Source organism: Oncorhynchus gorbuscha, linkage group LG21, assembly GCF_021184085.1.
Source record: "Oncorhynchus gorbuscha isolate QuinsamMale2020 ecotype Even-year linkage group LG21, OgorEven_v1.0, whole genome shotgun sequence".
Lineage (NCBI taxonomy): Eukaryota > Metazoa > Chordata > Actinopteri > Salmoniformes > Salmonidae > Oncorhynchus > Oncorhynchus gorbuscha.
In genome coordinates, this window is record NC_060193.1 from 1,864,325 (window position 1) to 1,975,110 (window position 110,786).

General features: G+C 45.9%; 2 protein-coding genes across 2 annotated transcripts in view; both read left to right on the forward strand.

Moving 5' to 3' along the window:
- The first annotated feature begins 13,554 nt into the window (after positions 1-13,554).
- LOC124008828 (coiled-coil domain-containing protein 171-like) lies at positions 13,555-93,338 on the forward strand. Its single transcript, XM_046320398.1, has 23 exons — positions 13,555-13,584; positions 14,139-14,285; positions 17,000-17,092; positions 20,348-20,446; positions 21,309-21,370; positions 23,397-23,535; positions 24,687-24,789; positions 28,352-28,458; positions 30,098-30,187; positions 35,950-36,228; positions 39,887-40,054; positions 40,310-40,498; positions 43,357-43,861; positions 45,024-45,146; positions 69,498-69,679; positions 73,704-73,844; positions 74,346-74,525; positions 75,044-75,189; positions 83,004-83,058; positions 87,166-87,297; positions 87,957-88,109; positions 91,468-91,701; positions 93,291-93,338. Exons 1-23 carry the CDS (start codon positions 13,555-13,557, stop codon positions 93,336-93,338), a joined length of 3,405 nt encoding a protein of 1,134 aa, XP_046176354.1.
- A 14,833-nt stretch (positions 93,339-108,171) lies between these two features.
- LOC124008829 (zinc finger protein basonuclin-2-like) overlaps positions 108,172-110,786 on the forward strand; it is a 15,768-nt gene continuing 13,153 nt past the window's right edge. Inside the window, exons 1-2 of the mRNA XM_046320400.1 lie at positions 108,172-108,307; positions 108,416-108,518. Of these exons, the coding sequence (XP_046176356.1) occupies positions 108,278-108,307; positions 108,416-108,518 (133 nt within the window). The 5' untranslated portion in view covers positions 108,172-108,277. The remainder of the gene's footprint in view (positions 108,308-108,415; positions 108,519-110,786) is intronic.

Below are 110,786 nucleotides of genomic sequence, written 5' to 3' on the forward strand. Positions count from 1 at the left end.
ACACAGAGTTACACATGGAGTAAACAATTAACAAGTCAATAACACAGTAGAAAAAAATTATGGCGGCCGTACCAGGAGGGGGACATACTTCCCAGTAGAAAGGACATAACGTTAACTATAAAACAAATGCATACCAGTTGAACATTTTAGCCAGAGCTGGAGATTAAATGAAACTTTACTCACTGAGTTTCTAAACCTAAACCAGCACCCACCCGTATCACGCGCTCCAGCAGGTAAATTTCAACGGTCACCCCCAAAGCAAACTCCTCCTTTGGTCGCCTTTCCTTCCAGTTCTCTGCTGCAAATGACTGGAACGAACTGCAAAAATCACTGCAGCTGGAGACTCATATCTCCCTCACTAGCTTTAAGCACCAGCTGTCAGAGAAGCTCACAGTTCACTGAACCTGTACATAGCCCATCTGTAAACAGCCCATTATCTACCTCATTCCCATACTGTTATTTATTTTGCTCCTTCTCACCCAAGTATCTCTACTTGCACATTCATCTTCTGCACATCTATCACTCCAGTGTTAAATTGCTAATTACTTCTCCACCATGGCCTATTTATTTGCCTTACCTCTCTTATCCTACCTCATTTGCACACACTGTATATATACTTTTTTCTATTGTGTTATTGACTGTATGTTTGTTTATTCCATGTGTAACTCTGTGTTGTTGTTTGTGTCGCACTGCTTTGCTTTATCTTGGCCAGGTCTCAGTTGTAAATGAGAACATGTTCTCAACTAGCCTACCTGGTTAAATAAGGTGTTCTCAACTAGCCTACCTGGTTAAATAAAGGTGTTCTTAACTAGCCTACCTGGTTAAATAAAGGTGTTCTCAACTAGCCTACCTGGTTAAATAAAGGTGTTCTTAACTAGCCTACCTGGTTAAATAAAGGTGAAATAAACATAAATAAACCATTGCTTCACTCATCCATGTCTCGATTCCCCCTTCATAATTATTATTTTTTATTCCAATTTCAAATTGCAACAAAATAACAAATAAATATAAGACATCAACTACAAATATATGTTCTTCTTATGAAACAAATAAACAAATAATAAATAAAACAAAAATAAAACATCGTCAACATTTTTATTGTTCACAAACCTCTTTCTTTAACGCGTCAGAGGGCCTGTTCGGCCAATCGGAGGGCTAGAAGGGAAGAGGGAAGTGACGTACGAAAACAAACGGCAAAAGATGGCGTCAAATTCACAACGGATAACGAGACAAACATCTGTAAGTTCCTCTTTAAACGTACTCTACTTGTTTGTAACGTCCAAAAAATAATGTAATATTATTAATAAAGTCCAAAAAAAATGATAGTCATTTCAGAAGTTCTTACATTTTTTGTTTGTCTAAAATGTACTTTATTTGAACCGATCTCGACTATCTCGACCGTCTTGTTTCGGGCAGAGCGGACTTGCTGGCAAGGCAACGTTAACTAAGCAACGTAACGTTCAACTCGGTTATCTCAAGGGTCTCTGGTCAAGCCAGAAACACTCGTTGGAGTTCATTTAAACCTTCCAATGACAGAAGAGTGTCTGTTAAACCTGGATCGTGATTGGTTGATTTGACTGGTAGCTCACAGTTGGGTTGACATGCAGCCCAAGTCATTTATTATATTGTTATTATGATAACCTGTCGTTGTTTTGGTGCAAAACCAAATGCTTTGTCTGACGTCTGTTCTTTGTATATGCATTCTTAAAAAAAAAATTAAACTTATACCTTAATTGCCTTTAAAAAATATAAAACATATTTTTAAAAAGGTCTCTGTCAAGCAGATAAACTATCAGTAGGTTTACTGTCAAGCCAGAGAGGGAGCTATCCGATATAGTTAGCCAACCAATGCCCAATCCTCTTTGCTTCAATACTTCGTATATTGTATATATATTTTTCGTTTACCTGCTAACTAGATATTCTCATACTAGTGTGATCTATTTAGTTAACGTTAACTAGCAAGTTAGTAGCTGGCTAGTTTAGCTCATCGCCTTCACTTGTAAGGTAAACAAAACATCATTGCGTTTCCAAGGTTACAAAATAGTCTTTTAGCTAATCAAATATTTGCATTATTGGCTGTGTCATATACACTCTCAGGGGACAACAGACTAGAATCTGTAAGTCTGGACCGAGTATCCTCTCTGACCTGACATTATGCCAACGGAAAGACCGGCGGCAGTCACTTCGGAGCGGCTCCGGTATCATGACCGACCCAGACGGAAGGACAGTGGGCAGTCCAAGCCCTCCCTGCGGGCCTCACACCCCCGATCGGCGGCTACTGCAGCCAAGTGCTGCGAGGATGAGATCAACAGGTACGGAGGAACCTTTTATCTACCGGTAGATCTAGCCTTTTAAAATTATCTAAGAGGACAAAATATGTTTTAAATGTAAATATAATAGTTATTGTTTTGAGATGATTGAAGACACAGATAGACAGTTGTGTAAAGTCAACACATATTTAATGTTCATAGTTACGGATGCGTGCCAATAACCTAGATGTTTACACGCAGATAAATGCAATTCTAACTGTAGTTTCTCTGTGTTTCAGACTGAAGGAGATAATCTGTGCTCTGCAGGCTGAGCGTCAGCAACAGCGCTCCAGGGAAGAGGAGGGGGACAGGCTGGGGGTTGTTGGACAGGAACCGCGGGGGCTCGAGGAGCTACGATGGAGGGTCAACCAGCTGGAGAGAGACAAGCTGGAACTGACCTCCAAACACAATGAACAGGTACTGTAGACCGACCCTTACATTTATAACACAATATCAATACTACTGTATAATAACTACACAATACAATATCAATACTACTGTATAATAACGACACAATACACTACAATATCAATACTACTGTATAATAACTACACAATACAACACCATTACACTGCTACGTACAGTACCAGTTAAACGTTTGGACATGTCAACTCATTCCAGGGTCTGTCTTTATTTTTCCTGTTTTATCTACATTGTAGAATAATAGTGAAGACATCAACACTATGAAACAACACATATGGAATCATGTAGTAACCAAAAAAGTGTTAAACAAATAAAAATCGATTTTAGATTCTTCAAAGTAGCCAACCTTTGCCTTGATGGTAGTGTTTCACACTCTTGGCATTCTCTCAACCAGCTTATAATATCAATACTACTTGGTTCCTCAACTACACAATACAATATAAGGCTGCTCAATAGCTCAGCTGTATAATAACGACCAATACAATTATTCAATACTACTGTACAAAACGTGTCTGGTGAAATAGGTGTTAATTTCAATACCCTGAGTGTATAATGATGGGACTCCAATACAACCTATAATTCAATACTACTTGTATAATAAAGCCAATGGGACAATATAATAGTCAATCACTACTGTTTCCTCCACCCTTCCAATACAGGTATCCTCTCTAGAGGGCCAGGTGGCCAGGCTGAGAGCAGCAGTGGAATAGGAATACACAGAGACAGACTCACGATATGATATAATAGTCAGGAAGGAGGCTGGAGTAGTATAATAACCTCCAGGAAAACATGGCTCAATACTACTGCAGTCAGAATGAACAACTACAATAAGGGTAATATCAATACTACTGTCTGGATAATCAGCTTGTTGTTAATATATATCTGGTCTGTGTATAATAACCTAACAGTGGATCCCTCTACTTGTTGTTAGATGGTATATCTGGTCTGTGTAATCTAACCTAACAATGGATCCCTCAATACTACTTGTTGTTAGATGGTATATCTGGTCTGTATCAATCTAATAACAATCCCTCTCTCTTGTTGTTAGATGGTATATCTGGTCTGTGTAATAACCTAACGGTGGATCCCTCTCTCTTGTTGTTAGATGGTATATCAATACTCTCTTGTTGTTAGATGGTATATCTGGTCTGTGTGTATCTAACCTAACAGTGGATCCCTAACTCTTGTTGTTAGATGGTAATATCAATACTCTGTATAATATCTAACCTAACAGTGGATCCCTCTCTCTTGTTGTTAGATGGTATATCTGGTCTGTACAATATCAATACTACTGTATAATAACAGTGGATCCCTCTCTCTTGTTGTTAGATGGTATATCTGGTCTGTGTGTATCTAACCTACAGTGGATCCCTCTCTCTTGTTGTTAGATGGTCAATCTGGTCTGTATAATCTAACCTAACAGTGGAATACAATCTCAATACTTGTTGTTAGATGGTAATCTGGTCTGTGTGTATCTAACCTAACAGTGGATCCCTCTACTACTTGTTGTAATAATCTGGTCAATATCTAACCTAACAGTGGATCCCTACTACTGTTAATAGATGGTATATCTGGTCTGTGTGTATCTAACCTAACAGTGGATCCCTCTCTCTTGTTTATAATGGTATATCTGGTCTGTATAATAACTAACACTAACAATATCCCTACTACTTGTATAATAATGGTATATCTATCTGTACTACTGTATCTAACCTAACAGTGGATCCCTCTCTCTTGTTGTTAGATGGTATATCTGGTCTGTATAATATCTAACCAACAGTGGATCCCTCTCTCTTGTTGTTAGATGGTATAATCAATGGATCAATACTACTGTTAATGGTACTGTATCTAACCTAACAGTGGATCCCTACTCTTGTTGTTAGATGGTATATCTGGTCTGTGTGTATCTAACCTAACAGATCCCTCTCTCTTGTTGTTAGATGGTATATCTGGTCTGTGTGTATCTAACCTAACATGGATCCCTCTCTTGTTGTTAGATGGTATATCTACAATCAATACTACTGTATAATAACTAACAATGGAACCCAATCTCTACTTGTTGTTAGATGGTATATCTGGTCTGTGTGTATCTAACCAATAACAGTGGATCCCTCTCTCTTGTTGTTAGATGGTATATCTGGTCTGTATAATATCTAACCTAACAATGGATCCCTCTCTCTGTTGTTAGATGGTATATCTGGTCTGTGTGTATCTAACCTAACAGTGGATCCCTACTACTGTTGTTAGATGGTATATCTGGTCTGTGTGTATCTAACCTAACAGTGGATCCCTCTCTACTGTTGTTAGATGGTATATCTGGTCAATACTGTATCTAACCTAACAGTGGATCCCTACTACTGTTGTTAGATGGTATATCTGGTCTGTGTGTATCTAACCTAACAATGGATCCCTCTCTCTTGTTGTTAGATGGTATATCTGGTCTGTATGTATCTAACCTAACAGTGGATCCCTCTCTCTTGTTGTTAGATGGTATATCTGGTCTGTATAATATCTAACCTAACAGTGGATCCCTATCTACTTGTTGTTAGATGGTATATCTGGTCTGTATATCTAACCTAACAGTGGATCCCTACTACTGTTGTTAGATAATCTGGTCTGTGTGTATCTAACCAACAGTGGATCCCTCTCTCTTGTTGTTAGATGGTATATCTGGTCTGTGTGTATCTAACCTAACAGTGGATCCCTCTCTCTTGTTGTTAGATGGTATATCTGGTCTGTGTGTATCTAACCTAACAGTGGATCCCAATCTCTACTTGTTGTTAGATGGTATATCTGGTCTGTGTGTATCTAACCAATAACAGTGGACTCTCTCTTGTTTTAGATGGTATATCTGGTCTGTGTAATATCTAACCTAACAGTGGATCCCTCTCTACTGTTGTTAGATGGTATATCTGGTCTGTATCAAACTACAGTGTATAATAACCTAACAGTGGATCCCTCTCTCTTGTTGTTAGATGGTATATCTGGTCTGTACAATATCTAACCTAACTGTATAATCCCTCTCTACTTGTTGTTAGATGGTATATCTGTATAATATCTAACCTAACAGTGGATCCCTCTCTCTTGTTGTTAGATGGTATATCTGGTCTGTGTGTATCAAACTAACTGTGGAATCCCTCTCTCTTGTTGTTAGATGGTATATCTGGTCTGTGTGTATCTAACCTAACAGTGGATCCCTCTCTCTTGTTGTTAGATGGTATATCTGGTCTGTATGTATCTAACCTAACAATCCCTCTCTCTTGTTGTTAGATGGTATATCTGGTCTGTGTGTATCTAACCTAACAGTGGATCCCTCTCAATTGTTAGATGGTATATCTGGTCTGTGTGTATCTAACCTAACAATGGATCCCTCTCTACTTGTTGTTAGATGGTATATCTGGTCTGTGTGTATCTAACCAAATCAGTGGATCTACTGTGTGTGTATCTAACTAACTGGATGTTGTTAGATGGTATATCTGGTCTGTGTGTATCTAACCTAACAGTGGATCCCTCTCTCTTGTTGTTAGATGGTATATCTGGTACAATATCAATCTAACCTAACAGTGGATCCCTCTCTTGTTGTTAGATGGTATATCTGGTCTGTGTGTATCTAACCTAACAGTGGATCCCTCTCAATACTTGTTGTTAGATATATCTGGTCTGTGTGTATCTAACCTAACAGTGGATCCTCTGTTGTTAGATGGTATATCTGGTCTGTATCTAACCTAACAGTGGATCCCTCTCTCTTGTTGTTAGATGGTATATCTGGTCTGTGTATCTAACCTAACAGTGGATCCCTCTCTCTTGTTGTTAATGGTATATACAATGGTACTACTGTATATCTAACTACACTAACAATGGACCCTCTCTACTACTGTTAGATGGTAATCTGGTCTGTGTGTATCTAACCTAACAGTGGATCCCTCTCTCTTGTTGTTAGATGGTATATCTGGTCTGTATAATAACTATCAAACAGTATCTAACCTAACAGTGGATCCCTCTCTACTTGTTGTTAGATGGTATATCTGGTCTGTGTGTATCTAACCTAACAGTGGATCCCTCTACTTGTTGTTAGATATATCTGGTCTGTGTGTATCAACACAATAAATACAGTGGATCCCTCTCTCTTGTTGTTAGATGGTATATCTGGTCTGTGTATATAACTAACCTAACAGTGGATCCCTCTCTCTTGTTAATTAGATGGTATATCTGGTCTGTGTGTATCTAACCTAACAGTGGATCCAATCTCTACTACTGTTAGATGGTATATCTGGTCTGTATGTATCTAACCTAACAGTGGATCCTCTCAACTTGTTGTTAGATGGTATATCTGGTCTGTATGTATCTAACCTAACAGTGGATCCCTCTCTCTGTTGTTAGATGGTAACTGGTCTGTGTATCTAACCTAACAGTGGATCCCTACTACTGATGGTATATAATAACTGTGTGTATCTAACCTAACAGTGGATCCCAATCTCTCTTGTTGTTAGATGGTATATCTGCTCTGTGTGTATCTAACCTAACAGTGGATCCCTCTCTCTTGTTGTTAGATGGTATATCTGGTCTGTGTATCTAACAACAGTGGATCCCTCTCTCTGTTGTTAGATGGTATATCTGGTCTGTGTATCTAACCTAACAGTGGATCCCTCTCTGTTGTTAGATGGTATATCAATCTGTGTGTATCTAACCTAACAGTGGATCCAATATCAATACTACTGTATAATAACTACACAATTAGATGGTATATCTGGTCTGTATGTATCTAACCTAACAGTGGATCCAATCTCAATACTGTTGTTAGATGGTATATCTGGTCTGTATGTATCTAACTAACAGGGGTAATAATCCATCCAGAGATCTGTATATAATGACAAGATGCTATGTAACCCCTACACAATATCCCAAAATAAGCCCATAGAAACACATTGGACAGATTTTGGATAGATTTTGGGGAGAGTAAACCTCTCAATGACAATACCTCTTCCTCTCTGATCTGTCTAGCAACACAAAAATACTGCCTCAATGGATTATGGTCAATGTAGTTAATTATCACGTTTTGGCGCTGGACTAGGTTGAATATTTGTTTGAAAATGTCAACTCCCTTCAGCCCGGGTCGTCTCACATTTCTGGACTTGATTTCTCTTGAGAATAATAGTTGAAGACATAAAACAAAACAGAGCGAAATGGAATCATGAGGTAATTGAACCAAAATGAGTTGTTTAAACAAAAAATAAAACATATGTCTTAGTCACTCAGCAAAGACAGATTGATGCCTGATGATGGTAGTATTGATTGATGACATGATGATGGTGTGAATGTCTCAATCAGCTGTGTGTGAGGTAGTCACCTTGTGTTGGTTCCTCAACTGTGTGTGGTGGTGTGTAGTGGCTGCTGGTGAGCTCAGCTGTGTGCAAATGACATGGCGTGTGTGTGTTTCTTTGTCTGTGTGTGTGTCATTTTCCAGACTAGTCCGTGTTATTCAGAGCTGCAGGAGAGAGTGTGTGAAATCCTTCAGAGGCCTGGAGTGTGTGCTGATGGGACTCGGGAAGAGGACCAGCATGCATTGCAACAGGAAGTGGAGGAGCCAACTGGGACTGGTGCTGACAGCTATATCACAGAGAATGATCCACCTTCCCCAGGAACAAACACTTACATTCGGGCCAGGTGGCCAGGCTGAGAGCAGCACACACAGACAGGAGAGGCACAGAGACAGACACACACACATATGGCTGTAGTCAGGAAGGAGGCTGCTATAGGTAAAGTACACACACACAGGAAAACATGGCATTCACACCATCATCATCGTCATCAATCCCTGCTGTAGGTAACACACACCCTGCTGGGTAACACACCCTGCTGTTAACACACACCCTGCTGTAGGTATCACACACCCTGCTGTAGGTAACACACACCCTGCTGTGGTAACACACACCCTGCTGTGGTAACACACCCTGCTGTGGAACACACCCTGCTGTAGGTGGTATATCCCTGCTGTGGTATCTAACCCCTAACAGTGGAACCACACTCTGTTGTTAGATGGTATATCTGGTCTGTGGTAACACACCCCTGCTGTGGTAACACACACCCTGCTGTTAGGTAACACATCCCTGCTGTGTGTAACTAACACCCTGCTGTGGTATCACACACCCTGTTGTTAGATGGTAATCACACCCTGCTGTGTATCTAACACACACCCTGCTGTTAGATGGTACACACCCTGCTGTGGTAACTAACCCTGCTGTAGGTAACACACACCCTGCTATGTTAGATGGTACATCTGCTGTGTGTATCACACCCTGCTGTGGATCCCTCACCCTGTTGTTAGATGGAACATCTGGTCTGTGTGGTCTAACCCTGCAGTGGATCCCTGCTGTAGGTAACACACACCTGCTATAGGTAACATGGTACCCTGCTGTGTGGTAACACGCACCCTGCTGTTGTTAACACACACCCTGGTCTGTGTGTATCTAACCCTGCTATAGGTAACACACCCTGCTGTTAGGTAACATATCCCTGCTATGGTATCTAACCCTGCTACAGTAATCCACCTTGCTGTTAGGTGGTACATCTGGTCTGTGTGGATCAACCCTGCAGTGGATCCCTCTCTTGTTGTTGATGGTATATCTGGTCACCCTGTGTATCTAACACACACCCTGCTAGGGATCACACCCTGTTGTTAGGTGGTACATCCCTGCTGTGTGTATCAACACCCTGCTAACAGTGGATCCCACCCTGTTGTTAGATGGTATATCTGGTCTGTAGGTATCTAACCCTGCTACAGTGGATCCCTGCTGTCTAACAGATGCTATAGGTAACACACACCCTGCTAACCTAACAGTGGATCCCACCCTGCTGTAGGTAACACACCCTGCTGTAGGTAACACACACCCTGCTGTAGGGAACACACACCCTGCTATAGGTAACACATACCCTGCTGTAGGTATCTAACCCTGCTACAGGGATCCACACCCTTGTTAGATGGTATATCTGCTGTGTGTAACATCAACCCTGCTAACAGTGGATCCACACCCTGTTAGATGGTAACATCTGCTGTAGGTATCTAACCTAACAGTGGATCCCCCTTGTTGTTAGATGGTATATCTGCCTCTGTAGGTATCTAACCCCTGCAGTGGATCCCTCCCTGCTTGTTAACACACCCTGCTGTATGTATCTAACCTGCTAGTGGTCCACCCTGTTGTTAGATGGTATATCTGGTCTGTAGGTATCTAACCCTGCTGTGGATCCACACCCTGTTGTTATGGTAACATCTGGTCTGTAGGTATCTAACCCTGCAGTGGTATCACACACCCTGCTGTGTTAGATGGTACACCTGCTGTAGGTAACACACACCCTGCTATAGGTGGTAACTGGTCTGTATGTACACCCTGCTGTTAGGTAACACTGGTCCTGCTATGTATCTAACACAACATCCCTGCTATAGGGTTAGATGGTACATCTGGTGTGGTATCTAACCCCTGCTGTATCCACACCCTTGTTGTTAGATGGTACATCTGGTCTGTAGGTATCTAACCCCAGTGGATCCACACCCTGTTGTTAGATGGAATATCCCTGCTGTAGGTAACTAACCCTGCAGGGAACACACACCCTGCTGTATGGAACACACCCTGCTGTTGTTAGATGGTATATCACACCCTGCTGTGGTAACAACCCTGCTGTGGATCCCCCTGTTGTTAGATGGTACACCCTGCTGTAGGTAACAACCCCTGCTACAGGGAACACACACCCTGCTATGGTAACATGCTGTATAACACACCCTGCTGTGTGTATCTAACCCTGCTGTGGATCCACACCCTGCTGTTGGTAACACACACCCTGCTATAGGTAACACACACCCTGCTATAGGTAACACACACCCTAACAGTGGATCCACACTTGTTGTTAGATGGTATATCTGGTCTGTGTGTATCTAACCCTGCTACAGGTATCCACACTCTGCTGTTAGATGAACACACCTGCTCTGGGTATCTAACCCCTGCAGTGGGTATCCACACCCTGCTTGTTGTTAGACACATCTGCTATGTGTATCTAACCTAACTAGTGGATCCCACCCTGCTTGTTAGACACATCTGCTGTATGGATCTAACCCTGCTGTGGATCACACACCCTGCTGTGGTAACACACCCTGTTAGATGGTATATCTGGTCTGTGTGTATCTAACCCTGCTATGGTATCCACACCCTGTTGTTAGATGGTAACATCCCTGGTCTGTAGGTAACAACCCCTGCTGTGGATCACTCCCTGCTGTTAGATGGTACACCTGGTCTGTAGGGAACACACCCTGCTGTGGATCACACACTCTGTTGTTAGATGGTAACACACCTGCTTGTTGTGTAGGTAACACACACCCTGCTATAGGTAACACACACCCTTGTTATTAGGTAACACACACCCTGCTGTATGTAACACACCCTGGGTAAAAGTGGATCCATCCAGAGAACACCCTGTATATAATGACAAGATGCTGTATGTCTCCCCCTGCTGGGAACACACCCTGCTGTATGGAACACACCCTGCTGTATGGAACACCCTGCTGTGGTAACACACCCTGCTTTGGTAACAGACCCTGCTGTAGAGTGAAACCTGCTGTAAGCCTCTTCACCCTGCTGTCTGTAACACACCCTGCTGTAGGTAACACACCCTGCTGTAAACACACCCTGCTGGATTATGGTCAATGCTGTTAATTATCACCCTGCTATAGGTAAATATTTGCTTAATGAAAACTACACCCTGCTTCAGCCCCTGCTGTCTAACACACACCTGCTTGAACACTCACCCTGCTGAAACGAGGTAACACACTCTGCTGTAGGTAACACACACCCTGCTAACGTAAAACACACCCTGCTATAGGTAACACACCCTGCTGTAGGTAACACACACCCTGCTGTAGGTAACACACCCTGCTGTAGGTATCACACCCTGAAAAGGTAAAACACACCCTGTCTTAGGTAACACACACCCTGCTATTGATGACACACATGGTGCTATTGGTTGATGACACCCTGATGATGGTGTGAATGTCACAACCCTGTGTATGTGGTAACACACACCCTGCTGTGGTAACACACCCTGCTATAGGTGTGTGTGTGTGTGCTGTGGTAACACACCCTGCTGTGGTAACACACCCTGCTGTGGTAACACACCCTGCTATAGGTAACACACCCATGTGGTAACAGAGCCTGCAGGAGAGACCCTGCTGTCCTTAACAGAACCCTGCTGGAGATAACACACACCCTGGAAGTAGGTAACCACACCCTGCATTGGTAACAGGAAGTGGTAGGAACACACACTGGTGCTGAGCGGTAACACACCCTGCTATAGGTAACACACACCCTGCTGTAGGTAACACACACCCTGCTATAGGTAACACACACCCTGCTGTAGGTAACACACCCTGCTATAGGTAACACACACCCTGCTATAGGTAACACACCCTGCTGTAGGTAACACACACCCTGCTATAGGTAACACACACCCTGCTATAGGTAACACACCACAGCATTGATAGGGAACATTCACACCATGCTATAGGTAACATCAATCCCTGCTATAGGGAACACACACCTGCTGTAGGTAACACGCACCCTGCTATAGGTAACACACACCACCCTGCTGTAGGTAACACACACCCTGCTGTAGGTAACACACCCTGCTGTAGGTAACACACCCTGCTGTAGGTAACACACACCCTGCTATAGGTAACACACACCCTGCTGTAGGTAACACACCCTGCTATAGGTAACACACCCTGCTGTAGGGAACACACCCCTGCTGTAGGTAACACACACCCTGCTGTAGGTAACACACACCCTGCTATAGGTAACACACACCCTGCTATAGGTAACACACACCCTGCTATAGGTAACACACACCCTGCTATAGGGAACACACACCCTGCTGTAGGTAACACACACCCTGCTATAGGTAACACACCCTGCTGTAGGTAACACACCCTGCTGTAGGTAACACACACCCTGCTGTAGGTAACACACACCCTGCTGTAGGTAACACACACCCTGCTGTAGGTAACACACACCCTGCTATAGGTAACACACACCCTGCTGTAGGTAACACACCCTGCTATAGGTAACACACCCTGCTGTAGGTAACACACACCCTGCTGTAGGTAACACACACCCTGCTGTAGGTAACACACCCTGCTGTAGGTAACACACCCTGCTGTAGGTAACACACCCTGCTGTAGGGAACACACCCTGCTGTAGGGAACACACCCTGCTGTAGGTAACACACCCTGCTGTAGGTAACACACACCCTGCTATAGGTAACACACCCTGCTGTAGGTAACACACACCCTGCTGTAGGTAACACACACCCTGCTGTAGGTAACACACCCTGCTGTAGGTAACACACACCCTGCTGTAGGTAACACACCCTGCTGTAGGGAACACACCCTGCTATAGGTAACACACCCTGCTGTAGGTAACACACACCCTGCTGTAGGTAACACACACCCTGCTGTAGGTAACACACACCCTGCTGTAGGTAACACACACCCTGCTCTAGGTAACACACACCCTGCTGTAGGTAACACACCCTGCTGTAGGTAACACACCCTGCTGTAGGGAACACACCCTGCTGTAGGTAACACACCCTGCTATAGGGAACACACCCTGCTGTAGGTAACACACCCTGCTGTAGGTAACACACCCTGCTGTAGGTAACACACCCTGCTGTAGGTAACACACACCCTGCTATAGGTAACACACCCTGCTGTAGGTAACACACCCTGCTATAGGTTTGGAGATGGTTTAAGCGACAGGTTTGCTGGTGTGGCATCACCGTAATGATTACCACATCGGTCACAGACATTCAGGTCAGTGACGACTCCTGGTAGTTCAGTGTTAAGATGCAGCTGGACTGCCCTCTAGTGGGCATTTAGGAGGCAAACAGGACACAGTGAAATACATTCATTTGGTGGCTTCCATCAAAACAGTCACAATGACAATTTGTTGTTGTTGTTGTTGTTGAATATTAACCCTTTGTTAACCCCCTCTGCCCACTTCTTCCTCCCCTCCCCTCTCCCTCCCTCACCCCCTCTCCCCCCTTCTCCCACTTCTCCCACTTCTTCCTCCCCTCTCCCTCCCTCACCCCCTCTCCCCCCTTCTCCCACTTCTTCCTCCCCTCCCCTGTCCCTCCCTCACCCCCTCTGCCCACATCTTCCTCCCCTCCCCTCTCCCTCCCTCACCCCCTCTGCCCACTTCTTCCTCCCCTCTCCCTCCCTCACCCCCTCTGCCCACTTCTTCCTCCCCTCCCCTCTCCCTCCCTCACCCCCTCTCCCCCCTTCTCCCACTTCTTCCTCCCCTCTCCCTCCCTCACCCCCCTTCTTCCACTTCTTCCTCCCCTCCCCTCTCCCTCCCTCACCCCCAGGATCAAGAGGAGACTCTGCAGGAGCTGAAGAGGAGGATGGGGGAGGTGCAGAGAGAGAGGGAGAGAGACGGGGAGGCACTACGACGTCAGACCAGCGAACTGGGCTACATCACAGAGAGAGAGGAGAGAATGAAGAAAGAACTAGAGGTGAGGGAGGAAGAAACCAACAGAACCATCCTAGAGAGAGTCAACACTCTAGAAACCAACATAGAACCATCCTAGAGAGAGTCAACACTCTAGAAACCAACATAGAACCATCCTAGAGAGAGTCAACACTCTAGAAACCAACATAGAACCATCCTAGAGAGAGTCAACACTCTAGAAACCAACAGAACCATCCTAGAGAGAGTCAACACTCTAGAAACCAACATAGAACCATCCTAGAGAGAGTCAACACTCTAGAAACCAACAGAACCATCCTAGAGAGAGTCAACACTCTAGAAACCAACATAGAACCATCCTAGAGAGAGTCAACACTCTAGAAACCAACATAGAACCATCCTAGAGAGAGTCAACACTCTAGAAACCAACATAGAACCATCCTAGAGAGAGTCAACACTCTAGAAACCAACAGAACCATCCTAGAGAGAGTCAACACTCTAGAAACCAACATAGAACCATCCTAGAGAGAGTCAACACTCTAGAAACCAACATAGAACCATCCTAGAGAGAGTCAACACTCTAGAAACCAACAGAACCATCCTAGAGAGAGTCAACACTCTAGAAACCAACATAGAACCATCCTAGAGAGAGTCAACACTCTAGAAACCAACATAGAACCATCCTAGAGAGAGTCAACACTCTAGAAACCAACATAGAACCATCCTAGAGAGAGTCAACACTCTAGAAACCAACAGAACCATCCTAGAGAGAGTCAACACTCTAGAAACCAACATAGAACCATCCTAGAGAGTCAACACTCTAGAAACCAACAGAACCATCCTAGAGAGAGTCAACACTCTAGAAACCAACATAGAACCATCCTAGAGAGAGTCAACACTCTAGAAACCAACATAGAACCATCCTAGAGAGAGTCAACACTCTAGAAACCAACATAGAACCATCCTAGAGAGAGTCAACACTCTAGAAACCAACATAGAACCATCCTAGAGAGAGTCAACACTCTAGAAACCAACATAGAACCATCCTAGAGAGAGTCAACACTCTAGAAACCAACATAGAACCACCCTACAGAGAGTCAACACTCTAGAAACCAACAGAACCATCCTAGAGAGAGTCAACACTCTAGAAACCAACATAGAACCATCCTAGAGAGAGTCAACACTCTAGAAACCAACATAGAACCACCCTACAGAGAGTCAACACTCTAGAAACCAACAGAACCATCCTAGAGAGAGTCAACACTCTAGAAACCAACATAGAACCACCCTACAGAGAGTCAACACTCTAGAAACCAACATAGAACCATCCTAGAGAGAGTCAACACTCTAGAAACCAACAGAACCATCCTAGAGAGAGTCAACACTCTAGAAACCAACAGAACCATCCTAGAGAGAGTCAACACTCTAGAAACCAACAGAACCATCCTAGAGAGAGTCAACACTCTAGAAACCAACAGAACCATCCTAGAGAGAGTCAACACTCTAGAAACCAACAGAACCATCCTAGAGAGAGTCAACACTCTAGAAACCAACATAGAACCATCCTAGAGAGAGTCAACACTCTAGAAACCAACATAGAACCATCCTAGAGAGAGTCAACACTCTAGAAACCAACATAGAACCATCCTAGAGAGAGTCAACACTCTAGAAACCAACATAGAACCATCCTAGAGAGAGTCAACACTCTAGAAACCAACATAGAACCATCCTAGAGAGAGTCAACACTCTAGAAACCAACATAGAACCATCCTAGAGAGTCAACACTCTAGAAACCAACAGAACCATCCCAGAGAGAGTCAACACTCTAGAAACCAACATAGAACCATCCTAGAGAGTCAACACTCTAGAAACCAACATAGAACCACCCTACAGAGAGTCAACACTCTAGAAACCAACATAGAACCATCCTAGAGAGTCAACACTCTAGAAACCAACATAGAACCATCCTAGAGAGTCAACACTCTAGAAACCAACATAGAACCACCCTACAGAGAGTCAACACTCTAGAAACCAACATAGAACCATCCTAGAGAGTCAACACTCTAGAAACCAACATAGAACCACCCTACAGAGAGTCAACACTCTAGAAACCAACATAGAACCATCCTAGAGAGAGTCAACACTCTAGAAACCAACATAGAACCATCCTAGAGAGAGTCAACACTCTAGAAACCAACATAGAACCATCCTAGAGAGAGTCAACACTCTATAAACCAACATAGAACCATCCTAGAGAGAGTCAACACTCTAGAAACCAACACAGAACCATCATAGAGAGAGTCAACACTCTAGAAACCAACATAGAACCATCCTAGAGAGTCAACACTCTAGAAACCAACATAGAACCACCCTAGAGAGAGTCAACACTCTAGAAACCAACATAGAACCACCCTAGAGAGAGTCAACACTCTAGAAACCAACATAGAACCATCCTAGAGAGTCAACACTCTAGAAACCAACATAGAACCACCCTAGAGAGAGTCAACACTCTAGAAACCAACATAGAACCATCCTAGAGGGACTCAACACTCTAGAAAACAACATAGAACCACCCTAGAGAGTCAACTCTCTAGAAACCAACACAGAACCATCCTAGAGAGAGTCAACACTCTAGAAACCAACACAGAACCATCCTAGAGAGAGTCAACACTCTAGAAACCAACAGAACCATCCTAGAGAGTCAACACTCTAGAAACCAACATAGAGATTTCAAATAGAGTGTGTTTGTGTGTTCCTCAGACCGCCCTACAGAGAGTCAAGACTCTAGAAACCAACATAGAGTCTGAGAGAGCTGCTCACCTGGAGTCTAAATTCAACTCTGAGATCATACAGGTAAAACACACACCTATTAAATGTGTAGTTGACCCCGTAGCTGTCCCTGTAGCTGTCCCTGTAGCTGACCCTGTAGCTGACCCTGTAGCTGGGCCTCTGACCCTGTAGCTGACCCTGGGCCTCTGACCCTGTAGCTGTCCCTGTAGCTGTCCCTTTAGCTGACCCTATAGCTGACCATGGGCCTCTGACCCTGTAGCTGACCCTGTAGCTGACCCTGTAGCTGACCCTGTAGCTGTCCCTGTAGCTGTCCCTGTAGCTGTCCATGTAGCTGACCCTGTAGCTGTCCCTGAAGCTGACGCTGTAGCTGTCCCTTTAGTTGACCCTGGGCCTCTGACCCTGTAGCTGACCCTGTAGTTGACCCTGGGCCTCTGACCCTGTAGCTGTCCCTGACCCATGTAGCTGACCCTGTAGCTGACCCTGTAGTTGACCCTGTAGTTGACCCTGGGCCTCTGACCCTGTAGCTGACCCTGTAGCTGACCCTGTAGCTGTCCCTGTAGCTGACCCTGTAGCTGTCCCTGTAGCTGACCCTGTAGCTGTCCCTGTAGCTGTCCCTTTAGTTGACCCCGTAGCTGACCCTGAAGCTGTCCCTGTAGCTGTCCCTGTAGCTGTCCCTGTAGCTGTCCCTGTAGCTGTCCCTGTAGCTGTCCCTTTAGTTGACCCTGGGCCTATGACCCTGTAGCTGACCCTGTAGCTGAACCCTGTAGTTGTCCCTGACCCTGTAGCTGACCCTGGGCCTCTGACCCTGTAGCTGTCCCTGTAGCTGTCCCTTTAGCTGACCCTGTAGCTGATCCTGGGCCTCTGACCCTGTAGCTGTCCCTGTAGCTGTCCCTTTAGCTGACCCTGTAGCTGACCCTGTAGCTGATCCTGGGCCTCTGACCCTGTAGCTGACCCTGTAGCTGTCCCTGTAGCTGTCCCTTTAGCTGACCCTGTAGCTGACCCTGTAGCTGACCCCGGGCCTCTGACCCTGTAGCTGACCCTGTAGTTGACCCTGGGCCTCTGACCCTGTAGCTGACCCTGTAGCTGACCCTGTAGTTGACCCTGTAGCTGACCCTGTAGTTGACCCTATAGCTGACCCTGTAGTTGACCCTGGGCCTCTGACCCTGTAGCTGACCCTGTATCTGACCCTGTAGCTGTCCCTGTAGCTGACCCTGTACCCTGCTGTCCCTGTAGCTGTCCATGTAGCTGACCCTGTAGCTGTCCCTGTAGCTGTCCCTGTAGCTGACCCTGTAGCTGTCCCTGTAGCTGTCCCTTTAGTTGACCCTGAAGTTGACCCTGGGCCTATGACCCTGTAGCTGACCCTGTAGCTGACCCTGGGCCTCTGACCCTGTAGCTGTCCCTGTAGCTGTCCCTTTAGCTGACCCTGTAGCTGATCCTGGGCCTCTGACCCTGTAGCTGACCCTGTAGCTGTCCCTGTAGCTGTCCCTTTAGCTGACCCTGTAGCTGACCCTGTAGCTGACCCCGGGCCTCTGACCCTGTAGCTGACCCTGTAGTTGACCCTGGGCCTCTGACCATGTAGATGACCCTGTAGCTGACCCTGTAGTTGACCCTGTTGTTGACCCTGTAGCTGACCCTGTAGTTGACCCTATAGCTGACCCTGTAGTTGACCCTATAGCTGACCCTGTAGTTGACCCTGGGCCTTTGACCCTGTAGCTGACCCTGTAGTTGACCCTGTAGTTGACCCTTTAGCTGTCCCTGTAGCTGTCCCTGTAGCTGTCCCTGTAGCTGTCCCTGTAGCATTCCCTTTAGCTGACCCTGTAGCTGACACTGTAGCTGACCCTGTAGCTGACCCTGTAGCTGGGCCTCTGACCCTGTAGCTGACCCTGGGCCTCTGACCCTGTAGCTGGCCCTGTAGCTGAACCCTGTAGCTGTCCCTGACCCTGTAGCTGACTCTGTAGCTGTCCCTGTAGCTGTCCATGTAGCTGACCCTGTAGCTGTCCCTTTAGCTGTCCCTGTAGCTGACCCTGTAGCTGTCCCTGTAGCTGCCCCTGTAGCTGTCCCTGTAGCTGACCCTGTAGCTGACCCTGTAGCTGACCCTGGGCCTATGACCCTGTAGTTGACCCTGTAGCTGAACCCTGTAGTTGTCCCTGACCCTGTAGCTGACCCTGGGCCTCTGACCCTGTAGCTGAACCCTGTAGTTGTCCCTGACCCTGTAGCTGACCCTGGGCCTCTGACCCTGTAGCTGACCCTGTAGCTGTCCCTGTAGCTGTCCCTTTAGCTGACCCTGTAGCTGTCCCTTTAGCTGACCCTGGGCCTCTGACCCTGTAGCTGACCCTGTAGTTGACCCTGGGCCTCTGACCCTGTAGCTGACCCTGTAGTTGACCCTGTAGCTGACCCTGTAGTTGACACTATAGCTGACCCTGTAGTTGACCCTATAGCTGACCCTGTAGTTGACCCTGGGCCTCTGACCCTGTAGATGACCCTGTAGCTGACCCTGTAGCTGACCCTGGGCTGACCCTGGGCCTTTGACCCTGTAGCTGACCCTGGGCCTCTGACCCTGTAGCTGACCCTGTAGTTGACCCTGTAGCTGACCCCTGGGCCTCTGACCCTGTAGTTGACCCTGTAGCTGACCCCTGGGCCTCTGACCCTGTAGCTGACCCTGTATCTGACCCTGGGCCTCTGACCCTGTAGCTGACACTGTATCTGACCCTGGGCCACTGACCCTGTAGCTGACCCTGGGTCCTCTGACCCTGTAGTTGACCCTGGGCCTCTGACCCTGTAGCTGTCCCTGTAGCTGTCCCTGTAGCTGACCCTGTAGCTGAACCCTGTAGCTGACCCTGTAGCTGAACCCTGTAGCTGACCCTGTAGCTGACCCTGGGCCTCTGACCCTGTAGCTGTCCCTGTAGCTGAACCCTGTAGTTGGGAAGAAGGCAGAAGACCAATTTCCGTTCTAAACAAATGAACAATAAACTATCTATTATCCCTCTCCCCTCTCTCTCTCTGTGTCTCTCTGCTAACTCTCTCTCTCTGTGTCTCTCTGCTAACTCTCTCTCTCTCTGCTAACTCTCTCTAACTCTCTCTCTCTCTGCTAACTCTCTCTATCTCTCTCTCTCGGTCTCTCTGCAAACTCTCTCTCTCTCTCTCTCTCTCTCTCTCTCTCTGTCTCTCTGCTAACTCTCTCTCTCTTCTCACTCCCTCCCTCTCTCTCTCTTTCCCTCCCTCCCTCTCTCTCTCTTTCCCTCCCTCCCTCTCTCTCTCTTTCCCTCCCTCCCTCCCTCCCTCCCTCTCCCCCCTCTCTCCGCCCTCTCTTTCCCCCAGCTGCGTATCCGTGACCTGGAGGCAGCTCTACAGGTGGAGAAGTGTAGCCAGGCTGAAGCCGTGTCCAGTCTGGACATGGTCAAACAACAGTTCAGAGAGGTGGGTAAACCCAGGCTAAGGAGATGGACCTTACTGTTGTCCTCTTGAGCAAGGCCCTTAACCCCACAACGTGCTCTCCCTCTCTCTCTTCTCACTCCCTGCCTCCCTCTTGAGCAAGGCCCTTAACCCCACAACGTGCTCTCCCTCTCTCTCTTCTCACTCCCTGCCTCCCTCTTGAGCAAGGCCTTTAACCCCTTCAACGTGCTCTCCCTCTCTCTCTTCTCACTCCCTGCCTCCCTCTTGAGCAAGGCCTTTAACCCCTTCAACGTGCTCTCCCTCTCTCTCTTCTCACTCCCTGCCTCCCTCTTGAGCAAGGCCCTTAACCCCTTCAACGTGCTCTCCCTGTCTCTCTTCTCACTCCCTGCCTCCCTCTTGAGCAAGGCCCTTAACCCCTTCAACGTGCTCTCCCTCGTTGTTCACTGTAAAGTGTCACGCCCTGACCTGAGTATTCTTTGTCTTCTTGATTGTTTTGGTTAGGTCACGGTGCGACATGGGTGACGTATGTGTTGTTGTACTGTCTAGGGGTTCTGTAGGTTTATGGGGTTGTTTATCATCTAGGTGTTTATTGTATGTCTATGGTTGCCTAGAATGGTTCTCAATTAGAGGCAGATGTTTATCGTTGTCTCTGATTGGGAACCATATTTAGGCAGACATCTTCTTTGGGTATTTGGTGGGTTATTGTCTATGTCTAGTTGCCTGTGTCTGCACTAGTATTATTATAGCTTCAGGTTTGGTTTGTTGTTTTTGTATAGTTTGTTAAGTGTTCTTTATTAAAAATATGTCAATCATTTTACGCTGGTCTCCTCCATACGACGAACGTGACATATAGACAATAAGGTTGTGTTGTTGTATTCTACTGTAGGTGGAGCGAGCCTACGGCATAGAGAGAGACAGGGCACGGGACTCTACTGGCAGACTGGCACAGTAAGTGGCACCCGATTATTTTTCTGGTGCAGTCTGGGTATACAGTCAGAAGTTTGGACACACCTACTCATTCATGGGTTTATCTTCATTTGTACTATTTATTGTAGAATAATAATGAAGACAATCAAAACTATGAATTATTTTAATGTAACCTTTATTTAACTAGGCAAGTCAGTTAAAGAATAAATTATTTTTTACAATGACGGCCTACACCGGCCAAACCCGGACGCGCTGGACCAATTGTGCGCATCAACTGTTCAGACGAGACTGCGTGAATCAGGCCTTCATTTAAAATTTTTATTTATCCATGACTGAGACGTTCTCATTTACAGCAATGACCTGGGGAATAGTTACAGGGGAGAGGAGGGGGATGAATGAGGCAATTGTAAACTGGGGATTAATAGGTGACCGTGATGATTTGAGGGATTAATTGGGAATTTAGGTCAAATTGCTGCTAAGAAACCACTACTAAAGGACACCAATAAGAAGATGAGACTTGTTTGGGCCAAGAAACACAAGTAATGGACATTAGACCGGTGGAAATCTGTCCTTTGTGTCCAAATTTGAGATTTTTGGTTCCAACAACCACCATGTCTTTGTGCGACACAGAGTAGGTGAACTGATGATCTCCATGTGTGGCTCCCACCGTGAAGCATGGAGGAGGAGGTGTGATGGTGCTTTGCTGGTGGCACTGTCTGTGATTTATTTAGAATTCAAGGCACACTTAACTAGCATGGCTACCACAGCATTCTGCAGTGATATCCCATCTGATCTGCTCTTAGTGGGACGATCATTTGTTTTTCAACAGGACAATGACCCAACACACCTCCAGGCTGTGTAAGGAGGTGTGTTGGGTCATTGTCCTGTTGAAAAACAAAGGAGAGTAATGGAGTGCTGCATCAGATGACCTGGCCCACACAATCACCCAACCTCAACCCAATTGAGATGGTTTGGGATGAGTTGGACAGCAGAGTGAAGGAAAAGCAGCCAACAAGTCCTCAGCATATGTGGGAACTCCTTCAAGACTGTTGGGAAAGCATTCCAGTTGAAGCTGGTTGAGAGAATGCCAAGAGTGTGCAAATCTGTCATCAAAGCAAAGGGTGGCTACTTTGAAAAATCTAAAATAAATTTGGATTTGTTTAACACTTTTTTGGTTACTACATGATTCCATATGTGTTATTTCATAGTGTTGATGTCTTCACTATTATTCTACAATATAGAAAATAGTAAAAATAAAGAGAAAAACCATTGAATGAGTAGGTGTTCTAAACCTTTGACTGGTACTGTTTATGGTAGTGATATCTGTGGATGAGGTTAACATTGTGTTGTGGTGTGTAGTCTGGAGAAAGACTACCTGAGTTGACTGGTACTGTTTATGGTAGTGATACCTGTGGATGAGGTTAACATTGTGTTGTGGTGTGTAGTCTGGAGAAAGACTACCTGAGTTGACTGGTACTGTTTATGGTAGTGATACCTGTGGATGAGGTTAACATTGTGTTGTGGTGTGTAGTCTGGAGAAAGACTACCTGAGTTGACTGGTACTGTTTATGGTAGTGATACCTGTGGATGAGGTTAACATTGTGTTGTGGTGTGTAGTCTGGAGAAAGACTACCTGAGTTGACTGGTACTGTTTATGGTAGTGATACCTGTGGATGAGGTTAACATTGTGTTGTGGTGTGTAGGCTGGAGAAAGACTACCTGAGTTGACTGGTACTGTTTATGGTAGTGATATCTGTGGATGAGGTTAACATTGTGTTGTGGTGTGTAGTCTGGAGAAAGACTACCTGAGTTGACTGGTACTGTTTATGGTAGTGATACCTGTGGATGAGGTTAACATTGTGTTGTGGTGTGTAGTCTGGAGAAAGACTACCTGAGTTGACTGGTACTGTTTATGGTAGTGATACCTGTGGATGAGGTTAACATTGTGTTGTGGTGTGTAGGCTGGAGAAAGACTACCTGAGTTGACTGGTACTGTTTATGGTAGTGATACCTGTGGATGAGGTTAACATTGTGTTGTGGTGTGTAGGCTGGAGAAGGACTACCTGAGTTCTAAGGCAGAGTTGAGTGCAGAGTTGGAGAAGGAGAGAAGAACTGCATCACAAGTCCGAGACCAACTACAGGAACTACACACGCTACATACACACAGCCTGACACAGCTGGACATGGTAGGAGGGTTCACACACACACACACACACACACACACACACACACACACACACACACACACACACACACACACACACACACACACACACACACACACACACACACACACACACACACACACACACACACACACACACACACACACACACACACACACACACACACACACACACACGGGGAGGGGAATGACAACTCAAAGAACCACAAGTGTGTCTGAAGGATTGTAAGTTTTTTTTCTCTGTCTCTCTGTCTGCCTCTCTCTATCTCTCTCTGTCTCTCTCTGTCTCTCTCTGTCTCTCTCTCTATCTCTGTCTGCCTCTCTATCTCTCTCTGTCTCTCTCTATCTCTCTGTCTCTATCTCTGTCTGCCTCTCTATCTCTCTCTGTCTCTCTCTATCTCTCTGTCTCTCGCTATCTCTCTCTGTCTCTCTCTATCTCTCTCTGTCTCTCTCTATCTGTCTCTGTCTCTATCTGTCTCTGTCTGTCTCTATCTGTCTCTGTCTCTCTCTATCTCTCTCTATCTCTCTCTGTCTCTCTCTATCTCTCTCTGTCTCTCTCTATCTCTCTCTGTCTCTCTGTCTCTCTCTATCTGTCTCTCTCTATCTCTCTCTGTCTCTCTCTATCTCTCTCTGTCTCTCTCTGTCTCTCTCTCTGTCTCTCTGTCTCTCTCTATCTCTCTCTGTCTCTCTCTATCTGTCTCTGTCTCTCTCTATCTCTCTCTGTCTCTCTCTATCTCTCTCTGTCTCTCTCTGTCTGTCTCTGTCTCTCTCTCTCTCTGTCTCTCTCTCTCTCTGTCTCTCTCTATCTCTCTCTGTCTCTCTCTGTCTGCCTCTCTATCTCTCTCTGTCTCTCTCTGTCTCTCTCTCTCTCTCTGTCTCTCTCTCTCTCTCTTTCTCTCTGTCTCTCTCTCTCTCTCTCTCTCTCTCTCTCTCTCTCTCTCTGTCTCTCTCTGTCTCTCTCTCTCTCTGTCTCTCTCTGTCTGCCTCTCTATCTCTCTCTGTCTCTCTGTCTCTCTCTGTCTCTGTCTGTCTGTCTCTCTCACTCTCTCTCTCTCTCTCTCTCTCTCTCTCTATGTCTCTCTCTGTCTCTGTCTCTCTCTGTCTCTCTCTCTCTGTCTCTGTCTCTGTCTCTCTCTGTCTCTCTGTGTTTAGGCTCGTAAGCGTCAGGTGTTGCTGGAGGAGGAATTTGAGAGCTATCTTAGAGATTTACAACAGCTACTGCAACTACACACCGCTGTAGGACAACTCACCACAGGTTAGTGTCAGTATGTGTGTTGTAGAAAAGCTAAAACATGGTGCAGAACTGACCAAAACCCTCACAGACCGGACCATAACCCTCACTGTACTGATCATAACCATAACCCTCACTGTACTGACCATAACCCTCACTGTACTGACCATAACCCTCACAGACCGGACCATAACCCTCACTGTACTGACCATCACCCTCACTGTACTGACCATAACCCTCACTGTACTGACCATAACCCTCACTGTACTGACCATCACCCTCACTGTACTGACCATAACCCTCACTGTACTGACCATCACCCTCACTGTACTGATCATAACCCTCACTGTACTGACCATAACCCTCACTGTACTGACCATCACCCTCACTGTACTGATCATAACCCTCACTGTACTGATCATAACCATAACCCTCACTGTACTGACCATAACCCTCACTGTACTGACCATCACCCTCACTGTACTGATCATAACCCTCACTGTACTGACCACAACCCTCACTGTACTGACCATAACCCTCACTGTACTGACCATAACCCTCACTGTACTGACCATAACCATAACCCTCACTGTACTGACCATAACCCTCACAGACCGGACCATAACCATAACCCTCACTGTACTGACCATAACCCTCACAGACCGACCATAACCCTCACTGTACTGACCATAACCCTCACTGTACTGACCATAACCCTCACTGTACTGACCATAACCCTCACTGTACTGACCATAACCATAACCCTCACTGTACTGACCATAACCCTCACTGTACTGACCACAACCCTCACTGTACTGACCATAACCCTCACTGTACTGACCATAACCCTCACTGTACTGACCATAACCCTCACTGTACTGACCATAACCCTCACTGTACTACCATAACCATAACCCTCACTGTACTGACCACAACCCTCACTGTACTGACCACAACCCTCACTGTACTGACCATAACCCTCACTGTACTGACCACAACCCTCACTGTACTGACCATAACCATAACCCTCACTGTACTGACCATCACCCTCACTGTACTGACCATAACCCTCACTGTACTGACCATAACCATAACCCTCACTGTACTGACCATAACCATAACCCTCACTGTACTGACCATAACCCTCACTGTACTGACTACAACCCTCACTGTACTGACCATAACCATAACCCTCACTGTACTGACCACAACCCTCACTGTACTGACCACAACCCTCACTGTACTGACCATAACCCTCACTGTACTGACCATAACCATAACCCTCACTGTACTGACCATAACCCTCACTGTACTGACCATAACCATAACCCTCACTGTACTGACCATAACCCTCACTGTACTGACCATAACCATAACCCTCACTGTACTGACCATAACCATAACCCTCACTGTACTGACCACAACCCTCACTGTACTGACCATAACCCTCACTGTACTGACCACAACCCTCACTGTACTGACCATAACCATAACCCTCACTGTACTGACCATAACCCTCACTGTACTGACCACAACCCTCACTGTACTGACCATAACCCTCACTGTACTGACCATAACCATAACCCTCACTGTACTGACCATAACCATAACCCTCACTGTACTGACCATAACCCTCACTGTACTGACCACAACCCTCACTGTACTGACCATAACCCTCACTGTACTGACCATAACCCTCACTGTACTGACCATAACCCTCACTGTACTGACCACAACCCTCACTGTACTGACCATAACCCTCACTGTACTGACCATAACCATAACCCTCACTGTACTGACCATAACCCTCACTGTACTGACCATAACCCTCACTGTACTGACCATAACCATAACCCTCACTGTACTGACCATAACCCTCACTGTACTGACCATAACCATAACCCTCACTGTACCGACCATAACCCTCACTGTACTGACCATAACCCTCACTGTACTGACCATAACCCTCACTGTACTGACCATAACCCTCACTGTACTGACCATAACCCTCACTGTACTGATCATAACCATAACCCTCACTGTACTGACCACAACCCTCACTGTACTGACCATAACCCTCACTGAACTGACCATAACCCTCACTGTACTGACCATAACCCTCACTGTACTGACCATCACCCTCACTGTACTGACCATCACCCTCACTGTACTGACCATAACCCTCACTGTACTGACCATAACCCTCACTGTACTGACCATAACCCTCACTGTACTGACCATAACCCTCACTGTACTGACCATAACCATAACCCTCACTGTACTGATCATAACCATAACCCTCACTGTACCGACCATAACCCTCACTGTACTGATCATAACCATAACCCTCACTGTACTGACCACAACCCTCACTGTACTGACCACAACCCTCACTGTACTGACCATAACCCTCACTGTACTGACCACAACCCTCACTGTACTGACCACAACCATAACCCTCACTGTACTGACCATAACCCTCACTGTACTGACCATAACCCTCACTGTACTGACCATAACCCTCACTGTACTGACCATAACCCTCACTGTACTGACCACAACCCTCACTGTACTGACCACAACCCTCACTGTACTGACCATAACCCTCACTGTACTGACCACAACCCTCACTGTACTGACCATAACCCTCACTGTACTGACCATAACCCTCACTGTACTGACCATAACCCTCACTGTACTGACCATAACAAACCCTCACTGTACTGACCACAACCCTCACTGTACTGACCATAACCCTCACTGTACTGACCATAACCCTCACTGTACTGACCATAACCCTCACTGTACTGACCACAACCCTCACTGTACTGACCATAACCCTCACTGACCATAACCCTCACTGTACTGACCACAACCCTCACTGTACTGACTACAACCCTCACTGTACTGACCATAACCCTCACTGTACTGACCACAACCCTCACTGTACTGACCATAACCCTCACTGTACTGACCATAACCCTCACTGTACTGACCATAACCCTCACTGTACTGACCACAACCCTCACTGTACTGACCACAACCCTCACTGTACTGACCACAACCCTCACTGTACTGACCACAACCCTCACTGTACTGACCACAACCCTCACTGTACTGACCACAACCCTCACTGTACTGACCATAACCCTCACTGTACTGACCATAACCCTCACTGTACTGACCATAACCCTCACTGTACTGACCATAACCCTCACTGTACTGACCATAACCCTCACTGTACTGACCATAACCATAACCCTCACTGTACTGACCACAACCCTCACTGTACTGACCATAACCCTCACTGAACTGACCATAACCCTCACTGTACTGACCACAACCCTCACTGTACTGACCATAACCCTCACTGTACTGACCATAACCATAACCCTCACTGTACTGACCATAACCCTCACTGTACTGACCATAACCCTCACTGTACTGACCATAACCCTCACTGTACTGACCACAACCCTCACTGTACTGACCATAACCCTCATGAAATCACACTGAGATTCTAATTTGGTTTCTGATATTTAGCTCTTTGCGGTATAAAACGATGTCCTTTCTCTCCTGTATGAAGAAGAGCCTGTTGGAGAGGGAAGAAAGCACAGCCCCTCTACTATCATGAACATGCTGGGGACAACCCTGACTACATACCAGACCACCCTGGACCAGACTACTACAGAGGTAACCCTGACTACATACCAGACCACCCTGGACCAGACTACTACAGAGGTAACCCTCCTAACCCTGACTACATACCAGACCACCCTGGACCAGACTACTACAGAGGTAACCCTCCTAACCCTGACTACATACCAGACCACCCTGGACCAGACTACTACAGAGGTAACCCTCCTAACCCTGACTACATACCAGACCACCCTGGACCAGACTACTACAGAGGTAACCCTCCTAACCCTGACTACATACCAGACCACCCTGGACCAGACTACTACAGAGGTAACCCTCCTAACCCTGACTACATACCAGACCACCCTGGACCAGACTACTACAGAGGTAACCCTCCTAACCCTGACTACATACCAGACCACCCTGGACCAGACTACTACAGAGGTAACCCTGACAACATACCAGACCACCCTGGACCAGACTACTACAGAGGTAACCCTCCTAACCCTGACTACATACCAGACCACCCTGGACCAGACTACTACAGAGGTAACCCTCCTAACCCTGACTACATACCAGACCACCCTGGACCAGACTACTACAGAGGTAACCCTGACAACATACCAGACCACCCTGGACCAGACTACTACAGAGGTAACCCTGACTACATACCAGACCACCCTGGACCAGACTACTACAGAGGTAACCCTGACTACATACCAGACCACCCTGGACCAGACTACTACAGAGGTAACCCTCCTAACCCTGACTACATACCAGACCACCCTGGACCAGACTACTACAGAGGTAACCCTCCTAACCCTGACTACATACCAGACCACCCTGGACCAGACTACTACAGAGGTAACCCTCCTAACCCTGACTACATACCAGACCACCCTGGACCAGACTACTACAGAGGTAACCCTCCTAACCCTGACTACATACCAGACCACCCTGGACCAGACTACTACAGAGGTAACCCTCCTAACCCTGACTACATACCAGACCACCCTGGACCAGACTACTACAGAGGTAACCCTGACAACATACCAGACCACCCTGGACCAGACTACTACAGAGGTAACCCTGACTACATACCAGACCACCCTGGACCAGACTACTACAGAGGTAACCCTGACTACATACCAGACCACCCTGGACCAGACTACTACAGAGGTAACCCTGACTACATACCAGACCACCCTGGACCAGACTACTACAGAGGTAACCCTCCTAACCCTGACTACATACCAGACCACCCTGGACCAGACTACTACAGAGGTAACCCTCCTAACCCTGACTACATACCAGACCACCCTGGACCAGACTACTACAGAGGTAACCCTCCTAACCCTGACTACATACCAGACCACCCTGGACCAGACTACTACAGAGGTAACCCTCCTAACCCTGACTACATACCAGACCACCCTGGACCAGACTACTACAGAGGTAACCCTCCTAACCCTGACTACATACCAGACCACCCTGGACCAGACTACTACAGAGGTAACCCTCCTAACCCTGACTACATACCAGACCACCCTGGACCAGACTACTACAGAGGTAACCCTCCTAACCCTGACTACATACCAGACCACCCTGGACCATCAACAGGTCCTGGATCAGCAGAAACAGTCAGAGAGGCTGGTCCAGGAGGTTCAGTGTTGTCATGTCATGTTATTAACAGGTCCTGGATCAGCAGAAACAGTCAGAGAGGCTGGTCCAGGAGGTTCAGTCCAACCAGCGACTGATGTCAGAACAGAAGAGTCACTTAGAGGTGAGTAGTACTGTAGTACTAAAGCTGTCGTCGCTGACTGTATTGGTTAGGGTGTAGAGGTGAGTAGTACTGTAGTACTAAAGCTGTCGTCGCTGACTGTATTGGTTAGGGTGTAGTGGTTAGAGTGTAGAGGTGAGTAGTACTGTAGTACTAAAGCTGTCGTCGCTGACTGTATTGGTTAGGGTGTAGTGGTTAGAGTGTAGGGGCGGCAGGGTAGCCTAGTGGTTAGAGTGTAGAGGTGGTATGGTAGCCTAGTGGTTAGAGTGTAGAGGTGGCAGGTAGCCTAGTGGTTAGAGTGTAGAGGTGAGTAGTACTGTAGGGTGGCCTAGTGGTTAGAGTGTAGGGGCGGCAGGGTAGCCTAGTGGTTAGAGTGTAGGGGCGGCAGGGTAGCCTAGTGGTTAGAGTGTAGAGGTGGTATGGTAGCCTAGTGGTTAGAGTGTAGAGGTGGCAGGGTAGCCTAGTGGTTAGAGTGTAGAGGTGGTATGGTAGCCTAGTGGTTAGAGTGTAGAGGCTGCAGGGTAGCCTAGTGGTTAGAGTGTAGAGGCGGCAGGGTAGCCTAGTGGTTAGAGTGTAGAGGCGGCAGGGTAGCCTAGTGGTTAGAGTGTAGAGGTGGTATGGTAGCCTAGTGGTTAGAGTGTAGAGGCTGCAGGGTAGCCTAGTGGTTAGAGTGTAGAGGCGGCAGGGTAGCCTAGTGGTTAGAGTGTAGAGGCGGCAGGGTAGCCTAGTGGTTAGAGTGTAGAGGCGGCAGGGTAGCCTAGTGGTTAGAGTGTAGAGGCGGCAGGGTAGCCTAGTGGTTAGAGTGTAGAGGCGGCAGGGTAGCCTAGTGGTTAGAGTGTAGAGGCGGCAGGGTAGCCTAGTGGTTAGAGTGTAGAGGCGGCAGGGTAGCCTAGTGGTTAGAGTGTAGAGGCGGCAGGGTAGCCTAGTGGTTAGAGTGTAGAGGCGGCAGGGTAGCCTAGTGGTTAGAGTGTAGAGGGGCAGGGTAGCCTAGTGGTTAGAGTGTAGAGGTGGCAGGGTAGCCTAGTGGTTAGAGTGTAGAGGCGGCAGGGTAGCCTAGTGGTTAGAGTGTAGAGGGGGCAGGGTAGCCTAGTGGTTAGAGTGTAGAGGCGGCAGGGTAGCCTAGTGGTTAGAGTGTAGAGGTGGCAGGGTAGCCTAGTGGTTAGAGTGTAGGGGCGGCAGGGTAGCCTAGTGGTTAGAGTGTAGAGGCGGCAGGGTAGCCTAGTGGTTAGAGTGTAGAGGTGGCAGGGTAGCCTAGTGGTTAGAGTGTAGAGGGGGCAGGGTAGCCTAGTGGTTAGAGTGTAGAGGTGGCAGGGTAGCCTAGTGGTTAGAGTGTAGAGGTGGTATGGTAGCCTAGTGGTTAGAGTGTAGGGTGGGTATGGTAGCCTAGTGGTTAGAGTGTAGGGGTGGCAGGGTAGCCTAGTGGTTAGAGTGTAGAGGCGGCAGGTAGCCTAGTGGTTAGAGTGTAGAGGCGGCAGGTAGCCTAGTGGTTAGAGTGTAGGGGTGGCAGGTAGCCTAGTGGTTAGAGTGTAGGGGAGGCAGGTAGCCTAGTGGTTAGAGTGTAGGGGAGGCAGGGTAGCCTAGTGGTTAGAGTGTAGAGGAGGCAGGTAGCCAAGTGGTTAGAGTGTAGGGGAGGCAGGGTAGCCTAGTGGTTAGAGTGTAGGGGTGGCAGGGTAGCCTAGTGGTTAGAGTGTAGAGGTGGCAGGGTAGCCTAGTGGTTAGAGTGTAGAGGCGGCAGGATAGCCTAGTGGTTAGAGTGTAGAGGCGGCAGGGTAGCCTAGTGGTTAGAGTGTAGAGGCAGCAGGGTAGCCTAGTGGTTAGAGTGTAGAGGTGGTATGGTAGCCTAGTGGTTAGAGTGTAGGGTGGGTATGGTAGCCTAGTGGTTAGAGTGTAGGGGTGGCAGGGTAGCCTAGTGGTTAGAGTGTAGAGGTGGTATGGTAGCCTAGTGGTTAGAGTGTAGGGTGGGTATGGTAGCCTAGTGGTTAGAGTGTAGGGGTGGCAGGGTAGCCTAGTGGTTAGAGTGTAGAGGCGGCAGGTAGCCTAGTGGTTAGAGTGTAGAGGCGGCAGGTAGCCTAGTGGTTAGAGTGTAGGGGTGGCAGGTAGCCTAGTGGTTAGAGTGTAGGGGAGGCAGGTAGCCTAGTGGTTAGAGTGTAGGGGAGGCAGGGTAGCCTAGTGGTTAGAGTGTAGAGGAGGCAGGTAGCCAAGTGGTTAGAGTGTAGGGGAGGCAGGGTAGCCTAGTGGTTAGAGTGTAGGGGTGGCAGGGTAGCCTAGTGGTTAGAGTGTAGAGGTGGCAGGGTAGCCTAGTGGTTAGAGTGTAGAGGCGGCAGGATAGCCTAGTGGTTAGAGTGTAGAGGCGGCAGGGTAGCCTAGTGGTTAGAGTGTAGAGGCGGTAGGGTGATGGAAATCTTTCTTCTTCTTCTTTCTTTTCTTTGTTTCCATTATAATCCCGTACAGATTATCATACTGTCATATTGATCCTCTCCACCAGCTCAGATTACCAGACTGTCATAGTGATGCTCTCCACCAGCTCAGATTACCAGACTGTCATAGTGATGCTCTCCACCAGCTCAGATTACCAGACTGTCATATTGATGCTCTCCACCAGCTCAGATTACCAGACTGTCATAGTGATGCTCTCCACCAGCTCAGATTACCAGACTGTCATAGTGATGCTCTCCACCAGCTCAGATTACCAGACTGTCATAGTGATGCTCTCCACCAGCTCAGATTACCAGACTGTCATATTGATGCTCTCCACCAGCTCAGATTACCAGACTGTCATAGTGATGCTCTCCACCAGCTCAGATTACCAGACTGTCATATTGATGCTCTCCACCAGCTCAGATTACCAGACTGTCATATTGATGCTCTCCACCAGCTCAGATTACCAGACTGTCATATTGATGCTCTCCACCAGCTCAGATTACCAGACTGTCATATTGATGCTCTCCACCAGCTCAGATTACCAGACTGTCATATTGATGCTCTCCACCAGCTCAGATTACCAGACTGTCATAGTGATGCTCTCCACCAGCTCAGATTACCAGACTGTCATATTGATGCTCTCCACCAGCTCAGATTACCAGACTGTCATAGTGATGCTCTCCACCAGCTCAGATTACCAGACTGTCATAGTGATGCTCTCCACCAGCTCAGATTACCAGACTGTCATATTGATGCTCTCCACCAGCTCAGATTACCAGACTGTCATAGTGATGCTCTCCACCAGCTCAGATTACCAGACTGTCATATTGATGCTCTCCACCAGCTCAGATTACCAGACTGTCATAGTGATGCTCTCCACCAGCTCAGATTACCAGACTGTCATATTGATGCTCTCCACCAGCTCAGATTACCAGACTGTCATAGTGATGCTCTCCACCAGCTCAGATTACCAGACTGTCATATTGATGCTCTCCACCAACTCAGATTACCAGACTGTCATAGTGATGCTCTCCACCAGCTCAGATTACCAGACTGTCATAGTGATGCTCTCCACCAGCTCAGATTACCAGACTGTCATATTGATGCTCTCCACCAGCTCAGATTACCAGACTGTCATATTGATGCTCTCCACCAGCTCAGATTACCAGACTGTCATATTGGTGCTCTCCACCAGCTCAGATTACCAGACTGTCATATTGATGCTCTCCACCAGCTCAGATTATCAAATCAAATTGATTTATATAGCCATTCGTACATCAACTGATATCTCAAAGTGCTGTACAGAAAACCAGCCTAAAACCCCAAACAGCAAGCAATGCAGGTGTAGAAGCACGGTGGCTAGGAAAAACTCCCTAGAAAGGCCAAAACCGAGGAAGAAACCTAGAGAGGAACCAGTCTATGTGGGGTGGCCAGTCCTCTTCTGGCTGTGCCTGGTGGAGATTATAAACCTAGAGAGGAACCAGGCTATGTGGGGTGGCCAGTCCTCTTCTGGCTGTGCCTGGTGGAGATTATAACAGAACATGGCCAAGATGTTCAAATGTTCATAAATGACCAGCATGGTCGAATAAGGCAGAACAGTTGAAACTGGAGCAGCAGCATGGTCAGGTGGACTGGGGACAGCAAGGAGTCATCATGTCAGGTAGTCCTGGGGCACTGTCCTAGGGCTCAGGGTACCAGACTGACACAGAGACACTGGCAGTGGTGGACCTCTGCCCGTAAGGACCCTATGAGAACACAGAGGTCCACCACTGGTTACTGGCAGGGCCTTATGAGGACACAGAGGTCCACCACTGGTTACTGGCAGGGCCCTATGAGGACACAGAGGTACACCACTGGTTACTGGCAGGGCCCTATGAGAACACAGAGGTCCACCACTGGTTACTGGCAGGGCCCTGACTATGAGGACACATAGGTCTACCACTGGTTACTGACAGGGCCCTATGAGAACACAGAGGTCCACCACTGGTTACTGGCAGGGCCCTGACTATGAGGACACAGAGGTCCACCACTGGTTACTGGCAGGGCCCTATGAGGACACAGATGTCCACCACTGGGTACTGGCAGGGCCCTGACTATGAGAACACAGAGGTCTACCACTGGTTACTGGCAGGGCCCTATGAGAACACAGAGGTCCACCACTGGTTACTGGCAGGGCCCTGACTATGAGAACACAGAGGTCCACCACTGGTTACTGGCAGGGCCCTATGAGAACACAGAGGTCCACCACTGGTTACTGGCAGGGCCCTATGAGGACACAGAGGTCCACCACTGGTTACTGGCAGGGCCCTATGAGGACACAGAGGTCCACCACTGGTTACTGGCAGGGCCCTATGAGAACACAGAGGTCCACCACTGGTTACTGGCAGGGCCCTATGAGAACACAGAGGTCCACCACTGGTTACTGGCAGGGCCCTATGAGAACACAGAGGTCCACCACTGGTTACTGGCAGGGCCCTATGAGGACACAGAGGTCCACCACTGGTTACTGGCAGTGCCCTGACTATGAGGACACAGAGGTCCACCACTGGTTACTGGCAGGGCCCTATGAGAACACAGAGGTCCACCACTGGTTACTGGCAGGGCCTTATGAGGACACAGAGGTCCACCACTGGTTACTGGCAGGGCCCTATGAGGACACAGAGGTCCACCACTGGTTAATATATGCCATTTAGCAGACGCTTTTATCCAAAGCGACTTACAGTCATGTGTGCATACATTCTACGTATGGGTGGTCCCGGGGATCGAACCCACTACCCTGGCGTTACAAGCGCCATGCTCTACCAACTGAGCTACAGGCCCTGACTATGAGGACACAGAGGTCCACCACTGGTTACTGGCAGGGCCCTGACTATGAGGACACAGAGGTCCACCACTGGTTACTGGCAGGGCCCTATGAGAACACAGAGGTCCACCACTGGTTACTGGCAGGGCCCTATGAGGACACAGAGGTCCACCACTGGTTACTGGCAGGGCCCTGACTATGAGGACACAAAGGTCCACCACTGGTTACTGGCAGGGCCCTATGAGGACACAGAGGTCCACCACTGGTTACTGGCAGGGCCCTGACTATGAGGACACAAAGGTCCACCACTGGTTGCTGGCTAACATAGCTCTTTTTTTTTTCTCTCTCTCTCTGTCTGTCTCCTCTCTCTCTCTGTCTCTCTCTCTCTCTGTCTCTCTCTCTCTCTCTCTCTCTCTCTCTCTCTCTCTCTCTCTCTCTCGCTCTCTTTCTCTCTCTCTGTCTCTGTCTCTCTCTCTCCCTCTCTCCTCTCTCTCTGTCTCTGTCTCTCTGTCTCTCCCTCTCTCCTCTCTCTCTCGTGTAGGAGCTCCGTGCAGCGCTGTCTGACTGTAACGTAGAGTTACAGCGTCTGAGATCCCTGTGTTCTGAAAAGACGCTCCAGACCAACCGACTACAGACCGACCTACAGACGTCCCAGCAACACTGGGAGAGGGAGAGAGAAAGGGAGAAGCAGAGAGAAGGAGAGAGGGAGAAAACGAGGGAGAAGCAGAGGGAAGGAGAGAGGGAGAAGGAGAGAGAGAGGACCGTGGAGTTGCAGGCAGAGGTTCAGCGGATCAGACAACTCAATCAGAAAGATTCTCAGGTAAACAGTTTGGAGTTCAAGTCTCTGATTCTTCCTATTCATTCTTCCACCCCGTCATGACAGTTGGTCTGTCACTGTGTTTTATAAAGCCCTGTTTATCCCTCTAGTAAACATGACAGTTGGTCTGTCACTGTGTTTTATAAAGCCCTGTTTATCCCTCTAGTAAACATGACAGTTGGTCTGTTACTGTGTTTTATAAAGCCCTGTTTATCCCTCTAGTAAACATGACAGTTGGTCTGTTACTGTGTTTTATAAAGCCCTGTTTATCCCTCTAGTAAACATGACAGTTGGTCTGTTACTGTGTTTTATAAAGCCCTGTTTATCCCTCTAGTAAACATGACAGTTGGTCTGTTACTGTGTTTTATAAAGCCCTGTTTATCCCTCTAGTAAACATGACAGTTGGTCTGTCACTGTGTTTTATAAAGCCCTGTTTATCCCTCTAGTAAACATGACAGTTGGTCTGTCACTGTGTTTTATAAAGCCCTGTTTATCCCTCTAGTAAACATGACAGTTGGTCTGTCACTGTGTTTTATAAAGCCCTGTTTATCCCTCTAGTAAACATGACAGTTGGTCTGTTACTGTGTTTCATAAAGCCCTGTTTATCCCTCTAGTAAACATGACAGTTGGTCTGTTACTGTGTTTTATAAAGCCCTGTTTATCCCTCTAGTAAACATGACAGTTGTTCTGGTCTGTCACTGTGTTTCATAAAGCCCTGTTTATCCCTCTAGTAAACATGACAGTTGTTCTGGTCTGTCACTGTGTTTCATAAAGCCCTGTTTACATCCCAAACTGTTGCAGAGTTGTGTGACATTAGTAGCCTGTCTTTGTGTGCCGTTGCCAATCAGCTGTCCTCTTCCAGGTCGTCCTGTTCCCGGTGTTTGACCAGGGTTCATACTAACCCCACTGGTCCATTATAACCCTAATGTAACGTCATTATAGACTGTGTTAGCAGCAAGCGGTTCAATTAACCTGTGTGTCTGTTACTGTTTGGCTCACCCAAGTGTCTGTGTCTCTGTTACTGTCTGGCTCACCCAAGTGTCTGTGTGTGTCTCTGTTACTGTTTGGCTGACCCAAGTGTCTGTGTGTGTGTGTCTCTGTTACTGTCTGGCTCACCCAAGTGTCTGTGTGTGTCTCTGTTACTGTCTGGCTCACCCAAGTGTCTGTCTGTGTGTCTCTGTTACTGTCTGGCTCACCCAAGTGTCTGTCTGTGTGTCTCTGTTACTGTCTGGCTCACCCAAGTGTCTGTGTGTGTGTGTCTCTGTTACTGTTTGGCTCACCCAAGTGTCTGTGTGTGTCTCTGTTACTGTCTGGCTCACCCAAGTGTCTGTCTGTGTGTCTCTGTTACTGTTTGGCTGACCCAAGTGTCTGTGTGTGTGTGTCTCTGTTACTGTTTGGCTCACCCAAGTGTCTGTCTGTGTCTCTGTTACTGTTTGGCTCACCCAAGTGTCTCTGTGTCTCTCTGTTACTGTTTGGCTCACCCAAGTGTCTGTGTGTGTCTCTGTTACTGTTTGGCTCACCCAAGTGTCTGTCTGTGTCTCTCTGTTACTGTGTGGCTCACCCAAGTGTCTGTGTGTGTCTCTGTTACTGTTTGGCTCACCCAAGTGTCTGTGTCTCTGTTACTGTTTGGCTCACCCAAGTGTCTGTGTGTGTGTCTGTTACTGTTTGGCTCACCCAAGTGTCTGTGTGTCTCTGTTACTGTGTGGCTCACCCAAGTGTCTGTGTGTGTGTCTGTTACTGTTTGGCTCACCCAAGTGTCTGTGTCTCTGTTACTGTTTGGCTCACCCAAGTGTCTGTGTGTGTCTCTGTTACTGTCTGGCTCACCCAAGTGTCTGTCTGTGTGTCTCTGTTACTGTTTGGCTGACCCAAGTGTCTGTGTGTGTGTGTCTCTGTTACTGTTTGGCTCACCCAAGTGTCTGTCTGTGTCTCTGTTACTGTTTGGCTCACCCAAGTGTCTCTGTGTCTCTCTGTTACTGTTTGGCTCACCCAAGTGTCTGTGTGTGTCTCTGTTACTGTTTGGCTCACCCAAGTGTCTGTCTGTGTCTCTCTGTTACTGTTCGGCTCACCCAAGTGTCTGTGTGTCTCTCTGTTACTGTTTGGCTCACCCAAGTGTCTCTGTGTCTCTCTGTTACTGTTTGGCTCACCCAAGTGTCTGTCTGTGTCTCTCTGTTACTGTGTGGCTCACCCAAGTGTCTGTGTGTGTCTCTGTTACTGTTTGGCTCACCCAAGTGTCTGTGTCTCTGTTACTGTTTGGCTCACCCAAGTGTCTGTGTGTCTCTGTTACTGTTTGGCTCACCCAAGTGTCTGTGTGTCTCTGTTACTGTTTGGCTCACCCAAGTGTCTGTGTGTCTCTGTTACTGTTTGGCTCACCCAAGTGTCTGTCTGTGTGTCTCTGTTACTGTTTGGCTCACCCAAGTGTCTGTGTGTGTCTCTGTTACTGTCTGGCTCACCCAAGTGTCTCTGTGTGTGTCTGTTACTGTCTGGCTGACCCAAGTGTCTGTGTGTGTCTCTGTTACTGTCTGGCTCACCCAAGTGTCTGTGTGTGTCTCTGTTACTGTTTGGCTGACCCAAGTGTCTGTGTGTCTGTTACTGTCTGGCTCACCCAAGTGTCTGTGTGTGTCTGTTACTGTCTGGCTCACCCAAGTGTCTGTGTGTCTGTTACTGTCTGGCTCACCCAAGTGTCTGTGTGTGTCTGTTACTGTTTGGCTCACCCAAGTGTCTGTGTGTCTGTTACTGTCTGGCTCACCCAAGTGTCTGTGTGTCTGTTACTGTCTGGCTCACCCAAGTGTCTGTGTGTGTGTGTCTCTGTTACTGTCTGGCTCACCCAAGTGTCTGTGTGTGTGTGTCTCTGTTACTGTCTGGCTCACCCAAGTGTCTGTGTGTGTGTGTCTCTGTTACTGTCTGGCTCACCCAAGTGTCTGTGTGTGTCTCTGTTACTGTCTGGCTCACCCAAGTGTCTGTGTGTCTCTGTTACTGTCTGGCTCACCCAAGTGTCTGTGTGTGTCTGTTACTGTCTGGCTCACCCAAGTGTCTGTGTCTCTGTTACTGTTTGGCTCACCCAAGTGTCTGTCTGTGTGTGTCTCTGTTACTGTCTGGCTCACCCAAGTGTCTGTGTGTGTCTGTTACTGTGTGGCTCACCCAAGTGTCTGTGTCTCTGTTACTGTCTGGCTCACCCAAGTGTCTGTCTGTGTGTCTCTGTTACTGTCTGGCTCACCCAAGTGTCTGTCTGTGTGTCTCTGTTACTGTTTGGCTCACCCAAGTGTCTGTGTGTCTCTGTTACTGTCTGGCTCACCCAAGTGTCTGTGTGTCTCTGTTACTGTCTGGCTCACCCAAGTGTCTGTGTGTGTCTCTGTTACGGTTTGGCTCACCCAAGTGTCTGTCTGTGTGTCTCTGTTACTGTTTGGCTCACCCAAGTGTCTGTGTGTCTCTGTTACTGTCTGGCTCACCCAAGTGTCTGTGTCTCTGTTACTGTCTGGCTCACCCAAGTGTCTGTCTGTGTGTCTCTGTTACTGTCTGGCTCACCCAAGTGTCTGTCTGTGTGTCTCTGTTACTGTCTGGCTCACCCAAGTGTCTGTGTGTCTCTGTTACTGTTTGGCTCACCCAAGTGTCTGTGTGTCTCTGTTACTGTTTGGCTCACCCAAGTGTCTCTGTGTCTCTGCAGGAGAAGTTGTCGTTCCTTCACGGTCTGTTCCAGCGTCTGTTGGCGGGCTGCGTCCTCGTCTCCCAGCCGCAATGCATCCTGGGTAGTTTCTCCTGGGCGGAGCTCTGTGATGTCATAACGGAACACGTCGACACTCTCACCTCTGACCTTACACGCGCCAACGAGAGGGTAGGGTGTGTGTGTGAGATGTGTGTGTGTGTGTGAGCGAGTGAGATACTATTTGTTTCTCTTACAATACAGCTTACAAATGTTAAACAGATATCACGCTCTCTCTCTCCTTTCTCTCTCACGCTCTCTCTCTCCTTTCTCTCTCACGCTCTCTCTCTCCTTTCTCTCTCACGCTCTCTCTCTACTTTCTCTCTCCTTTCTCTCTCTCTCTCTCTCTCTCTCTCTCTCTCTCTCTCTCTCTCTCTCTCTCTCTAGGTGTCCCACCTGCAGGCTGTGTGTGAGAGTAACAGTGTGTGTGTATCTCAGCTGCAGCAGAGCCAGGAAGGGGTGTTAGTGAGAATAGAGGAGACAGTGAAACAGAGAGAAGAGACCTGGACAGCACAGAGACATGAGATGGACCAACAACACACACACACTGTTACACTGTTACAGGGGAAGATACAGGTAACTAACACACTGCTACAGGGAAGATACAGGTAACTAACACACTGTTACAGGGGAAGATACAGGTAACTAACACACTGCTACAGGGAAGATACAGGTAACTAACACACTGTTACAGGGGAAGATACAGGTAACTAACACACTGTTACACTGTTACAGGGAAGATACAGGTAACTAACACACTGTTACACTGTTACAGGGAAGATACAGGTAACTAACACACTGTTACAGGGAAGATACAGGTAACTAACACACTGTTACAGGGAAGATACAGGTAACTAACACACTGCTACAGGGAAGATACAGGTAACTAACACACTGTTACAGGGAAGATACAGGTAACTAACACACTGTTACAGGGAAGATACAGGTAACTAACACACTGTTACACTGCTACAGGGAAGATACAGGTAACTAACACACTGCTACAGGGAAGATACAGGTAACTAACACACTGTTACACTGCTACAGGGAAGATACAGGTAACTAACACACTGTTACACTGCTACAGGGAAGATTCAGGTAACTAACACACTGTTACACTGCTACAGGGAAGATACAGGTAACTAACACACTGTTACACTGCTACAGGGAAGATACAGGTAACTAACACACTGTTACACTGCTACAGGGAAGATACAGGTAACTAACACACTGCTACAGGGAAGATACAGGTAACTAACACACTGTTACAGGGGAAGATACAGGTAACTAACACACTGCTACAGGGAAGATACAGGTAACTAACACACTGTTACAGGGGAAGATACAGGTAACTAACACACTGTTACAGGGAAGATACAGGTAACTAACACACTGTTACAGGGGAAGATACAGGTAACTAACACACTGCTACAGGGAAGATACAGGTAACTAACACACTGTTACAGGGGAAGATACAGGTAACTAACACACTGCTACAGGGAAGATACAGGTAACTAACACACTGTTACAGGGGAAGATACAGGTAACTAACACACTGCTACAGGGAAGATACAGGTAACTAACACACTGCTACAGGGAAGATACAGGTAACTAACACACTGTTACAGGGGAAGATACAGGTAACTAACACACTGTTACAGGGAAGATACAGGTAACTAACACACTGTTACAGGGAAGATACAGGTAACTAACACACTGCTACAGGGAAGATACAGGTAACTAACACACTGCTACAGGGAAGATACAGGTAACTAACACACTGTTACAGGGGAAGATACAGGTAACTAACACACTGTTACAGGGGAAGATACAGGTAACTAACACACTGCTACAGGGAAGATACAGGTAACTAACACACTGCTACAGGGAAGATACAGGTAACTAACACACTGTTACACTGTTACAGGGAAGATACAGGTAACTAACACACTGCTACACTGTTACAGGGAAGATACAGGTAACTAACACATTGTTACAGGGGAAGATACAGGTAACTAACACACTGTTACAGGAGAAGATACAGGTAACTAACACACTGTTACAGGGAAGATACAGGTAACTAACACACTGTTACAGGGAAGATACAGGTAACTAACACACTGTTACACTGTTACAGGGAAGATACAGGTAACTAACATACTGTTACAGGGAAGATACAGGTAACTAACACACTGCTACACTGTTACAGGGAAGATACAGGTAACTAACACACTGTTACACTGTTACAGGGAAGATACAGGTAACTAACATACTGTTACAGGGAAGATACAGGTAACTAACACACTGCTACACTGTTACAGGGAAGATACAGGTAACTAACACACTGCTACAGGGAAGATACAGGTAACTAACACACTGCTACAGGGAAGATACAGGTAACTAACACACTGTTACAGGGGAAGATACAGGTAACTAACACACTGTTACAGGGGAAGATACAGGTAACTAACACACTGCTACAGGGAAGATACAGGTAACTAACACACTGTTACAGGGGAAGATACAGGTAACTAACACACTGCTACAGGGAAGATACAGGTAACTAACACACTGTTACAGGGAAGATACAGGTAACTAACACACTGCTACACTGTTACAGGGAAGATACAGGTAACTAACACACTGTTACAGGGGAAGATACAGGTAACTAACACACTGCTACAGGGAAGATACAGGTAACTAACACACTGCTACAGGGAAGATACAGGTAACTAACACACTGTTACAGGGAAGATACAGGTAACTAACACACTGCTACACTGTTACAGGGAAGATACAGGTAACTAACACACTGTTACAGGGGAAGATACAGGTAACTAACACACTGTTACAGGGAAGATACAAGTAACTAACACACTGTTACAGGGAAGATACAGGTAACTAACACACTGCTACACTGTTACAGGGAAGATACAGGTAACTAACACACTGCTACACTGTTACAGGGAAGATACAGGTAATTAACACACTGCTACACTGTTACAGGGAAGATACAGGTAACTAACACACTGTTACAGGGAAGATACAGGTAACTAACACACTGTTACAGGGAAGATACAGGTAGCTAACACACTGCTACACTGTTACAGGGAAGATACAGGTAATTAACACACTGCTACACTGTTACAGGGAAGATACAGGTAACTAACACACTGCTACAGGGGAAGATACAGGTAACTAACACACTGCTACACTGCTACTCATACACACACAGAGACACATCCACACATAAAGCACAACCAATCCTGTGGTAAATGTTTTTCTTTTTCTCTCTCGTTCTCTCTCTCTCCTTCCCTCCCCCACCCGCCCCTCTCTCACCCTCCCTTTCTCTCTCCTTCCCTCCCCCACCTCTCTCCCTCCCCCTATCTCTCTCTTTCCCTCCACCTCCTCTCTCTCTCTCTCGCTCTCCCTAGATGTTCGGTGCTCAGCTTGAGGAGGCCCGTCAGAGACTATCCTCACTAGAGAAAGAACGCATCCAGCTGACCAATGACCTCGCCATGCTCCAGAAAACCCTAACCCAGTCTGACCTCCAGGGGTCAACCCTGCTCTCAGCCTGCACCCTACTGGCTGGGGCGCTCACACACCTCACACACGCCACACACACACTCCGCACACAGAAAACTCTCCTCGCACGCCGCTTGGCGGAGCGAGAGGGCCTAGAGATGGAGGTTAGAACGCTTGTACAAGCTCTAGGGGAGGGAAGAGGAGAGGGGGATGAGGAGAGGAAGGGAGGAGGGGTGAAGAGGTGGAGAAGGTGTGTGGTGTGTGTGATAGCTGTGAACAGGTTGTGTGTGTTGGGACGGGGGAGCAGACTGGTGTTTAGGGTGGGTGGGCAGAGGTACCCCTCTATAGGAGTTTGTGTTTCAGTCGTCCCTCCTCTGGAGGAGAGGGAGAAGGACTCAACACCGCCACCTAAAGGTGAGCAGGGCAATGACACAACTGCACTGTGAAATAATTATTCTGAAAATATTTGTGAATGTTTTTGACGAGTTGATATATACAAAGGCATTCCAACCCTCTTCCTGGAGATCTACTGTCCTGTAGGTTTTCAGCCCAACCCTCTTCCTGGAGATCTACTGTCCTGTAGGTTATCAGTCCAACCCTCTTCCTGGAGATCTACTGTCCTGTAGTTTATCAGTCCAACCCTTTTCCTGGAGATCTACTGTCCTGTAGGTTATCAGTCCAACCCTCTTCCTGGAGATCTACTGTCCTGTAGGTTTTCAGTCCAACCCTCTTCCTGGAGATCTACTGTCCTGTAGGTTTTCAGTCCAACCCTCTTCCTGGAGATCTACTGTCCTGTAGGTTTTCAGTCCAACCCTCTTCCTGGAGATCTACTGTCCTGTAGGTTTTCAGTCCAACCCTCTTCCTGGAGATCTACTGTCCTGTAGGTTTTCAGTCCAACCCTCTTCCTGGAGATCTACTGTCCTGTAGGTTATCAGTCCAACCCTCTTCCTGGAGATCTACTGTCCTGTAGGTTATCAGTCTAACCCTCTTCCTGGAGATCTACTGTCCTGTAGGTTTTCAGTCCAACCCTCTTCCTGGAGATCTACTGTCCTGTAGGTTTTCGGTCCAACCCTCTTCCTGGAGATCTACTGTCCTGTAGGTTTTCAGTCCAACCCTCTTCCTGGAGATCTACTGTCCTGTAGGGTATCAGTCCAACCCTCTTCCTGGAGATCTACTGTCCTGTAGGTTTTCAGCCCAACCCTCTTCCTGGAGATCTACTGTCCTGTATGTTTTCAGTCCAACCCTCTTCCTGGAGATCTACTGTCCTGTAGGTTTTCAGTCCAACCCTCTTCCTGGAGATCTACTGTCCTGTAGGTTTTCAGTCCAACCCTCTTCCTGGAGATCTACTGTCCTGTATGTTTTCAGTCCAACCCTTTTTGGACAACTGAAGCAAGGCACAGCATTCTTCTTTTGGAAAATAACAATTTCTGGTTAAAAAAATACATAATAATTGTTGACACAGAAATTTTGGATGAAAAGTACTAAGTTAAAAACAGCAAGATTTCTCTCGGGAATGAACTCTGAAACTATGAATGGGATAGCATCATATTAACCCCTTGCTCTCTGACTCTCTCAGGTGAAGAGGATAATAACGATGAAGGGAGAGGAGGACTGTGTGTGAGGTGGCTTCGTCGTAAAGATATCTCCTTCTTCATCATGTCTTCCATGGCTGAACTACAAGAGGCCTTAGAGCACACAGGTAACTCTCTCTCTCTCTCTCTCTCTCTCTCTCTCTCTCTCTCTCTCTCTCTCTCTCTCTCTCTCTCTCTCTCTCTCTCTCTCTCTCTCTCTCTCTCTCTCTCTCACACTCACACACACACACACACACACACACACACACACACACACACACACTGAGAGAGGGTTAGCTAGCGCAAACTGGTGGAGGAATCTGGAGGTAGTGAACCAGCAGTCGGAAGGGTACTTACTGTCTTCTGTTTCCCAGGTGTTATCTACCTGCTCCATGGTCTTCTTTTTCCCAGGTGTTATCTACCTGCTCCATGGTAACTGTATTCTATATCCCAGGTGTTATCTATTGTCTTCCATATCCCAGGTGTTATCTACTGTCTTCTATATCCCAGGTGTTATCTATTGTCTTCTATATCCCAGGTGTTATCTATTGTCTTCTATATCCCAGGTGTTATCTATTGTCTTCTATATCCCAGGTGTTATCTATTGTCTTCTATATCCCAGGTGTTATCTACCTGCTCCATGGTAACTGTCTTCTATATCCCAGGTGTTATCTACTGTCTTCTATATCCCAGGTGTTATCTATTGTCTTCTATATCCCAGGTGTTATCTATTGTCTTCTATATCCCAGGTGTTATCTATTGTCTTCTATATCCCAGGTGTTATCTACCTGCTCCATGGTAACTGTCTTCTATATCCCAGGTGTCATCTACCTGCTCCATGGTAACTGTCTTCTATATCCCAGGTGTTATCTATTGTCTTCTATATCCCAGGTGTTATCTACTGTCTTCTATATCCCAGGTGTTATCTACTGTCTTCTATATCCCAGGTGTTATCTACCTGCTCCATGGTAACTGTCTTCTATATCCCAGGTGTTATCTACCTGCTCCATGGTAACTGTCTTCTATATCCCAGGTGTTATCTACCTGCTCCATGGTAACTGTCTTCTATATCCCAGGTGTCATCTACCTGCTCCATGGTAACTGTCTTCTATATCCCAGGTGTTATCTACCTGCTCCATGGTAACTGTCTTCTATATCCCAGGTGTCATCTACCTGCTCCATGGTAACTGTCTTCTATATCCCAGGTGTTATCTATTGTCTTCTATATCCCAGGTGTTATCTATTGTCTTCTATATCCCAGGTGTTATCTATTGTCTTCTATATCCCAGGTGTTATCTACTGTCTTCTATATCCCAGGTGTTATCTATTGTCTTCTATATCCCAGGTGTTATCTACTGTCTTCTATATCCCAGGTGTTATCTATTGTCTTCTATATCCCAGGTGTTATCTATTGTCTTCTATATCCCAGGTGTTATCTACTGTCTTCTATATCCCAGGTGTTATCTACTGTCTTCTATATCCCAGGTGTTATCTATTGTCTTCTATATCCCAGGTGTTATCTATTGTCTTCTATATCCCAGGTGTTATCTACTGTCTTCTGTATCCCAGGTGTTATCTATTGTCTTCTATATCCCAGGTGTTATCTACCTGCTCCATGGTAACTGTCTTCTATATCCCAGGTGTTATCTACTGTCTTCTATATCCCAGGTGTTATCTATTGTCTTCTATATCCCAGGTGTTATCTACCTGCTCTGTATAGCTGTATCTGTATCTGTAGTGTCTGTATCTGTATCTCTGTAGCTGTATCTGAAGCTGTACCTGTAGTATCTGTAGCTGTGTCTGTATCTGTGTCTGTATCTGTAGTGTCTGTATCTGTATCTCTGTAGCTGTATCTGAAGCTGTACCTGTAGTATCTGTAGCTGTGTCTGTATCTGTATCTGTATCTGTAGTATCTGTATCTGTAGTGTCTGTATCTGTAGCTGTAGTGTCTGTATCTGTATCTGTGTCTGTATCTGTAGTGTCTGTATCTGTATCTGTGTCTGTATCTGTAGTATCTGTATCTGTAGTATCTGTATCTGTAGTGTCTGTATCTGTAGTGTCTGTATCTGTAGTGTCTGTATCTGTAGTGTCTGTATCTGTAGTGTCTGTATCTGTAGTGTCTGTATCTGTAGTGTCTGTATCTGTATCTGTAGTGTCTGTATCTGTAGTGTCTGTATCTGTAGTATCTGTATCTGTAGTATCTGTATCTGTAGTGTCTGTATCTGTAGTGTCTGTATCTGTAGTGTCTGTATCTGTATCTGTAGTGTCTGTATCTGTATCTGTAGTGTCTGTATCTGTAGTGTCTGTATCTGTAGTGTCTGTATCTGTATCTGTAGTATCTGTATCTGTAGCTGTGTCTGTATCTGTAGTGTCTGTATCTGTATCTGTAGTATCTGTATCTGTAGTGTCTGTATCTGTAGTGTCTGTATCTGTATCTGTAGTGTCTGTATCTGTAGTATCTGTATCTGTATCTGTAGTATCTGTATCTGTAGTATCTGTAGTATCTGTATCTGTAGTGTCTGTATCTGTAGTGTCTGTATCTGTAGTATCTGTATCTGTAGTGTCTGTATCTGTAGTGTCTGTATCTGTAGTGTCTGTATCTGTATCTGTAGTGTCTGTATCTGTATCTGTATCTGTATCTGTAGTATCTGTATCTGTAGTGTCTGTATCTGTAGTGTCTGTATCTGTAGTGTCTGTATCTGTAGTGTCTGTATCTGTAGTGTCTGTATCTGTATCTGTATCTGTAGTGTCTGTATCTGTAGTGTCTGTATCTGTAGTGTCTGTATCTGTAGTATCTGTATCTGTATCTGTGTCTGTATCTGTAGTGTCTGTATCTGTAGTGTCTGTATCTGTAGTATCTGTATCTGTATCTGTATCTGTATCTGTATCTGTGTCTGTATCTGTAGTGTCTGTATCTGTAGTGTCTGTATCTGTAGTGTCTGTATCTGTAGTATCTGTATCTGTAGTGTCTGTATCTGTAGTATCTGTATCTGTAGTGTCTGTATCTGTAGTGTCTGTATCTGTAGTATCTGTATCTGTAGTGTCTGTATCTGTAGTGTCTGTATCTGTATCTGTAGTGTCTGTATCTGTATCTGTAGTGTCTGTGTCTGTGTCTGTATCTGTAGTATCTGTATCTGTAGTATCTGTATCTGTAGTGTCTGTATCTGTAGTATCTGTATCTGTAGTGTCTGTATCTGTAGTGTCTGTATCTGTAGTATCTGTATCTGTAGTGTCTGTATCTGTAGTGTCTGTATCTGTATCTGTAGTGTCTGTGTCTGTGTCTGTATCTGTAGTATCTGTATCTGTAGTGTCTGTATCTGTAGTGTCTGTATCTGTATCTGTAGTGTCTGTATCTGTAGTGTCTGTATCTGTAGTATCTGTATCTGTAGTGTCTGTATCTGTAGTGTCTGTATCTGTAGTGTCTGTATCTGTAGTATCTGTATCTGTAGTGTCTGTATCTGTAGTGTCTGTATCTGTAGTGTCTGTATCTGTAGTGTCTGTATCTGTATCTGTAGTATCTGTATCTGTAGTGTCTGTATCTGTAGTGTCTGTATCTGTAGTGTCTGTATCTGTAGTGTCTGTATCTGTAGTATCTGTATCTGTAGTATCTGTACTGTATCTGTAGTGTCTGTATCTGTAGTGTCTGTATCTGTAGTATCTGTATCTGTATCTGTAGTGTCTGTATCTGTAGTGTCTGTATCTGTAGTGTCTGTATCTGTAGTGTCTGTATCTGTAGTGTCTGTGTCTGTATCTGTATCTGTAGTATCTGTATCTGTAGTGTCTGTATCTGTAGTGTCTGTGTCTGTAGTGTCTGTATCTGTAGTGTCTGTATCTGTATCTGTAGTATCTGTATCTGTAGTGTCTGTATCTGTAGTATCTGTATCTGTAGTGTCTGTATCTGTAGTGTCTGTATCTGTAGTGTCTGTATCTGTAGTGTCTGTATCTGTATCTGTAGTATCTGTATCTGTAGTATCTGTATCTGTAGTATCTGTATCTGTAGCTGTGTCTGTGTCTGTAGCTGTGTCTGTATCTGTGTCTGTATCTGTAGTGTCTGTATCTGTAGTGTCTGTATCTGTAGTATCTGTATCTGTAGTATCTGTATCTGTATCTGTGTCTGTGTCTGTAGCTGTGTCTGTATCTGTGTCTGTATCTGTAGTGTCTGTATCTGTAGTGTCTGTATCTGTAGTATCTGTATCTGTATCTGTAGTATCTGTATCTGTAGTATCTGTATCTGTAGTGTCTGTATCTGTAGTATCTGTATCTGTAGTGTCTGTATCTGTAGTGTCTGTATCTGTAGTGTCTGTATCTGTAGTGTCTGTATCTGTAGTGTCTGTATCTGTAGTGTCTGTATCTGTAGTATCTGTATCTGTAGTGTCTGTATCTGTAGTGTCTGTATCTGTAGTGTCTGTATCTGTAGTGTCTGTATCTGTAGTGTCTGTATCTGTAGTATCTGTATCTGTAGTGTCTGTATCTGTAGTGTCTGTATCTGTAGTGTCTGTATCTGTAGTGTCTGTATCTGTAGTATCTGTAGTGTCTGTATCTGTAGTGTCTGTATCTGTAGTGTCTGTATCTGTAGTGTCTGTATCTGTAGTGTCTGTATCTGTAGTGTCTGTATCTGTAGTGTCTGTGTCTGTATCTGTAGTGTCTGTATCTGTAGTGTCTGTATCTGTAGTGTCTGTATCTGTAGTGTCTGTATCTGTAGTGTCTGTATCTGTAGTGTCTGTATCTGTAGTGTCTGTATCTGTAGTGTCTGTATCTGTATCTGTAGTATCTGTATCTGTAGTATCTGTATCTGTAGTATCTGTATCTGTAGTATCTGTAGTGTCTGTATCTGTAGTGTCTGTATCTGTAGTGTCTGTATCTGTATCTGTAGTGTCTGTATCTGTATCTGTGTCTGTAGTGTCTGTATCTGTAGTGTCTGTATCTGTATCTGTAGTATCTCTATCTGTAGTGTCTGTATCTGTAGTATCTGTATCTGTAGTATCTGTAGTGTCTGTATCTGTAGTGTCTGTATCTGTAGTGTCTGTATCTGTAGTGTCTGTATCTGTAGTGTCTGTATCTGTAGTATCTGTATCTGTAGTATCTGTATCTGTATCTGTGTCTGTATCTGTAGTATCTGTATCTGTAGTGTCTGTATCTGTAGTGTCTGTATCTGTATCTGTAGTGTCTGTATCTGTAGTGTCTGTATCTGTATCTGTATCTGTATCTGTAGTGTCTGTATCTGTAGTATCCGTAGTGTCTGTATCTGTAGTGTCTGTATCTGTATCTGTAGTGTCTGTATCTGTAGTGTCTGTATCTGTAGTGTCTGTATCTGTAGTGTCTGTATCTGTAGTGTCTGTATCTGTAGTATCTGTAGTATCTGTATCTGTAGTGTCTGTATCTGTAGTGTCTGTATCTGTAGTATCTGTAGTATCTGTATCTGTAGTGTCTGTATCTGTAGTGTCTGTATCTGTAGTGTCTGTATCTGTAGTGTCTGTATCTGTAGTATCTGTAGTGTCTGTATCTGTAGTGTCTGTATCTGTAGTGTCTGTATCTGTAGTGTCTGTATCTGTAGTATCTGTAGTGTCTGTATCTGTGTCTGTATCTGTAGTATCTGTAGTGTCTGTATCTGTAGTATCTGTAGTATCTGTATCTGTAGTATCTGTAGTGTCTGTATCTGTGTCTGTATCTGTAGTATCTGTATCTGTAGTATCTGTAGTATCTGTATCTGTAGTGTCTGTATCTGTAGTATCTGTAGTATCTGTATCTGTAGTATCTGTAGTGTCTGTATCTGTAGTATCTGTAGTGTCTGTATCTGTAGTATCTGTATCTGTAGTGTCTGTATCTGTAGTATCTGTATCTGTAGTGTCTGTATCTGTAGTATCTGTAGTGTCTGTATCTGTAGTATCTGTAGTGTCTGTATCTGTAGTATCTGTAGTATCTGTATCTGTAGTATCTGTAGTGTCTGTATCTGTGTCTGTATCTGTAGTATCTGTATCTGTAGTATCTGTAGTATCTGTATCTGTAGTGTCTGTATCTGTAGTATCTGTAGTATCTGTATCTGTAGTATCTGTAGTATCTGTATCTGTAGTATCTGTAGTGTCTGTATCTGTAGTATCTGTAGTATCTGTATCTGTAGTATCTGTAGTGTCTGTATCTGTGTCTGTATCTGTAGTATCTGTATCTGTAGTATCTGTAGTATCTGTATCTGTAGTATCTGTAGTATCTGTATCTGTAGTATCTGTAGTGTCTGTATCTGTAGTATCTGTAGTATCTGTATCTGTAGTGTCTGTATCTGTAGTGTCTGTATCTGTATCTGTAGTATCTGTATCTGTAGTATCTGTAGTATCTGTATCTGTAGTATCTGTAGTGTCTGTATCTGTAGTATCTGTATCTGTAGTGTCTGTATCTGTAGTATCTGTAGTATCTGTATCTGTAGTATCTGTAGTGTCTGTATCTGTAGTATCTGTATCTGTAGTGTCTGTATCTGTAGTGTCTGTATCTGTAGTGTCTGTATCTGTAGTATCTGTAGTATCTGTAGTATCTGTATCTGTAGTATCTGTATCTGTAGTATCTGTAGTGTCTGTATCTGTAGTATCTGTAGTATCTGTATCTGTAGTGTCTGTATCTGTAGTATCTGTAGTATCTGTATCTGTAGTGTCTGTATCTGTAGTATCTGTATCTGTAGTATCTGTAGTGTCTGTATCTGTAGTGTCTGTATCTGTAGTGTCTGTATCTGTAGTATCTGTAGTGTCTGTATCTGTAGTATCTGTAGTATCTGTAGTATCTGTAGTATCTGTATCTGTAGTGTCTGTATCTGTAGTGTCTGTATCTGTAGTGTCTGTATCTGTAGTATCTGTAGTATCTGTAGTGTATGTATCTGTAGTATCTGTAGTATCTGTAGTGTCTGTATCTGTAGTATCTGTAGTATCTGTATCTGTAGTGTCTGTATCTGTAGTGTCTGTATCTGTAGTATCTGTATCTGTAGTGTCTGTATCTGTAGTATCTGTATCTGTAGTGTCTGTATCTGTAGTGTCTGTATCTGTAGTGTCTGTATCTGTAGTGTCTGTATCTGTAGTATCTGTATCTGTAGTGTCTGTATCTGTAGTGTCTGTATCTGTAGTGTCTGTATCTGTAGTATCTGTATCTGTAGTGTCTGTATCTGTAGTATCTGTAGTATCTGTATCTGTAGTATCTGTAGTATCTGTATCTGTATCTGTAGTATCTGTAGTGTCTGTATCTGTAGTGTCTGTATCTGTAGTGTCTGTATCTGTAGTATCTGTAGTATCTGTATCTGTATCTGTAGTATCTGTAGTGTCTGTATCTGTAGTATCTGTAGTATCTGTATCTGTAGTATCTGTAGTATCTGTATCTGTATCTGTAGTATCTGTAGTGTCTGTATCTGTAGTGTCTGTATCTGTAGTATCTGTATCTGTAGTGTCTGTAGTGTCTGTATCTGTAGTGTCTGTATCTGTAGTGTCTGTATCTGTAGTGTCTGTGTCTGTAGTGTCTGTATCTGTAGTGTCTGTGTCTGTAGTGTCTGTATCTGTAGTGTCTGTATCTGTAGTGTCTGTATCTGTAGTGTCTGTATCTGTAGTGTCTGTATCTGTAGTGTCTGTAGTGTCTGTATCTGTAGTGTCTGTATCTGTAGTGTCTGTAGTGTCTGTATCTGTAGTGTCTGTATCTGTAGTGTCTGTATCTGTAGTGTCTGTAGTGTCTGTATCTGTAGTGTCTGTATCTGTAGTGTCTGTATCTGTAGTGTCTGTGTCTGTAGTGTCTGTATCTGTAGTGTCTGTGTCTGTAGTGTCTGTGTCTGTAGTGTCTGTGTCTGTAGTGTCTGTATCTGTAGTGTCTGTATCTGTAGTATCTGTAGTGTCTGTATCTGTAGTATCTGTAGTATCTGTATCTGTAGTGTCTGTGTCTGTAGTGTCTGTATCTGTAGTGTCTGTATCTGTAGTGTCTGTGTCTGTAGTGTCTGTATCTGTAGTGTCTGTATCTGTAGTGTCTGTGTCTGTAGTGTCTGTATCTGTAGTGTCTGTATCTGTAGTATCTGTATCTGTAGTGTCTGTATCTGTAGTATCTGTAGTATCTGTATCTGTCTGTATCTGTCTGTATCTGTAGTGTCTGTATCTGTAGTGTCTGTGTCTGTAGTGTCTGTATCTGTAGTGTCTGTATCTGTAGTGTCTGTGTCTGTAGTGTCTGTATCTGTAGTATCTGTAGTGTCTGTGTCTGTAGTGTCTGTGTCTGTAGTGTCTGTATCTGTAGTGTCTGTGTCTGTAGTGTCTGTATCTGTAGTGTCTGTATCTGTATCTGTAGTGTCTGTATCTGTAGTGTCTGTATCTGTATCTGTATCTGTATCTGTAGTGTCTGTATCTGTAGTATCCGTAGTGTCTGTATCTGTAGTGTCTGTATCTGTATCTGTAGTGTCTGTATCTGTAGTGTCTGTATCTGTAGTGTCTGTATCTGTAGTGTCTGTATCTGTAGTGTCTGTATCTGTAGTATCTGTAGTATCTGTATCTGTAGTGTCTGTATCTGTAGTGTCTGTATCTGTAGTATCTGTAGTATCTGTATCTGTAGTGTCTGTATCTGTAGTGTCTGTATCTGTAGTATCTGTAGTGTCTGTATCTGTAGTGTCTGTATCTGTAGTATCTGTAGTGTCTGTATCTGTAGTGTCTGTATCTGTAGTGTCTGTATCTGTAGTGTCTGTATCTGTAGTATCTGTAGTGTCTGTATCTGTGTCTGTATCTGTAGTATCTGTAGTGTCTGTATCTGTAGTATCTGTAGTATCTGTATCTGTAGTATCTGTAGTGTCTGTATCTGTGTCTGTATCTGTAGTATCTGTATCTGTATATCTGTAGTATCTGTATCTGTAGTGTCTGTATCTGTAGTATCTGTAGTATCTGTATCTGTAGTATCTGTAGTGTCTGTATCTGTAGTATCTGTAGTGTCTGTATCTGTAGTATCTGTATCTGTAGTGTCTGTATCTGTAGTATCTGTATCTGTAGTGTCTGTATCTGTAGTATCTGTAGTGTCTGTATCTGTAGTATCTGTAGTGTCTGTATCTGTAGTATCTGTAGTATCTGTATCTGTAGTATCTGTAGTGTCTGTATCTGTGTCTGTATCTGTAGTATCTGTATCTGTAGTATCTGTAGTATCTGTATCTGTAGTGTCTGTATCTGTAGTATCTGTAGTATCTGTATCTGTAGTATCTGTAGTATCTGTATCTGTAGTATCTGTAGTGTCTGTATCTGTAGTATCTGTAGTATCTGTATCTGTAGTATCTGTAGTGTCTGTATCTGTGTCTGTATCTGTAGTATCTGTATCTGTAGTATCTGTAGTATCTGTATCTGTAGTATCTGTAGTATCTGTATCTGTAGTATCTGTAGTGTCTGTATCTGTAGTATCTGTAGTATCTGTATCTGTAGTGTCTGTATCTGTAGTGTCTGTATCTGTATCTGTAGTATCTGTATCTGTAGTATCTGTAGTATCTGTATCTGTAGTATCTGTAGTGTCTGTATCTGTAGTATCTGTATCTGTAGTGTCTGTATCTGTAGTATCTGTAGTATCTGTATCTGTAGTATCTGTAGTGTCTGTATCTGTAGTATCTGTATCTGTAGTGTCTGTATCTGTAGTGTCTGTATCTGTAGTGTCTGTATCTGTAGTATCTGTAGTATCTGTAGTATCTGTATCTGTAGTATCTGTATCTGTAGTATCTGTAGTGTCTGTATCTGTAGTATCTGTAGTATCTGTATCTGTAGTGTCTGTATCTGTAGTATCTGTAGTATCTGTATCTGTAGTGTCTGTATCTGTAGTATCTGTATCTGTAGTATCTGTAGTGTCTGTATCTGTAGTGTCTGTATCTGTAGTGTCTGTATCTGTAGTATCTGTAGTGTCTGTATCTGTAGTATCTGTAGTATCTGTAGTATCTGTAGTATCTGTATCTGTAGTGTCTGTATCTGTAGTGTCTGTATCTGTAGTGTCTGTATCTGTAGTATCTGTATCTGTAGTGTATGTATCTGTAGTATCTGTAGTGTCTGTATCTGTGTCTGTATCTGTAGTATCTGTAGTATCTGTAGTATCTGTATCTGTAGTGTCTGTATCTGTAGTGTCTGTATCTGTAGTATCTGTATCTGTAGTGTCTGTATCTGTAGTATCTGTATCTGTAGTGTCTGTATCTGTAGTGTCTGTATCTGTAGTGTCTGTATCTGTAGTGTCTGTATCTGTAGTATCTGTATCTGTAGTGTCTGTATCTGTAGTGTCTGTATCTGTAGTGTCTGTATCTGTAGTATCTGTATCTGTAGTGTCTGTATCTGTAGTATCTGTAGTATCTGTATCTGTAGTATCTGTAGTATCTGTATCTGTATCTGTAGTATCTGTAGTGTCTGTATCTGTAGTGTCTGTATCTGTAGTATCTGTAGTATCTGTATCTGTATCTGTAGTATCTGTAGTGTCTGTATCTGTAGTATCTGTAGTATCTGTATCTGTAGTATCTGTAGTATCTGTATCTGTATCTGTAGTATCTGTAGTGTCTGTATCTGTAGTGTCTGTATCTGTAGTATCTGTATCTGTAGTGTCTGTAGTGTCTGTATCTGTAGTGTCTGTATCTGTAGTGTCTGTATCTGTAGTGTCTGTGTCTGTAGTGTCTGTATCTGTAGTGTCTGTGTCTGTAGTGTCTGTATCTGTAGTGTCTGTATCTGTAGTGTCTGTATCTGTAGTGTCTGTATCTGTAGTGTCTGTATCTGTAGTGTCTGTATCTGTAGTGTCTGTAGTGTCTGTATCTGTAGTGTCTGTATCTGTAGTGTCTGTAGTGTCTGTATCTGTAGTGTCTGTATCTGTAGTGTCTGTATCTGTAGTGTCTGTAGTGTCTGTATCTGTAGTGTCTGTATCTGTAGTGTCTGTATCTGTAGTGTCTGTGTCTGTAGTGTCTGTATCTGTAGTGTCTGTGTCTGTAGTGTCTGTGTCTGTAGTGTCTGTGTCTGTAGTGTCTGTATCTGTAGTGTCTGTATCTGTAGTATCTGTAGTGTCTGTATCTGTAGTATCTGTAGTATCTGTATCTGTATCTGTAGTGTCTGTGTCTGTAGTGTCTGTATCTGTAGTGTCTGTATCTGTAGTGTCTGTGTCTGTAGTGTCTGTATCTGTAGTGTCTGTATCTGTAGTGTCTGTGTCTGTAGTGTCTGTATCTGTAGTGTCTGTATCTGTAGTATCTGTAGTGTCTGTGTCTGTAGTGTCTGTATCTGTAGTGTCTGTATCTGTAGTGTCTGTGTCTGTAGTGTCTGTATCTGTAGTGTCTGTATCTGTAGTGTCTGTGTCTGTAGTGTCTGTATCTGTAGTATCTGTAGTGTCTGTGTCTGTAGTGTCTGTGTCTGTAGTGTCTGTATCTGTAGTGTCTGTGTCTGTAGTGTCTGTATCTGTAGTGTCTGTATCTGTAGTGTCTGTATCTGTAGTATCTGTAGTGTCTGTGTCTGTAGTGTCTGTATCTGTATCTGTAGTGTCTGTATCTGTAGTGTCTGTAGTATCTGTATCTGTAGTGTCTGTATCTGTATCTGTATCTGTAGTGTCTGTATCTGTAGTATCTGTATCTGTAGTGTCTGTATCTGTAGTATCTGTGTCTGTAGTGTCTGTGTCTGTATCTGTATCTGTAGTGTCTGTATCTGTAGTGTCTGTATCTGTATCTGTAGTATCTGTATCTGTAGTGTCTGTATCTGTGTCTGTATCTGTAGTGTCTGTATCTGTAGTATCTGTATCTGTATCTGTAGTGTCTGTATCTGTAGTATCTGTAGTATCTGTATCTGTAGTGTCTGTATCTGTATCTGTATCTGTAGTGTCTGTATCTGTAGTATCTGTATCTGTAGTGTCTGTATCTGTAGTATCTGTGTCTGTAGTGTCTGTATCTGTAGTGTCTGTATCTGTGTCTGTATCTGTAGTGTCTGTATCTGTAGTATCTGTATCTGTAGTGTCTGTATCTGTAGTGTCTGTATCTGTAGTGTCTGTATCTGTATCTGTAGTGTCTGTATCTGTATCTGTAGTGTCTGTATCTGTAGTGTCTGTATCTGTAGTGTCTGTATCTGTATCTGTAGTGTCTGTATCTGTATCTGTATCTGTAGTGTCTGTATCTGTAGTGTCTGTATCTGTAGTGTCTGTATCTGTGTCTGTATCTGTAGTGTCTGTATCTGTAGTATCTGTATCTGTAGTGTCTGTATCTGTATCTGTAGTATCTGTAGTGTCTGTATCTGTATCTGTAGTATCTGTATCTGTAGTATCTGTATCTGTATCTGTAGTATCTGTAGTGTCTGTATCTGTAGTGTCTGTATCTGTAGTATCTGTAGTGTCTGTATCTGTAGTATCTGTAGTATCTGTATCTGTATCTGTAGTGTCTGTATCTGTAGTGTCTGTATCTGTAGTATCTGTATCTGTATCTGTAGTGTCTGTATCTGTAGTGTCTGTATCTGTAGTGTCTGTATCTGTGTCTGTATCTGTAGTGTCTGTATCTGTAGTATCTGTATCTGTAGTGTCTGTGTCTGTATCTGTAGTGTCTGTATCTGTAGTGTCTGTATCTGTAGTGTCTGTATCTGTAGTATCTGTATCTGTAGTGTCTGTATCTGTAGTGTCTGTATCTGTAGTGTCTGTATCTGTAGTATCTGTAGTGTCTGTATCTGTAGTGTCTGTATCTGTAGTGTCTGTATCTGTAGTGTCTGTATCTGTAGTGTCTGTATCTGTAGTATCTGTATCTGTATCTGTAGTGTCTGTATCTGTAGTGTCTGTATCTGTAGTGTCTGTATCTGTATCTGTATCTGTAGTGTCTGTATCTGTAGTGTCTGTATCTGTGTCTGTATCTGTAGTGTCTGTATCTGTAGTATCTGTATCTGTAGTATCTGTATCTGTAGTATCTGTAGTGTCTGTATCTGTATCTGTAGTGTCTGTATCTGTAGTGTCTGTATCTGTATCTGTAGTGTCTGTATCTGTAGTGTCTGTATCTGTAGTGTCTGTATCTGTATCTGTAGTATCTCTATCTGTAGTGTCTGTATCTGTAGTATCTGTATCTGTAGTATCTGTAGTGTCTGTATCTGTAGTGTCTGTATCTGTAGTGTCTGTATCTGTAGTGTCTGTATCTGTAGTGTCTGTATCTGTAGTATCTGTATCTGTAGTATCTGTATCTGTATCTGTGTCTGTATCTGTAGTATCTGTATCTGTAGTGTCTGTATCTGTAGTGTCTGTAGTGTCTGTATCTGTAGTGTCTGTATCTGTAGTATCTGTAGTGTCTGTATCTGTAGTATCTGTAGTATCTGTATCTGTATCTGTAGTGTCTGTATCTGTAGTGTCTGTATCTGTAGTATCTGTATCTGTATCTGTAGTGTCTGTATCTGTAGTGTCTGTATCTGTAGTGTCTGTATCTGTGTCTGTATCTGTAGTGTCTGTATCTGTAGTATCTGTATCTGTAGTGTCTGTGTCTGTATCTGTAGTGTCTGTATCTGTAGTGTCTGTATCTGTAGTGTCTGTATCTGTAGTATCTGTATCTGTAGTGTCTGTATCTGTAGTGTCTGTATCTGTAGTGTCTGTATCTGTAGTATCTGTAGTGTCTGTATCTGTAGTGTCTGTATCTGTAGTGTCTGTATCTGTAGTGTCTGTATCTGTAGTGTCTGTATCTGTAGTGTCTGTATCTGTATCTGTAGTGTCTGTATCTGTAGTGTCTGTATCTGTAGTGTCTGTATCTGTAGTATCTGTATCTGTAGTGTCTGTATCTGTAGTGTCTGTATCTGTAGTGTCTGTATCTGTAGTGTCTGTATCTGTAGTATCTGTATCTGTAGTATCTGTATCTGTAGTATCTGTAGTGTCTGTATCTGTATCTGTAGTGTCTGTATCTGTAGTGTCTGTATCTGTATCTGTAGTGTCTGTATCTGTATCTGTGTCTGTAGTGTCTGTATCTGTAGTGTCTGTATCTGTATCTGTAGTATCTCTATCTGTAGTGTCTGTATCTGTAGTATCTGTATCTGTAGTATCTGTAGTGTCTGTATCTGTAGTGTCTGTATCTGTAGTGTCTGTATCTGTAGTGTCTGTATCTGTAGTGTCTGTATCTGTAGTATCTGTATCTGTAGTATCTGTATCTGTATCTGTGTCTGTATCTGTAGTATCTGTATCTGTAGTGTCTGTATCTGTAGTGTCTGTATCTGTATCTGTAGTGTCTGTATCTGTAGTGTCTGTATCTGTATCTGTATCTGTATCTGTAGTATCTGTAGTGTCTGTATCTGTAGTGTCTGTATCTGTATCTGTAGTGTCTGTATCTGTAGTGTCTGTATCTGTAGTGTCTGTATCTGTAGTGTCTGTATCTGTAGTGTCTGTATCTGTAGTATCTGTAGTATCTGTATCTGTAGTGTCTGTATCTGTAGTGTCTGTATCTGTAGTATCTGTAGTATCTGTATCTGTAGTGTCTGTATCTGTAGTGTCTGTATCTGTAGTATCTGTAGTGTCTGTATCTGTAGTGTCTGTATCTGTAGTATCTGTAGTGTCTGTATCTGTAGTGTCTGTATCTGTAGTGTCTGTATCTGTAGTGTCTGTATCTGTAGTATCTGTAGTGTCTGTATCTGTGTCTGTATCTGTAGTATCTGTAGTGTCTGTATCTGTAGTATCTGTAGTATCTGTATCTGTAGTATCTGTAGTGTCTGTATCTGTGTCTGTATCTGTAGTATCTGTATCTGTAGTATCTGTAGTATCTGTATCTGTAGTGTCTGTATCTGTAGTATCTGTAGTATCTGTATCTGTAGTATCTGTAGTGTCTGTATCTGTAGTATCTGTAGTGTCTGTATCTGTAGTATCTGTATCTGTAGTGTCTGTATCTGTAGTATCTGTATCTGTAGTGTCTGTATCTGTAGTATCTGTAGTGTCTGTATCTGTAGTATCTGTAGTGTCTGTATCTGTAGTATCTGTAGTATCTGTATCTGTAGTATCTGTAGTGTCTGTATCTGTGTCTGTATCTGTAGTATCTGTATCTGTAGTATCTGTAGTATCTGTATCTGTAGTGTCTGTATCTGTAGTATCTGTAGTATCTGTATCTGTAGTATCTGTAGTATCTGTATCTGTAGTATCTGTAGTGTCTGTATCTGTAGTATCTGTAGTATCTGTATCTGTAGTATCTGTAGTGTCTGTATCTGTGTCTGTATCTGTAGTATCTGTATCTGTAGTATCTGTAGTATCTGTATCTGTAGTATCTGTAGTATCTGTATCTGTAGTATCTGTAGTGTCTGTATCTGTAGTATCTGTAGTATCTGTATCTGTAGTGTCTGTATCTGTAGTGTCTGTATCTGTATCTGTAGTATCTGTATCTGTAGTATCTGTAGTATCTGTATCTGTAGTATCTGTAGTGTCTGTATCTGTAGTATCTGTATCTGTAGTGTCTGTATCTGTAGTATCTGTAGTATCTGTATCTGTAGTATCTGTAGTGTCTGTATCTGTAGTATCTGTATCTGTAGTGTCTGTATCTGTAGTGTCTGTATCTGTAGTGTCTGTATCTGTAGTATCTGTAGTATCTGTAGTATCTGTATCTGTAGTATCTGTATCTGTAGTATCTGTAGTGTCTGTATCTGTAGTATCTGTAGTATCTGTATCTGTAGTGTCTGTATCTGTAGTATCTGTAGTATCTGTATCTGTAGTGTCTGTATCTGTAGTATCTGTATCTGTAGTATCTGTAGTGTCTGTATCTGTAGTGTCTGTATCTGTAGTGTCTGTATCTGTAGTATCTGTAGTGTCTGTATCTGTAGTATCTGTAGTATCTGTAGTATCTGTAGTATCTGTATCTGTAGTGTCTGTATCTGTAGTGTCTGTATCTGTAGTGTCTGTATCTGTAGTATCTGTATCTGTAGTATCTGTAGTGTCTGTATCTGTAGTATCTGTAGTATCTGTAGTGTCTGTATCTGTAGTATCTGTAGTATCTGTAGTATCTGTATCTGTAGTGTCTGTATCTGTAGTGTCTGTATCTGTAGTATCTGTATCTGTAGTGTCTGTATCTGTAGTATCTGTATCTGTAGTGTCTGTATCTGTAGTGTCTGTATCTGTAGTGTCTGTATCTGTAGTGTCTGTATCTGTAGTATCTGTATCTGTAGTGTCTGTATCTGTAGTGTCTGTATCTGTAGTGTCTGTATCTGTAGTATCTGTATCTGTAGTGTCTGTATCTGTAGTATCTGTAGTATCTGTATCTGTAGTATCTGTAGTATCTGTATCTGTATCTGTAGTATCTGTAGTGTCTGTATCTGTAGTGTCTGTATCTGTAGTGTCTGTATCTGTAGTATCTGTAGTATCTGTATCTGTATCTGTAGTATCTGTAGTGTCTGTATCTGTAGTATCTGTAGTATCTGTATCTGTAGTATCTGTAGTATCTGTATCTGTATCTGTAGTATCTGTAGTGTCTGTATCTGTAGTGTCTGTATCTGTAGTATCTGTATCTGTAGTGTCTGTAGTGTCTGTATCTGTAGTGTCTGTATCTGTAGTGTCTGTATCTGTAGTGTCTGTGTCTGTAGTGTCTGTATCTGTAGTGTCTGTGTCTGTAGTGTCTGTATCTGTAGTGTCTGTATCTGTAGTGTCTGTATCTGTAGTGTCTGTATCTGTAGTGTCTGTATCTGTAGTGTCTGTAGTGTCTGTATCTGTAGTGTCTGTATCTGTAGTGTCTGTAGTGTCTGTATCTGTAGTGTCTGTATCTGTAGTGTCTGTATCTGTAGTGTCTGTAGTGTCTGTATCTGTAGTGTCTGTATCTGTAGTGTCTGTATCTGTAGTGTCTGTGTCTGTAGTGTCTGTATCTGTAGTGTCTGTGTCTGTAGTGTCTGTGTCTGTAGTGTCTGTGTCTGTAGTGTCTGTATCTGTAGTGTCTGTATCTGTAGTATCTGTAGTGTCTGTATCTGTAGTATCTGTAGTATCTGTAGTATCTGTATCTGTATCTGTAGTGTCTGTGTCTGTAGTGTCTGTATCTGTAGTGTCTGTATCTGTAGTGTCTGTGTCTGTAGTGTCTGTATCTGTAGTGTCTGTATCTGTAGTGTCTGTGTCTGTAGTGTCTGTATCTGTAGTGTCTGTATCTGTAGTATCTGTAGTGTCTGTGTCTGTAGTGTCTGTATCTGTAGTGTCTGTATCTGTAGTGTCTGTGTCTGTAGTGTCTGTATCTGTAGTGTCTGTATCTGTAGTGTCTGTGTCTGTAGTGTCTGTATCTGTAGTGTCTGTATCTGTAGTATCTGTAGTGTCTGTGTCTGTAGTGTCTGTGTCTGTAGTGTCTGTATCTGTAGTGTCTGTGTCTGTAGTGTCTGTATCTGTAGTGTCTGTATCTGTAGTATCTGTAGTGTCTGTGTCTGTAGTGTCTGTATCTGTATCTGTAGTGTCTGTATCTGTAGTGTCTGTAGTATCTGTATCTGTAGTGTCTGTATCTGTATCTGTATCTGTAGTGTCTGTATCTGTAGTATCTGTATCTGTAGTGTCTGTATCTGTAGTATCTGTGTCTGTAGTGTCTGTGTCTGTATCTTTATCTGTAGTGTCTGTATCTGTAGTGTCTGTATCTGTATCTGTAGTATCTGTATCTGTAGTGTCTGTATCTGTGTCTGTATCTGTAGTGTCTGTATCTGTAGTATCTGTATCTGTATCTGTAGTGTCTGTATCTGTAGTATCTGTAGTATCTGTATCTGTAGTGTCTGTATCTGTATCTGTATCTGTAGTGTCTGTATCTGTAGTATCTGTATCTGTAGTGTCTGTATCTGTAGTATCTGTGTCTGTAGTGTCTGTATCTGTAGTGTCTGTATCTGTGTCTGTATCTGTAGTGTCTGTATCTGTAGTATCTGTATCTGTAGTGTCTGTATCTGTAGTGTCTGTATCTGTAGTATCTGTATCTGTAGTGTCTGTAGTGTCTGTATCTGTAGTGTCTGTATCTGTAGTGTCTGTATCTGTAGTGTCTGTAGTGTCTGTATCTGTAGTGTCTGTATCTGTAGTGTCTGTATCTGTAGTGTCTGTGTCTGTAGTGTCTGTATCTGTAGTGTCTGTGTCTGTAGTGTCTGTGTCTGTAGTGTCTGTGTCTGTAGTGTCTGTATCTGTAGTGTCTGTATCTGTAGTATCTGTAGTGTCTGTATCTGTAGTATCTGTAGTATCTGTAGTATCTGTATCTGTATCTGTATCTGTATCTGTAGTGTCTGTGTCTGTAGTGTCTGTATCTGTAGTGTCTGTATCTGTAGTGTCTGTGTCTGTAGTGTCTGTATCTGTAGTGTCTGTATCTGTAGTGTCTGTGTCTGTAGTGTCTGTATCTGTAGTGTCTGTATCTGTAGTATCTGTAGTGTCTGTGTCTGTAGTGTCTGTATCTGTAGTGTCTGTATCTGTAGTGTCTGTGTCTGTAGTGTCTGTATCTGTAGTGTCTGTATCTGTAGTGTCTGTGTCTGTAGTGTCTGTATCTGTAGTGTCTGTATCTGTAGTATCTGTAGTGTCTGTGTCTGTAGTGTCTGTGTCTGTAGTGTCTGTATCTGTAGTGTCTGTGTCTGTAGTGTCTGTATCTGTAGTGTCTGTATCTGTAGTATCTGTAGTGTCTGTGTCTGTAGTGTCTGTATCTGTATCTGTAGTGTCTGTATCTGTAGTGTCTGTAGTATCTGTATCTGTAGTGTCTGTATCTGTATCTGTATCTGTAGTGTCTGTATCTGTAGTATCTGTATCTGTAGTGTCTGTATCTGTAGTATCTGTGTCTGTAGTGTCTGTGTCTGTATCTTTATCTGTAGTGTCTGTATCTGTAGTGTCTGTATCTGTATCTGTAGTATCTGTATCTGTAGTGTCTGTATCTGTGTCTGTATCTGTAGTGTCTGTATCTGTAGTATCTGTATCTGTATCTGTAGTGTCTGTATCTGTAGTATCTGTAGTATCTGTATCTGTAGTGTCTGTATCTGTATCTGTATCTGTAGTGTCTGTATCTGTAGTATCTGTATCTGTAGTGTCTGTATCTGTAGTATCTGTGTCTGTAGTGTCTGTATCTGTAGTGTCTGTATCTGTGTCTGTATCTGTAGTGTCTGTATCTGTAGTATCTGTATCTGTAGTGTCTGTATCTGTAGTGTCTGTATCTGTAGTGTCTGTATCTGTATCTGTAGTATCTGTATCTGTAGTGTCTGTATCTGTAGTGTCTGTATCTGTAGTGTCTGTATCTGTATCTGTAGTGTCTGTATCTGTATCTGTATCTGTAGTGTCTGTATCTGTAGTGTCTGTATCTGTAGTGTCTGTATCTGTGTCTGTATCTGTAGTGTCTGTATCTGTAGTATCTGTATCTGTAGTGTCTGTATCTGTATCTGTAGTATCTGTAGTGTCTGTATCTGTATCTGTAGTATCTGTATCTGTAGTATCTGTATCTGTATCTGTAGTATCTGTAGTGTCTGTATCTGTAGTGTCTGTATCTGTAGTATCTGTAGTGTCTGTATCTGTAGTATCTGTAGTATCTGTATCTGTATCTGTAGTGTCTGTATCTGTAGTGTCTGTATCTGTAGTATCTGTATCTGTATCTGTAGTGTCTGTATCTGTAGTGTCTGTATCTGTAGTGTCTGTATCTGTGTCTGTATCTGTAGTGTCTGTATCTGTAGTATCTGTATCTGTAGTGTCTGTATCTGTAGTGTCTGTATCTGTAGTGTCTGTATCTGTAGTGTCTGTATCTGTAGTGTCTGTATCTGTAGTGTCTGTATCTGTAGTGTCTGTATCTGTATCTGTAGTGTCTGTATCTGTAGTATCTGTATCTGTAGTGTCTGTATCTGTATCTGTAGTGTCTGTATCTGTAGTGTCTGTATCTGTATCTGTAGTGTCTGTATCTGTAGTGTCTGTATCTGTAGTATCTGTATCTGTAGTATCTGTATCTGTAGTGTCTGTATCTGTAGTATCTGTATCTGTAGTGTCTGTATCTGTAGTGTCTGTATCTGTAGTATCTGTATCTGTAGTGTCTGTATCTGTAGTATCTGTATCTGTAGTGTCTGTATCTGTATCTGTAGTATCTGTAGTATCTGTATCTGTATCTGTAGTGTCTGTATCTGTAGTGTCTGTATCTGTGTCTGTATCTGTAGTGTCTGTATCTGTAGTATCTGTATCTGTATCTGTAGTGTCTGTATCTGTAGTGTCTGTATCTGTAGTGTCTGTATCTGTAGTGTCTGTATCTGTAGTGTCTGTATCTGTAGTGTCTGTATCTGTATCTGTAGTGTCTGTATCTGTAGTATCTGTATCTGTAGTGTCTGTATCTGTATCTGTAGTGTCTGTATCTGTAGTGTCTGTATCTGTATCTGTAGTGTCTGTATCTGTAGTGTCTGTATCTGTATCTGTAGTGTCTGTATCTGTAGTGTCTGTATCTGTAGTGTCTGTATCTGTATCTGTAGTATCTGTATCTGTAGTGTCTGTATCTGTAGTATCTGTATCTGTAGTGTCTGTATCTGTAGTATCTGTATCTGTAGTGTCTGTATCTGTAGTGTCTGTATCTGTAGTGTCTGTATCTGTAGTGTCTGTATCTGTAGTGTCTGTATCTGTAGTGTCTGTATCTGTAGTGTCTGTATCTGTATCTGTAGTATCTGTATCTGTAGTGTCTGTATCTGTAGTGTCTGTATCTGTATCTGTAGTGTCTGTATCTGTATCTGTAGTATCTGTATCTGTAGTGTCTGTATCTGTAGTGTCTGTATCTGTAGTATCTGTATCTGTAGTGTCTGTATCTGTAGTGTCTGTATCTGTAGTGTCTGTATCTGTAGTGTCTGTATCTGTAGTGTCTGTATCTGTATCTGTGTCTGTATCTGTAGTGTCTGTATCTGTATCTGTAGTAATATAATATAATAATAATAATATATGCCATTTAGCAGACGCTTTTATCCAAAGCGACTTACAGTCATGTGTGCATACATTCTACGTATGGGTGGTCCCGGGGATTGAACCCACTTCCCTGGCGTTACAAACGCCATGCTCTACCAACTGAGCTACAGGACCACCAGTATCTGTATCTGTAGTGTCTGTGTCTGTATCTGTAGTGTCTGTGTCTGTATCTGTAGTGTCTGTATCTGTAGTGTCTGTATCTGTAGTGTCTGTATCTGTAGTATCTGTATCTGTATCTGTAGTGTCTGTGTCTGTAGTGTCTGTGTCTGTATCTGTAGTGTCTGTATCTGTAGTGTCTGTGTCTGTATCTGTAGTGTCTGTGTCTGTATCTGTAGTGTCTGTATCTGTAGTGTCTGTATCTGTAGTGTCTGTGTCTGTATCTGTAGTGTCTGTATATGTATCTGTAGTGTCTGTATCTGTAGTGTCTGTAGCTGTATCTGTAGTGTCTGTATCTGTAGCTATAGCTGTATCTGTACCTGTATCTGTAGCTGTATCTGTACCTGTAGCTGTAGCTGTCCCTGGCTCTCACCCCAACCTCTTTCTGTTTTTCCCCTGACAACCAGCTGTATCTGTATCTATAGCTGTCCCTGGCTCTCACCCCAACCTCTCTCAGTGTTTCCCCTGACCACCAGCTGTCTCTGTACCTGTAGCTGTCCCTGGGTCTCACCCCAACCTCTCTGTGTTTCCCCTGACCACCAGCTGTACCTGTAGCTGTCCCTGGCTCTCACCCCAACCTCTCTCTCTGTTTCCCCTGACCACCAGCTGTACCTGTAGCTGTCCCTGGGTCTCACCCCAACCTCTCTCAGTGTTTCCCCTGACCACCAGCTGTCTCTGTATCTATAGCTGTCCCTGGCTCTCACCCCAACCTCTCTCAGTGTTTCCCCTGACCACCAGCTGTACCTGTAGCTGTCCCGGGCTCTCACCCCAACCTCTCTCTGTGTTTCCCCTGACCACCAGCTGTATGTATACCTGTAGCTGTCCCTGGGTCTCACCCCAACCTCTCTCTGTGTTTCCCCTGACCACCAGCTGTACCTGTAGCTGTCCCTGGCTCTCACCCCAACCTCTCTCAGTGTTTCCCCTGACCACCAGCTGTATCTGTAGTGTCTGTATCTGTAGCTATATCTGTAGCTGTACCTGTATCTGTACCTGTATCTGTAGCTGTATCTGTATCTATAGCTGTCCCTGGCTCTCACCCCAACCTCTCTCTGTGTTTCCCCTGACCACCAGCTGTACCTGTAGCTGTCCCTGGCTCTCACCCCAACCTCTCTCAGTGTTTCCCCTGACCACCAGCTGTATCTGTAGTGTCTGTATCTGTAGCTATATCTGTAGCTGTACCTGTATCTGTACCTGTATCTGTAGCTGTATCTGTATCTATAGCTGTCCCTGGCTCTCACCCCAACCTCTCTCTGTGTTTCCCCTGACCACCAGCTGTCTCTGTACCTGTAGCTGTCCCTGGCTCTCACCCCAACCTCTCTCAGTGTTTCCCCTGACCACCAGCTGTACCTGTAGCTGTAGCTGTCCCTGGCTCTCACCCCAACCTCTCTCAGTGTTTCCCCTGACCACCAGCTGTACCTGTATCTGTAGTTGTCCCTGGCTCTCACCCCAACCTCTCTCTGTGTTTCCCCTGACCACCAGCTGTACCTGTAGCTGTCCCTGGCTCTCACCCCAACCTCTCTCTGTGTTTCCCCTGACCACCAGCTGTACCTGTAGCTGTAGCTGTCCCTGGCTCTCACCCCAACCTCTCTCAGTGTTTCCCCTGACCACCAGCTGTACCTGTACCTGTAGCTGTCCCTGGCTCTCACCCCAACCTCTCTCCGTGTTTCTCCTGACCACCGCTGCTAAATCGTGGCCACCACTCCATAGAATACTTGTCGTGGGGTCATGTCAATATCGTGGGGTCATGTCAATGTCGTGGGGTCATGTCAATGTCGTGGGGTCATGTAAATGTCGTGGGGTCATGTCAATGTCGTGGGGTCATGTCACTGTTGTGGGGTCATGTCAATGTCGTGGGTTCATGTCAATGTCGTGGGGTCATGTCAATGTCGTGGGGACTGGGGTCATGTCAATGTCGTGGGGTCATGTCAATGTCGTGGGGTCATGTCAATGTCGTGGGGTCATGTCAATGTCGTGGGGTCATGTCAATGTTGTGGGGTCATGTCAATGTCGTGGGGTCATGTCAATGTCGTGGGGACTGGGGTCATGTCAATGTCGTGGGGTCATGTCAATGTCGTGGGTTCATGTCAATGTCGTGGGGTCATGTTAATGTCGTGGGGACTGGGGTCATGTCAATGTCGTGGGGTCATGTCAATGTCGTGGGGTCATGTCAATGTCGTGGGGTCATGTCAATGTCGTGGGGTCATGTCAATGTCGTGGGGTCATGTCAATGTCGTGGGGTCATGTCAATGTCGTGGGGACTGGGGTCATGTCAATGTCGTGGGGTCATGTCAATGTCGTGGGTTCATGTCAATGTCGTGGGGTCATGTCAATGTCGTGGGGACTGGGGTCATGTCAATGTCGTGGGGTCATGTCAATGTTGTGGGGTCATGTCAATGTCGTGGGGTCAATGTCGTGGGGTCATGTCAATGTCGTGGGGTCATGTCAATGTCGTGGGGTCATGTCAATGTCGTGGGGTCATGTCAATGTCGTGGGGTCATGTCAATGTCGTGGGGTCGTGTCAATGTCGTGGGGCCGCCATTGATTTTGGTACAGTGTCTGAGTCAGTCAGATGGCATAATAACATGACAGCCTTGGTAAAATGTGTAGAATTACAGGACATTTGTCTGTGACGAGGTACTCTCAGGACAATTACCCATAACACACCTCCAGGCTGTTTAAGGGCTATTTGACCAAGACGAGGTACTCTCAGGACAATTACCCATAACACACCTCCAGGCTGCGTAAGGGCTATTTGTCCTAGAAGGAGAGTGATGGAGTGCTGCGTCAGATGACCTGGCCTCCACAATCACCTGACCTCGACTCAATTGAGATGGTTTTGGATGAGTTGGATCGCAGAGTGAAGGAAAAGCAGCCAACAAGTGCTCAGCATATGTGGGAACTCCAAGACTGTTGGAAAAGCATTCCAGGTGAAGCTGGTTGAGAGAATGCCAAGAGTGTGCAAAGCTGTCATCAAGGCAAAGTGTGGCTACTTTGAAGAATCTAAAATAGAGAATATATTTTGATTTGTTTAACACTTCTACTACATGATTCCGTGTGTGTGGTTTCATAGTTTTGATGTCTTCACTATTATTCTACAATGTAGAACATAGTAAAAATGGTACTGTGTATATACACTGTGCATTCGGAAAGTATTCAGACCCCTGGCCTTTTTACACATTTTGTTACCGATACTACACTGCTCCAAAAAAAATAAAGGGAACACTTAAACAACACAATGTAACTCCAAGTCAATCACACATGACCCCACGACATTGACATGACCCCACGACATTGACATGACCCCACGACATTGACATGACCCCACGACATTGACCCCACGACATTGACCCCACAACATTGACATGACCCCACGACATTGACATGACCCCACGACATTTAGGGAGCTGCATATTTACTTCTAAGTGGACAGTGTGAAATCAAACTGTCCACTTATTTTAGTGTTCCCTTTATTTTTTTTGAGCAGTGTATATTGTCCGTGTCTCTCTCTCCTCCAGTATCTTCCTCTCGGGTGGTATTGTCTGCTGCTCGTAACAGTCTATCCCGCCTCCTGGACCACCTCCTCACCCCCTCAGACCGAGGGTCCCATCTCACACCCTATAGCGTGAACAAGGGTTCTCTGGTTAGTAGGCTGGGACAGGGCTTACACCGACTCACGGCCAAACAGATGAGCAATAAGGTTAGTGGTCTATAACAATGTATTTCATAGAGAATATATATATATATATATGTTATTTTGACTTACTCTCTTAACCACCTGAGTTCGAGGTTGGCATGGGAACAAGAGTGACACTTTAGATTCCAGTTCAGGACTGGATCAACAGTCTACCAGAATGGGCAGTACAGGAATAATTTTGAACAGAGTTATTTTTGTGTAATAAGCATTTTTAGGAGGACATTTTGAATGATTTTTTCCCTCCCTCCGTCTCCCAACAGTAACACTGTTTGACCCCTAACCTCTAACCTGGGTCCTCTACTGTTTAACCTCTAACCTGGGTCCTCTACTGTTTGACCCCTAACCAGGGTCCTCTACTGTTTAACCCCTAACCTGGGTCCTCTATTGTTTAACCCCTAACCTCTAACCTGGGTCCTCTACTGTTTGACCCCTAACCAGTGTCTTCTACTGTTTAACCTCTAACCTGGGACCTCTACTGTTTAACCCCTAAACTCTAACCAGGGTCCTCTACTGTTTGACCCCTAACCAGGGTCCTCTACTGTTTAACCCCTAACCTCTAACCTGGGTCCTCTACTGTTTGACCCCTAACCAGGGTCCTCTACTGTTTAACCCCTAACCTCTAACCTGGGTCCTCTACTGTTTAACCCCTAACCTGGGTCCTCTACTGTTTAACCTCTAACCTGGGTCCTCTACTGTTTAACCCCTAACCTGGGTCCTCTCCTGTTTAACCCCTAACCTCTAACCAGGGTCCTCTACTGTTTAACCCCTAACCTGGGTCCTCTACTGTTTAACCCATAACCTCTAACCTGGGTCCTCTATTGTTTAACCCCTAACCTCTAACCTGGGTCCTCTACTGTTTAACCCCTAACCTGGGTCCTCTACTGTTTAACCCCTAACCTGGGTCCTCTACTGTTTAACCCCTAACCAGGGTCCTCTACTGTTAAACCTCTAACCAGGGTCCTCTACTGTTTAACCCCTAACCCCTAACCTGGGTCCTCTACTGTTTAACCTCTAACCAGGGTCCTCTACTGTTAAACCTCTAACCTGGGTCCTCTACTGTTTAACCCCTAACCTGGGCCCTCTACTGTTTAACCCCTAACCTGGGTCCTCTACTGTTTAACCCCTAACCTGGGTCCTCTACTGTTTAACCTCTAACCCCTAACCTGGGTCCTCTACTGTTTAACCCCTAACCTGGGTCCTCTACTGTTTAACCCCTAACCTGGGTCCTCTACTGTTTAACCTCTAACCTGGGGCCTCTACTGTTTAACCTCTAACCTGGGTCCTCTACTGTTTAACCCCTAACCTCTAACCTGGGTCCTCTACTGTTTAACCCCTAACCTGGGTCTTCTACTGTTTAACCCCTAACCTGGGTCCTCTACTGTTTAACCTCTAACCCCTAACCTGGGTCCTCTACTGTTTAACCCCTAACCTGGGTCCTCTACTGTTTAACCCCTAACCTGGGTCCTCTACTGTTTAACCTCTAACCTGGGTCCTCTACTGTTTAACCTCTAACCTGGGTCCTCTGCATGCCTCAGGACTGGGCTAGCCCTCTGAACTAAAGCCCTTGCCATTAGCTCTGAGGTCAAACGTTAGTCTTCAGTCTTGAGGCCTAACTGAGTTCACCCAGGGAATACAGTGGCAATGCAAGAATGTATATACAGGTAACTGGCAGAATAAAGGAAACCCCAACATGAAGTGTCTCAGTAGGGCCACCAGAACAGCTTCCATGCCCCTGGGCACAGATCCTTTCTGGAACTCTATTGGAGGGCTGAGACGCCGTTCATCCACGATAAGGGTTGAGATCTGGTGACTGAGACATGGCGGTGCCTCTACCATAATGGTTGAGATCTGGTGACTGAGACATGGCATCTACCATAATGGTTGAGATCTGGTGACTGAGACATGGCATCTACCATAAGGGTTGAGATCTGGTGACTGAGACATGGCATCTACCATAAGGGTTGAGATCTGGTGACTGAGACATGGCGGTGCCTCTACCATAATGGTTGAGATCTGGTGACTGAGACATGGCATCTACCATAAGGGTTGAGATCTGGTGACTGAGACATGGCATCTACCATAAGGGTTGAAATCTGGTGACTGAGACATGGCGGTGCCTCTACCATAAGGGTTGAGATCTGGTGACTGAGACATGGCATCTACCATAAGGGTTGAGATCTGGTGACTGAGACATGGCATCTACCATAAGGGTTGAGATCTGGTGACTGAGACATGGCATCTACCATAAGGGTTGAGATCTGGTGACTGAGACATGGCATCTACCATAAGGGTTGAGATCTGGTGACTGAGACATGGCGGTGCCTCTACCATAAGGGTTGAGATCTGGTGACTGAGACATGGCATCTACCATAAGGGTTGAGATCTGGTGACTGAGACATGGCATCTACCATAAGGGTTGAAATCTGGTGACTGAGACATGGCATCTACCATAAGGGTTGAGATCTGGTGACTGAGACATGGCATCTACCATAAGGGTTGAGATCTGGTGACTGAGACATGGCATCTACCATAAGGGTTGAGATCTGGTGACTGAGACATGGCATCTACCATAAGGGTTGAGATCTGGTGACTGAGACATGGCATCTACCATAATGGTTGAGATCTGGTGACTGAGACATGGCATCTACCATAAGGGTTGAGATCTGGTGACTGAGACATGGCGGTGCCTCTACCATAAGGGTTGAGATCTGGTGACTGAGACATGGCATCTACCATAAGGGTTGAGATCTGGTGACTGAGACATGGCGGTGCCTCTACCATAATGGTTGAGATCTGGTGACTGAGACATGGCGGTGCCTCTACCATAATGGTTGAGATCTGGTGACTGAGACATGGCATCTACCATAAGGGTTGAGATCTGGTGACTGAGACATGGCATCTACCATAAGGGTTGAGATCTGGTGACTGAGACATGGCGGTGCCTCTACCATAATGGTTGAGATCTGGTGACTGAGACATGGCATCTACCATAATGGTTGAGATCTGGTGACTGAGACATGGCATCTACCATAAGGGTTGAGATCTGGTGACTGAGACATGGCATCTACCATAAGGGTTGAGATCTGGTGACTGAGACATGGCATCTACCATAAGGGTTGAGATCTGGTGACTGAGACATGGCGGTGCCTCTACCATAAGGGTTGAGATCTGGTGACTGAGACATGGCATCTACCATAAGGGTTGAGATCTGGTGACTGAGACATGGCATCTACCATAAGGGTTGAAATCTGGTGACTGAGACATGGCATCTACCATAAGGGTTGAGATCTGGTGACTGAGACATGGCATCTACCATAAGGGTTGAGATCTGGTGACTGAGACATGGCATCTACCATAAGGGTTGAGATCTGGTGACTGAGACATGGCATCTACCATAAGGGTTGAGATCTGGTGACTGAGACATGGCATCTACCATAATGGTTGAGATCTGGTGACTGAGACATGGCATCTACCATAAGGGTTGAGATCTGGTGACTGAGACATGGCGGTGCCTCTACCATAAGGGTTGAGATCTGGTGACTGAGACATGGCATCTACCATAAGGGTTGAGATCTGGTGACTGAGACATGGCGGTGCCTCTACCATAAGGGTTGAGATCTGGTGACTGAGACATGGCATCTACCATAAGGGTTGAGATCTGGTGACTGAGACATGGCATCCGGGAAGTTTTCAAACCCCTCGATTATTTCCACATGTTGTTACGTTAAAACCCGTTTTCGCTTTGTCATTATGGGATGTTGTGTGTAGATTGATGAGAGGGAAAAAATGAATATAACCACGGTAGCCACGGCAACCAAAATAATAAGTCAGAATCAATGGCCTGCCCAGCATTATTATGCTAATGACCCTTAAGCATGATGGGATGTTAATTGTTTAATTAACTCTGGAGTTCCACCTGTGTGGAAGCGAAGTGTTCCCATTGTTTTTGGCAGTTACCTGTAGATAGTATTAAATCTATTGACTGTATGTTAACCCAGTTCCCGTCCCCAATGTTTTTGTCTGTCAGTGTCTGGTGGTTTCGCTGCAGCAACACTTCCTGGTTTTCACCCACCGGCTGCACTCCGCTGAGGTGGAGAGGCGGAGCCTGAGGTTAGAGGTCGCACGCCTCAAACGTGTCACCAAGGGCGATCGAGGACCGTGCCACCTGGTGAGCGCCCTCACTAATTCCTGAGGAAAATGTGTCATTCACGTCGTCAGTGTATGTGGAACTATTTAACTGTGTGTGTGTGTGTGTGTGTGTGTGTGTGTGTGTGTGTGTGTGTGTGTGTGTGTGTGTGTGTGTGTGTGTGTGTGTGTGTGTGTGTGTGTGTGTGTGTGTGTGTGTGTGTGTGTGTGTGTGTGTGTGTGTGTGTGTGTGACTGTGACTGTGTGTGACTGTGACTGTGTGTGACTGTGACTGTGTGTGACTGTGTGTGACTGTGTGTGTGTGTCTAAGTTTAACTCTGTGTGTGTGTGTCTAAGTTTAACTCTGTGTGTGTGTCTAAGTTTAACTCTGTGTGTGTGTCTAAGTTTAACTCTGTGTGTGTGTCTAAGTTTAACTCTGTGTGTGTGTCTAAGTTTAACTCTGTGTGTGTGTCTAAGTTTAACTCTGTGTGTGTGTCTAAGTTTAGCTAGGTGTGAGTCTAACTGTGTGTGTCTCTGTGTGTAGGTGCCGGCAGAGCGGTTTGGCAGTGTGTGTGAGGAGTTGAGACAGGCCTTACAGAGAGAGGAGCAGGCTCAGGGTCTCCTGAGACAACAGTCTGACCAGCTACACACACTGGGGTTACGCATGGACACACATTGTGGAGAAGAGAGAGAGAGAGAACAGACACTCTCACAGGCCGTACAGGTACACACTCTCTCTGTCTCTCTCTCTCTCTGTCTCTCTGTCTCTCTCTCTCTCTGTCTCTGTCTCTCTCTGTCTCTCTGTCTCTCTCTGTCTCTCTCTCTGTATCTCTGTCTCTCTCTGTCTCTCTCTGTCTCTGTCTCTCTGTCTCTGTCTCTCTCTCTCTCTCTGTCTCTCTCTCTCTCTCTCTCTCTCTCTCTCTCTCTCTCTGTCTTTCTCTCTGTCTCTCTCCCTGTCTCTCTCCCTGTCTCTGTCTCTCTGTCTCTCTCAATTCAATTCAAGGGGCTTTATTGGCTTGGGAGACGTGTTAACATTGCCAAAGCAAGTGTCTCTCTCCCCTCTTCTGTCTCTCTCTTCTCTCTGTCTCTCTCTCTGTCTCTCTCTCTGTGTGTCTCTCTCTCTGTCTCTCTCTCTGTCTCTGTCTCTCTCTTCTCTCTGTCTCTCTCTTCTCCCTGTCTCTCTCTCTCTTTCTCTCTCTCTTCCCTCCCTAACTCTAACCCTCTTCCCCTTCTCCCCCCAAGAGTCTGTCAGAAGCTCGTCAGGAGGTGCGTCAGAAGGAGCAGTCTCTAAGGGTTCTGGGTAAACACCTGTCGGGCCTACAGCAGGAGAAGAAGAGTCTGGAGGAGAGTGTCAGACACGCGGAGGATGCACTACGCATGGCAGCCAAGTACGCACTAGCACCCTACACACTATACCCTAAACACTATACCCTAAACACTATACCCTACACACTGCACCCTAAACACTATACCCTAAACACTATACCCTAAACACTATACCCTACACACTATACCCTACACACTATACCCTACACACTGCACCCTAAACACTATACCCTAAACACTATACCCTAAACACTATACCCTAAACACTATACCCTAAACACTATACCCTACACACTATACCCTAAACACTATACCCTAAACACTATACCCTAAACACTATACCCTAAACACTATACCCTAAACACTGCACCCTAAACACTATACCCTAAACACTATACCCTAAACACTATACCCTACACACTGCACCCTAAACACTATTCCCTAAACACTATACCCTACACACTAGAACCCTAAACACTATACCCTACACACTATACCCTACACACTGCACCCTAAACACTATACCCTACACACTAGAACCATAAACACTATTCCCTAAACACTATACCCTACACACTATTCCCTAAACACTATACCCTACACACTATACCCTAAACACTATACCCTACACACTATTCCCTAAACACTATACCCTACGCACTAGAACCCTAAACACTATTCCCTAAACACTATACCCTACACACTAGAACTCTAAACACTATACCCTAAACACTATACCCTACACACTGCACCCTACACACTATACCCTAAACACTATACCCTACACACTGCACCCTACACACTATACCCTACACACTGCACCCTACACACTATACCCTAAACACTATACCCTACACACTGCACCCTACACACTATACCCTACACACTGCACCCTACACAATATACCCTACACACTATACCCTAAACACTAGCACCCTAAACACTAGCACCCTAAACACTAGCACCCTACACACTATACCCTACACACTATACCCTACACACTAGCACCCTACACACTAGCACCCTACACACTATACTGAGTGGAAACCAGATTGCATACCAGAGATAATACCCTACCAGAGATAATACCATACCAGAGATAATACTATACCAGAGATAATACCATACCAGAGATAATACTATACCAGAGATAATACCGTACCAGAGATAATACTATACCAGAGATAATACTATACCAGAGATAATACCATACCAGAGATAATACTATACCAGAGATAATACTATACCAGAGATAATACTATACCAGAGATAATACTATACCAGAGATAATACCCTACCAGAGATAATACCATACCAGAGATAATACTATACCAGAGATAATACCCTACCAGAGATAATACCATACCAGAGATAATACCATACCAGAGATAATACTATACCAGAGATAATACCATACCAGAGATAATACCATACCAGAGATAATACCATACCAGAGATAATACCCTACCAGAGATAATACCATACCAGAGATAATACTATACCAGAGATAATACTATACCAGAGATCATACCAGAGATAATACCCTACCAGAGATAATACTATACCAGAGATAATACTATACCAGAGATAATACTATACCAGAGATAATACTATACCAGAGATAATACCCTACCAGAGATAATACTATACCAGAGATCATACCAGAGATAATACTATACCAGAGATAATACCATACCAGAGATAATACCATACCAGAGATAATACCCTACCAGAGATAATACTATACCAGAGATAATACCCTACCAGAGATAATACCATACCAGAGATAATACTATACCAGAGATAATACCATACCAGAGATAATACCCTACCAGAGATAATACCATACCAGAGATAATACCCTACCAGAGATAATACCCTACCAGAGATAATACTATACCAGAGATAATACCCTACCAGAGATAATACTATACCAGAGATAATACCATACCAGAGATAATACCCTACCAGAGATAATACCATACCAGAGATAATACCCTACCAGAGATAATACCCTACCAGAGATAATACCATACCAGAGATAATACCATACCAGAGATAATACCCTACCAGAGATAATACCCTACCAGAGATAATACCATACCAGAGATAATACTATACCAGAGATAATACCATACCAGAGATAATACCATACCAGAGATAATACTATACCAGAGATAATACTATACCAGAGATAATACTATACCAGAGATAATACCATACCAGAGATAATACCATACCCTACCAGAGATAATACTACCAGAGATAATACAGAGATAATACCATACCAGAGATAATACTATACCAGAGATAATACTATACCAGAGATAATACCATACCAGAGATAATACCCTACCAGAGATAATACTATACCAGAGATAATACTATACCAGAGATAATACCATACCAGAGATAATACTATACCAGAGATCATACCAGAGATACCCAGAGATAATACTACCAGAGATAATACTATACCAGAGATAATACTATACCAGAGATAATACCCTACCAGAGATAATACCCTACCAGATAATACTATACCAGAGATAATACCATACCAGAGATAATACTATACCAGAGATAATACTATACCAGAGATAATACTATACCAGAGATAATACTATACCAGAGATAATACTATACCAGAGATAATACTATACCAGAGATAATACTATACCAGAGATAATACTATACCAGAGATAATACTATACCAGAGATAATACTATACCAGAGATAATACTATACCAGAGATAATACTATACCAGAGATAATACCCTACCAGAGATAATACTATACCAGAGATCATACCAGAGATAATACCATACCAGAGATAATACCATACCAGAGATCATACCAGAGATAATACCATACCAGAGATAATACCATACCAGAGATAATACTATACCAGAGATAATACTATACCAGAGATAATACTATACCAGAGATAATACCCTACCAGAGATAATACTATACCAGAGATCATACCATACCAGAGATAATACCCTACCAGAGATAATACCCTACCAGAGATAATACCATACCAGAGATAATACTATACCAGAGATAATACCATACCAGAGATAATACTATACCAGAGATAATACTATACCAGAGATAATACTATACCAGAGATAATACCCTACCAGAGATAATACTATACCAGAGATAATACCCTACCAGAGATAATACCATACCAGAGATAATACTATACCAGAGATAATACCCTACCAGAGATAATACTATACCAGAGATAATACCATACCAGAGATAATACTATACCAGAGATAATACTATACCAGAGATAATACCCTACCAGAGATAATACTATACCAGAGATAATACCATACCAGAGATAATACTATACCAGAGATAATACCCTACCAGAGATAATACTATACCAGAGATAATACCCTACCAGAGATAATACTATACCAGAGATAATACCAGAGATAATACCATACCAGAGATAATACCATACCAGAGATAATACTATACCAGAGATAATACTATACCAGAGATAATACCCTACCAGAGATAATACTATACCAGAGATAATACTATACCAGAGATAATACCCTACCAGAGATAATACTATACCAGAGATAATACCATACCAGAGATAATACCCTACCAGAGATAATACTATACCAGAGATAATACCCTACCAGAGATAATACTATACCAGAGATAATACCAGAGATAATACCCTACCAGAGATAATACCATACCAGAGATAATACCATACCAGAGATAATACTATACCAGAGATAATACTATACCAGAGATAATACCCTACCAGAGATAATACTATACCAGAGATAATACCAGAGATAATACCCTACCAGAGATAATACCATACCAGAGATAATACTATACCAGAGATAATACCCTACCAGAGATAATACTATACCAGAGATAATACTATACCAGAGATAATACCATACCAGAGATAATACCCTACCAGAGATAATACTATACCAGAGATAATACCATACCAGAGATAATACCCTACCAGAGATAATACTATACCAGAGATAATACCCTACCAGAGATAATACCATACCAGAGATAATACCATACCAGAGATAATACTATACCAGAGATAATACCATACCAGAGATAATACTATACCAGAGATAATACTATACCAGAGATAATACCATACCAGAGATAATACCAGAGATAATACTATACCAGAGATAATACCCTACCAGAGATAATACCATACCAGAGATAATACTATACCAGAGATAATACTATACCAGAGATAATACCCTACCAGAGATAATACTATACCAGAGATAATACCAGAGATAATACCCTACCAGAGATAATACCATACCAGAGATAATACCATACCAGAGATAATACCCTACCAGAGATAATACTATACCAGAGATAATACTATACCAGAGATAATACCATACCAGAGATAATACCATACCAGAGATAATACCCTACCAGAGATAATACCAGAGATAATACCTACCAGAGATAATACCCTACCAGAGATAATACTATACCAGAGATAATACCCTACCAGAGATAATACCATACCAGAGATAATACCATACCAGAGATAATACCATACCAGAGATAATACCATACCAGAGATAATACCCTACCAGAGATAATACCATACCAGAGATAATACCATACCAGAGATAATACCATACCAGAGATAATACTATACCAGAGATAATACCATACCAGAGATAATACCATACCAGAGATAATACCCTACCAGAGATAATACCCTACCAGAGATAATACCATACCAGAGATAATACCATACCAGAGATAATACCATACCAGAGATAATACCATACCAGAGATAATACTATACCAGAGATAATACTATACCAGAGATAATACTATGGACATCAAGTCGGTTCTTCACGTGTTTGGACCATTTTTGAAGTGTTCAGTGATTTGGACATCGAGGAACTGGAAGCTCTCGACCTGCTCCACTACATCCCCGTCAGTGTGGATGGGGGCGTGCTCTCCCACCCATTTCCTGTAGATGGTGCAGCTGTAGAAAGTTTTGATGATTTGAGGGCCCGTGCCAAGTCTTTTCAGCCTCCCGAGGTGGAGAGGGGGTTGTCGTGCCCTCTTCACAACTTATGTGGGTGTGTGTGAATCCTGATGATTCCTTAGTGACGTGGACACCGAGGAACTCGAAGCTCTCGACATGCTCCACTACAGCCCCGTCGATGTGGAAGGCGGCGTGCTCGGCCTTCCTTTTCCTGTAGTCCACGATCAGCTCCCTGGTCTTACTGACGTTGAGGGAGAGGTTGTTGTCCTGGCACCACACTGCCAGGTCTCTGACCTCCTCCCTATAGGATTCGTCTTCTGTTAACAGGCCTACCACCGTTGTCATCAGCAAACTTAATGATGGTGTTGGAGTCGTGCGCGGCCACGCAGTCGTAGGTGAACAGGGAGTACAGGAGGGGACTGAGCACCCACCCCTGAGGGGATCCCGTGTTGAGGGTCAATATGGCGGTTGTGTTGTTGCCTACCCTCACCACCAGGGGGCAGCCCGTCAGGAAGTCCGTCAGGAAGTCACTGGGCAGCTGGCGGCTGGGTTTCCCTTTGTAATCCGTGATAGTTTTCAAGCCCTCATCTGGTAGGCTCATGTCACTGGGCAGCTCGCGGCTGGGTTTCCCTTTGTAGTCTGTAGTAGGTTTTCAAGCCCTCATCTGGTAGGCTCATGTCACTGGGCAGCTCGCGGCTGGGTTTCCCTTTGTAGTCTGTAGTAGGTTTTCAAGCCCTCATCTGGTAGGCTCATGTCACTGGGCAGCTGGCGGCTGGGTTTCCCTTTGTAGTCTGTAGTAGGTTTTCAAGCCCTCATCTGGTAGGCTCATGTCACTGGGCAGCTCGCGGCTGGGTTTCCCTTTGTAGTCTGTAGTAGGTTTTCGAGCCCTCATCTGGTAGGCTCATGTCACTGGGCAGCTGGCGGCTGGGTTTCTCTTTGTAATCCGTGATAGTTTTCGAGCCCTCATCTGGTAGGCTCATGTCACTGGGCAGCTGGCGGCTGGGTTTCCCTTTGTAATCCGTGATAGTTTTCGAGCCCTCATCTGGTAGGCTCATGTCACTGGGCAGCTGGCGGCTGGGTTTCCCTTTGTAATCCGTGATAGTTTTCGAGCCCTCATCGGGTAGGCTCATGTCACTGGGCAGCTGGCGGCTGGGTTTCCCTTTGTAATCCGTGATAGTTTTCGAGCCCTCATCTGGTAGGCTCATGTCACTGGGCAGCTGGCGGCTGGGTTTCCCTTTGTAATCCGTGATAGTTTTGGAGCCCTCATCTGGTAGGCTCATGTCACTGGGCAGCTGGCGGCTGGGTTTCTCTTTGTAATCCGTGATAGTTTTCGAGCCCTCATCTGGTAGGCTCATGTCACTGGGCAGCTGGCGGCTGGGTTTCCCTTTGTAATCCGTGATAGTTTTCGAGCCCTCATCTGGTAGGCTCATGTCACTGGGCAGCTGGCGGCTGGGTTTCCCTTTGTAATCCGTGATAGTTTTCGAGCCCTGCCACGTCCGACGAGCGTCAGAGCCGGTGGAAATGAGTTCATAAAAAGGATTGAATGTTTTCCTGCTTTCGTCACCGGCCACTAGGAGGAGCACTGTCTCTGGATGAGCATATTCTTGTTTGCTTTATGGCCTTATACAGCTCGTTAAGCGCGGTCTTATTGCCAGCATCGGTCTGTGGTGTAATGGACATGTGACCTTCAGGGGGCGTTGTGCTCTGTTGAGAATTACGGGATCTGGAGGTGTCCTTTTACACCCTCTCAAAACTAGCATTTTTTTGTGTTGAGTGTCTCGTGACTTCTGAGGACTTCTGAGGGTTGAATGTTCGTGTACTGTAGGGTCTTGACCCAATACTGTTCATGTACTGTAGGGTCTTGACCCAGTAATGTTCATGTGCTGTAGGGTCTTGACCCAATACTGTTCATGTGCTGTAGGGTCTTGACCCAATAATGATCATGTACTGTAGGGTCTTGACCCAGTAAAGGGGATTTTAATGTTCATGTACTGTAGGGTCTTGACCCAATAATGTTCATTGTAGGGTCTTGACCCAATAATGATCATGTACTGTAGGGTCTTGACCCAATAAAGGGGATTTGAATGTATATGTACTGTAGGGTCTTGACCCAATAATGTTCATGTCCTGTAGGGTCTTGACCCAATAATGTTCATGTGCTGTAGGGTCTTGACCCAGTAATGTTCATGTGCTGTAGGGTCTTGACCCAATAATGTTCATGTCCTGTAGGGTCTTGACTCAATACTGTTCATGTGCTGTAGGGTCTTGACCCAATAATGTTCATGTGCTGTAGGGTCTTGACCCAGTAAAGGGGATTTGAATGTATATGTACTGTAGGGTCTTGACCCAGTAAAGGGGATTTGAATGTATATGTACTGTAGGGTCTTGACCCAGTAATGTTCAAGTACTGTAGGGTCTTGACCCAATAAAGGGAATTTGAATGTATATGTACTGTAGGGTCTTGACCCAGTAATGTTCAAGTACTGTAGGGTCTTGACCCAGTAATGTATATGTAATGTCGGGTCTAAAAGCCGATGATGACTGTGACTGTGACGTTAGCTTGCCATTGTAATGCTGACTGATCTCTGTCTGTCTGTCTGTCTGTCTGTCTGTCTGTCTGTCTGTCTGTCTGTCTGTCTGTCTGTCTGTCTGTCTGTCTGTCTGTCTGTCTGTCTGTCTGTCTGACAAACACACACAGAATCATATAACCAATTTACTTCAATACACACAGATTGTCTCTCTCTCTCCTTCTATTTCTCTCATTCTCTCTCTCTCTCTCTCTCTCTCTCTCTCTCTCTCTCTCTCTCTCTCTCTCTCTCTCTCTCTCTCTCTCTCTAGGCGCAAGGACTCCCTGGCCAGCTACATGAAAGCAGTAGAGAGCAGCTACAGAGAGGTGAGAAACACTGGGTGGGGTTTAAATAGAGAGGTGAGCAACACTGGGTGGGGTTTAAATAGAGAGGTGAGCAGCACTGGGTGGGTGGGGTTTAAATAGAGAGGTGAGCAGCACTGGGTGGGTGGGGTTTAAATAGAGAGGTGAGCAGCACTGGGTGGGGTTTAAATAGAGAGGTGAGCAACGCTGGGTGGGTGGGGTTTAAATAGAGAGGTGAGCAGCACTGGGTGGGTGGGGTTTAAATAGAGAGGTGAGCAGCACTGGGTGGGTGGGGTTTAAATAGAGAGGTGAGCAACACTGGGTGGTGTTTAAATAGAGAGGTGAGCAACACTGGGTGGGGTTTAAATAGAGAGGTGAGCAGCACTGGGTGGGGTTTAAATAGAGAGGTGAGCAACACTGGGTGGGGTTTAAATAGAGAGGTGAGCAACACTGGGTGGGGTTTAAATAGAGAGGTGAGCAACACTGGGTGGGTGGGGTTTAAATAGAGAGGTGAGCAGCACTGGGTGGGTGGGGTTTAAATAGAGAGGTGAGCAGCACTGGGTGGGTGGTGTTTAAATAGAGAGGTGAGCAACACTGGGTGGGTGGGGTTTAAATAGAGAGGTGAGCAGCACTGGGTGGGTGGGGTTTAAATAGAGAGGTGAGCAGCACTGGGTGGGTGGGGTTTAAATAGAGAGCTGAGCAGCACTGGGTGGGGTTTAAATAGAGAGGTGAGCAACGCTGGGTGGGTGGGGTTTAAATAGAGAGGTGAGCAACACTGGGTGGGGTTTAAATAGAGAGGTGAGCAGTACTGGGTGGTGTTTAAATAGAGAGGTGAGCAACACTGGGTGGTGTTTAAATAGAGAGGTGAGCAACACTGGGTGGGGTTTAAATAGAGAGGTGAGCAGCACTGGGTGGTGTTTAAATAGAGAGGTGAGCAACACTGGGTGGTGTTTAAATAGAGAGGTGAGCAGTACTGGGTGGTGTTTAAATAGAGAGGTGAGCAACACTGGGTGGTGTTTAAATAGAGAGGTGAGCAGCACTGGGTGGGTGGTGTTTAAATAGAGAGGTGAGCAGCACTGGGTGGGGTTTAAATAGAGAGGTGAGCAACGCTGGGTGGGTGGTGTTTAAATAGAGAGTTGAGCAACACTGGGTGGTGTTTAAATAGAGAGGTGAGCAACACTGGGTGGGTGGTGTTTAAATAGAGAGGTGAGCAACACTGGTGGTGTTTAAATAGAGAGCTGAGCAGCACTGGGTGGGGTTTAAATAGAGAGGTGAGCAACGCTGGGTGGGTGGTGTTTAAATAGAGAGGTGAGCAACACTGGGTGGTGTTTAAATAGAGAGGTGAGCAACACTGGGTGGGGTTTAAATAGAGAGGTGAGCAACACTGGGTGGGGTTTAAATAGAGAGGTGAGCAACACTGGGTGGGTGGGGTTTAAATAGAGAGGTGAGCAACACTGGGTGGGGTTTAAATAGAGAGGTGAGCAACACTGGATGGGTGGGGTTTAAATAGAGAGGTGAGCAACACTGGGTGGGGGGGTTTAAATAGAGAGGTGAGCAGCACTGGGTGGGGTTTAAATAGAGAGGTGAGCAGCACTGGGTGGGGTTTAAATAGAGAGGTGAGCAACACTGGGTGGGGTTTAAATAGAGAGGTGAGCAGCACTGGGTGGGTGGTGTTTAAATAGAGAGGTGAGCAACACTGGGTGGGTGGTGTTTAAATAGAGAGGTGAGCAACACTGGGTGGGTGGGGTTTAAATAGAGAGGTGAGCAGCACTGGGTGGGTGGGGTTTAAATAGAGAGATGAGCAGCACTGGGTGGGTGGGGTTTAAATAGAGAGGTGAGCAACACTGGGTGGGTGGTGTTTAAATAGAGAGGTGAGCAGTACTGGGTGGGGTTTAAATAGAGAGGTGAGCAGTACTGGGTGGGGTTTAAATAGAGAGGTGAGCAACACTGGGTGGGTGGGGTTTAAATAGAGAGGTGAGCAGCACTGGGTGGGGTTTAAATAGAGAGGTGAGCAACGCTGGGTGGGTGGGGTTTAAATAGAGAGGTGAGCAGCACTGGGTGGGTGGGGTTTAAATAGAGAGGTGAGCAACACTGGGTGGGTGGTGTTTAAATAGAGAGGTGAGCAACACTGGGTGGGGTTTAAATAGAGAGGTGAGCAGTACTGGGTGGGGTTTAAATAGAGAGGTGAGCAACACTGGGTGGTGTTTAAATAGAGAGGTGAGCAACGCTGGGTGGGGTTTAAATAGAGAGGTGAGCAGTACTGGGTGGGGTTTAAATAGAGAGGTGAGCAACGCTGGGTGGGGTTTAAATAGAGAGGTGAGCAACACTGGGTGGGGTTTAAATAGAGAGGTGAGCAACACTGGGTGGGGTTTAAATAGAGAGGTGAGCAGCACTGGGTGGGTGGGGTTTAAATAGAGAGGTGAGCAACACTGGGTGGGTGGGGTTTAAATAGAGAGGTGAGCAACACTGGGTGGGTGGGGTTTAAATAGAGAGGTGAGCAACACTGGGTGGGTGGGGTTTAAATAGAGAGGTGAGCAGCACTGGGTGGGTGGGGTTTAAATAGAGAGGTGAGCAACACTGGGTGGGTGGGGTTTAAATAGAGAGGTGAGCAACACTGGGTGGGGTTTAAATAGAGAGGTGAGCAACGCTGGGTGGGTGGGGTTTAAATAGAGAGGTGAGCAACACTGGGTGGGTGGGGTTTAAATAGAGAGGTGAGCAACACTGGGTGGGGTTTAAATAGAGAGGTGAGCAGCACTGGGTGGTGTTTAAATAGAGAGGTGAGCAACACTGGGTGGGGTTTAAATAGAGAGGTGAGCAACACTGGGTGGGTGGGGTTTAAATAGAGAGGTGAGCAACACTGGGTGGGGTTTAAATAGAGAGGTGAGCAACACTGGGTGGTGTTTAAATAGAGAGGTGAGCAACACTGGGTGGGGTTTAAATAGAGAGGTGAGCAGCACTGGGTGGTGTTTAAATAGAGAGGTGAGCAGCACTGGGTGGGGTTTAAATAGAGAGGTGAGCAACACTGGGTGGGGTTTAAATAGAGAGGTGAGCAGCACTGGGTGGGTGGGGTTTAAATAGAGAGGTGAGCAACACTGGGTGGGGTTTAAATAGAGAGGTGAGCAACACTGGGTGGGGTTTAAATAGAGAGGTGAGCAGCACTGGGTGGGGTTTAAATAGAGAGGTGAGCAACGCTGGGTGGTGTTTAAATAGAGAGGTGAGCAGTACTGGGTGGGGTTTAAATAGAGAGGTGAGCAGCACTGGGTGGGTGGGGTTTAAATAGAGAGGTGAGCAACACTGGGTGGTGTTTAAATAGAGAGGTGAGCAACACTGGGTGGGGTTTAAATAGAGAGGTGAGCAACACTGGGTGGGGTTTAAATAGAGAGGTGAGCAACACTGGGTGGTGTTTCAGAGCCTTGTGTGTCGTTGTAACCACATACTATCAGTCACAATGCCAGACAAACCAGCTTTTGTGTTTCTCACTATAAAGTATGGTACAATATTCTCCTACGTAGGACGAAGGTGAGTTACCCTCCCACTCCCTGGAGGTTTGACCCCTCCCACTCCCTGGAGGTTTGACCCCTCCCACTCCCTGGAGGTTTGACCCCTCCCACTCCCTGGAGGTTTGACCCCTCCCACTCCCTGGAGGTTTGACCCCTCCCACTCCCTGGAGGTTTGACCCCTCCCACTCCCTGGAGCTTTGACCCCTCCCACTCCCTGGAGGTTTGACCCCTCCCACTCCCTGGAGGTTTGACCCCTCCCACTCCCTGGAGGTTTGACCCCTCCCACTCCCCGGAGGTATGACCCCTCCCACTCCCCGGAGGTATGACCCCTCCCACTCCCAGGAGGTATGACCCCTCCCACTCCCAGGAGGTATGACCCCTCCCACTCCCAGGAGGTTTGACCCCTCCCACTCCCAGGAGGTTTGACCCCTACATTGTTGGCCAATCCAGTAAGGCTTGTAATCTATGGTGAGCTTCGATTGGTCACTCGAGTCCCCCTCCGCTTCTCTCTCTTTCCTTCCGTTGAATGTGAATGTCTTCCCATGTTACACAGTGTAAATGGCCCAATACACACACTCTCTCTTTCTCAATGATAAACTAGGACCACCTCTTTCTCCTGTGCCCACCGCAGGTCAGAGACCGTATCGTCCAATCACGATCCACCTCCACTGACAAGGACCTCCCTCTGCAGTTACCAAGAGTGCACCTGGATCTGACCGGACCAGAGAGGTTGCTGGGAGGGCCGGACGTGGCCGCCTGTCAGGTACTAGTCCTGTAGGGACACTGAGTTTAGTCTGTCAGGTACTAGTCCTGTAGGGACACTGAGTTTGGCCTGTCAGGTACTAGTCCTGTAGGGACACTGAGTTTAGCCTGTCAGGTACTAGTCCTGTAGGGACACTGAGTTTAGCCTGTCAGGTACTAGTCCTGTAGGGACACTGAGTTTAGTCTGTCAGGTACTAGTCCTGTAGGGACACTGAGTTTAGTCTGTCAGGTACTAGTCCTGTAGGGACACTGAGTTTAGCCTGTCAGGTACTAGTCCTGTAGGGACACTGAGTTTAGCCTGTCAGGTACTAGTCCTGTAGGGACACTGAGTTTAGCCTGTCAGGTACTAGTCGGTCCTCTCAGAACTAGAGCAGGTTAACATATTAACATAATCCTGATGTTAGTTCAACACCCGTCCCTGAATAATTAATAATATAATAATAATATATGCCATTTAGCAGACGCTTTTATCCAAAGCGACTTACAGTCATGTGTGCATACATTCTACGTATGGGTAGTCCCGGGGATCGAACCCACTACACTGGCGTTACAAGCGCTATGCTCTACCAACTGAGCTACAGAAGGACCACACACACATTCACACCCACACACACATTCACACCCTGAATAACATCTCTTTCCTCCCATGGTGCATTGCAGAGCCTGGTGGGGACGTTCTCTGAGTTATACCACGCAGCGTTCTCCAGGATTGGCTCGATGGAGAGGGAAATCTCCGCCCACCAAAGCCATGTCTCCGCCCTCCGGAATGAACTACACGATGCCTGTCTCAGGGAGGACCTCTGTTTCATCCCTGTAAGAGACGAGAGAGACTCTATATAGTAACACTGCTGTCCTACAACTAGAGACTCTATATAGTAACACTGCTGTCCTACAACTAGAGACTCTATATAGTAACACTGTCCTACAACTAGAGACTCTATATAGTAACACTGTGTCCTACAACTAGAGACTCTATATAGTAACACTGCTGTCCTACAACTAGAGACTCTATATAGTAACACTGTCCTACAACTAGAGACTCTATATAGTAACACTGTCCTACAACTAGAGACTCTATATAGTAACACTGCTGTCCTACAACTAGAGACTCTATATAGTAACACTGCTGTCCTACAACTAGAGACTCTATATAGTAACACTGCTGTCCTACAACTAGAGACTCTATATAGTAACACTGTCCCTACAACTAGAGACTCTATATAGTAACACTGTCCTACAACTAGAGACTCTATATAGTAACACTGTCCTACAACTAGAGACTCTATATAGTAACACTGTCCTACAACTAGAGACTCTATATAGTAACACTGCTGTCCTACAACTAGAGACTCTATATAACACTGTAACACTGCTGTCCTACAACTAGAGACTCTATATAGTAACACTGCTGTCCTACAACTAGAGACTCTATATAGTAACACTGCTGTCCTACAACTAGAGACTCTATATAGTAACACTGCTGTCCTACAACTAGAGACTCTATATAGTAACACTGCTGTCCTACAACTAGAGACTCTATATAGTAACACTGCTGTCCTACAACTAGAGACTCTATATAGTAACACTGCTGTCCTACAACTAGAGACTCTATATAGTAACACTGCTGTCCTACAACTAGAGACTCTATATAGTAACACTGTCCTACAACTAGAGACTCTATATAGTAACACTGTCCTACAACTAGAGACTCTATATAGTAACACTGTCCTACAACTAGAGACTCTATATAGTAACACTGTCCTACAACTAGAGACTCTATATAGTAACACTGCTGTCCTACAACTAGAGACTCTATATAGTAACACTGCTGTCCTACAACTAGAGACTCTATATAGTAACACTGCTGTCCTACAACTAGAGACTCTATATAGTAACACTGCTGTCCTACAACTAGAGACTCTATATAGTAACACTGCTGTCCTACAACTAGAGACTCTATATAGTAACACTGCTGTCCTACAACTAGAGACTCTATATAGTAACACTGCTGTCCTACAACTAGAGACTCTATATAGTAACACTGTCCTACAACTAGAGACTCTATATAGTAACACTGTCCTACAACTAGAGACTCTATATAGTAATACTGTCCTACAACTAGAGACTCTATATAGTAACACTGTCCTACAACTAGAGACTCTATATAGTAACACTGCTGTCCTACAACTAGAGACTCTATATAGTAACACTGCTGTCCTACAACTAGAGACTCTATATAGTAACACTGCTGTCCTACAACTAGAGACTCTATATAGTAACACTGTCCTACAACTAGAGACTCTATATAGTAACACTGCTGTCCTACAACTAGAGACTCTATATATATAGTAACACTGCTGTCCTACAACTAGAGACTCTATATAGTAACACTGTCCTACAACTAGAGACTCTATATAGTAACACTGTCCTACAACTAGAGACTCTATATAGTAACACTGTCCTACAACTAGAGACTCTATATAGTAACACTGTCCTACAACTAGAGACTCTATATAGTAACACTGTCCTACAACTAGAGACTCTATATAGTAACACTGCTGTCCTACAACTAGAGACTCTATATAGTAACACTGTCCTACAACTAGAGACTCTATATAGTAACACTGTCCTACAACTAGAGACTCTATATAGTAACACTGTCCTACAACTAGAGACTCTATATAGTAACACTGTCCTACAACTAGAGACTCTATATAGTAACACTGTCCTACAACTAGAGACTCTATATAGTAACACTGCTGTCCTACAACTAGAGACTCTATATAGTAACACTGTCCTACAACTAGAGACTCTATATAGTAACACTGCTGTCCTACAACTAGAGACTCTATATAGTAACACTGTCCTACAACTAGAGACTCTATATAGTAACACTGTCCTACAACTAGAGACTCTATATAGTAACACTGCTGTCCTACAACTAGAGACTCTATATAGTAACACTGCTGTCCTACAACTAGAGACTCTATATAGTAACACTGTCCTACAACTAGAGACTCTATATAGTAACACTGTCCTACAACTAGAGACTCTATATAGTAACACTGTCCTACAACTAGAGACTCTATATAGTAACACTGTGTCCTAACTAGAGACTCTATATAGTAACACTGTCCTACAACTAGAGACTCTATATAGTAACACTGTCCTACAACTAGAGACTCTATATAGTAACACTGTCCTACAACTAGAGACTCTATATAGAGTAACACTGGTCCTACAACTAGAGACTTTGTTTGTTGCTGTCCTATAGAGACTCCTTAGTAACACTGTCCTACAACTAGAGACTCTATAATAGTAACACTGTCCTACAACTAGAGACTCTATATAGTAACACTGTCCTACAACTAGAGACTCTATATAGTAACACTGTCCTACAACTAGAGACTCTATATAGTAACACTGCTGTCCTACAACTAGAGACTCTATATAGTAACACTGCTGTCCTACAACTAGAGACTCTATATAGTAACACTGCTGTCTCTCGTCAGTCCTTTCCGATGATTGACAGTGTTGAAGAACCTCTGTTTGGCTCAGTCCACAGGGACTGCAGTGTCCGACAGAGTGGAAATCAGACTGGATCCCAGATGTCTGTGTGCATTTTGTTTGTTGCTGTCGATGAATCTCCTTAGTTTAACGACTCTCTACTTTTCGGAAGACTTAACTTCCGAACTGTGAAATGTGTCCGTTTGACTAAAAACCACAGTGACAGTTTCAATAGGAGGACTTTACTACTTCTACCCCCTAGTTTCCCATTTCCTTTAATCTGGTCGTTATAATCCCCATAACAAACAAGGGTTTTGTAGATGTTGTAAAGGAAACAGCTGAATATGGACGGTCGTCATTTCAATGACAGGCTGCTTTAAAGCGCGACCTCCGATTCAATTGACTTAAAATAACTCGGATCAGTTTCTCTATATCATTCCCTCTCTCCTTCAGGCTTCTCCTGTAAATTATTTTTTTGGGGGGGGTGGGCTCGTCTGTCAGTGGCTGTGTCTGACCCTCAAAAGGCCAACATCGTCTCGTAATTCTGAGCTTAGGACCTTCAGACCGACTAGGACATCATTTTGTTTGGTAGTTTGTGGAACTTGGATGAAAGGAAAGTGTTTGTGTTTCCATGTTCCTTAACCCGTTGACCCTTCTTCTTCAGGTGTGCGATTCTCAATCGTCAATGACCCCTCACCCAGACGACCTCTGTCAACTCGTCGTTGACCCTGAAGCCCCTCCTACCGAACGCACCAACGTTCTGCTGAGGGAGGCAACGGGCAAACCCAACCCTACCCCCTCCCTCGCTCCCTCCCTCCCCTTGTCAGACCCCCTTAAAAAGGCTAAGGGCAGTAAGAAGGTACCCAAGAAGACTCGGTCTGTATCTGTTATGTCCAAGGTATCTGTTATGTGTTACAGTGTATCATGAAGTGTATCTGTTATGTGTTACAGTGTATCAGTTATGTGTTACAGTGTATCTGTTATGTGTTACAGTGTATCTGTTATGTGTTACAGTGTATCAGTTATGTGTCACAGTGTATCTGTTATGTGTCACAGTGTATCTGTTATGTGTTACAGTGTATCTGTTATGTGTCACAGTGTATCTGTTATGTGTTACAGTGTATCTGTTATGTGTTACAGTGTATCTGTTATGTGTTACAGTGTATCTGTTATGTGTCACAGTGTATCAGTTATGTGTTACAGTGTATCTGTTATGTGTTACAGTGTATCTGTTATGTGTTACAGTGTATCTGTTATGTGTTACAGTGTATCTGGTATGTGTTACAGTGTATCAGTTATGTGTTACAGTGTATCTGTTATGTGTTACAGTGTATCAGTTATGTGTTACAGTGTATCTGTTATGTGTTACAGTGTATCTGTTATGTGTTACAGTGTATCTGTTATGTGTTACAGTGTATCTGTTATGTGTTACAGTGTATCTGTTATGTGTTACAGTGTATCTGTTATGTGTTACAGTGTATCTGTTATGTGTTACAGTGTATCTGTTATGTGTTACAGTGTATCAGTTATATGTTACAGTGTATCTGTTATGTGTATCTGTTATGTGTTACAGTGTATCAGTTATGTGTTACAGTGTATCAGTTATGTGTTACAGTGTATCTGTTATGTGTATCTGTTATGTGTTACAGTGTATCTGTTATGTGTCACAGTGTATCAGTTATGTGTTACAGTGTATCTGTTATGTGTTACAGTGTATCTGTTATGTGTATCTGTTATGTGTTACAGTGTATCAGTTATGTGTCACAGTGTATCAGTTATGTGTTACAGTGTATCTGTTATGTGTTACAGTGTATCAGTTATGCGTTACAGTGTATCAGTTATGTGTTACAGTGTATCTGTTATGTGTTACAGTGTATCTGTTATGTGTTACAGTGTATCTGTTATGTGTTACAGTGTATCAGTTATGTGTTACAGTGTATCTGTTATGTGTTACAGTGTATCTGTTATGTGTTACAGTGTATCTGTTATGTGTTACAGTGTATCTGTTATGTGTTACAGTGTATCTGTTATGTGTCACAGTGTATCTGTGCTGTGTCTGAAACTGCTCCCTGTTGACCGGAGACCCATTCAATATCCACGCCACAGATTCCTTCTATATTGTGTATATCTGTCCTTAATGAAGCGTTTTGATACTGTCATTAAGACTATGAAGAAGTAGACATTTATTGTAGCTGAAGAAAAGGATAAAGATCTGTTTTTGTTACATAAATCAGTAAACCTTTTTTACCTGGAAAATGACTGGGTCGTGTGATGTCTCTTACGCCCAGAGGTGTGTGTGTGTGTGTGTGTGTGTGTGTGTGTGTGTGTGTGTGTGTGTGTGTGTGTGTGTGTGTGTGTGTGTGTGTGTGTGTGTGTGTGTGTGTGTGTGTGTGTGTGTGTGTGTGTGTGTGTGTGTGTGTGTGTGTGTGTGTGTGTGTGTGTGTGTCTTCGTGAACCTCAGATCTCTCCTAAATGTGTCTCTCCCAGATACCCCCAGTGCATCTCCACATAGACACAAGACAGACTGATGCCTAATGATCTCCTATGGCTTGTAGTCACTGTGTGTGTCGAAGCAACATTCAATACATGTCAGATATTTTAATTTGCATACATCCCCTGTTCTAGTCAGTCCCACAGCTGGTTCTGTGTCTGTAGCTCAGAGCTTGTGACTTGATGATCTGTCTACCTGTCTGTCCTGAGACAGAGCGGGGGTGTCTGTACCTGTCCCCAACCACCTGCCCTCAGCCAGCCTGCTACTGTCACCTCACTGTGTGTGTGTGTGTGTGTGTGTGTGTGTGTGTGTGTGTGTGTGTGTGTGTGTGTGTGTGTGTGTGTGTGTGTGTGTGTGTGTGTGTGTGTGTGTGTGTGTGTGTGTGTGTGTGTGTGTGTGTGTGTGTGTGTGTGTGTGTGTGTGTACCACATCTCTCCTCTCCTCTATGGATACCTCTAGTACTACCACACCTCTCCTCTCCTCTATGGATACCTCTAGTACTACCACATCTCTCCTCTCCTCTATGGATACCTCTAGTACTACCACACCTCTCCTCTCCTCTATGGATACCTCTAGTACTACCACACCTCTCCTCTATGGATACCTCTAGTACTACCACACCTCTCCTCTCCTCTATGGATACCTCTAGTACTACCACACCTCTCCTCTATGGATACCTCTAGTACTACCACACCTCTCCTCTATGGATACCTCTAGTACTACCACACCTCTCCTCCATGGATACCTCTAGTACTACCACACCTCTCCTCCATGGATACCTCTAGTACTACCACACCTCTCCTCCATGGATACCTCTAGTACTACCACACCTCTCCTCCATGGATACCTCTAGTACTACCACACCTCTCCTCCATGGATACCCCTAGTACTACCACACCTCTCCTCCATGGATACCTCTAGTACTACCACACCTCTCCTCTATGGATACCTCTAGTACTACCACACCTCTCCTCCATGGATACCTCTAGTACTACCACACCTCTCCTCCATGGATACCTCTAGTACTACCACACCTCTCCTCCATGGATACCTCTAGTACTACCACACCTCTCCTCCATGGATACCTCTAGTACTACCACACCTCTCCTCCATGGATACCTCTAGTACTACCACACCTCTCCTCCATGGATACCTCTAGTACTACCACACCTCTCCTCCATGGATACCTCTAGTACTACCACACCTCTCCTCCATGGATACCTCTAGTACTACCACACCTCTCCTCCATGGATACCTCTAGTACTACCACACCTCTCCTCCATGGATACCTCTAGTACTACCACACCTCTCCTCCATGGATACCTCTAGTACTACCACACCTCTCCTCCATGGATACCTCTAGTACTACCACACCTCTCCTCCATGGATACCTCTAGTACTAGCACATCTCTCCTCTATGGATACCTCTAGTACTACCACACCTCTCCTCCATGGATACCCCTAGTACTACCACATCTCTCCTCTCCTCCATGGATACCCCTAGTACTACCACACCTCTCCTCCATGGATACCTCTAGTACTACCACACCTCTCCTCTCCTCCATGGATACCCCTAGTACTACCACACCTCTCCTCCATGGATACCTCTAGTACTACCACACCTCTCCTCTATGGATACCCCTAGTACTACCACACCTCTCCTCCATGGATACCTCTAGTACTACCACATCTCTCCTCTATGGATACCTCTAGTACTACCACACCTCTCCTCTATGGTTACCTCTAGTACTACCACACCTCTCCTCTATGGATACCTCTAGTACTACCACACCTCTCCTCTATGGATACCCCTAGTACTACCACACCTCTCCTCTATGGATAACTCTAGTACTACCACATCTCTCCTCTCCTCTATGGATACCTCTAGTACTACCACACCTCTCCTCCATGGATACCTCTAGTACTACCACACCTCTCCTCTCCTCTATGGATACCCCTAGTACTACCACACCTCTCCTCTATGGATACCTCTAGTACTACCACACCTCTCCTCTATGGATACCTCTAGTACTACCACACCTCTCCTCCATGGATACCTCTAGTACTACCACACCTCTCCTCTATGGATACCTCTAGTACTACCACACCTCTCCTCTATGGATACCACTAGTACTACCACACCTCTCCTCCATGGATACCTCTAGTACTACCACACCTCTCCTCCATGGATACCTCTAGTACTACCACACCTCTCCTCTATGGATACCTCTAGTACTACCACACCTCTCCTCTATGGATACCTCTAGTACTACCACACCTCTCCTCTATGGATACCACTAGTACTACCACACCTCTCCTCCATGGATACCTCTAGTACTACCACACCTCTCCTCCATGGATACCTCTAGTACTACCACACCTCTCCTCCATGGATACCTCTAGTACTACCACACCTCTCCTCTATGGATACCCCTAGTACTACCACACTTCTCCTCCATGGATACCCCTAGTACCTAGTACTACCACACCTCTCCTCCATGGATACCCCTAGTACTACCACACCTCTCCTCCATGGATACCCCTAGTACTACCACACCTCTCCTCTCCTCCATGGATACCCCTAGTACTACCACAGTAAATAGTCTATTCATATATTGCCATATTAAGGACATGTTTGAGGGGATTAAACCTCTAAATACTTTAACCTCTGATTTCATGTCAGGAGAAATCTTTCCTTGTACAGAATACGGCTGGTTCCTGTATCTTCCACGTAGAACAGGGATTATCTGAGTTAATATGAACTCATTTACAGTGACATGTTTCCTAACTTCCTGTCCTTGATCACTTGGTAATGTGTGATGCTCTTATAAAAATTGAAGCTGAATGGAGTGTTTAGGATCAGACTACCCACCACTCGACCACACACAATCTCTCTCTCTCTCTCTCTCTCTCTCTCTCTCTCTCTCTCTCTCTCTCTCTCTCTCTCTCTCTCTCTCTGTCTCTCTCTCTCTCTGTCTCTCCCATCTCTCTCTCTCTCTCTCTCTCTCTCTCTCCCATCTCTCTCTCTCTCTCTCTCTCTCTCTCTCTCTCTCTCTCTCTCTCTCTCTCTCTCTCTCTCTCTTACTCACACACATCCCCCTAGTGATTACTGTGATGTCAAATTGGATCCTCTGCAAACTCTCTCTCTCTCTCTATGTGTCTGTCTCTCTCGGTGTCTGTCTCTCTCTTCGCTCTCTACCTATGTTGGCTGGTCACCTGTGCTCCCATAGAGTCAGGTAAAGGGACTAACGACATGAACGAGCCCCTGATAGAGCAGCTTGTTTGACCCCATTGGAGCTCTAAGATTAATTAGTAGGGAGAAAGTAGAGAAAGGGAGAGGAGAGAGAGACAGAGAGGTTAGAGAAAGGGGGAGGAGAGAGAGACAGAGAGGTTAGAGAAAGGGAGAGGAGAGAGAGACAGAGAGGTTAGAGAAAGGGAGAGGAGAGAGAGACAGAGAGGTTAGAGAAAGGGGGAGGAGAGAGACAGAGAGGTTAGAGAAAGGGGGAGGAGAGAGAGACAGAGAGGTTAGAGAAAGGGAGGGGGAGGAGAGAGAGAGAGAGAGAGGTTAGAGAAAGACAAAGAGGAGAAAGGGAGAGGAGAGAGAGAGGTTAGAGAAAGACAGAGAGGTTAGAGAAAGGGAGAGGACAGAGAGGTTAGAGAAAGGGGGAGGACAGAGAGGTTAGAGAAAGGGGGAGGAGAGAGAGACAGAGAGGATAGAGAAAGGGGGAGGAGAGAGAGACAGAGAGGTTAGAGAAAGGGAGAGGAGAGAGAGACAGAGGTTAGAGAAAGAGAGAGGAGAGAGAGACAAAGAGGTTAGAGAAAGGGAGAGGAGAGAGAGACAGAGAGGTTAGAGAAAGGGAGAGGACAGAGAGGTTAGAGAAAGGGAGAGGAGAGAGAGACAGAGGTTAGAGAAAGGGGGAGGACAGAGAGGTTAGAGAAAGGGAGAGGAGAGAGAGACAGAGAGGATAGAGAAAGGGGGAGGAGAGAGAGACAGAGAGGTTAGAGAAAGGGAGAGGAGAGGTTAGAGAAAGGGAGAGTAGAGAGAGACAGAGAGGTTAGAGAAAGGGGGGAGAGAGACAGAGAGGATAGAGAAAGGGGGAGGACAGAGAGGTTAGAGAAAGGGAGAGGAGAGAAAGGGGGAGAGACAGAGAGGTTAGAGAAAGAAAGGACAGAGAGGTTAGAGAAAGGGAGAGGAGAGAGAGACAGAGAGGATAGAGAAAGGGAGAGGAGAGAGAGACAGAGAGGTTAGAGAAAGGGAGAGGAGAGATTAGAGAAAGGGGGAGGAGAGAGAGACAGAGAGGTTAGAGGGGAGGAGAAGACAGAGGGTTAGAGAAAGGGAGAGAGAGAGAGACAGAGGGATAGAGAAAGGGGAGAGAGAGAGGTTAGAGAAAGGGAGAGGAGAGAGACAGAGGTTAGAGAAAGGGGGAGGAGAGAGAGACAGAGAGGTTAGAGAAAGGGGGAGGAGAGAGAGACAGAGAGGTTAGAGAAAGGGGGAGGAGAGAGAGACAGAGGTAACAAAAATAAAAAGGATTTTCATGCAGTTTCTAATGTGTACTCAGAGTAAAGGCCCTAGGCCAATGAGTTAGGGCCCTGGGAAACGGGCCAATGAGTTAGGGCCCTGGGAAACGGGCCAATGAGTTAGGACCAGTGAGTTAAGGCCCTGGGAAACAGGCCAGTGAGTTAGGGCCCTGGGAAACGGGCCAATAAGTTAGGGCCACGGGCCAATGAGTTAGGACCATGGGAAACGGGCCAGTGAGTTAAGGCCCTGGGAAACAGGCCAGTGAGTTAGGGCCCTGGGAAACGGGCCAGTGAGTTAGGGCCCTGGGAAACGGGCCAATGAGTTAGGGCCACGGGCCAATGAGTTAGGGCCCTGGGCCACGGGCCAATTTTTTTTTTTTTTACCCTTATTTTACTAGGCAAGTCAGTTAAGAACAAATTCTTATTTTCAATGACGGCCTAGGAACAGTGGGTTAACTGCCTGTTCAGAGGCAGAACGACAGATTTGTAGCTTGTCAGCTCGGGGTTTGAACTTGCAACCTTCCGGTTACTAGTCCAACACTCTAACCACTAGGCTACCCTGCCGCCCCAATGAGTTAGGGCCACGGGCCAATTAGTTAGGGCCCTGGGCCACGGGCCAATGAGTTAGGGCCACGGGCCAATTAGTTAGGGCCCTGGGCCAACTACCCCACTGTCACAGTTATTAGATTCCCCCTCTCCCCATCACAGTTATTAGATTCCCCCTCTCCCCATCACAGGGATCTGAGGTCCAGGTGGAACCAGGGAACATTTACATTATTGTGTCATCAAGGACTCAAGCTATGTGACTTCCTCTCTCCCTTTTATCTCTCCCTCTATCTATCCCTCTATCCTTCCCTCCCTCTCTCCCTCTACCCCTCTCTCTATCCTTCCCTCCGTCTCTCCCTCTACCCCTCTCTCTATCCTTCCCTCCCTCTCTCCCTCTACCCCTCTCTCTCCCTCCCTCCCTCTACCCCTCTCTCTATCCTTCCCTCCGTCTCTCCCTCTACCCCTCTCTCTATCCTTCCCTCCCTCTCTCCCTCTACCCCTCTCTCTCCCTCCCTCCCTCTACCCCTCTCTCTATCCTTCTCTCCCTCTCTCCCGCTACCCCTCTCTCTATCCTTCTCTCCCTCTACCCCTCTCTCTCCATCCCTCTACACCTCTCTCTATCCTTCTCTCCCTCTCCCCCTCTCCTTCACTCTCTCTCCCTCTATCCTGCCCTCTCTCTATCACTCTATCTATGCCTCTATCCCTCTCTCTATTCCTCTATCCATACCTCTATCCCTCTCTCTATCATTCACTCCATATATCCCTTTATCTCTCCATCTATCGATTCCTCTATCCTTCCCTCTCTCCTTCCTTATAGCAGAGGATAAGTCCTGTCCACCTTGGAAGAACAGAAAGTTTAAGTTAGCAAGATTGATAAAAAAAAAGTGAATATGGAGAGAGAGAGCTGTGAGGATAGGAAGGCCCCAGTCCCTGGTCTCTTGTCATCATCTAATCTTATACCTGTCTGTCTATAGCTCGTACCTAGAGGCACGTTAGGCTGAGAAACCAAGGTTATTCTCAGGGGGTCAAATTCAAGTAAAGTTTTTATTTTGCATTCACAGTACATTTAGAAGTGAAGAAAAGTTTGCGCTACAGGCGGAATGCCTGAGTTGTCTCTCTTTGTCCTCTCCCATCTCTGTCTCCCTCTCCCATCTCCTCTCTCTCTCTCTCTCTCTCTCTCTCTCTCTCTCTCTCTCTCTCTCTCTCTCTCCCTCCTACTCCCTCTCTCTCTGGATGTGTCCTGATTGGCCCCTTATTTTCTATATAGTCCCTCTGGTGTAAGGTAGTGCACCAAATAGGGAATAGGGTCTAAGGTAGTGCACTATAAAGGGAATAGTGTGTCATTGTGGACATTGCCTCTTCAAAGCGATGTCATCTTCATGATGTCAGCGTTTCCAACGTTCCTCAGGGAGGTTTCAATGAGTTGGCCTAGGGGCGGGCTTACTCCGCTCTCCGTCCCCCTGAGGGTGGGTGGGTGGGTGGGTGGGTGGGTGGGTGGGTGGGTGGGTGAGTGGGTGGGTGGGTGGGTGGGTGGGTGGGTGGGTGGGTGGGTGAGTGGGTGGGTGGGTGGGTGGGTGAGTGGGTGGGTGAGTGGGTGGGTGTGGGTGGGTGGGTGGGTGGGTGGGTGGGTGGGTGAGTGGGTGGGTGGGTGGGTGGGTGGGTGAGTGGGTGGGTGGGTGGGTGGGTGGGTGGGTGAGTGGGTGAGTGGGTGGGTGGGTGGGTGGGTGGGTGGGTGGGTGGTGGGTGGGTGGGTGGGTGGGTGGGTGGGTGGGTGGGTGGGTGGGTGGGTGGTGGGGGTGGGGGTGGGTGGGTGGGTGGGTGGGTGGGTGGGTGGGTGGGTGGGTGGGTGGGTGGGTGGGTGGGTGGGTGGGTGAGTGGGTGGGTGGGTGGGTGGGTGGGTGGGTGGGTGGTGGGTGAGTGGGTGGGTGGGTGGGTGGGTGGGTGGGTGGGTGGGTGGGTGGGGGTGGGTGGGTGGGTGGGTGGGTGGGTGGGTGAGTTGGGGTGGGGTGGTGTGGATTTAATACCTAAACTTGGTGGGTGGGTGGGTTCTGAAACAATTTCAGGGGACCTGGGGTTGGTAGTAGGGGACCTGGGGTTGGTAGGGGACCTGGGGTTGGTAGGGGACCTGGGGTTAGTGGGTGAGGGGTTGGTGGGGACCTGGGGTTGGTGGGGACCTGGGGTTGGTAGGGGACCTGGGGTTGGTAGGGGACCTGGGGTTGGTAGGGGACCTGGGGTTGGTAGGGGACCTGGGGTTGGTAGGGGACCTGGGGGGTGGGTGGGGACCTGGGGGGTGGTAGTGGGGACCTGGGGTTGGTAGGGGACCTGGGGTTGGTAGGGGACCTGGGGTTAGGGAGGTTGGTAGGGGACCTGGGGTTGGTAGGGGACCTGGGGTTGGTAGGGGACCTGGGGTTGGTAGGGGACCTGGGGTTGGTAGGGGACCTGGGGTTGGTAGGGGACCTGGGGTTGGTAGGGGACCTGGGGTTGGTAGGGGACCTGGGGTTGGTAGGGGACCTGGGGTTGGTAGGGGACCTGGGGTTGGTAGGGGACCTGGGGTTGGTAGGGGACCTGGGGTTGGTAGGGGACCTGGGGTTGGTAGGGGACCTGGGGTTGGTAGGGGACCTGGGGTTGGTAGGGGACCTGGGGTTGGTAGGGGACCTGGGGTTGGTAGGGGACCTGGGGTTGGGAGGTTGGTAGGGGACCTGGGGTTGGTAGGGGACCTGGGGTTGGTAGGGGACCTGGGGTTGGTAGGGGACCTGGGGTTGGTAGGGGACCTGGGGTTGGTAGGGGACCTGGGGTTAGGGGACCTGGGGTTGGTAGGGGACCTGGGGTTGGTAGTAGGGACCTGGGGTTGGTAGGGGACCTGGGGTTGGTAGGGGACCTGGGGTTGGTAGGGGACCTGGGGTTGGTAGGGGACCTGGGGTTGGTAGGGGACCTGGGGTTAGGGGACCTGGGGTTGGTAGGGGACCTGGGGTTGGTAGGGGACCTGGGGTTGGTAGGGGACCTGGGGTTGGTAGGGGACCTGGGGTTGGTAGGGGACCTGGGGTTAGGGGACCTGGGGTTGGTAGGGGAACTGGGGTTGGTAGGGGACCTGGGGTTGGTAGGGGACCTGGGGTTGGGGGGTAGGGGACCTGGGGTTGGTAGGGGACCTGGGGTTGGTAGGGGACCTGGGGTTGGTAGGGGACCTGGGGTTGGTAGGGGACCTGGGGTTGGTAGGGACCTGGGGTTGGTAGGGGACCTGGGGTTGGTAGGGGACCTGGGGTTGGTAGGGGACCTGGGGTTGGTAGGGGACCTGGGGTTGGGGGTTGGGGGGACCTGGGGTTGGTAGGGGACCTGGGGTTGGTAGGGGACCTGGGGTTGGTAGGGGACCTGGGGTTGGTAGGGGACCTGGGGTTGGTAGGGGACCTGGGGTTGGTAGGGGACCTGGGGTTGGTAGGGGACCTGGGGTTGGTAGGGGACCTGGGGTTGGTAGGGGACCTGGGGTTGGTAGGGGACCTGGGGTTGGTAGGGGACCTGGGGTTGGTAGGGGACCTGGGGTTGGTAGGGGACCTGGGGTTGGTAGGGGACCTGGGGTTGGTAGGGGACCTGGGGTTGGTAGGGGACCTGGGGTTGGTAGGGGACCTGGGGTTGGTAGGGGACCTGGGGTTGGTAGGGGACCTGGGGTTGGTAGGGGACCTGGGGTTGGTAGGGGACCTGGGGTTGGTAGGGGACCTGGGGTTGGTAGGGGACCTGGGGTTGGTAGGGGACCTGGGGTTGGTAGGGGACCTGGGGTTGGTAGGGGACCTGGGGTTGGTAGGGGACCTGGGGTTGGTAGGGGACCTGGGGTTGGTAGGGGACCTGGGGTTGGTAGGGGACCTGGGGTTGGTAGGGGACCTGGGGTTGGTAGGGGACCTGGGGTTGGTAGGGACCTGGGGTTGGTAGGGGACCTGGGGTTGGTAGGGGACCTGGGGTTGGTAGGGGACCTGGGGTTTGGGGGGGGTTGGTAGGGGACCTGGGGTTGGTAGGGGACCTGGGGTTATGGGGACCTGGGGTTGGTAGGGGAACTGGGGTTGGTTAGGGGACCTGGGGTTGGTAGGGGACCTGGGGTTGGTAGGGGACCTGGGGTTGGTAGGGGACCTGGGGTTGGTAGGGGACCTGGGGTTGGTAGGGGACCTGGGGTTGGTAGGGGACCTGGGGTTGGGGGACCTGGGGGGACCTGGGGTTGGTAGGGGACCTGGGGTTGGTAGGGGACCTGGGGTTAGGGGCGGTTGGTAGGGGACCTGGGGTTGGTAGGGACCTGGGGTTGGTAGGGGGACCTGGGGTTGGTAGGGGACCTGGGGTTGGTAGGGGACCTGGGGTTGGTAGGGGACCTGGGGTTGGTAGGGGACCTGGGGTTGGTAGGGGACCTGGGGTTGGTAGGGGACCTGGGGTTGGTAGGGGACCTGGGGTTGGTAGGGGACCTGGGGTTGGTAGGGGACCTGGGGTTGGTAGGGGACCTGGGGTTGGTAGGGGACCTGGGGTTGGTAGTAGGGGACCTGGGGTTGGTAGGGGACCTGGGGTTGGTAGGGGACCTGGGGTTGGTAGGGGACCTGGGGTTGGTAGGGGACCTGGGGTTGGTAGGGATCTGGGGTTGGTAGGGGACCTGGGGTTGGTAGGGGACCTGGGGTTGGTAGGGGACCTGGGGTTAGGGAGGTTGGTAGGGGACCTGGGGGGAGGTTGGTAGGGGACCTGGGGTTGGTAGGGGACCTGGGGTTAGGGAGGTTGGTAGGGGACCTGGGGTTAGGGGGAGGTTGGTAGGGGAACTGGGGTTAGGGGGTTGGTAGGGGACCTGGGGTTTGGGGGGACCTGGGGTTGGTAGGGGACCTGGGGTTGGTAGGGGACCTGGGGTTGGTAGGGGGTTGGGGTTGGTAGGGGACCTGGGGTTGGTAGGGGACCTGGGGTTGGTAGGGGACCTGGGGTTGGTACCTGGGGTTGGTAGGGGACCTGGGGTTGGTAGGGGACCTGGGGTTAGGGAGGTTGGTAGGGGACCTGGGGTTGGTAGGGGACCTGGGGTTGGTAGGGGACCTGGGGTTGGTAGGGGGTTGGTAGGGGACCTGGGGTTGGTGGGGGGGTTGGTAGGGGACCTGGGGTTGGTAGGGGACCTGGGGTTGGTAGGGGACCTGGGGTTGGTAGGGGACCTGGGGTTGGTAGGGGACCTGGGGTTGGTAGGGGACCTGGGGTTGGTAGGGGACCTGGGGTTATTGGTAGGGGACCTGGGGTTAGGGAGGGGACCTGGGGTTGGTAGGGGACCTGGGGTTGGTAGGGGACCTGGGGTTGGTAGGGGACCTGGGGTTGGTAGGGGACCTGGGGTTGGGACCTGGGGTTGGTAGGGGACCTGGGGTTGGTTGGTAGGGGACCTGGGGTTGGTAGGGGACCTGGGGTTGGTAGGGGACCTGGGGTTGGTAGGGGACCTGGGGTTGGGGGACCTGGGGTTGGTAGGGGGGGTTAGGGAGGTTGGTACCTGGGGTTGGTAGGGGACCTGGGGTTGGTAGGGGACCTGGGGTTAGGGAGGTTGGTAGGGGACCTGGGGTTAGGGAGGTTGGTAGGGGAACTGGGGTTAGGGGGTTGGTAGGGGACCTGGGGTTTGGGGGGTTGGTAGGGGACCTGGGGTTGGTAGGGGACCTGGGGTTATGGGGGTTGGTAGGGGAACTGGGGTTAGGGCGGTTGGTAGGGGACCTGGGGTTAGGGAGGTTGGTAGGGGACCTGGGGTTAGGGAGGTTGGTAGGGGACCTGGGGTTGGTAGGGGACCTGGGGTTATGGGGGTTGGTAGGGGAACTGGGGTTAGGGGCGGTTGGTAGGGGACCTGGGGTTAGGGCGGTTGGTAGGGGACCTGGGGTTAGGGAGGTTGGTAGGGGACCTGGGGTTGGTAGGGGACCTGGGGTTGGTAGGGGACCTGGGGTTAGGGAGGTTGGTAGGGGACCTGGGGTTAGGGAGGTTGGTAGGGGAACTGGGGTTAGGGGGTTGGTAGGGGACCTGGGGTTGGTAGGGGACCTGGGGTTGGTAGGGGACCTGGGGTTGGTAGGGGACCTGGGGTTAGGGAGGTTGGTAGGGGACCTGGGGTTAGGGAGGTTGGTAGGGGACCTGGGGTTGGTAGGGGACCTGGGGTTGGTAGGGGGGGTTGGTACCTGGGGTTGGTAGGGGACCTGGGGTTGGTAGGGGACCTGGGGTTAGGGAGGTTGGTAGGGGACCTGGGGTTAGGGAGGTTGGTAGGGGAACTGGGGTTAGGGGGTTGGTAGGGGAACTGGGGTTAGGGGGTTGGTAGGGGACCTGGGGTTAGGGAGGTTGGTAGGGGACCTGGGGTTGGTAGGGGACCTGGGGTTAGGGAGGTTGGTAGGGGACCTGGGGTTAGGGAGGTTGGTAGGGGAACTGGGGTTAGGGGGTTGGTAGGGGAACTGGGGTTAGGGGGTTGGTAGGGGACCTGGGGTTTGGTGGGTTGGTAGGGGACCTGGGGTTGGTAGGGGACCTGGGGTTATGGGGGTTGGTAGGGGAACTGGGGTTTGGGGGGGTTGGTAGGGGACCTGGGACCAATGGTCACTCTGACGGAAGCCACTCCTTTGTAAAAGGCTTGAATGCCAAGCGTCACGTCTGGAGGAAACCTGGCACCCTCCCTACGGTGAAGCATGGTGGTGGCACAATCCCTACGGTGAAGCATGGTGGTGGCAGCATCATGCTGCGGGGATGTTTTTCAGAGACAGGGACTGGGAGACTAGTCAGGATCGAGGGAAAGATGAGCAGAGCAAGCACAGATAGATCCTTGATGAAAACCTGCTCCAGAGTGCTCAGGACCTCAGACTCTGGTCAAGGTTCACCTTTCAACAGGACAACGATCCTAAGCACACATCAGGACAACGGAGGAGTGGCTTCGGGACAAGTCTCTGAATGTCCTTGAGTTGCCCATGTAACAGTATAATTTTAAACCGTCCCCTCGCCCATACCCGGGCGCGAACCAGGGACCTTCTGCACACATCGACAACAGTCACCCACGAAGCATCGTTACCCATCGCTCCACAAAAGCCGCGGCCCTTGCAGAGGGGAACTACTACTTCAAGGTCTCAGAGCAAGTGACGTAACCGATTGAAACGCTATTTAGCGCGCACCGCTAACTAAGCTAGACGTAACACCCATCCGAAGCTTGAACCCAATCTAACATCTCTGGAGACCTGAAAATAGCTGTGCAGCGACGCTCCCCATCCAACCTGACAGAGCTTGAGAGGATCTGCAGAGAAGAATGGGAGAAACTCCCCAAATACAGGTGTGCCAAGCTTGTAGCATCATACCCAAGAAGACTCGAGGCTGTAATTGCTGCCAAAGGTGCTTCAACAAAACACTGATTAAAAGGTCTGAATACTTATGTAAATGTGGTATTTCCGGGTTTTCTCTAAAAACCTGTTTCTGCATCAAAGTGTATCGTGTTTAGATTGATAAGGGGGGGGGGGCAATTAAATCAATTATAGAATAAGGATCTAACGTAATAAAATGTGGAAAAAGTCTGAATATTTTCTGAATGTATATATCCTTCTCCCTATGGCCCACTGATACACACACACACAATCAGTGTACATAGACAGACGCTCTCTCTCTCTCTCTCTCTCTCTCTTGGCTCAGTCTCACATCCCAGATCCTCACCCAAAATTTAAATGGGAGGAGCCAAGATTAGGGACTCAAAAAAAGGAGAGAGAGAGAGATATAGAGAGAGAGAGAGATACAGAGAGAGAGAGACAGAGAGAGAGACAGAGAGAGAGAGACAGAGAGAGAGAGACAGAGAGAGAGAGACAGAGAGAGAGAGAGAGAGATACAGAGAGAGAGAGAGAGATACAGAGAGAGAGAGAGAGATACAGAGAGAGAGACAGAGAGAGACAGAGACAGAGAGAGAGGACAGAGAGAGAGAGAGATACAGAGAGAGAGAGAGAGAGATACAGAGAGAGAGAGAGAAGTAAAAGCAGTTGTCATATTCTTCTAGCCTACACAGTCCAGAACAGGAGAGAGGAGAGGCACTAAGAGACAGCAAACCCCTGACACCAACGTACAGGTGAGTTTAAGACACGTGGGTGTGCCCACAAATAATCGAGAACTCTAGCCTAAATTGTTGTATAATTAAATTGTTAAAATGATGTGCAAAGTTTTTTTTATATAAAGTGTAATGTTTCTTTTCTCGATAGATTAGTTTTATTGTTGCTTTCTTCTGTGGCGTAAACTAAACTAAAGCTTTGAATGTTTGTGGATTCTTACCATGAAAGGACACATTTTTCACAGTTGTGTTTTTTCATCAGAAATGATTGCTTCTGGGTACCTTCAAGTGTGTGTAAAATATTACTGTTTCCAGATGTTTAATTCATAGATTTTAGACGTCCTTAAAAAGAAATAAAAAATTGCAAAGCGCATTATATCTATTGTTAAGCTGGAATGTTCATTTCCTCTGTATTTGGCTGTGATATGTGGTTGTCTCACCTAGCTATCTGGAGATGAAGGTACTGACTATGACTGGTCCACCTAGCTATCTGGAGATGAAGGTACTGACTATGACTGGTCCACCTAGCTATCTGGAGATGAATGTACTGACTATGACTGGTCCACCTAGCTATCTGGAGATGAAGGTACTGACTATGACTGGTCCACCTAGCTATCTGGAGATGAAGGTACTGACTATGACTGGTCCACCTAGCTATCTGAAGATGAAGGTACTGACTATGACTGGTCCACCTAGCTATCTGGAGATGAAGGTACTGACTATGACTGGTCCACCTAGCTATCTGGAGATGAATGTACTGACTATGACTGGTCCACCTAGCTATCTGGAGATGAATGTACTGACTATGACTGGTCCACCTAGCTATCTGGAGATGAAGGTACTGACTATGACTGGTCCACCTAGCTATCTGAAGATGAATGTCCTGACTATGACTGGTCCACCTAGCTATCTGGAGATGAATGTCCTGACTATGACTGGTCCACCTAGCTATCTGAAGATGAATGTCCTGACTATGACTGGTCCACCTAGCTATCTGGAGATGAATGTACTGACTATGACTGGTCCACCTAGCTATCTGGAGATGAATGTACTGACTATGACTGGTCCACCTAGCTATCTGGAGATGAATGTCCTGACTATGACTGGTCCACCTAGCTATCTGAAGATGAATGTACTGACTATGACTGGTCCACCTAGCTATCTGGAGATTAATGTCCTGACTAGGACTGGTCCACCTAGCTATCTGGAGATGAATGTACTGACTATGACTGGTCCACCTAGCTATCTGGAGATGAATGTACTGACTATGACTGGTCCACCTAGCTATCTGGAGATGAATGTACTGACTATGACTGGTCCACCTAGCTATCTGAAGATGAATGTACTGACTATGACTGGTCCACCTAGCTATCTGAAGATGAATGTACTAACTATGACTGGTCCACCTAGCTATCTGGAGATGAATGTACTGACTATGACTGGTCCACCTAGCTATCTGATGATGAACGGACTAACTTTAAGTCACTCTGGATAAGAGCATCTGCTAAACAACTAAATGGTTTACATACAGATCTCATATTACTACTGATGTTGTTTATTAAAAATGTAGTTATTTTTTACGTTTTGACTTTGGAAAACCTATCAGTACTATGTATTTATCAGAGAGGTGGATATGTATAATTTAACTATAAAAAAAGACATGATTAATTGTCTCTCTGAAATGAAACCATCATGTGATAGATTTTAAACCAAATACATGTCTGTCATTGAACCACACCATAGATAGCGAAAACAATACAAGCTAATTTACCAGCATGTCTGAAAATGGATATATATCATTTTGTTAATAAAGTTTTCATGTTTGAAATGGAATAGATAGTATATTCTGTTGTAATAATCTATTTCTACAGTCTTAAAGGTCAAAGATGGTGTAATATGGTGAAGATGTCTCCCAACTTGGACCAGGTATGCTGTGTCTGTAACTTTAACTCCCTCTTGTCCCACAAGCAGCTATAAAAGCATCTCTAAATGTAATCTTCTTCTTCGTCATCTCTTTTCCTCCTCGTTCCCCAGGTGATCAGATGTACCCAGGTGAACTGTACCTGTCAGTGTTTCAGACCAGCCAAGACCAACCTCAGGATATGTGACCACTGTAGACATGGCTGGGTAGCTCATGGTGAGCGTACGCACACACACACGCACACGCACGCACGCACGCACGCACGCACACGCACACTCACACTCACACTCACACACACATACACACACACACACACACACACACACACACACACACACACACACACACACACACACACACACACACACACACACACACACACACACACACACACACACACACACAGAGACACACACACACACACACACACACACACACACACACGCACACACACACGCACACGCACACTCACACTCACACACACATGGATAAAGACACACACACACTCACACACACACACACACACACACACACACACACACACACACACACACACACACACACACACACACACACACACACACACACACACACACACACAGAGACACACACAGAGACACACACAGAGACACACACACAGATGTTCTCTGTGATGTGAATCACACTGCTGCTTGCAACAGGTACATAGTGTGGATCCCAGCCTGTGGAATAAACGTTTGAGGGAGTTCCTCCCATCTCAACTTATCCTGGTATCGATGCTCCATGCTGTCAAAAACGAGTTTCATTTAAGAAGGCCACGAGTGGGGCTTTTTATTGCTCAATCTAATTTGTGCTGATTCTCAAAAAATGTCACAGGCCTAACGGACACATGCTCAAACTCGTCCACGTTTGAAAAAGGACCAATCTGTAGTTGCTACATCAATGTTTGGACTTGAAAATGATGGTTATATATATATATATGGATGGTCATATATATAACATATATATATATATATATATATGGTTATAACTATATATATATATATATAACTATAATATATAGTCCTGTATATATAACATGGTTATAACATATCCATTGATTGTTGAAGAATATAGTATATAAATGCCTCATGAGCTTCGTTCAACTGACAACCTAAAATATAAACTTGTTTTTCTCCAATGTTTGTAAACAGGGTCAATGTAAACAAACACTGTATAGCCTCATAACATGGTTATAACTATAATGTTGATGGATGGTCAGTCCTGTATAGCCTCATAACATGGTTATAACTATAATGTTGATGGATGGTCAGTCCTGTATAGCCTCATAACATGGTTATAACTATAATGTTGATGGATGGTCAGTCCTGTATAGCCTCATAACATGGTTATAACTATAATGTTGATATGATGGATGGTCAGTCCTGTATAGCCTCATAACATGGTTATAACTATAATGGATGGTCAGTCCTGTATAGCCTCATAACATGGTTATAACTATAATGTTGATGGATGGTCAGTCCTGTATAGCCTCATAACATGGTTATAACTATAATGGATGGTCAGTCCTGTATAGCCTCATAACATGGTTATAACTATAATGTTGATATCATGGATGGTCAGTCCTGTATAGCCTCATAACATGGTTATAACTATAATGTTGATATGATGGATGGTCAGTCCTTGCATCCACAGCCTATGAATCTATTAATCTAATTTGGGGCGGCAGGGTAGCCTAGTGGTTAGAGCGTTGGACTAGTAACCGGAAGGTTGCAAGTTCGAATCCCTGAGCTGACAAGGTACAAATCTGTCGTTCTGCCCCTGAACAGGCAGTTAACCCCACTGTTCCTAGACCAGTTAACCCACTGTTCCTAGACCAGTTAACCCACTGTTCCTAGACCAGTTAACCCACTGTTCCTAGACCAGTTAACCCCACTGTTCCTAGACCAGTTAACCCACTGTTCCTAGACCAGTTAACCCACTGTTCCTAGACCAGTTAACCCACTTTTCCTAGACCAGTTAACCCCACTGTTCCTAGACCAGTTAACCCACTGTTCCTAGACCAGTTAACCCACTGTTCCTAGACCAGTTAACCCCACTGTTCCTAGACCAGTTAACCCACTGTTCCTAGACCAGTTAACCCACTGTTCCTAGACCAGTTAACCCCACTGTTCCTAGACCAGTTAACCCACTGTTCCTAGACCAGTTAACCCACTGTTCCTAGACCAGTTAACCCCACTGTTCCTAGACCAGTTAACCCACTGTTCCTAGACCAGTTAACCCCACTGTTCCTAGACCAGTTAACCCACTGTTCCTAGACCAGTTAACCCACTGTTCCTAGACCAGTTAACCCACTGTTCCTAGACCAGTTAACCCCACTGTTCCTAGACCAGTTAACCCACTGTTCCTAGACCAGTTAACCCACTGTTCCTAGACCAGTTAACCCCACTGTTCCTAGACCAGTTAACCCACTGTTCCTAGACCAGTTAACCCCACTGTTCCTAG

Excerpts from the sequence above, each read along its gene's own strand:
- LOC124008828 (XM_046320398.1), top strand. The coding sequence starts at position 13,555 with ATGATTACCACATCGGTCACAGACATTCAG. Across the intron at positions 13,585-14,138 it reads CATCGGTCACAGACATTCAG|GATCAAGAGGAGACTCTGCA; the intron begins GTCAGTGACGAC and ends CCTCACCCCCAG. Across the intron at positions 17,093-20,347 it reads TCAACTCTGAGATCATACAG|CTGCGTATCCGTGACCTGGA; the intron begins GTAAAACACACA and ends TCTTTCCCCCAG.